The sequence below is a fragment of the Pseudophryne corroboree genome, chromosome 6 (assembly GCF_028390025.1).
Source record: "Pseudophryne corroboree isolate aPseCor3 chromosome 6, aPseCor3.hap2, whole genome shotgun sequence".
Lineage (NCBI taxonomy): Eukaryota > Metazoa > Chordata > Amphibia > Anura > Myobatrachidae > Pseudophryne > Pseudophryne corroboree.
The window spans coordinates 375,992,639-376,136,817 of NC_086449.1; the positions used below are offsets into that span (position 1 = coordinate 375,992,639).

General features: G+C 47.1%; 1 protein-coding gene across 1 annotated transcript; it reads right to left on the bottom strand.

Annotated features, from left to right (window-relative positions):
- Window positions 1–30,870: 30,870 nt before the first annotated feature.
- On the bottom strand, window positions 30,871–90,656 carry ZC3HC1 (zinc finger C3HC-type containing 1). The gene is made up of 10 exons (XM_063926737.1): window positions 90,451–90,656; window positions 86,499–86,613; window positions 72,980–73,130; window positions 72,268–72,351; window positions 61,703–61,830; window positions 51,688–51,845; window positions 51,030–51,249; window positions 44,348–44,524; window positions 43,984–44,187; window positions 30,871–31,999 (listed from the first exon to the last, which is right to left on the bottom strand). The coding sequence occupies exons 1-10, from the start codon at window positions 90,654–90,656 to the stop codon at window positions 31,931–31,933; spliced, it is 1,512 nt and encodes a 503-aa protein (XP_063782807.1). The 3' UTR covers window positions 30,871–31,930.
- Window positions 90,657–144,179: the final 53,523 nt, after the last annotated feature.

Sequence of the window (144,179 nt, forward strand, 5' to 3'; positions counted from 1 at the left end):
CACTTCCAGCACGTCACAAACTGTATGCATTCTTATAATGATCTTACTCTCTTTATACTAGGGACATGCTGGGTGGATGCAGTAGAACTAGCTCTAAAGTGCCTCAATCTTTTAAAAAGATCCATGACTATAAAGAATGAAGAACAAGACATTACCTCCACAGAATCCAACAATGTGGGCGAGGCAAATGAAGACCTTGGAGAGGTGAGCCAAAATATGAAATTACATTATTGATCCCTGCTACATGGACATATGCTATGTCTTCTCAATGGCCCTCATTCAGAGTTGTTCGCTTGCTAGCTGCTTTTAGCAGCATTGCACACGCTAGGCCGCCGCCCTCTGGGAGTGTATCTTAGCTTAGCAGAATAGCGAACGAAAGGTTAGCAGAACTGCTATTAAATAATTCCTTGCAGTTTCTGAGTAGTTCCATACCTACTCCTAGATTGTGATCACCTCGGTCTGTTTAGTTCCTGGTTTGACGTCACAAACACGCCCTGCGTTCGGCCAGCCACTCCCCCATTTCTCCAGCCACTCCTGCGTTTTTACCTGGCACGCCTGCGTTTTTTAGCACACTCCCTGAAAATGCCAAGTTGCCGCCCAGAAACACCCACTTCCTGTCAATCACACTACGATCACTCGAGCGTTGAAAAAACGTCGCTCGAGCTTGTGTAAATCTCCAAAGTTTTGTGTTAAATTACTAAGTGCATGCGCGCTGCGTACCATGCGCATGTGCATTTTCCACCTAATCGCTGCGTTGCGAAAAATGTCAACGAGTTAACAACTCGGAATGACCACCAATGAGTGATGCAAGAATGAGCCATCACTTTATTCTCCAATATACACTGCTGCAAGTTCAATTTCATTGCTAAGTGATTGTGAAAGACACTTATGTCTAGCATTTGTCTGACTGCTCCAGTCTGCAGTAAATGATAATTACAGATTACAGCATCTGCAGCCAGGGCCGGTTCTACACCTTGTGGCGCCCAGTGCTAAAGTTTCCACTGGCGCCCCGCGCGGCAAAACAGTTAGTGCGCTGCGAAGGCACGTGGCAAAAATAGGGGCGTGGCTACATATGGGGACACATTTATGCCCCCAGTAGATTTGCCCCAAGTAGTTGTACCCCCAGTAGATTTGCCCCCTGTAGCTGTGCCCCCAGTAGATTTCCCCCCTGTAGCTATGCCCCCTATAGCTATGCCCCCAGTAGATTTGCCCCAGTAGTTGTGCCCCTTAGTAGCCACTTACAAACACACACTCAAAAAAACCAACAATACTTACCACTGCCCTGCTCCTGCTTCCCGACCGCGGCTCCTCTCTATGGGAGAGAGGTCATGACGTCTCTCCCATAGCAGCGCCGCACAGACACTAGCGCACAGACACTAGAGGTCAATAATGACCTCTAGAGTCTGACAGGTGTGCCGGCTGCAGCGGACGCCCACACAGACCACGGCGTCTGCTGCAGCCGGGGAGCGGGTAGGCGGCGGGCGCCTGCTGGGTGACTGCGGCCGCGCCCCCAGGTGCAGGCACTGCTTGCCCACACCAAGAACTGCTCCTGTCTGCAGCACATACTTATACATTACTGCAATGGGTCAAACAGTTGATCATGCTGCTCAAAACACAAGTTGAGCAAAAGGATCATGTTTCAGTTTGTGACATACAGTAGAGCAAGATCCTGCTTTTCTGTCCTGAGCAGCAGGATTATATCACATTCATTGCAGGAGTCCAGTATGATATACCAGCTGGCTGGATGTAGGCTGTCAGTATCCCAACAGCAGGCATCCCATCTGCTGGGCATCTTGTGGTCTCGCTGCACTCACCACGCTGCGGGCCCGGTCGCTACAGGTTCTATTCCCACGTGGTTGGTGGTGTGGACCCACCAACCAAGTGGGAATTAGGGGTGGGTGTCGGGACGCCGTCCGTTTGCAAAATGCCGGCTGTCGGGTTTCCGGCGTCGGTCTCCTGAACGCCAGGATACTGACCACCGAAATTTTTACTGCATGCCCACTGCAGTCAGTCACAGAGCTACAGCCTGTGCAGGGGATGCAGCTATTACAGGACCTGGCAGTCTAAAGTTTAATTCATTGTGACTTTCCAGTTGGACTTTCCAGTTGAAATGGATCATTCTTTGAAAGCAGAGCTCATGTTTGTGTTATATTCTTTATGATATGGAATCTATAATTTGTTAGTGTAGCAGTAAAACACATGCACTTTAAAATGTTGGTGAATAGTGAGCCATTGTTGGGGACAATGCAATGCAGAATTTTAAAGATGTGCTCCACCCCTCCTTAGCTGCGGCATTTGGTCTCCCTGTGCCGACATTTTTACCAGGGATACCACGCTCCTCTAACAGCCTTGGATGAAAACACACAAAGAATCTATTTAGTTAACCTAAAAATGGCTTTTCTCCAGCGTCTTAGCTGATAACAGCAAGTTACGGCACTTCTCAATATGTAGCAAAGGGAACCGTGCAGATAATTAATAGATTTCTCCACCTTTTCTATTATCCGGCCCGATCCCTGCAGAGGTAGCAATGGTGATATTGCTCCTCTCATCTTTTGCTCTCTTTGTGGCATTATGTGTATTCAGAGTGGACAGAAGCAGGGAACAGATAGTTCTCTTTCTCCCACAATGCAGGGCTCTTGTGAGTCACATGCACACTGGGCTACAAGTATATGTTGCAGGCGTATTCTCTGTGCTGCGACAGGCCCTTTTTGCTTGTTCTGTCCTGCTAGATATACTTTTGTAAATATTGTGCAAGTTCTGGTGTGACAATCAGCCGATATCATGTTTCTTACTAAATAGACTCCAAAGTCCTTCCAATGTCATGAAGTTAATAACATTTGTGTCTACATTTATTCTACTGTAAGTGCTCCTTCCCCGAGCGGGCATACTAGGCATCTTCTTTGCACAAAGATAAGATTTCCTGCACAAGGAAACAGCTACTTGTTATATACAATGTGTACAGAAAAGGAGAGTTATGGTAGACTTACCCTTGTTAACTCTCTTTCTTCGAGGTCAATAGGGTCCACAGCGATAAAATCAGGGTTATAGGTGGAAAGATCAGCTCCTGGGCATCATACAGTTAAGCCTTTTCGGTCCCTCTCCCTATAACCCCTCCTCTGTGCTCAGGCAGGTCAGTTTTGGTAACAAGCCCAAAGCAGGAAGAGGATGAAAAGAGAAGAAGATATGGTACACTTAAGAACACGCTCTCACAGACAAGAGAAGGCAATCAGTGACCAAAGCCGCAAACCCATATAGGCCAGGTGCATCAAGGTGGGCGCCCTGTGGACCCTATGGACCTCGAAGAAAGAGTTAACAAAGCTAAGTTTACCATAACTCTCCTTTTCTTCTTCAGGTTCCACAGGGATAACACTGGGGATGTCCTAAAGCAGTACTTCAAGGGTCCCGCTCCTGAGTGGACAGTAGAATCCGCATCCAAATGAAACATCCTGGGAGGCGAATGTATCAAAAGCATAGAACCTATGAAAAGTGTGGATAGAAGACCATGTAGCCACCTGTCCTACAGATTGAGTAGAATGAGCAATAATTGAAACTGGGACTGGAAGATCAGCCTGAGAGTATGCTTGTGCGATAGCCATTCTAATCCATTCGGCCAGAGTCTGTTTATTAGCTGGCTAACCACATTTGTGAAAACCCGGTCGAGTACGAAGTACAGCCCTGACCGGATAAAAAAACAGGAAAGGAGGGAAACGGGAAAGAACTCCCAGATCTGACACCCATCTGGTAGATGCAATGGCTAAAAGGAATAATGGGGGTAATTCAGATCTGATCACTAGGCAGCAATTTTTGCTGTCCTGCGTTCAGACAGTCGCCGCCTACAGGGGGAGTGTATTTTCGCTGTGCAAGTGTGTGAACGCATGTGTAGCAGAGCTGCACAAACTGATTTTGTCCAGCGTCTGCGCAGCCCAAGACTTACTCAGCCGCTGTGATCACATCAACCTATTCAGAGCCGGATTTGACATCAGACACCTTCCCTTCAAACGCTTGGACACCCCTGCGTTTTTCCAGACACTCCCTGAAAACGGTCAGTTGCTACCCACGAACGCCCTCTTACTGCCAATCTCCTTGCAAATGAATCCTTCGCACAAACCCGTCGCTGACCGGTGATCCCTTTGCAGCTGTCCGTTGCGCCGGCGCAGTGTGGTGCATGTGCAGTTCGGATCTGATCGCCAGCTGTGCGAAAACGCACAGCAGGGATTAGATCTGAATTAGCCCCAAAGTCTTCTACAGTTACTCACTTTAGATCAGCTGATTCCAAATGTTCGAAAGGAGACTGCTGAAGAGGGATGTGGTTCATAGGGTCAACCACACTTAGGTCCACAGTGTCTAGGACGACCACTATTGGTCGACAGTAACTAAGTCGACACCCAAAATAGGTTGAAACAAGCATTAGGTCGACATGAGCAAGGTTGACGTGAGTTTTTTTATTTTTTAGTGTCGTTTTCTTCGTAGAGTTACCGGGGAGCCCAATTAGTGCACCGTGTTCCCTCCTATGGCTCGCTTTGCTCGCCATGCTTCGGGCAAGGTGCCTCGCTCCGCTACTGCTGCGCTCAGCACAGGTTACCGTTCCCAACTGTAGTCCACGTGGATCATAAAGTATGAAAAAGTTTTTAAAAAATGCCAAAAATTGTGAATAACTCATGTCGACCTTTTGTTATGACGACCTAGAACATGTCGTCTTAGGAAACCCTGTTGACCTAATGCATGTCAACCAATAGTGGTCGACCTAATGACTGTCAACCTAAGTGTGGTCGACCTGGAGACTGGATACCGATGAAGAGCATCCAGAACCACAGACATATCCCACGGAGCAACAGGAGGGACGTGGGGAGGTTGGACCAGGATAACGCACTGGAGGAAGGGGCGAACATCTAGAATCGAAGCAATACTGCATTGAAACCATATGGACAAAGCGGAAATATGCACTTTTAGAGAAGCCAGGAGAAGGTTGTGGCTCAATCCCCGTTGTAGGAAGGCAAGTATTCTGGATATCCAAAAGACAGCAGGGTCATAGCACTTGGAAGCGCACCACTGGAAGTAGGTATGCCCCACCCTATAGTAAATATGGGCTGGGGCCAGCTGTTGTGCCTTAAGCATGGTCTGCACAACTGAGTGGGAAAAACCTTTTGCTCTTAATATGGAAGACTCAAGAGCCATGCCGTCAAAGACAGGCGTGCTAGGTCCGGGTTTAGACACGGTACATGAGACAAGAGGTCCAGTTGCAGTGGAAGTGGAACTCCCACTGAGAGACACTGAAGGTCGGAAAACCAATGAATTTCTGTAGAACCCTTGCAGAAAGGATACTGAAGGAAAGAAGTACATGAGACGGTAAGTGCACTTGACTGAGAGGGCCTCCACGAATGCTGCATGCGGATCTCGGGATCAGGATTCCGGAACCTTGTGGTTGTGTTGCAAGGCCATGAGGTTGACATCTGGGAGACCCCACCTGTCCACTAGAAGTTGAAAGACTTCTGGATGTAGGGACCATTCTCCTGTGTGAACATCCTGGCAGCTGAGGAAGTCTGCTTCCCAGTTGAAAGTCCCTGGAATGAAGACGGCGGAGATTGCTGGGAGGTAACGTTTGGCCCACCTGAGAATTCGGGCCACCTCCTGCATTGCCATCTGAGTGCGAGTTCTGCCCTGATGCTTGAGATAAGCCACTGCTGTGGCATTGTCAGACTGAACATGAACCGGCCTGCCTTGAAGAACACCTTTCGCCAACGTTAAGGCTGTGTATACAGCTCATAGTTCCAGGACACTGATTGGGAGATGAGACTCCAACTGCCTCCAATGCCCCTGAAACGAGTGCTGTGCGATCACTGCCCCCCAACCACAGAGACTGGCATCTGTGGTGAGGAACACTCATTCCGGGATCCAAAAGGGCCATCCTTTGTCTAGTTGGGTCATGTGGAGCCATCAAGTAAGAGACAAGCAAACTTCTGGAGTGAGAGTCATCATTTGTGATATGATTAGGTGAGGCTGGCCATTCCACCTGGCCAGGATCAGATGTTGTAGCGGGTGAGAATGAAACTGGGCATATTCCACCATATCGAAGGTCTAGACCATCAGTCCAAGGACTTGCATGGCTGAGGGTATGGACACTCGGCGAAGCTGGAGCAGCGTGTGAACTTGGTTCTGAAGCCTCAATATTTTGTCTGCTGGCAGAAAGAGATGCTGATTTGCAGAGTTCAATAGGGCTCTCAGGTGTAACATCCGCTGGGATGGGGTGAGGGAGGACTTTTTCCAATTGATGAGCCATCCATGGTTTTGAAGAAAGGTCATTGTGATTTGAAGATGTTGTTGCAAGACTTCTTGTGAAGTAGCTAGAAGCAGTAAGTTGTTCTGGTAGGGAAGTGTTCTGATTCCCTGACAACGCAGCCCTGCTGCCATAGCTTTGGTAAAAATTCTGGGCGCCGTAGATAGATAATGTTGGTTGCATATAGCAAAACGCAGATACTGCTGATGCAAAGGAGCAATAGGGATATGCAGATACGCATCCTGAATATCCAGAGCTACCATAAAGTCCCCCAGCTCCATAGCAGGGACTATGGATTAAAGGGTCTCCATGCGGAACTTGAGAACCTTTACAAATCTGTTGAGACATTTGAGGTTGAGGATGGGCCAGTGTGACCCATTGGGCTTGGGCACTAGAAATAGGGAGGAATAATAGCCCTTTCCGCATTGAGACAGAGGAACCGGTATTATCACACCTAATTGCAGGAGTGATTGAACAACTTGTTTTAGAATGAGAGCCTTTTGGAGTTCTGGGTTAAGGCCCATGCAAAAGAACTGTGGAGGGGGGCATCTCCTGAATGAGACGGTGGCCCAGTGAGAGACCACTTCTTGCACCTAGGTGTCTGAATTGGTCAGAGTTCAGACATGCGTGAAGTGAAGAAGTCTGCCTCCAACACTGGGGTCCCCAAGAGGAGGCCTGACCCATCAGGCTACACGCTTGACATGTTTCGCTGGAGGTTGACATGCAGCCCAGGACTGCTTGGCCTTGGGCTTTGCGGTGGATGTTTGTCTGGGGAAAGCCTGTCCTCTCGCTTTGCCTTGGGGATGAAAGGAACGAAAATGTTAACTATTAACCCATGGAGTAGGTGTGGATGGGAGAAAGGCTTTCTTAGCTGCAGCCAGAGCAGTGACAATTTGGTACAATTCAGCCCCAAATAACACCACACCTGTAAAAGGGAGAAATTCCAAGGTTTTCTTGAATTAAAGTCCAGTGTTCCAGAATGCGCTGTGCCAGTACTGAGATGGCAGACCCCTTTTCTGCCAATACGACGGTATTAGATAGTGCCTCCCGAATGTAAGCAACTGCCTGCTTAATAAGGGCCAAGTATGATATGCAGTCCTCAGATATGTCGAAGGGTAATTCTTCCTCTATGGCCTGTAACCATGATTCAATGGCTTTAGCAGCCCAGGAAGAGGCCACAGTAGGTCTATTTACAGCAATGGTGAGCAAAAAAATAGACTTAAGGCAATTTTCGATTTGTCTATCTGTAGGCTCTTTCAATGAGCAGTGACGGTCAGAATGGACATCTTAACTAGAAGTGCAATATGCGAATCCACCAGAGGGGGAGCCTCCCACTTAGCACAATCCTCTGCTGGAATAGGGTAATGGGAAGCCAATCGTTTAGACACAGGAAACGTTTTACCCTCAGTTTTCCTGTCTAATTTTCATGAATGATCTGAATGAGGAAATTCTGTTTTAATTATCTCTTGTCGCTTAAAAACATCAGTTTTCTTAGCAACCGGCTCAGGTTCCTCCTCCGTCAGTTGGTGGATATTTCTAATAGCGTCAATTAAAGCTGCCACTTCCACTGTGTGGGAAGCTTCCTCATCTATGATGCAGGATTCAGTGACAGACTGTGTATCCTCCTCTTCCTCAGCAGACGACGCGTTTGAGTCTGATATAGCAGTGGACTGAGATGAAGGTGTCCTAGTAGTGGATCTAGTAGATAATTTAGTCCCAAGAAACATATTTTGTAACACTAGAGATGTCTGGGTTAAGGTCTGAATGTAGTATTCAGCGTATCTACCCAAGGTGGATTAGGAATAGGGAATATATTAGATGGTGCTAACATAGGAGGTCCTGTAGGTGGAGCAGAGCCGGATTAATGCTCTGGGGGGCCCGGGGCACTTCAGAGAGCGAGGCCCCTAATTAAAAGGCAGGCAGCTGAGTATATATATATATATATATACACACATACATACATATACACACACACACACACACACACACACATACATACGCACACGTATACATACATACACATATAAATACATACACAAATACACATGCATATACAGTATATGTTTACATATACATATACTGTATATGCACACACACGTATATACACAGGCACAGATATATACACAGATATATATATATATATATATATATATATATGTATATATACACTGCTCAAAAAAATAAAGGGAACACTAAAATAACACATCCTAGATCTGAATGAATGAAATATTCTTATTAAATACTTTGTTTTTTACATAGTTGAATGTGCTGACAACAAAATCACACAAAAATTATCAATGGAAATCAAATTTATTAACCCATGGAGGTCTGGATTTGGAGTCACCCTCAAAATTAAAGTGGAAAAACACACTACAGGCTGATCCAACTTTGATGTAATGTCCTTAAAACAAGTCAAAATGAGGCTCAGTAGTGTGTGTGGCCTCCACGTGCCTGTATGACCTCCCTACAACCCACACAAGTGGCTCAGGTAGTGCAGCTCATCCAGGATGGCACATCAATGCGAGCTGTGGCAAGAAGGTTTGCTGTGTCTGTCAGCGTAGTGTCCAGAGCATGGAGGCGCTACCAGGAGATAGGCCAGTACATCAGGAGACGTGGAGGAGGCCAACAACCCAGCAGCAGGACCGCTACCTCCGCCTTTGTGCAAGGAGGAACAGGAGGAGCACTGCCAGAGCCCTGCAAAATGATCTCCAGCAAGCCACAAATGTGCATGTGTCTACTCAAACGATCAGAAACAGACTCCATGAGGGTGGTATGAGGGCCCGACATCCACAGGTGGGGGTTGTGCTTACAGCCTAACACCGTGCAGGACGTTTGGCATTTGCCAGAGAACACCAAGATTGGCAAATTCGCCACTGGCGCCCTATGCTCTTCACAGATGAAACAGGTTCTCACTGAGCACATGTGACAGATGTGACAGACGTGACAGAGTCTGGAGACGCCAAGGAGAATGTTCTGCTGCCTGCAACATCCTCCAGCATGACCGGTTTGGCAGTGGGTCAGTAATGGTGTGGGGTGGCATTTCTTTGGGGGGCCGCACAGCCCTCCATGTGCTTGCCAGATGTTGCCTGACTGCCATTAGGTACCGAGATGAGATCCTCAGACCCCTTGTGAGACCATATGCTGGTGCGGTTGGCCCTGGGCTCCTCCTAATGCAAGACAATGCTAGACCTCATGTGGCTGGAGTGTGTCAGCAGTTCCTGCAAGACGAAGGCATTGATGCTATGGACCGGCCCGCCCGTTCCCCAGACCTGAATCCAATTGAGCACATCTGGGACATCATGTCTCGCTCCATCCACCAATGCCACGTTGCATCACAGACTGTCCAGGAGTTGGCGGATGCTTTAGTCCAGGTCTGGGAGGAGATCCCTCAGGAGACCATCCGCCACCTCATCAGGAGCATGCTCAGGCGTTGTAGGGAGGTCATACAGGCACGAGGAGGCCACAAACACTACTGAGCCTCATTTTGACTTGTTTTAAGGACATTACATCAAGTTGGATCAGCCTGTAGTGTGTTTTTCCACTTTAGTTTTGAGGGTGACTCCAAATCCAGACCTCCATGGGTTAATAAATTTGATTTCCATTGATAATTTTTGTGTGATTTTGTTGTCAGCACATTCAACTATGTAAAGAACAAAGTATTTAATAAGAATATTTCATTCATTCAGATCTAGGATGTGTTATTTTAGTGTCCCCTTTATTTTTTTGAGCAGTGTATATATACATACAAACATATATACACATATTGGGGTAAATTTACTAAGGTCCCGATTTTGACCGAGATGCCGTTTTTTCTTCAAAGTGTCATCTCGGTAATTTACTAAACTCAAATCACGGCAGAGATGAGGGCATTCGTATTTTTTTGGAAGTAGTTGTAAAAAAATACGAATGAATACACCATCGGTCAAAATACGCCAGCAAATTAGTAGAACTCGGTAATTTACTAAAAAGTGCAAATCTCCAAAGAGGAAAACACTGCCGTGAAAAATTACAAATCGCAAAAAAGTGCTAAAAAAAAGCAGACCTGCTTTTTATATTCGTGATTGCATAGGCATGCAGGGATCCATGAGATCCGTGCATGTCTATCAGTGGGAAGGGGTGGGAAAGTTGTTTTTTTCCAAAAAAAAAATTGCGTGGGGTCCCCCCTCCTAAGCATAACCAGCCTCGGGCTCTTTGAGCCGATCCTGGTTGCAGAAATATGGGGAAAAAAATGACAGGGGTTCCCCCATATTTAAGCAACCAGCATCGGGCTCTGCGCCTGGTCCTGGTTCCAAAAATACGGGGGACAAAAAGAGTAGGGGTCCCCCGTATTTTTAAAACCAGCACCGGGCTCCACTAGCTGGACAGATAATGCCACAGCCGGGGGTCACTTTTATATAGTGCCCTGCGGCCGTGGCATCAAAAATCCAACTAGTCACCCCTGGCCGGGGTACCCTGGGGGAGTGGGGACCCCTTCAATCAAGGGGTCCCCCCCCCCAGCCACCCAAGGGCCAGGGGTGAAGCCCGAGGCTGTCCCCCCCCATCCAATGGGCTGCGGATGGGGGGGCTGATAGCCTTTGTTGTAAATGAAAAGATATTGTTTTTAGTAGCAGTACTACAAGTCCCAGCAAGCCTCCCCCTCATGCTGGTACTTGGAGAACCACAAGTACCAGCATGCGGCGGAAAAACGGGCCCGCTGGTACCTGTAGTACTATTACTAAAAAAATACCCAAATAAACACAAGACACACACACCTTGAAAGTAAAGATTTATTACATACATGCACACAAACATACATACATACTTACCTTATGTTCACACGCAGGTCGGTCCTCTTGTCCAGTAGAATCCATGGGGTACCTGTAGAAAAAATTATACTCACAAAATCCAGTGTAGATCGGTCCTCTTCAAATCCATTTGTAATCCAGGTACTTGATTAAAATAAAAAAACGGACACACGAGCCACGAACTGAAAGGGGCCCCATGTTTTCACATGGGACTCCTTTCCCCGAATGCCAGTAACCCACTCTGACTTCTGTCTAAGTGGGTTTCTTCAGCCAATCAGGGAGCGCCACGTTGTAGCACTCTCCTGATCGGCTGTGTGCTCCTGTACTGAGTGACAGGCGGCACACGGCAGTGTTACAATGTAGCGCCTATGCGCTCCATTGTAACCAATGCTGGGAACTTTCTGCCCTGCGGTTGACCTAAAGTGACGTCACCGCTGAGCAGAAAGTTCCCAGCATTGGTTACAATGGAGCGCATAGGCGCTACATTGTAACACTGCCGTGTGCCGCCTGTCACTCAGTACAGGAGCACACAGCCGATCAGGAGAGTGCTACAACGTGGCGCTCCCTGATTGGCTGAAGAAACCCACTTAGACAGAAGTCAGAGTGGGTTTCTGGCATTCGGGGAAAGGAGTCCCATGTGAAAACATGGGGCCCCTTTCAGTTCGTGGCTCGTGTGTCCGTTTTTTTATTTTAATCAAGTACCTGGATTACAAATGGATTTGAAGAGGACCGATCTACACTGGATTTTGTGAGTATAATTTTTTCTACAGGTACCCCATGGATTCTACTGGACAAGAGGACCGACCTGCGTGTGAACATAAGGTAAGTATGTATGTATGTTTGTGTGCATGTATGTAATAAATCTTTACTTTCAAGGTGTGTGTGTCTTGTGTTTATTTGGGTATTTTTTTAGTAATAGTACTACAGGTACCAGCGGGCCCGTTTTTCCGCCGCATGCTGGTACTTGTGGTTCTCCAAGTACCAGCATGCGGGGGAGGCTTGCTGGGACTTGTAGTACTGCTACTAAAAACAATATCTTTTCATTTACAACAAAGGCTATCAGCCCCCCCATCCGCAGCCCATTGGATGGGGGGGACAGCCTCGGGCTTCACCCCTGGCCCTTGGGTGGCTGGGGGGGGACCCCTTGATTGAAGGGGTCCCCACTCCCCCAGGGTACCCCGGCCAGGGGTGACTAGTTGGATTTTTGATGCCACGGCCGCAGGGCACTATATAAAAGTGACCCCCGGCTGTGGCATTATCTGTCCAGCTAGTGGAGCCCGGTGCTGGTTTTAAAAATACGGGGGACCCCTACTCTTTTTGTCCCCCGTATTTTTGGAACCAGGACCAGGCGCAGAGCCCGATGCTGGTTGCTTAAATATGGGGGAACCCCTGTCATTTTTCCCCCCATATTTCTGCAACCAGGATCGGCTCAAAGAGCCCGAGGCTGGTTATGCTTAGGAGGGGGGACCCCACGCAATTTTTTTTTTAATTTTACACTGTTTAATTTAAAAAATAAAAAAAAAATGAACCCCAGCACGGATCACACAGATCCGGCCGAGATTCATTTTTAAAAAGTCGGCAGTGTTTTGCTAATCACTGCCGTAAAAATAGAAAAAAAAACACGAATGACATCGACATCGAAACAAAAGAAAAACCCGAATACGACAGCTTAGTAAATTAGTCGTAATCAATTCAAAAAGTTGCCGTTTTACACTTTCGATGTCATTCGTGATTGAACTTTGACCTTTTTCCGAAAATTACGAATGTTAGTAAATTTACCCCATTGAGAGCAGTGGAGAACAGCGCCTAGGTATATCTAATAGAGACCAAGGTCAGGAGAAGAATTTTTTCTTTCTCTAACGTCCTAGTGGATACTGGGGACTCCGTAAGGACCATGGGGAATAGACGGGCTCCGCAGGAGACAGGGCACTTTAAGAAAGAATTAGGAATACTGGTGTGCACTGGCTCCTCCCTCTATGTCCCTCCTCCAGACCTCAGCTAGAATCTGTGCCCGGACAGAGCTGGGTGCACTTTAGTGAGCTCTCCTGAGCTTGCTAATAAGAAAGTATTTTGTTAGGATTTTTTATTTTCAGAGAGATCTGCTGGCAACAGACTCTCTGCTACGTGGGACTAAGGGGAGAGAAGCAGACCTACTAACTGCGGATAGGTCATGCTTCTTAGGCTACTGGACACCATTACCTCCAGAGGGATCGAACACAGGAACGCACCCTTGGTCGTCCGATCCCAGAGCCGCGCCGCCGTCCCCCTCGCAGAGCCAGAAGCCGGCGTGAGAAGCAAGAAGACGTCAAAAGCGGCGGCAGAAGACTCCAGTCTTCATATGAGGTAGCGCACAGCACTGCAGCTGTGCGCCATTGCTCCCACATTAAACCCACACACTTCGGTCACTGTAGGGTGCAGGGCGCAGGGGGGGGGGGCGCCCTGGGCAGCAATTAGGTACCTCTTGGCAAAAGCAGCATATATACAGTTGGGCACTGTATATGCATGAGCCCCCGCCATTATTTTACACAAAGTGCTGAGGGGGCGGGGCTTCTTCCTCAGCACTCACCAGCGCCATTTTCTCTCCACAGCTCCGCTGAGAGGAAGCTCCCCAGGCTCTCCCCTGCAGAAGCACGATAGAAGAGGGTGAAAAGAGAGGGGGGGCACATAAATTTGGCGTAAAAACAATATATACAGCAGCAACTGGGTTAACACTACGTTACTGTGTGATTCCTGGGTCATATAGCGCTGGGGTGTGTGCTGGCATACTCTCTCTCTGTCTCTCCAAAGGGCCTTGTGGGAGAACTGTCTTCAAATAGAGCATCCCCTGTGTGTGTGGTGTGTCGATACGTGTGTGTCGACATGTCTGAGGTAAAAGGCTCCCCTAAGGAGGAGATAGAGCAAATATGTGTGTGAGGGTGTCTCCGTCGACAACGCTGACACCTGTTGGATATGTGTAATTAAGTGCTAAGGTGAATTTATTGCACAAAAGATTAGAGAACAAACAGGAAATCTACCCATGTCCCTCTGTCGCAGAGACCTTCAGTGTCTCTCAATGCTCACTATCCAAAATAATAAACACTGATGTCGACACGGAGATTGACTCCAGTGTCGACTACGATAATGCAAAGTTACAGCCAAAATGGCAGAAAAATTATTGTAATAAAAGATGATTTGCATATCACTGATGACTCATCTGTCCCTGACACAAGGGTAGGGTGTGGTTCGTTTTATCGACAGTATCTAGGTTGACAATGTTTAGGTCGACCACTATAGGTCGACAGTCACTAGGTCGACATGGATGGAAGGTCAACAGGGTTTCTAGGTCGACAGGTCTAAAGGTCGACATGAGGATTTTTATTTTTTTGGGGTGTCGTTTTCTTCGTAAAGTGACCGGGATCCCAAATTAGTGCACCGCGTCCCCTCGCATGGCTCGCTTCGCTCGCCATGCTTCGGGCATGGTGCCTTCGCTCCGCTACCGCTTCGCTCGGCACACTTTACCGTTCCAATCGTAGTCCACGTGGATCGTTAAGTATGAAAAAAGCCCCCCCCCCCCAAAAAAAATGTGAAAAACTCATGTCGACCTTTAGACCTGTCGACCTAGCACATGTCGACCTAGAAACCCTGTCGACCTTCCATCCATGTCGACCTAGTGACTGTCGACCTATAGTGGTCGACCTAAACATTGTCGACCTAGACACTGTCGATCTTCAGACCGGATCCCCAAGGGTACACATGTTTAAGGGGAAGAAAGCTGAGGTAAATTTCCCTCCTCTCATGAGGAAAAAGATCGGGAATCTCCAGACAAGAGACTGCAGTTTCCCACAAAGAATTCTCAGGCAGTATCCTTTCCCCACTAGGGCCAGGATGCGATGGGAATCTTCCCCTAGGGTGTCACGTTTGCCCAAAAGGTAACCTGTCGTAACAGCTATTCTCAGGGATCCTGCAGATAGCGTGCACATTCTGGTACACTACTCAGACCGGCGATTGTGTCGGCATGGGTTTATAGCACTGGGGCAGCGTGGACAGGTACCTTATCAGCAGAGATTGAGACCCTAGTATGTAGATATATATATAGATATATGTATATATAGAGATATATATATATTAAAGATGCTGTCTTAAGAGATTTGTATATATATATATATATATATATATATATATATATATATATAAAACATGCCCAAAGAGACATGAGTATACTGGGTCCTAGAGACAAAGCTATATCGATTTCTGCTTGACGTGTCCTGTAGAATATGCAATGGACAGATGATGCCGACTTAAGAGGCATATGGAAGGCTCAGGATTGTGTGGAGAAGGGTTCTCGGACCTGGTCTCCACAGCTATAGCTGGTAATTCTGATGTTTTGCCTTATATTCCTGCACAGCCTAGGAAAGCACTACATTATCAAATGCAGCCTTTAGAACAAAGAAACAAGAAAGTCCGAGGTGCGTCCTTTCTTGCCAGAGGCGGGGGCAGAGGAAAGAAGCTGCACAACACAGCTAGGTCCCAGGAACAGAAGTCCTCCCCGGCCTCTACAAAAATCCACCGCATGTCACTGGGGCTCCACAGGCGGAGCTAGGCCCGGTGGGGGCACGCCTTCGAAATTTCAGCCACAAGTGGGTTCACTCCCTGTTGGATCCCTGGGCAATAGATATTGTGTCTCAGGGATGCAAGCTGGACTTTGAGAAGATGCCCCCTCACCGACGGCCCTGCCGGCTTCCCCCCACGAGAGGAAAACAGTGTTAACTGCAATTCACAAATTGTATCTTCAGCAGGTGGTGGTCAAGGTTCCCCTCCTTCAACAAGGAAAGGGTTATTATTCGACCATGTTTGTAGTACCGAAACCGGACGGTTCGGTCAGACCCATATTGAATTTAAAATCCCTGAACATATACCTGAAAAGGTTCAAGTTCAAGATGGAATCGCTCAGAGCGGTCATCGCAAGCCTGGAAGGGGGGATTTTTATGGTGTCTCTGGACATAAAGGATGCATACCTTCATGTCCCCATTTATCCACCTCATCAGGCGTACCTCAGATTTGTGGTACAGGATTGTCATTACCCATTCCAGACGTTGCCGTTTGGTCTGTCCACGGCACCGAGAATATTTACCAAGGTAATGGCAGAAATGATGGTGCTTCTGTGAAAGCAAGGAGTCACAATTATCCCATACTTGGACGATCTCCTCATAAAGGCGAGCTCCAGAGAGCAGTTGCTGATCAGCGTAGCACACTCTCGGGAAGTGTTGCAACAGCACGGCTGGATTCTGAATATTCCAAAGTCGCAGCTGATTCCTACGACGCGTCTGCCCTTCCTGGGCATGATTCTGGACACAGACCAGAAGAAGGTTTTTCTCCCGGCGGAGAAGGCTCAGGAGCTCGTGACTCTGGTCAGAGGCCTCTTAAAACCAAAACAGGTGTCGGTGCATCAATGCACGCGAGTCCTGGGAAAGATGGTGGCGTCATACGAAGCCATTCCCTTCGGCAGGTTCCATGCGAGGACCTTTCAGTGGGATCTGTTGGACAGGTGGTCCGGATCGCATCTTCAGATGCAGCGGCTGTTCACCCTATCCCCCAGGGCCAGGGTGTCTCTTCTGTGGTGGCTGCAGAGTGCTCACCTTATCGAGGGTCGCAGGTTCGGCATTCAGGACTGGGTCCTGGTGACCACGGATGCAAGCCTCCGAGGGTGGGGGGCAGTCACACAGGGAAGAAATTTCCAGGGTCTGTGGTCAAGTCAGGAGGCTTGTCTGCACATCAATATCCTGGAACTAAGGGCCATATACAACGCCCTAAGTCAAGCGGAGCCTCTGCTTCGCAACCGACCGGTGCTGATTCAGGCAGACAACATCACCGCAGTGGCTCATGTAAACCGCCAAGGCGGCACAAGGAGCAGGGTGGCGATGGCGGAAGCCACCAGAATTCTTCGCGGGGCGGAGAATCACGTAAAAGCACTGTCAGCAGTGTTCATTCCGGGAGTGGACAACTGGGAAGCAGACTTCCTCAGCAGGCACAACCTCTACCCGGAAGAGTGAGGACTTCATCAAGAAGTCTTCACACAGATTACAAGTCGATGGGAACTGCCACAGGTGGACATGATGGCATCCCGCCTCAACAAAAAGCTACAAATGTATTGCGCCAGGTCAAGAGACCCTCAGGCGATAGCTGTGGACGCACTAGTGACACCGTGGGTGTTCCAGTCGGTTTATGTGTTTCCTCCTCTTCCTCTCATACCCAAGGTGCTGAGAATCGTAAGAAAAAGAGGAGTGTGTACAATACTCATTGTTCCGGATTGGCCAAGAAGGACTTGGTATCCGGAACTGCAAGAAATGCTCACTGAGGACCCATGGCCTCTGCCTCTCAGACAGGATCTGTTGCAACAGGGGCCCTGTCTGTTCCAAGACTTACCGCTGCTGCGTTTGACAGCATGGCGGTTGAACGCCGGATCCTAGCAGAAAAAGGCATTCCGGATGAGGTTATTCCTACGCTAATAAAGGCTAGGAAGGACGTGACGGCTAAGCATTATCACCGTATATGGCGAAAATATGTTGCTTGGTGTGAGGCCAGGAATGCCCCTACAGAGGAATTCCAACTGGGCCGTTTCCTTCACTTCCTACAGTCGGGAGTGACTTTGGGCTTAAAATTGGGGTCCATTAAGGTCCAGATTTCAGCCCTATCCATTTTCTTTCAAAAGGAACTGGCTTCTCTTCCTGAAGTTCAGACGTTTGTAAAGGGAGTGCTACATATTCAGCCCCTTTTGTGCCACCAGTGGTACCTTGGGATTTTAACGTGGTGTTGAGTTTCCTGAAATCACACTGGTTTGAGCCACTTAAAACCGTGGAGTTAAAATATCTCACGTGGAAGGTGGTCATGCTGTTGGCCTTAGCTTTGGCTAGGCGTGTGTCAGAATTGGCGGCTTTGTCATAAAAGCCCCTATCTGGTTTTCCATATGGACAGGGCAGAATTACGGACTCGTCCGCAATTTCTGCCAAAAGTGGTGTCATCTTTTCATTTGAACCAACCTATTGTGGTGCCTGCGGCTACTCGTGACTTGGAGGATGCCAAGTTACTAGAGGTAGTCAGGGCTTTGAAGGTTTATGTAGCCAGAACGGCTGGAGTCAGGAAAACTGAGTCGCTGTTTATCCTGTATGCATCCAACAAGCTGGGTGCTCCTGCTTCAAAGCAAACTATTGCTCGCTGGATCTGTAACACGATTCAGCAGGCTCATTCTGTGGCTGGATTGGCGCCTCCAAAATCAGTAAAAGCCCATTCCACAAGGAAGGTGGGCTCTTCTTGGGCGGCTGCCCGAGGGGTCTCGGCATTACAGCTTTGCCGAGCAGCTACTTGGTCGCGTTCAAACACTTTTGCAAAATTCTACAAGTTTGATATCCTGGCTGAGGAGGACCTTGTGTTTGCTCATTCGGTGCTGCAGAGTCATCCGCACTCTCCCGCCCGCTTAGGAGCTTTGGTATAATCCCCATGGTCCTTACGGAGTCCCCAGCATCCACTAGGACGTTAGAGAAAATAAGATTTTACTTACCGGTAAATCTATTTCTCGTAGTCCGTAGTGGATGCTGGGCGCCCGTCCCAAGTGCGGACTTCTTCTGCAATGCTTGTATATAGTTATTGCTTACATATGGGTTATGTTTTGGGTGCATCAGGTTGGTCTGATGCTCTGTTGTTGTTCATACTGTTAACTGGGTAAGTTTATCACGAGTTATACGGTGTGATTGGTGTGGCTGGTATGAGTCTTACCCTGGATTCCAAAATCCTTTCCTTGTACTGTCAGCTCTTCCGGGCACAGTTTCCTTAACTGAGGTCTGGAGGAGGGACATAGAGGGAGGAGCCAGTGCACACCAGTATTCCTAATTCTTTCTTAAAGTGCCCTGTCTCCTGCGGAGCCCGTCTAATCCCCATGGTCCTTACGGAGTCCCGAGCATCCACTACGGACTACGAAAAATAGATTTACCGGTAAGTCAAATCTTATTTTTTACACAACACTCCTCATCTATAAATGAGTGGCAGCTTATATACAGTATGTGAATAAAATGTGAAAAAAATGAAGTAAAACAAGCGGCTAATCGTGTTGGTGAAATAAAAACCTGTGCAGTCAGGTGCAGTTATTAAAATAAATAACAACTTAGCTTTAAATACTTTCAGGCTGATGACATTTGGAAGCCGAACATGTAAAGAGAAAATAAAAGCAACATAGTGTGTACTGTTTTTAAGACACAATATTTTCTGGTGATATCAGAAATTAGGAATGTGGCTCATTCCAATTATATAAGTAAGCAGGATTGATGATAAAAACTGAAATGTATATAAGATGAAAGCTAAAAGAGACAAAAATTTCATTACAGCTTAAAAGCTAGGAATGTGGCTCATTCCAATTAATGTTAGGCAAATGTAATAAAAAATAACAATTTAATGGGCACAATCCTGCCACGCTTAAAAGTAACAAACGTACAAGACAATTAAAACAAGTAGGCAATATATACACATATGTATAGACACAAACATGAGCCATAATGATACAGCCAGCCAGCCAGCCTTACTTTTGCTGGCAGGCTGCTGTAGCACAGGAGACAGGAGAGTGAGTATTCGTTCCTCTCCTTCTCCTCCAAACACCGCTCCGTACGCTGCTGCCATGGATACATTCCCTACATTACATTCTCTCATACAGCCTGCGCGCTCAGACGGTGACTGAGCCGGAGGCTGCTACATAACACACTATTGGACAGATGAGCCGTTGCTCAGCTGTCCTGTACGGATAGGCGGCGGTGGCGCGGCGCCACGGCTCAGGTGTTAGGTTGCCAGGGCAACCAAATGGGAGCCGGGAATGCAGTCCAGCGCCGCAGATCGGTAAGAACTCCGATTTGTGTCGGGGGACCCTTTTAGGAAGGGGTGCCGGGGGGCCTGGGCCCCCCCTTAATCCGGCACTGAGGTGGAGTGAGTTTATCCACCAAAATACCCAGTAACAGAGAAAGAAGCCCATGGAGGCTCGAGTAGGTGCTGGGGATACTGACTGGTCAGGGGGTACATAGCAGTTTACACAAAGACCACCCTGTACAACATCCTGTGCAGATAAACCTGCAGAGAACAATCTACATAACAGTAAATCTGGGGTGACAGGTTGTTTGCGACTTTTTGCTTTGGTAGACATAGCTGCAACATAAGAGAGTTGCCTACACACAGTAGTATGAGAAACCCTGGTGTGGCAACCGTAAGTGTATGTGACAATGTCCAGCAATAGTGCTGAAAAAGTAAAAACTCCTGAAACACCTGGTCACAGGGCACAGATATAATATATATAGCTGGAATGAGAAAATCAGACAGTAGAAACTGGCACAAGTCACATACAATGCAGAGAATACAATAATATAACTGAAATGAGCACTCATCTACTCAGCTTTGTTTGGTAGAAGGCAGGATATAAGTGATGTAAAAACCTGGCTCCTTGGAGACATTTTTATAGGGAGACTGAACCCAGCATTCCCAAAGACCTGGCTTGTCTGATATGACTGCCCGAGTCTCTGAGGGGAGGATGGTGTGGATATGCAGCTAAACAGCGGGAAGTCCGTGGTGGACTGGCACCGAAATCTGGGTAAAAGGCTACAGGCGGGCGCTCCCTCCCCTGTGCTGGCGTTCAAACACTGGTACTTAGGGGCTCCTTTTTAAATAAAACATGTGCCCCTGTATGCCCTGGTGGTCTAGTGGAGTCGCTGGTCGGCGCCAGTGTCCACTGCCAGCACCAGTGTCCATCTCCCTCGACACACGGCGGACCGCGGTTTAGGTGCGGGTCTCAAAGACAGGGACCCTCTTACCTGATCCCCGATTGCCGGCCATGCAGTCCTGGGGTTGCTGCAGCAGCAGCGATGCTAGTCGTTCTATGTTGACCCTGCCACAAGTACCCCTCTTGGCAGAGGCCGTGCAGGAGTTTTGGCGCCAGCGGGAGTGATGGAGCCTGCATGCTGGAGTCTGACAGACTTCTAGCAGAGACAGACTCAGTGTAAAATAAAGAAAAAAGAGCAACCCCCTGTAAAAGGTGCATCCAGTTTCCTGCTGGCACCATAAAAAAAAACTAACCTCCCTGAGCATGGAGGCAGGGTTATAGGGAGAGGAACAGAGGCATCCTAGGATATCTGAAAAGGCTTAACTGTATGGTGCCCAGGAGCTGATCCTACCACCTATAAGTTAACCCTGATGTTATCCCTGTGGAGCCCTATGGAACCTGAAGAAGAAATACACCTGCTTAATGTTACTGCTGACTAAAACACCTTTATAAAGAAAATTGATTCTGCAGAACTATATTATAGGTCACAGAACTTAAGGTGGCCATACACTAGTGCGATTTGGGCCTTTTTTTTTCTTTTTTTTTTTACACGATATCGACGCATCGGGCTGATAAATCATGTGAAAAATGGCAAATCATATGTAATTTACGTACGATTTCGATTCGATGCGTGGTCCTGCATGTTGAAAGTCATATCCACAGATTGTCAGAGCTGCAATTAGGATTTATCATAATCGCATGCAAAACTGTGCACATCATGAGTGTTTTTAGTACCTCCGATTTATTGCATGACACATCTGAAGTGGAGTCAGTTGACTGGCATATCCCTGGAGACTCCCACCCACGCAGCGGCGGAAGCAGCAGCAGCACACAAGCGGGAGCAGTACCATCCAGTGGATTTTGATAGGTGCTGTGCACACTGTCCACCAATGTACATCCCTACACTGTCCACCAATGTACAGTGTGCACAGAGTAAAATGACGCCTGCTTTATATACCCTATTTAAATTTATAAGGAATCTTAAGATAAATTGTGAGAAATGTGTGCTGTAGATATATCTTATGCGATCTATGTCGCCACTTGATAGATCGCATGTGATATATCGTGAGTAAAATCGTATGTGAAAATAAGCAATTGTGTACAAAATGGTAAGTACAAACATAGCTGCCAGGGTGTTAAAGGGAAATCACATGCATCATGAACTTAAGATATGTCACGTTAGTGTATGGCCACCTTTAGTATGGGTGGAATATCTGAAGTTATAACTCATTGGATTATATCCCCCAGGCCTACTGTTCACAGGGTTTGGCAAATCCTCTGAAGCCTTCACCTTGCCGCCACCTGTGGACAATGGGCCTAATACACTATGGATTTCTATTGAGGCTGAGATAGAAATTTTCACAAACTTGCTATTGCAAAAAAATCGCATGTGAAGACCCGCCCAGAAAGGATAAAAGACGCCCACTGATGCATCCGCAAATCTGCATATGCATTAGTAGAATCACAACGCATATGCAAAAAATGAGCACCATCGACATTTGTGACTGACCATACTCAAATCAATGAGAATGCGTGCCTCATGTTTTTGAACGCAACTTTCACATATGACATCAGATACATTCCCTGAAAACGGCCATGACACGCCTGCGTTTTCCCAACCACTCCCCACAAACGCCATGTCACCATCCACAAACGGCCACTTCCTGTCAATCAAAATGCATTCTCTTTAGAATTAGGCTGCATATGCAAGGCAATCGCATTTTGCCATTTGCACACGCGCAATGCGTTCACAGCTTGCCGATTATTGCTCACTGCGTGTAATCTCACATTTTCAAACGGTAGTGAATCAGGCCCAATACACGGCCTGGCCACATCCACATAAGCATGGAGTGTGTGGCAGATAGCATGGGACACTGTCCACGCTCCTGATAATTCAGGCAGATCAGACAGTCTGTTGTTTTCACGGCACGCTGCCAGGGGGATCTATCTGAGCCGTGTATACATTTCTAATAGCCAATGGGTCCACTCTCCTGACAGTTGTTTTGCACAACATCTGTTAGGTATAAATGTTTCTATATTGAAACTATAAAAATTAATTCCTTTGATAAAAAATAGAGATGAAAATATAATGCCAGACTCCGTGTGGGACACAGTGTGCTCCCTCGACCATTTTCCTCCTTTCTGATACATATTTTCTAGTACCTCCTGCTCATTCACAGCTTGCTTTCCACATTCAGAACATAGGTTCATGGTTCAATGCCTCTTTGTATTATTATTTCTCATATGGCTGCAGAATATGATGGTGTTTATTAATAGGCTTACCATACTATCTCTTTAAACTAGGACACTCATGATTTACACAGATTCTGTGGCTGGCTGAGTTCAAGCCTGCATTCACCTGGTTTTAAGCAGCTAGAGAACCTGTATAATTCATGAGTGTCCCAGTTTAAAGGGATAGCATGGTAAGCCTAATTTTAAAAACAGATTACCAAAAATCCCCTTTGAGAGATTAGCAGTGGCTGAACTTGGAGAAGTAATGTCAATCTGTATATATTACACATTCACTTGTAAAATAGAAGAATAACTATCCTATGCATGAGCTCTGACAATAAGCAGTTACAGTTTTGTGTTCAGGATTGCATACATACAAGCTTAGCAGCATTATCATCTTGGTCACAAAATGTGTCCCAGTATTATAAGTGTATTCTCACTGATGTTTCAGCAAAGCTAATAACTTGCAATACTGTAAGCAGAAAGCTGGTAGACATTAGTGATCTTATGAGTAGCACAGAGACCATCAAAAGAACCAACGAAGAAATCAAGAGGTGAGTTATTGCATAGCCTTTAAATATACTCCACATGACATCACCAGAGTCACGCCTATTAAGTTGCAACTGGAGATGTGTCGGAGATGCTTACCAGTCTGTAGTTACACTCCGCAAATGGACTTGTGTTCTACTCTGTATCAGCCCTAAAGAGTGCAACAATGGGCTACGGGGGCTATTCAGGTTTGTTAGCAAACCATGTTGCACTGCAGGTGGGGCAGATGTAACATGTGCAGAGAGATTTAGATTTGGGGGGTTTTATTGTTTCTTTGCAAGGTACAGTAAATACTGGCTGATTTATTTTTACACTGCAATGTAGATTTCAGTTTGAACACCCCCCCCCCCCCCCCACCCCCCAAAATCTAAAATTGCATACACATGGAGAGATTTTGGCTATGAGAGATTTTGACTGAGAGATTTCCCTTGAACTGGCAGTCGGAGATTTTGACTAACTTTTCCAGCAATTTTGTCTAACTATGCAAAAGATTTTGGCCATGGGAGATTTTGACTATCTCATTTAAATAAGGGGATGAGTGGGGGAGTGTCATATATAGGATGATTTTACAGGGTGGCTGGTATTTCAATAGTTAAGTTTAAAAAAAAATTGCGCGTGGCCCCCCTCCTATGTATAATCAGCCTCGGGCTCTTTGAACCGGTCCTGGTTGTTAAAATACAGAGGAAAAAATGCATAGGGGTCCCCCGTACTTAGACAACTAGCACCAGGCTCTTTGTCCGGTCCTGGTTCCAAAAACACGGGGGACAAAAGATGTAGGGGTTCCCCGTATTTTTTAAAACCAGCACCGGGCTCCACTAGCCAGAGAGATAATGCCACAGCCGGGGGACACTTTTATATTGGTCCCTGCGGCCGTGGCATTACCCCCCCCCCCAACTAGTCACCCCTGGCCGGGGTTCCCTGGGGGAGTGGGGACCCCTTAAATCAAGGGGAAACCCCCCAGGCACCCAAGGGCCAGGGGTGAAGCCCGAGGCTGTCCCCACATCCATGGGCGGTGGATGGGGGGCTGATAGCCTTTCAAAATGACATAAAAAGAATATTGTCTTTTGCTGTGGACTACAAGTCCCAGCAAGCCTCCCCGCATGCTGGTACTTGGAGAACCACAAGTCCCAGCATGCTGGGAAATACCGGGCCCGCTGGTACCTGTAGTTCCACAACAACAAAAATACCCAAAAAAAGACAACTCACACACCGTGAAAGTAAAAATTTCCGGCGCCGTTTTGTGTGTAAAATAATGGCGGGGGCTCATGCATATATACAGTGCCCAACTGTATATATGCTGCTTTTTGCCATGAGGTTCCCAATTGCTGCCCAGGGCGCCCCCCCCTGCGCCCTGCACCCTACAGTGACCGGAGTGTGTGGGTTTAGTGTGGGAGCAATGGCGCACAGCTGCAGTGCTGTGCGCTACCTCAGATGAAGACTGGAGTCTTCTGCCGCCGATTTCGAAGTCTTCTTGCTTCTCACGCCGGCTTCTGTCTTCTGGCTCTGCGAGGGGGACGGCGGCGCGGCTCCGGGATCGGACGACCAAGGGTGCGTTCCTGTGTACGATCCCTCTGGAGCTAATGGTGTCCAGTAGCCTAAAGGTGGGTACACACTATTAGATATATCTGCAGATCAATTGATCTGCAGATATATCTATGTACAGATCGGGCAGTGTGCTGTGCATACACACTGCCCGATCCGTCGGGGGACTGACATTATGAACTGGGCAGGCGCGAGCGCCCGCCCAGTTCACCTGTCAATCACCGCCGGCCGCCGCAGCATGTGTACGGGCGGTCGGACGACCGCCCCGTACACACACAGCGACGCGCCAATATATCGTTAGATATATTGGCCGTCGGCTGTGCTGCACGGCCGACGCGATACGTCTGTGAACGACGGAGTTCACAGACGTATCGCCCGTACACACTGGCCGACGGTCCAGCGATGTATCGGCCGTTCAAGAGAACGGCCGATACATCGACCAGTGTGTACGGGCCTTAAGAAGCAGGACCTATCTTCTAGTGAGTAGGGCTACTTCTCTCCCCTCAGTCCCACGTAGCAGAGAGTCTGTTGCCAGCAGATCTCTCTGAAAATAAAAAATCCTAACAAAATACTTTCTTTTAAGCAAGCTCAGGAGAGCTCACTAAGGTGCACCCAGCTCGTCCGGGCACAGATTCAAACTGAGGTCTGGAGGAGGGACATAGAGGGAGGAGCCAGTGCACACCAGTATCCTAATTCTTTCTTAAAGTGCCCTGTCTCCTGCGGAGCCCGTCTATTCCCCATGGTCCTTACGGAGTCCCCAGCATCCACTAGGACGTTAGAGAAAACCTGGTGAAAAGGTCTGAACTCCTTTCTCCTCTCAGAGGAGAGCTGTCATATACGAAGTGCTGCCTATTATTTCATGATTTTTAGGAATTTTATGCGATTTTTGATTACTGTACCCCTGTTTATGCGAGTTCCATCTGAACATTTCAAGACACATTCATGAACTTTAAAAAGGCATAATGATGCATGACTGTTGAGATATACTACACTATGATATTTGTCTCTTTCCTTTTTTGCCTACATGCACATGATGTCCATGGGAATACTCTGAGAATTATAAAGAGAACCAGAAATTGCAAGATTATACCACTGACCAAAGACCTCCATCTCACAAGGGAAGTTTTTTTTGTTTCCTTATAAGCGCTGTATATGCACCTAACCCACTTGTTTATTTATTGTGTTAATTGGAGGTGTGTGCTACTTCAGCAGCTCTCTGTGCCTCTGGGAAACCACTCTATACATTTGTCATACATATACAGTATGTGCCTAATTTTATTAAATTGCAAACAAAATGTAACACAAGTATGTTGCCAACAATACATGGCCAACTAGGACTCATCTACAAGAGAATGAAGCATAGAATATATTACCACCTGTTCCTTTGTGAACTCTCCGAAATTTTGCTGCCTTTAAAGTTGGTTAGGAAATAGGGAAACAAACAGAAAATGGATAGTGCTATACAAAGGAATACTCTAACTGGAATAAGTCAAATGTCGTAAAACATGACTTTGAACTGATTATATACAAATATTTTAATATACAGTATATATTAAAAATAATACAAATCTCTAAAAATACACTATCATTGCTTTAGTTCAGCAGGAGCTAAAAAAATGCACTACTACAGTGGTTCTCAACCTCAAGTATCCCGAACAGGTAATGTTTTTAGGGTTTCGGTCTGTGGTAACAAGTGGAATAACTACTAACCAGCAAAATACATTAACTCACTTGTGCATGATGAAAAAGGTTAAAGCATGACCGATTAGTGGTACTTGAGGACTGGAGTTTCTCGCTTTGGAGCTCCTCAACCACTTTCAGCAGTTCACACCTCTTAACATTATCCTGAATGTTCCTTTCAAGATCACTGCTCTAAATATACAGGTATACAATAAAGTATAGCAAATAGCGCTTTAATGTTGATGCTGTAGTTACTTGCAGATTCTTTTATTTCACTCTTTCTATCCAAACTATAGGATACTTTGCATCTTCTAATGCAATTATAGTCAGTCTAGGCAGTCTGGCAATGGATGCATAGATTTTGGAGGCATATCCCTCTGGAAGACATACACACAATTGAATCTTGAAGCTAAAGATTGGCATCTACAGGGATGTTCCTATCCTATAGTAACAATACCTTTAACTGCTTTGTAAAAGGAGAAGTATGATTCTTTTACTATGACCCCAGAACAGCATTCTGCCAAGAGATATTTCCTAGGACTTAATTTCCATAATGTAAATTATGCCATCTATACAAAATAAAAAAATTCCCTTGCACGGATATTTCTGCTGATTTAACACCTGATAAGTCTAATAGGTCAGACCCATTTTGTGGAATACTTTCAGAATCTGATTCTTCAGTATTTACAAGGGATAGGATTCTTTTAGGTCTTAATGGCCAAAGATCATCTGTGGCCACCAGAGGGTCTGACAAGCCAACTATAATGCACTGAGGATGACTACGTTCATTGTACATACAATTAGTGCATCATTTTCACAAGTATCTCTTAGGGAGGCTCTTATCAAAAGCTGTACAGAACAAAAACATGCTTTTTGCAGGTTATTCTGTTTAATAAAAAATGAAATATTCGTTAAGGATTTCAGTGGAAAGAGAGGGTCTAGTGGAGAAAGCGTGAAGGAGGCTAGAAAATCTGTAGCTAAATGATTTACTGAAGACATACTCCTTACCTTACCATAAAACCCTGCTTTGGGATCTTTTTTTCCACCCATTGTAGTAGAAAAGAAATTAAAATTTGTAGCATGAACAAAATTAAACCTGGTTTGTGGTTTTCTATTGCTATCCTTAGCAGGAGAAAAATCATTTGCAAGTCAGATATAATATTCCCAGGCTAATAAAAGACATAAAAAGTTAAGTCTTGTTGGAGAAAGAGCACTATATAAATACATTTTTTATTATTATTGTCACTTGCTTATGCAGGTTGCAGCAAACTGGAGATCTCTGGAAGATGCTCTTCCTTAGGGAACTTATCTCTGTAAATAACCAGGCTCCACCTCTCACCTAAGTTTGTACTAAGTATGGAGACCATGGGCTTCAGTATTAAAGAACAGCATTTTCCCGTCAGTTGATGTCATTTCCACTGGTAAGCCCTACTTAATTAAATCAGAAACAATTACACCACCAATCAAAGGTTTACAACACCCCCGTTTTTCCCGTTTTTATTGACATATATACAGTTTAATGTCTCAATATACTCTTAATAGAAAGCAAAGAGCTAACAAACAATTGGAGATCAGAAAGAAACAGCTTACTGTTCCAAGATGAACATTTACATGTAACATTGGTTATCAATATATACATACTGTATGTACATCTGTTTTGTGACTATTAAGCTCTTCTGTTTTACTTTACCCTATAATTCAAGGAGAGGATTGTAATTTTTTATAATTTGAACTTTGTATAACATCTTTATTTTTGCTTTGTATGTTATAGGCAAAATCCTAAATAAATGGAATTAAAAAATAAATACAAAAATCAAAAGAACCATAGAATCAGCCTGTTTAACAAAATTATCCATTTCTGACTCCTCAAAGTAGCCACCTTCTGCAGATATAACCACCGAACACATACATGGCATTCTTTCGACAAGGGAAAACATATTGTTCGGAAAGTTCTTCCCAACACTGTTGCAGAAGTTCACACAAATGTGTAGTACTTGTAGGATACTTTGCCTTCACCCTTCTGTCCAGTTCATCCCAAACCAGCTTGATGGGTCTGACGACTGTGCTGGCCATTCCATGATTTCAAGCCTAGTCTTGTTCTTTTCTTTGAAGGTAGTTCTGCTATAGCCTGGATTTATGCGTTTAGGGTCTTGCTATAGAGTGAGCCCATTACCAACTACGCATATGGCCTAATTAAGAGTTGATCGTAGCCGTGCATAATTTTGCACGGTACGATCATTTACTCTGACACACAGGGGAACGCCCAGCACAGGGCTAGTCCACCACGCACGTCAGGCCCTACCCCCCCCCCCCCCCCCCCCCGCCCAAGAACAAAAGCATTGCACGGCGGCGATGCTTTTTACTTTACAAGTAGCTCCCTACCTGCGTAGCTCCTGCGCGCTGGCAGGGAGGTACTAGTCGCTGTCCGGGTCGCAGCGGCTGCGTGTGACATCACGCAACCGCTGCGGCCCGCCCCCACACTGTCCAGGCATGCCTGCGTCATGTGAACAGCAGCGAACAGGTCTGAATTAGGCCCATAGACCAGAGGGTATAGCAGGACAAAATGCTGTGGTAGAAATTTTGTTTCAGGGTGAAGCTGCCCATACACCTAAAGATTTATTGTGCGATCGGGCTGGACCAAAAATGTGGTAATGGATGGGAGCAAATGGCAATTGACCATTTGCTCACAAACACTAAAAAACAGACAAAAATGGTCAATCAGACAAATTGGTTAAATTCATTTGATTTAACCAATTTATCTGAATGACCGTTTTTGTCAGTTTTACAGCATTTCAGAGCAAATGGTCAATTGTCATTCACTCTTATCCATTACCAGATTTTCGTTCCAACCAGCTAGATCGGACAATAAATCTTTAGGTGTATGGGCAGCTTGACTGACTCTATGTAAGTCGCTGACTCGGGATATACTGTACAGTATCACCACTTCCTCCTCCACATTTGACAGTTGGTGTCACATGTTATTACTTACTAAGTGGTGGCTTGGAAAAGCCGCCGTTCCTGGACATGTTTTAGCACAAAATTTAAACGGTAATGCTTTTGATAGTAAAATATTGGATGTTTTACGCTTAAATGCATTGTCCTTTAAAATGATGTGATAAAACCCCCAGGAAGCGGCGGCTAATAAATAAACCCCACATACTGAGGAACAATCCTATCAACTACTCAATGGCATACAAAATCCTTTCTGACTGGTATTGTAGATGCCTGACTGTTGTGAATGACAGGAAATGAAGACAGATTAAGGAATGAGGACAGGGGTATTCAAGATACGGGCCTCCAGCTGTTTGCGGGGCTACACGTCCCAGCAGGCACTGCCACAGTTTTGCTATTAGGGTAAACTAAGACTGACAGGGCATGTTGGCATGTGCAGACCCACAATATCTGGAGGGCAGCATGTTGAATACACCAGAAGTACAGATGTGTCCTCATACATCTTGCCTCAATACACTATGCAACGGGAGATGCCTGGCGTGAGTCAGCCGGCAGCTCTGTTAATGCTGGGCATCTTTTTTCGACGGAAAAAATGTGTGTGGTTAGGATGCACAAGCAGCTTATGCAGATTAAAATGATATGCAGCATGCCTATATTCTTCTATGTGTCTGCGGCTGTAACGTAGCATTTTGTATGCAGATATAGCTGCAGTCACACACAGAATATAGGCATGCCACATATCATTTTAAGCAACATAAGCTGCTTGTGCATCTGAAGTCGCATAGCAATGCGACTTAGATGCATTCAAACGACAAAGTCGCACATAAACATGCTTGGCGCAAAGGAGTCACGCCGCGGCATGGAGTGACTAGAAGGGATGTTTAACGTGGCTGCAGGAAGGATGTAGGAGGACACATCTGTAGGAATGGTCTTATACACCATCCAGGTGAGTCTTCTTTCGTGACCTGACTCAAGCAGAGAGGTGAATTAACCCCTTGGCATCAGCTGTGATGCAGAAGTAAAATTGACAGTTTCAAATGCAGAAGTATTTTATTGAGACATTTGCCAGATATAATCATGTATGCTCAAGTAAAACAAATGTACTGTAATAAAACAATATGACCAAGATGAAATTTTATTGTTGGAATGCATATACATGTATGTGATTTGTTTATCCAGAGCCCTTATTCTCCAGAGAGAGCACCAGAAAGACTGACACATAAATAATATGCCTCCTCCCATAGTTACTGTGAGGAGCACTGCTCATTTTACCCAGGGGGAGACACTGCTATGGGTCAGCATGGGGAAAGAATGGGGTATTTTTTAAAAACTCAACACCTGGATTTTTAACACCGGTGTTCTTAGGAATGAATCTGGAAGCTTTTCTTGACATTTTCATATAGTCAATATATGTCCCTGTTGTAGAATGAGCGCTATGGGTAGTATATTTGTTGAGGCGATACAGACTTTTAAATCTCAATAATGCCTATGCAATTAGAGATTCCGTTACATCTCCACGGGTACCAGAGTACCCTGTTACATATCATCACCCCATGCCACCACCTGTTCCAGAGTACATTTCTGGATTCTACAGAATATTTTCTAAAGCAAGAAATGAATTCCGCTGAACATCAATTAGGAATGAAAACCATGATAACAGTTCTTCCACCAAAGTATAATCATAGACATCCCAAGAAGAGTAAGAACCTTTTGCCCATCTAGCGCACCATTTATTTCATTTTAAATAGTATTATCCATATAAAAACTTTTCTAATGAACTGTATCCTTGTCATGAATGCAGGTGAAAGATTGTTCAATGTTTACAGAGGACTTGTTCATTGGCATAATAAAGAAACTAAACAATGTAATAATTGTTGGTAAGGTCTTTTGTAAGGAAGCATGTGTGACACGAGTTACTGTCAGAGAATAAAGTGTATGACAGCGGTGAGGATACAACACAATATAAATGACAGTTTCCAGCACTGCTCGGGTTTGCACAATACACTCACATTTACTAGATGTCCATAGAGTATCTAGTAGGAGGTCATTAAACAGGGATAAGCATGTACAAAAGGGTCGTCCCAAAGATGGTCATGATGAAGCACTCGCCTGCCACTGCCTAAATATTCGGAAGACTTTGCAAGATTTCTCTGGAACACTCTGAAATAAGATTTCACAGATACAGACTAATTAACAGGATGTTACAGGAGTGTAGTAGGGTTTTTGGTATATAGAAGAAGAAACAACTATAGAAGAAATGACTGATTAGCAATTAGGATCCCTACTGGTGGTGGTACGTAAAGATTATCCAGGCACATACATAGGACTTGACCTATGCATGATGCAGTTTCTGAGGGAGAAGCTAGTCAGTGTAGTGGATGGTCGGAAACGTGTGTGTGGCCATCTCCATTCTCATATCACCACCAATTAGCAGATACAGTGGGATCCCATCCTAAAGGCCATCTCCTGTCTACTTATACTTCTCACCACTGGCTGTAATTGCCAGGTTCAAAAGCCTGGTGAGTACAGCAAGGATTGTGCTATGTGTACCTCCCAAGTAGCCGGATGCTGGTGGTGGGACCCCTACAGTTCTATTGGTGCTGCATTTCATAATATAGAAAATAAAAATAAAATAGAGCCTGAATATTTCATTTAAATTCATAATTTCAATTTAGGGATTTTCATTGTGTGCTGTGGGAATTATATGTTTTTGTCTGGGTTTCTGTATGTATCTTTTGTCCTAGCACTGGATACATATAAATTGTACATTAATAATGGGGTGAATACATTTGTTTAAAAGGAAAACAATCTTTTTCCTAGATTTGTTGAGTTAGTCCAGCTATGTAATAATCTTATATAACACCAATAATTTATAGGGCTGTATTGTCACAATCTTGGAGTTACTTTTAGAGTTATGTGAATCATTAGGGAGAAAAGTGGCCATAGCTACATAACTAGGACTGAAATCAGCGATTTCCAAACGTTCAAAGCAACAGGTCTCACACTCTTTATGTAGAATACAAGAAGAGTATCAGCAATCTACTGTAAAAGCATAACTGTTGTAGAAGTACTCCCATCTGCTGAGAGTAGCAGCCGCCTCCAGGGGCTCAGCAGGGTATAGATTAGAGGGGGAATTTACATAAAATGCTCACTATAGTCATTATGCAGCCAGGATACTTGTAGGTGAAACACTTACTAGAGATTATGGTGGGAATTCTCATTGCTTGGGTCACAGGCACAAATAAAGTAAACTATAAATATTAGTGTGTATGTGAATCAGACATTTAATACACTCATACAGATGTGTCCTCATACGTCTAGCTTCAATACGCCATGACTTAATAGACTTAGACTTAATTGTCATTAGCGCCGGTAGGGAAAGCTTGCCGCACTGTGACAGCTAAAGGCAGGGAATCTCTATTAACCGCACGCCACTGGGATCGGTTTAGGGCAGCTTGCTTGGCATCAGCAATGGTTGAAGGTCTTGGGTGAAAGGCCCCAGAGGCTGCAACACCACTAAGCAAGAGGCATCACACCATGAAGACCAAGGAGCTCTCCAAACAAGTCAGAGATAAGGTTGTTGAGAAGTACAAGTCAGGGTTGGGTTATAAAAAAATATCCAAATCTTTGATGATCCCCAGAGCACCATCAAATCCATCATCTTCAAATGGAAAGACCATGGTACCACAACAAACCTGCCAAGGCAGGGCTGGCCACCAAAACTCACAGACGAGGCAAGGAGGGCATTAATCAGAGAGGCAGCACAGAGACCAAAGGTAACACTGAGATGGCTGCAGAGTTCCACAGCAGAGACTGGTGTATCTGCGCATGTGACCATAATAAGCCGTACACTCCATAGAGCTGGGCTTTATGGAAGAGTGGCAAGAAAAAAGCCATTACTTAGTGCTAAAAATAAGATGGCACGTTTTGAGTTTCCAAAAGGCATGTGGATGACTCCCCAAATGTATGGAGGAAGGTGATCTGGTCAGATGGGACTAAAATTGAACTTTTCAGTCACCAAGGAAAACGCTATGTCTGGCACAAACCCAACACATCCCATCACCCCAAGAACACCATCCCCATACTGAAACATGGTGGTGGCAGCATCATGCTGTGGGGATGTTTTTCAGCAGCATGGACTGGTAAACTGTTTCGAGTCGAGGGAAAGATGGATGGTGCTAAATACAGGGATATTCTTGAGCAAAACCTGTTTCAGTCTGCCTGTGATTTGAGACTGGGACGGAGGTTCACCTTCCAGCAGGACAAAGACCCGAAGCACACTGCTAAAGCAACACTCAAGTGGTTTAAGGGGAAACATTTAAATGTGTTGGACTGGCCTAGTCAAAGCCTAGATCTCAAGCCAATTGATAATCTGTGGTCAGACTTGAAGATTGCTGTTCATAAGCAGAACCATCCAACATGAAGGAGTCACGATCCGGGTATCTGGACGCCATTTCTTACCCATCAGATGCCTCCTAAGGCTGGCTCAGCGCTCCAGGACCGGATCCCATCTGTTATCCTAATGTTCACATTCCTGCATCCTCTCCTGTCTCTCTGAGACGCTGTCACAGTAACGCCTTATTACATCTGGCATGGCGTCTCCCGCGGCCTCCGCCGCCGTCCCTGAGCTTCTGCATGCAGAGTGTCAGAGTGGCGATTACGTCAGCCGCGGCCTCCGCTGTGTCCGCGTGGTTGGATGTGCACTTGTCAGCCTGGCGTCTCCTGTCTCCAGTGGCCGGCGCCGCCATTACTGTTTTCATTACCACATGGATTACAAACCAAACTTCCCTCCAAGTGTCTGCATGGGCGCAGCCATCTTGGATTCTGTCAGCTGATCATTTCCTCCAATCTGTTGTCAGTATTGTTAATCTGCATAATTGCCTAGCCAATCCCTTCCTTGCTGCAGGTATAAATACACTGTGCCTGAGCAAGGAAGGCGTCAGTGCTTTGGTTGTCAAACCTAGTTCCTGTTTGTCTCTCTCCTGTGATTGTCTTCCAGGTTCCAGCTCCTGTCTCAAGACTTCCACCATAGAGACCCGCACCAGCATTCCACCTGCGGTGTAGCCTGACTCTCCAATCCATTGTGGATTCATCTGTTTCCAGCTACAACATTACCTGCTTCCAGCTCAGCTTCCAGCAGAGTACAGCTTCCCTTAAAGGGCCGGTGTCCTTTCTACACTTTACCACTCTCCACCGGTATTATTATTTCTCCGCTCTCAAGTTCTACATTTCAGTTCATATTTCATCGCTCCCAAGTTCATTTATTATTTAACTGGTTACAGCCAGTATCCACTCCGTGCTAACAACAGTCTGGTTCCAGCCAGTATCCACAGCAGCTGTTTTACCTTCAGTAACCCAGCTTTTCCTGGAACACCAGCTGGCACAATCCTGGGTTATCTCCATTGCTACAGTCGGGCCTGGTAAGGACTTTCCATCTAGAAGATCATAAGAACTATCTCACACTACCAGTGCCCTGTGGCTCCTGCCATCCTGTAGTACCCAGGAACTGTATTTATTATTTGCTGACTTTTACGTTTTCTTTTACTGCTGCTGTGTTGCGGAGTTGTCATAATAAACATCATTGACTTTTATCCAAGTTGTCGTGGTCACGCCTTCGGGCAGTTATTATTCATGTTACTTACATGTCCAGGGGTCTGATACAACCTCCCAGGTTCCGGTACATCTCAGCCCCTACAACTGAGGCTGCCTCCCGTCAGCTCAGGCCCTCAGTTGTGACAGTAAGCACTGACCTAATGAATCCAGCCGGAGACCAGGATCAAGCGGCCAGGCCGATGCAAGAACTGGCAGCCCGACTAGAACATCAGGAGGCTGCACAGGGCCACATCATCCGCTGTCTCCAGGATCTCTCTACTCGGCTGGATGGGATTCAGACAACTCTCCGTGGATCAGGCGCATCTGGTGCGTCAACCACAGTGACTCCAGCTATAACCCCACCCACCTAACCCATTTCTGCTCCACGTCTTCATCTTCCAACGCCAGCAAAATTTGCCGGATCTCCAAGATTCTGCAGGGGATTTCTCAACCAGTGTGAGATTCAGTTTGAGCTACAACCTGGCAATTTTCCCAGTGACCGTACAAAAATTGCCTACATCATCTCTCTTCTCAGTGGCTCCGCCCTTGACTGGGCATCACCGTTATGGGAGAGGTCCGACACCCTGCTATCTTCTTACACTGCATTCGTGTCAACATTCAGGCGCATCTTCGACGAGCCAGGCCGGGTAACCTCAGCTTCATCCGAGATTCTCCGTTTACGCCAGGGGTCACGTACTGTAGGACAATATCTGATACAGTTCCAGATCCTGGCATCCGAACTGGCATGGAACGACGAGGCCCTGTATGCTGCATTCTGGCATGGCTTATCTGAGCTTATTAAAGAGGAGTTAGCTACCAGAGACTTACCTTCTAAGTTAGATGAGCTAATCTCACTCTGCACGAAAGTTGATTTACGTTTCAGAGAGAGAGCAACTGAGCGTGGAAGATCGTCTGCTCCAAAATCTTCTGCTCCTCCTCCTCGTCAACTGTCACCATCTAAAGATGAGCCCATGCAAATTGGCCGTTCCCGTTTAACTCCTGCTGAGCGCCGAAGACGTCTCTCTGAGTCTCTTTGTCTTTACTGTGCAGCTCCGTCTCACACCATCAATGCCTGTCCCGAACGTCCGGGAAAACTCCAAACCCTAGCTCGCCCAGGAGAGGGCCGGCTAGGAGTAATGATCTCCTCTCCATCTCCTCATGATTGTAATCTCCCAGTCTCGCTTCAAGTTGCTCAACGTTATCGGAACGTCATTGCTCTCCTTGATTCCGGAGCAGCTGGGAACTTTATTACTGAAGCCTATGTTAAACGGTGGTCCCTACCCACCGAGAGACTTCCTTCCTCCTTTTCCTTAACTGCCGTGGATGGCAGTAAAATTTTTGATACTGTTATTGCTCTAAGGACTCTACCAGTTCGTCTGAGAGTGGGAGTTCTTCATTCCGAACTTATTTCACTTTTAGTGATTCCAAGAGCCACACATCCTGTGGTCCTGGGCCTTCCATGGCTCCGTCTTCACAATCCTACAATTGATTGGACGACTACGCAAATCCTGGCATGGGGTTCCTCCTGTGCAGAGACATGTTTGTTTAAAGTATTGCCTGTCTGTTCTTCCTCCCCCAGGTCGTCTGATGTTCCACCTCCTCCATATCAAGATTTCACGGATGTGTTCAGTAAAGCTTCTGCTGATATCCTTCCTCCTCATAGAGAATGGGACTGCCCGATTGATCTCGTTCCAGGGAAGGTTCCACCTCGAGGCCGAACTTATCCGTTGTCTCTGCCTGAGACGCATTCTATGGAGGAATACATTAAAGAGAACCTAGCAAAGGGGTTCATTCGACCTTCTTCTTCCCCAGCCGGCGCAGGCTTCTTTTTTGTAAAAAAGAAAGATGGTGGTCTGCGGCCGTGCATCGACTACAGAGGTTTGAACGACATTACCATCAAGAACCGTTATCCTTTACCCCTGATTACTGAGCTCTTTGACAGAGTTAGCGGAGCTACCATCTTTACAAAGCTGGACTTGCGAGGTGCATACAATCTCATCCGGATCCGTGAGGGTGACGAGTGGAAGACCGCCTTTAACACCCGTGACGGACATTATGAGTACCTCGTCATGCCCTTCGGATTGAGCAATGCTCCAGCTGTCTTCCAGCATTTTGTCAATGAGATTTTCAGAGACATTCTATACCGTCATGTCGTGGTCTATCTAGACGATATCCTCATTTTTGCCAACGATTTAGAGGAACATCGTTTTTGGGATAAAGAGGTTCTGTCCCGTCTCCGTGTCAATCATCTCTATTGCAAATTAGAAAAATGCGTCTTTGAAGTCAAGTCCATTCCGTTTCTAGGGTACATTGTGTCCGGTTCCGGACTAGAGATGGATCCTGAGAAACTACAAGCAATTCAGAATTGGCCGGTACCCTTAACCCTCAAAGGGGTCCAGAGGTTCTTAGGGTTCGCCAATTATTACCGAAAGTTTATACGAGACTTTTCCACCATTGTGGCGCCTATTACTGCTTTCACCAAGAAGGGTGCTAACCCGTCCAAGTGGTCTGAAGAAGCCATGCAAGCTTTTCATCTTTTAAAACAGAGGTTCATCTCTGCGCCTGTCCTGAAACAGCCTGACATCGACTCTCCTTTCATCCTAGAGGTGGATGCCTCCTCCGTTGGAGTAGGAGCGGTGTTATCTCAGAGGGCTAAAGATGGCCATTTACATCCTTGCAGTTTCTTCTCCCGGAAGTTCTCCCCAGCTGAGCGCAACTATGCCATTGGCGACCAGGAGTTGCTAGCCATCAAGCTCGCTCTAGAAGAGTGGAGGTATCTGTTGAAGGGAGCTTCTCATTTAATCACCATACTTACAGACCACAAGAACCTTTGATACCTGAAGGGCGCACAATGTCTCAACCCTCGTCAGGCCAGATGGGCACTTTTCTTTTCCAGGTTCGACTTTAAACTCCAGTTCTGTCCGGGCTCTCAGAATCGCAAGGCCGATGCCCTTTCCCGCTCATGGGAGCAAGAAAATGAGTCAGAGTCTTCAGACAAGCATCCTATTATAAATCCGTTGGCATTCTCCACGGTAGGGATGGACTCTACGCCCCCATCAGGGAAAAGTTTTGTGAAGCCGATGCTAAGGAAGAAGCTCATGCATTGGGCCCATGCTTCCCGTTTTGCCGGACATACAGGTATCCAAAAAACCCTGGAGTTTATCTCTAGGTCCTATTGGTGGCCAACTCTGAAAAAGGACGTCTTGGAGTTTATTGCATCTTGCCCAAAGTGTGCCCAACATAAAGTATCCCGCCAGTCGCCTGCGGGGCAACTGGTTCCACTATCCGCTCCCCGTCGACCATGGACCCACTTGTCGATGGATTTCATTACAGACTTACCCATGTGCAACAAGTTCAATACCATCTGGGTGGTAGTTGACCGGTTCACCAAGATGGCACACTTCATTCCTCTCACCGGTCTTCCGTCAGCTTCCAAGTTGGCTCAAGTATTCATACAAGAGATCTTCCGACTCCACGGTCTTCCTGAAGAAATTATCTCAGATCGAGGAGTTCAATTCACAGCCAAATTCTGGCGAAGTTTATGTCAAGTCCTCCAAGTCAAGCTAAAGTTTTCCACGGCTTACCATCCTCAGACCAATGGTCAAACCGAGAGGGTGAATCAGGACTTGGAGGCCTTCCTCCGCATCTATGTGTCCTCCTCTCAAGATGACTGGGTTCAATTACTTCCCTGGGCCGAGTTCTGTCATAACAACCAGTATCATTCTTCATCTGCTTCAACACCATTCTTCACTAACTTTGGATTCCACCCTAAAGTTCCTGAGTTCCAACCGCTTCCAGCAACTTCTGTTCCCGCAGTGGATATCACCTTGCATCAGTTTGCCAATATCTGGAAGAGCGTACGATCAGCTCTGCTCAAGGCATCGTTCAGGTACAAGAAGTTTGCGGATAAGAAGCGTCGAGCAGTTCCTGCTCTCAAGGTGGGTGATCGGGTATGGTTATCCACGAAGAATTTGAGGTTAAGAGTTCCCAGTATGAAGTTTGCACCTCGCTATATCGGTCCTTTCAAGATTGAACAAGTCATCAATCCTGTTGCTTACAGACTCCAGTTGCCTCCCTTCTTAAAAATACCCAGGACATTCCATGTTTCCCTGTTGAAACCGCTGATCTTGAATCGGTTTCATTCCTCACTTCCTCCAACTCCGAAAGTCCAAACTCAACGAGGCGTTGAGTATGAAGTGGCCAAGATCCTGGACTCACGTCACCGTTACGGTCAACTACAATATCTTATTGACTGGAAGGGTTATGGTCCTGAGGAACGTTCATGGACCAATGCTTCTGATGTCCATGCTCCTGCCTTGGTCCGGAGATTCCATTCCAAGTTTCCTCAAAAGCCAAAGAAGTGTCCTGGGGCCACTCCTAAAGGAGGGGGTGCTGTCACGATCCGGGTATCTGGACGCCATTTCTTACCCATCAGATGCCTCCTAAGGCTGGCTCAGCGCTCCAGGACCGGATCCCATCTGTTATCCTAATGTTCACATTCCTGCATCCTCTCCTGTCTCTCTGAGACGCTGTCACAGTAACGCCTTATTACATCTGGCATGGCGTCTCCCGCGGCCTCCGCCGCCGTCCCTGAGCTTCTGCATGCAGAGTGTCAGAGTGGCGATTACGTCAGCCGCGGCCTCCGCTGTGTCCGCGTGGTTGGATGTGCACTTGTCAGCCTGGCGTCTCCTGTCTCCAGTGGCCGGCGCCGCCATTACTGTTTTCATTACCACATGGATTACAAACCAAACTTCCCTCCAAGTGTCTGCATGGGCGCAGCCATCTTGGATTCTGTCAGCTGATCATTTCCTCCAATCTGTTGTCAGTATTGTTAATCTGCATAATTGCCTAGCCAATCCCTTCCTTGCTGCAGGTATAAATACACTGTGCCTGAGCAAGGAAGGCGTCAGTGCTTTGGTTGTCAAACCTAGTTCCTGTTTGTCTCTCTCCTGTGATTGTCTTCCAGGTTCCAGCTCCTGTCTCAAGACTTCCACCATAGAGACCCGCACCAGCATTCCACCTGCGGTGTAGCCTGACTCTCCAATCCATTGTGGATTCATCTGTTTCCAGCTACAACATTACCTGCTTCCAGCTCAGCTTCCAGCAGAGTACAGCTTCCCTTAAAGGGCCGGTGTCCTTTCTACACTTTACCACTCTCCACCGGTATTATTATTTCTCCGCTCTCAAGTTCTACATTTCAGTTCATATTTCATCGCTCCCAAGTTCATTTATTATTTAACTGGTTCCAGCCAGTATCCACTCCGTGCTAACAACAGTCTGGTTCCAGCCAGTATCCACAGCAGCTGTTTTACCTTCAGCAACCCAGCTTTTCCTGGAACACCAGCTGGCACAATCCTGGGTTATCTCCATTGCTACAGTCGGGCCTGGTAAGGACTTTCCATCTAGAAGATCATAAGAACTATCTCACACTACCAGTGCCCTGTGGCTCCTGCCATCCTGTAGTACCCAGGAACTGTATTTATTATTTGCTGACTTTTACGTTTTCTTTTACTGCTGCTGTGTTGCGGAGTTGTCATAATAAACATCATTGACTTTTATCCAAGTTGTCGTGGTCACGCCTTCGGGCAGTTATTATTCATGTTACTTACATGTCCAGGGGTCTGATACAACCTCCCAGGTTCCGGTACATCTCAGCCCCTACAACTGAGGCTGCCTCCCGTCAGCTCAGGCCCTCAGTTGTGACAGAAGGAGCTGGATCAGTTTTGCCTTGAGGAATGGGCAAAAATCCCAGTGGCAAGATATGGCAAGTTCATAGAGACTTATCCAAAGCGACTTGCAGCTGTAATTGCCACAAAAGGTGGCTCTACAAAGTACTAACTTTAGGGGGTGAATAGTTATGCACGCTGACGTTTTCTCTTATTTTGTCCTATTTGTTGTTTGCTTCAAAATAAAAAATATCATCTTCAAAGTTGTATGCATGTTCTGTGAATGAAATGATGCAAACCTTCAAACAATCCATTTTAATTCCAGGTTGTGAGGCAACAAAACATGAAAAATGCAAAGGGGGTGAATACTTTAACAAGGCACTGTATGGTAGCCATTAGATTGTATATGCTTAACTCAGTAGGCACCAATTATTATATGACTAACGGACACATACAGATGGAGCCTCCCTGATCTTTGCTGTTTCTCCGCCTAAACGGAGGATTAGTCACGCCTAAGCGATAGCTCAGGTTGTTCTAAGAACAGGCACGTTGAGGCATGACTACATACGCAGCATGCAATACACATCTCCACCACTGGGTGTCTAATGCTACACTAATCCAGTACTGTAGAGCGAATAGCAGTGGACTGATCTACAAGTTCTGGTAAATGGTCAGTGACGACTGTAATGTTAAGGTAAACTGTACACACAGACCAATGGTCAGAAGGAAATAGTCAAATTAAAAAAAAAAGGAAATCAATAAAATTAGTGTATACAGACGCAAGCGAATGTGTTAAAGCAATGGACGGGTTATGTGAGTGTCCAAGTCCCGTAGACTAATCAATAAATAAAAATAGTGTATACAGACGCAAACGAACGTGTTAAAGCAATGGTCCATTGACGGGTATCCGTTTGGATGGTCTACAATGTTAAGGTCGACAGTCATTAGGTCGACATTGACATATGGTCGACACATGACATGATCGACATGGGTTTTTTAGATTTTTAAAATTTTCATACTTTTCCATCCACGTGGACTACGACTGGGAACGGTAACCTGTGCCCACAGCCATGCAAGGGAAAGCGGTACACTAGTTGGGGTTCCTGATCATGTTACGGAAAACTTACACCAAAAACAGGTAAAACATTTCTGTCGACCTTTTCATGTGTCGACCATATGTCCATGTCGACAATGTCCATGTCGACCAATAGTGGTCAACCTAATGAATGTCGACCTTAACATTGTCGACCATTCATACCGGAACCTCACTGACGTTAGGCATACAGTACTGTATGTGAGCGTCCAAGTCTCGTAGCCAATACAGCAAAACCCATGGGAAGGGATCACTGCTTACATTTACACATGAGCTTGTGTCTCTAGCACCAGGCATCGTGGCCAAGCGGTGAAGTGTCCCGTACCCCATGCTCAGAGTCCCGGGTTCGATTCCCATAGTGCAAATGCCTTTTTTTTTTCTTTTCTTCTTGACACTTTATTATTATTTTTTTTATAACATTCATATATTTTCTATTTGAGTACTAAGTAGCATGAACAGCTTGTAACGTACTCTGCTCTAAAGGCTGCAGCGGTAAATGTTATCTTTATAAGTATAACGGGGAGAGATAAAAGCTCCTCCATAAGTTTCTGGATGACAAAACACCATGCTGAGCATCGCTGTACAGTATTTTCTATTTGAGTACTAAGTAACACGAACAGCTTGTAATGTACTCTGCTCTAAAGGCTACAGCGGCAAGTGTTAACTTTATAAGTATAATGGGGAGAGATAAAAGCTCCTCCCTAAGTTCCTGGATGGCAAAACAGTGTTTAGCATCTCTGTACAGTATTTTCTATTTGAGTACTAAGTAGCATGAACAGCTTGTAACGTACTCTGCTCTAAAGGCTACAGAGGCAAATGTTATATTTATAAGTATAATGGGAGAGATCATAGCTCCTCTCTAAGTTCCTGGATGCCAAAACACAGTGCTTAGTATCTCTGTACAGTATTTTCTATCTAGCCAGAACCCTGCACCCCGTGCAAGCTGGTCAGACAATTGGAGGGGACCCGACACACGGTTGCCGTTTCCCTTTGCTGTATCACATAACCTAGTGGCTGCCCTTAAAGCCAAGATTCTCCTCTTTTGTATGGTACCAGTCTCGAGTCTCTAGGACACCCAGAACCGGAGATATCGGGACGCAAAGTGGACCAATTTTCCCATACACTATAATGGGCCCGTTAATTCAGACCCGCCATGGGTTCTGATGCTTGCCGTTAGCCTTGTGGGGCTCACAGAAACTAGGGGTCAGTATCCTCTGGTAGCTAATCATCTCCCCTTTCATACCAACCTAGTTCTGAGCAGATTGGACACCCAGAGCCGGAGATATTAAGCTTTAAGCCCATTTTTATTGAATTTAATTTAATAGCTCACATAAACCGAACATCAATGGACCATTGCTTTAACACGTTTGTTTGCGTATGTATACACTTTATTTCTTGGTTTGTCTACGGTACCTCATTGCCGCAGTATTTTAAATAGCGTAATGATACGCGTGTACAGCATTGCCCATACAGTGTACAGTAAAGTAGTTCTTGCGCTATAGTGTACTGTATTTCAAAGGAGACAACACACATGCGCAGTGGTGATTTTAAAAAGCGACATCTGGTGGATGATCGCAGGTATTACACTCACTGGTAACCCCAAACGCCATGATAAGCTCTGTGAGCCTCCCTACAACTAGGCACGCTGCCTTGTGCCCAGGCACGCTGCAACTCCGTGATCAGGACTAATGCCATAGACAGCATAGATGAGGCTCCATCTGTAATGTAAGACAAACAAACAGTGCAAATGAAAACACAGGTAATGCTTCAAATTCCTCTTTTTAGTTACTTACTGAGGAATCAGCCAGCGTCCTGGATTTTTCCTCTGCTAGCAGCACTCGCAGCATCTCCTTCCAGCCAGCCTCCACTATCGGATTAGTTGTTTTATTTTCCTTCATCACTGTTTCTCCTTGATTAGTGCCCTGTTCCACTGTAATCCAGGGACACCAACTTCTGTGCTGATTCAGTGGATCAAAACAGCACTTAGGAGAAGAATCCTGAGCAGCAGAAAAGTTAGTCAATAGACAGCTTTAAAACTTTACATTATAAAACACTATCAGATACATAAACGCAGGTCTGAAATAACCTCAGGATTAGAGAAGAAATAAAATCACTATGGCACAATGGTGCTAGGCACTGTTCTAATCAACTACTCACCGTGCTGCTGGTGGAGCAGAGTCGGGGACGCTTAGCCTTGCGCTGAGGACTTGAGTGAACCTCAGATGCTGCTCCTGAGCTCTCCCCATGTCCCATGCTGCGAGTCACTGGGCGACTCCGTACAGCATCTGAGTCAGAGCCTCCAGTGCGTGTCTGTGTGCTAGCTGATGAAGGGCTCTGTGACAAAACATGTACAATTAGAAACATGTATCCCAGCGGAATCGGTATGTTTTACCGGCAAATGGGGTGCCGGCTGTCAGTATACAGACAGCAGCATCCTGTCTGTCGGAATCCCAGCAGCGAGTCCCCTCACGGGCTCGCCCTGCTTCGGGCCCGGTGGCTTCATTCGCTCGCTACAGGTTATATTCCCACTCGGTTAGTGGCGTGGACCCACCAACCGAGTGGGAATAGCCTGCAGAGGTCGGGATCCTGTCCGGCGGCATTTTACTAGCTGTCGGGATTCCGGCGTTGGTATCCTGAACACCAGGATTCCGAAAGCTGGTATTTTAACTGCATCGCATCCCAGAAATACTTTTACTATTAGCTTTTACCTGTTGTCTTATACAATGCAGATTGATCACCTTGACTTTACTAAGAATTCTGGAAAACTGTTATTACTCTGCTCTATAAATGTTAAAATAGGATTTTAATACCTACCGGTAAATCCTTTTCTCCTAGTCCGTAGAGGATGCTGGGGTCCACTTCAGTACCATGGGGTATAGACTGTTCCGCAGGAGCCATGGGCACTTTAAGACTTTTCAAGGGTGTGAATTGGCTCCTCCCTCTATGCCCCTCCTCCAGACCTCAGGTATAGGAACTGTGCCCAGGGAGACGGACATTTCGAGGAAAGGATTTACTTTTATACTAATGGTGAGATTCATACCAGCTCACACCTCAACCATGCCGCACAACATGGCATTCAACATAACACACGCCAACAGGCATGAACCATTTGCAGCAACATGCTGAAAACAAATGTAACACAACTTGTGTAACTATAATGAACAAACTACAGGTAAAGTACGCACTGGGTCGGGTGCCCAGCATCCTCTACGGACTAGGAGAAAAGGAGTTACTGGTAGGTATTAAAATCCTATTTTCTCATACGTCCTAGAGGATGCTGGGGTCCACTTCAGTACCATGGGGTTATACCAAAGCTCCAGTACGGGCGGGAGAGTGCGGATGACCCTGCAGCACAGATTGACCAAACTTGAGGTCCTCATCGGCCAAAGTGTCAAACTTATAAAATTAAGCAAATGTGTTTGACCCTGACCAAGTAGCCGCTCGGCAAAGTTGTAAAGCCGAGACGCCCCGGGCAACCGCCCAGGATGAGCCCACTTTCCTAGTAGAATGGGCCTTCACCGACTTCGGTATCGGCAATCCTGCCGTAGAATGAGCGTGCTGAATCGTACCTCTGATCCAGCGCGTAATAGTCTGCTTAGAAGCAGGACACCCAATCTTGTTGGGAGCATACAGGACAAACAGAGCCTCTGTTTTCCGTATCCGAGCTGTTCTTGCGACACATCTTCAAAGCTCTAACCACATCTAGAGACTTTGACTCAGTCAAAGTGTCAGTAGCCACTGGCACCACAATAGGTTGGTTTATGTGGAAAGATGAAACCACCTTTGGAAGAAAATGTTGGCGAGTTCTCAACTCTGCCCTATCTTTATGGAAGATCAGGTAAGGGCTCTTGTGAGACAAGGCCCCCAACTCAGACACCCGGCTTGCGGATGCCAAGGCCAAAAGCATCACCACTTTCCAAGTGAGAAACTTTAATTCTATCTTCTGCAGAGGTTCAAACCAATCTGATTGAAGGAAGTGCAACACCACATTAAGGACTAATGGTGCCACTGGAGGCACAAATGGAGGATGGATGTGCAGAACCCCTTTCACGAACGTCTGAACTTCTGGAAAGGAGGCCAATTGTTTTTGAAAGAAAACGGATAAGGCCGAAATCTGGACCTTGATTGACCCCAATCTAAGGCCCGCATCCACATCAGCCTGCAGAAAATGGAGAAAACGTCTCAACTCAAACTCTTCCGTAGGAGCCTTCTTGGATTCACACCAAGACACATATGTTCTCCAAATACGGTGGTAATGTTTAGACGTTACTCCTTTCCTGGCCTGAAAAAGAGTGGGGATGACTTCCTTGGGAATACCATTTTGGGCTAGTATCCGGTGCTCAACAGCCATGCCGTCAAACGTAGCCGCGGTAAGTCTTGATACACACACGGCCCCTGCTGTAGTAGGTCCTCTCGAGGAAGAAGAGGCCGAGGATCTTCTATGAACAACTCCTGGATACCAAGCCCTCCTTGGCCAGTCTGGGGCAATGAAGATTGCTCGAACCCTTGTTCTTCTTATTATTTTAAGAACTTTTGGAATCAATGGAAGTGGAGGGAAAACATATACCGACCGAAACACCCACTGGGTCACCAGTACATTCACTGCTATTGCTTGAGGGTCTCTCGACCTGGAACAATATCTCTGAAGCTTCTTGTTTAGACGAGATGCCATCAAGTCTACTTGAGGAACTCCCCAAAGACTTGTCACCTCTGTGAAGACTTCTTGGTGGAGGCCCCACTCTCCTGGATGGAGATCGTGTCTGCTGAGGAAGTCTGCTTGCTTCCCAGCTGTTCACTCCCGGAATGAAAATTGCTGACAGAGCTCTTACATGCCTTTCTGCCCAGAGGAGAATCCTTGTCACCTCTGCCATTGCTGCTCTGCTTTTCGTTCCGCCTTGCCTGTTTATGTACGCGACTGCTGTTACATTGTCCGACTGGATCTGCACGGGATGATCTTAAAGAAGATGTACCGCTTGTAGAAGGCCGTTGTAAATGGCTCTCAATTCCAGAACGTTTATGTGAAGGCAGGCTTTCTGACTTGACCATTTTCCTTGGAAGTTTTCCCCCTGTGTGACAGCTCCCCAGCCACGGAGACTTGCATCCGTGGTTACCAGGACCCAGTCCTGAATCCCAAACCTGCGTCCCTCTAGTAGGTGAGAACTGTGTAGCCACCACAGGAGCGAAATCCTGGCTTTGGATGACAGGATTATCTTCCGGTGCATGTGTAGGTGGGATCCGGACCACTTGTCTAACAGGTCCCACTGGAATACTCTGGCATGGAATTGGCCAAACTGTATGGCCTCGTAGGCTGCTACCATCTTCCCCAACAACCGAATGCATTGATGGATCGACACTCTTGTTGGTTTCAATATTTGTTTGACCATTTTCTGGATTTCCAGAGCCTTTTCCACTGGAAGAAATACTCTCTGTACTTCTGTGTCCAGAATCATCCCTAAAAAAGGACAATCTTGTCGTTGGTTCCAACTGCGACTTTGGAAAATTCATGATCCAACCGTGTTGTTGGAGTATTGACAGGGAAAGTGGGATGTTCTGCACCAACTGTTCCCTGGATCTCGCTTTTATCAGGAGATCATCCAGATAAGGAATTATATTGACTACTTTTTGACGAAGGAGGACCATCATCTCTGCCATCACCTTGGTGCCGTGGAGAGACCGAATGGCAATGTCTGGAACTGGTAATGGCAATCCTGTACAGCGAATCTCAGATAAGCTTGGTGAGGAGGATAAAATGGGAACATGCAAGTAAGCATCCTTTATGTCTACTGACACCATGAAGTCCCTCTCGTCCAGACTGGAAATCACTGCCCTCAGGGATTCCATCTTGAACTTGAACCTTTTCAAGTAGAGATTCAGATTTTTCAGGTTTAAAAATCGGTCTGACCGAACCGTCCGGCTTCGGAACTACGAAGAGGCTTGAATAAAACCCTGCTCCTTGTTGTGACAAGGGTACCAGGACTATGACCTGATCCTGACATAATTTTTGAATTGCCGTTGTTACTGCCTCTCTTTCTGGAAGAGAAGCTGCAAGGTCGATTTGAAAAATCGGAATGGGGGGAAACTCCAGTTTGTACCCCTGGGACACTATTTTTAAGACCCATGGGTCCAGGCCAGATTGAATCCAAATTTGACTGAAGAGTTTCAGACGTGCACCCATTCGAGCGGACACCCGCAAGGGAGCCCCAGCATCATGCTGTAGATTTGGCAGAAGTAGGGTTGACTTCTGCTCCTGGGATCCTGGAGACGCTGCAGATTTCTTTCCTTTCCCCCTTCCTCTACCTGCAAAGAAGGGGGAACCTTTGGCCTCTTCGTATTTGTTGCGCCGAAAGGACTGCATGTTAGAGTGATGTATCTTCTTCGCCGGTGCAGGAGCATAAGGCAAGAATGTCGACTTACATGCGGTAGCCGCCGAGACTAACGCATCCAGCCCATCACCAAATAAGGCCTCACCTTTATATGGGAGAGCCTCCATATTTCTTTTGGAATCTGCATCAGCATTCCACTGGCGAATCCACAATGCCCTCCGAGCCGATACTGCCATGGTAGCGGCTGTCGAACCCAAGAGTTCAATATCCTTCATAACATCCAGCATTTATGCTGCAGCGTCTTTGATATTACCTAATGTTAGGATTATCTATCAAGCATGTCAATTTCTGATGACAAGTTATCAGACCATTTTTCAATAGCACGACTCACCCATGCGCAAGCAATGGTGGGTCTGAGTAGCGTACCATTGGCCACATAAATAGATTTTAACGTGATCTCCATTTTGCGGTCTGCCGGCTCTTTTAGTGAAGCCGTCCCAGGTGCAGGGAGAATTACCTTTTTTGTCAACCTTGACAGGGCACTGTCTAACACCGGGGGTGACTCCCATCTTTTCCTGTCCTCTAAAGGAAAAGGATAAGCAATTTGAATCCTTTTGGGAATACGAAATTTCTTTGCAGGATTCACCCACACTCCTTCAAAAAGAGTATTGAGTTCGTGGGAAGGAGGGAAAGTTACCTTACATTTCTTTTACTTATAGAAATAAGCCTTCTCCTGAGGTACAGTAGGGGCTTCTGTAACTTCTAAAATCTCCTTTATAGCAACAATCATATATTGTATGTTTTTTGCCAAATTAGGATCTACCTCCCTGGAATCACTATCGTTGACACAAGAATCAGAGTCCGTGTCGGTATCAGTATGTACAATGTTTGCAAATGGTCTCTTATGTGACCCAGAGGGGTCGCCTGCGGATGAGACAGCAGAACCCTGAAAAATCACATCTTCAACTGATTTCCTCCAGCTTTCTGCATGAGACTCAGACTTATCTAATCTCCTACTGATATGATTCACACTATCACGTATTGCTTTCACCCATGCAGGCTCGTGGTATGCCGGCAGCGCCACCACATTACAGCTCTGTGTCCCTAAAATGGCTCCCTCAGGGGAAGAACTCCCTGCCTCAGACATGTCACACACGTGTACAAACACCCCACAGACACTCCGGGACTTATAGGGGACAGACCCACAGTAAAATCTGTCAGAAGGACACAGATAGGAGCAGCCAGTTCACAAACCCAGCGCCAGTAACACAATGCCTGTGAAACATAAAATGCCCACTGACATACAGCGCTTTTTTATAATGTTAATACACAATGTAAAGCACCAATTACACTGTGCCCCCCCCCCCCCCCCCCCTGTTTTGCACCCTGATACTTGTAGTCAGTAGTGGAGGAGGACCAGCGTTGTCTCTGCAGCCTGAGGAGAGAGAAAATGGCGCTGAGCAGTGTGCTGGCTGACTGAGGAGGAAGCTCCGCCCCCGCAATGGCGCATTTCTCCTCAGCGATTTTTACCATATTATTTATACTGGCGGGGGTAGGGCTGTACCATGGCATCTTATGCCCCCTTTCTGCCAGTTTAATCAGGTTTCATGCTACCCAGGGCGCCCCCCTCCCCTGCACCCTGCAGTGCCTGTGTATGAGTGGGCAACATGGCGCGCTGCGCTCCCGCCAGCCGCGCGGTACCTTTAGCCGTCACCTTGATTGAAGATCTATCTTCTAACACTCACCTGCCTTCTGGCTCTGCAAGTGGGGGTGACGGCGTGCTGTGGGAGTGAGCATCTAGGCACGGCTAGCGTTCAGTACCCATCAGGAGCTAATGATGTCATGTCAGCCAGAAGCAGAGCCATGAAACTCTTTAGGAAGTTGGTTCCTACTTCTGCCCCCTCAGTCCCGCGAAGCAGGGAGACTGTTGTCAGCAGTCCTCCCTGAAAATAAAAAATCTAACATAAGTCTTTTCAGAGAAACTCAGTAGAGCTCCCCTGGAGTGCATCCAGTGTGCCTGGGCACATTTCTAAAACTGAGGTCTGGAGGAGGGGCATAGAGGGAGGAGCCAGTTCACACCCTTGAAAAGTCTTAAAGTGCCCATGGCTCTTGTGGACCCCAGCATCCTCTAGGACGTAGTCTGCTGATATTGGCAATGTATTCTTCCAAGGGGTGGCACTTAATATGCCGGCTGTCGGGATCCCGGTGCTCGGCATACCGGCGACGGAATCCCGTCAGCCGGCATACCGACAATTATTTACCCTCTTGGGGTGTCCACGACACCCCTGGAGGGAGGATAGCGTGGCACGCCATTGTGCCCGCAGGGAACTCTTTTGCGCTCGTCCCGCTGACGGTATCCCGGCGGTCGGAATTCTGACTGCCGGAATACTGTAGTAGACCCTTCCCAAGGACCCCACTATATTTACTGCTTTGCATTATCCCAATTACACAAGATAATGGAATATCAGCAAAAATAAAAAGTCTATGAATACGACACATCAGTGCATCCACTGTACCTGTTCCACATCCCGGCTGCGAGTGACCCTTCTGTTAGGGGACATAACTCCCAAAGGTATTCTTTCACTGTGGCCATCTGCTGGAGAAACTGGAGTGCTAGGAGGCCCCAGAGAAGTATCAAAGTCTACAGACTCCAGCTGCTGGAAACTCCACAAACCAACCTTCCTCATACATCGGGGACAGTTAATGATAGACAGAGGAAAGGAGCCAGAAGAAGGGCTGAATGAAGACAAATAGCATATATCAGGCTTACATGTAATTAAAACTGGACAAAGTTTAACGCCATCTCTGATGTCTGTGTGACCCAGTGACACAATGTAATGATAAATTGCACTGCCATACAAACATCATTAACTGCTGTACGAAGGCGCAATGTATTGTTACATTCTACATGTAACAACCATGTGACACCATGGAATCATGCCATTGGTCATGCAGCACATTCAATGGGATGATGCAACCACCTAATTCATCAAACGATGTATTGGGTGTATTTCAGGCTACACATTATACATAGGTCGTATTGTAACATCGTCCGATATATTGTATAGTGTGTACCCAGCTTTAATGTGATCGTCATGAGTCATGGCTACTTCCTTCATAAAGAAGTAAAAAAAAGTCCTGCAGAAGAAAATAATAAAACTCCTTTCAACAAACCTGCTGTCCCATCCACAAAGTGCCAGAATGCAGGCGGAGATGTGAACCTGCAGAGAGTCACTGGCCAAGTTGTTAGAAATATTCTCTCGTCCTCCTACAGGTCGTAACTCATCCTCTATGAGCCACAGCAGCATACTAACAGTTTCCTCTGTGACATCCTGCATAAGAATATAGTGTCACATTCTCTATCTACAACACAATTAAGAGGGTGAACCGCAAAGCTTTCCTTAATTGGTATGAATTACGTGCCAAGCTTGTGAAAACTAAATAATAATGGAATATGGCATAACAGTAATATTATATATTATATATGGGCAGTACGGATGGTGTAATGGTTAGCATTACTGCCTCACAGCACTGAGGTCATGGGTTCGATTCCCACCATGGCCCTAACTGTGTGGAGTTTGTATATTCTCCCCGTACTTGCGTGGGTTTCCCCCGGGTACTCCGGTTTCCTCCCACAATCCAAAAATATACTGGTAGGTTAATTGGCTCTCAACAAAATTAACCCTAGCGTGAATGTGTGCGTGTACATTCACTGGGGCAGGGACTGATATGAATGGCCAAATATTCTCTGTAAAGGAATATGTGTGCGCTATATAAATAACTGGTAATAATAAATAAATATATTATATATTTTATATATATATATATATATATATATATATATATATATGCGCTATGAAGCAGAACATTCCAATCTAATATATACCGCATTCAATAGAACATGCTATTATTACTACTAGTCATTTATATAGCGCACACATATTCAGCAGTGCTTTACAAAGAATATTTGGCCATTCACATTTATATTCCCTATAACATGTACACAAACACAGGTTAATTTTAGTTGGGAGACAATTACCAGTATATTTTTGGACTGTGGAAGGAAATTGGAGTATCTAGAGAAAACCCACGCAAGCATATTAAGAATATACAAACTGCACACAGTTATGACAATGGTGGGAATTGAACCCAAGACAGCGGTAATGCTAACCATTACACTTTCCGTACGGTCTGTCCAAAAAAACAACTTGACACCAACACTTAAAACAATCAGAATTAAATGGTGTTATTCATATTGGTGCTATTTGATAATAATGAAATACCACGCCACGTTCCTTAAATGAGCAATCGATGAGCCACCGTTAGTATAACATACATATATGCCATACAATTAAACATACCAGAACAGGAATATTATGTCTATGTACCTTTTCTTTTAAACATTTGGTGTGGCATAGGCCAGAAACAACCACCACCACCACCACCACCACTACTGTATCCCTTGTCCAAAATGCTTGGGACCAGAGGTATTTTGGATATCGGATTTTTCCGTATTTTGGAATAATTGCATACCATAATGAGATATCATGGTGATGGGAACTAAATCTAAGCACAGAATGCATTTATGTTACATATACACCTTATACACACAGCCTGAAGGTCATTTTAGCCAATATTTTTTTATAACTTTGTACATTAAACAAAGTGTGTGTACATTCACACAATTCATTTATGTTTCATATACACCTTATACACATAGCCTGAAGGTCATTTAATACAATATGTTTAATAACTTTGTGTATTAAACAAAGTTTGTGTACATTGAGTCATCAAAAAAAATAAGAATTTACTCACCGGTAATTCTATTTCTCGTAGTCCGTAGTGGATGCTGGGAACTCCGTAAGGACCATGGGGAATAGACGGGCTCCGCAGGAGACTGGGCACTCTAAAGAAAAGATTAGGTACTATCTGGTGTGCACTGGCTCCTCCCTCTATCCCCTCCTCCAGACCTCAGTTAAGGAAACTGTGCCCGGAAGAGCTGACATTACAAGGAAAGGATTTTTGGAATCCAGGGTAAGACTCATACCAGCCACACCGTACAACTTGTGATAACCTTACCCAGTTAACAGTATGAACAACAACTGAGCCTCACTCAACGGATGGCTCATAACAATAACCCTTATTTAAGCAATAACTATATACACGTATTGCAGAAAGTCCGCACTTGGGACGGGCGCCCAGCATCCACTACGGACTACGAGAAATAGAATTACCGGTGAGTAAATTCTTATTTTCTCTGACGTCCTAGTGGATGCTGGGAACTCCGTAAGGACCATGGGGATTATACCAAAGCTCCCAAACGGGCGGGAGAGTGCGGATGACTCTGCAGCACCGAAAGAGCAAGGGTATCAAACTTGTAGAACTTTGCAAAGGTGTTTGAACCCGACCAAGTAGCCGCTCGGCAAAGCTGTAAAGCCGAGACCCCTCGGGCAGCCGCCCAAGAAGAGCCCACCTTCCTTGTGGAATAGGCTTTCACTGATTTTGGATGCGGCAATCCAGCCGCAGAATGAGCCAGCTGAATTGTGCTACAGATCCAGCGAGCAATAGTTTGCTTTGAAGCAGGAGCACCCAGCTTGTTGGGCGCATGCAGGATAAACAGCGAGTCAGTCTTCCTGACTTCAGCCGTTCTGGAAACATATATTTTCAAAGCCCTGACTACGTCCAGCAACTTGGAGTCCTCCAAGTCCCGAGTAGCCGCAGGAACCACAATAGGTTGGTTCAAATGAAACGATGATACCACCTTTGGGAGAAATTGGGGACGAGTCCTCAATTCTGCCCTGTCCATATGGAAGATCAGATATGGGCTTTTACATGACAAAGCCGCCAATTCCGACACACGCCTAGCCGATGCTAAGGCCAACAGCATGACCACTTTCCACGTGAGATACTTTAGTTCCACGGTCTTAAGTGGCTCGAACCAGTGGGATTTCAGGAAATCCAACACAACGTTAAGATCCCAGGGTGCCACTGGTGGCACAAAAGGGGGCTGAATATGCAGCACTCCCTTAACAAACGTCTGAACCTCAGGCAGTGAAGCCAGTTCTTTTTGAAAGAAAATGGATAGGGCCGAAATCTGGACCTTTATGGACCCCAATTTTAGGCCCATAATCACCCCTGACTGTAGGAAGTGCAGGAATCGACCCAGCTGGAATTCCTCTGTAGGGGCCGTCCTGGCCTCACACCAAGTAACATATTTTCGCCATATACGGTGATAATGCTTTGCTGTCACGTCCTTCCTAGCCTTTATCAGCGTAGGAATAACTTCATCCGGAATGCCTTTTTCCGCTAGGATCCGGCGTTCAACCGCCATGCCGTCAAACGCAGCCGCGGTAAGTCTTGGAACAGACAGGGCCCTTGTTGCAGCAGGTCCTGTCTGAGAGGCAGAGGCCATGGGTCCTCTGTGCGCATTTCTTGCAGTTCCGGGTACCAAGTCCTTCTTGGCCAATCCGGAACAATGAGTATTGTTCTTATTCCTCTCTTTCTTACTATTCTCAGTACCTTGGGTATGAGAGGAAGAGGAGGAAACACATATACCGACTGGTACACCCACGGTGTCACTAGGGCGTCCACAGCTATCGCCTGAGGGTCTCTTGACCTGGCGCAATATCTTTTCAGCTTTTTGTTGAGGCGGGACGCCATCATGTCCACCTGTGGCAGTTCCCATTACTTTGCAATCTGTGTGAAGACTTCTTGATGAAGTCCCCACTCTCCCGGGTGGAGGTCGTGTCTGCTGAGGAAGTCTGCTTCCCAGTTGTCCACTCCCGGAATGAACACTGCTGACAGTGCTTGCACGTGATTCTCCGCCCACCGAAGAATCTTTGTGGCTTCCGCCATTGCCATCCTGCTTCTTGTGCCGCCCTGGCGGTTTACATGGGCGACCGCCGTGATGTTGTCTGACTGAATCAGCACTGGCCGGTTTCGAAGCAGGGGCTCTGCTTGACTCAGGGCATTGTAAATGGCCCTTAGTTCCAGTATATTTATGTGTAGAGAAGTCTCCAGACTTGACCACAGCCCTTGGAAGTTTCTTCCCTGAGTGACTGCCCCCCATCCTCGGAGGCTTGCATCCTTGGTCACCAGGACCCAGTCCTGTATGCCGAACCTGCGGCCCTCGAGAAGGTGAGCACTCTGCAGCCACCACAGAAGAGACACCCTGGCCCTTGGGGACAGGGTGATCAGCCGATGCATCTGAAGATGCGATCCGGACCACTTGTCCAACAGATCCCACTGAAAGATCCTTGCATGGAACCTGCCGAAGGGAATGGCTTCGTATGAAGCCACCATCTTTCCCAGGACTCGCGTGCAGTGATGCACCGATACCTGTTTTGGTTTCAAGAGGTCCCTGACCAGAGATGCTAATTCCTGGGCCTTCTCCACCGGGAGAAACACCTTCTTCTGTTCTGTGTCCAGAATCATGCCCAGGAAAAGCAGACGCGTCGTAGGAATCAGCTGCGACTTTGGAACATTCAGAATCCAGCCGTGCTGAGAGAGTGCTACGCTGATCAACAACTGCTCTCTGGACCTCGCCTTTATGAGGAGATCGTCCAAGTACGGGATAACTATAACTCCCTTCTTCCGAAGGAGTATCATCATTTCGGCCATTACCTTGGTAAATATCCTCGGTGCCGTGGACAGGCCAAACGGCAACGTCTGGAACTGGTAATGACAGTCCTGTACCACAAACCTGAGGTACTCCTGGTGAAGTGGGTAAATGGGGACATGCAAGTAAGCATCTTTGATGTCCAGCGACACCATAAAATCCCCCTCTTCCAGGCTTGCAATAACCGCTCTGAGCGATTCCATTTTGAACTTGAATTTCTTTATATAAGTGTTCAAGGATTTTAAATTCAGAATGGGTCTCACCGAACCGTCCGGTTTCGGTACCACAAACATTGTGGAATAGTAACCCCTTCCCTGTTGAAGGAGGGGGACCCTGATAATCACTTGCTGGAGGTACAGCTTGTGAATTGCCGCCAGTACTACCTCCCTTTCCATGGGGGAAGCTGCAAAGGCTGATTTGAGGTAACGGCGGGGGGGGAGTCGCTTCGAATTCCAGCTTGTATCCCTGAGATACAATCTGTACAGCCCAGAGGATCCACTTGTTAGCGAACCCACTGGTTGCTGAAGTTTCGGAGATGCGCCCCCACCGCACCTGGCTCCGCCTGTGGAGCCCCAACGTCATGCGGTGGACTTAGTGGAAGCAGGGGAGGACTTTTGTTCCTGGGAACTGGCTGCATGGTGCAGCTTCTTACCTCTACCCATGCCTCTGGCAAGAAAGGATGCGCCCCTGACCCTCTTGCCTTTCTGAGAACGAAAGGACTGCATTTGATAATATGGTGCTTTCTTAGGCTGTGAGGAAACCTGAGGCAAGAAAGTCGACTTTCCAGCTGTCGCTGTGGACACGAGGTCCGATAGACCGTCCCCAAACAATTCCTCACCCTTATAAGGCAAAACCTCCATGTGTTTTTTAGAATCAGCATCTCCTGTCCATTGCCGAGTCCATAAGACCCTCCTGGCAGAAATGGACAAATGGACATAGCATTAATTCTAGAGCCCAGCAGGCAAATGTCCCTCTGAGCATCCCGCATATATAAGACAACGTCTTTTATATGGCCCAGGGTTAGCAAAACAGTATCCCTGTCGAGGGAATCTATGTCGTCTGACAGAGTATCTGTCCATGCTGCTACAGCACTACACATCCAGGCTGAAGCAACAGCAGGTCTCAGTAGAGTACCAGAGTGTGTATACACTGACTTCAGGATAGCTTCCTGCTTTCTATCCGCAGGCTCCTTTAGGGCGGCCGTATCCTGAGACGGCAGAGCCACCTTTTTAGATAAGCGTGTCAGCGCCTTGTCCACCCTAGAGGATGTTTCCCAACGTAACCTGTCCGTTGGCGGGAAAGGGTACGCCATCAGTAACCTCTTAGAAATCACTAGTTTCTTATCAGGGGAACTCCACGCTTCTTCACATAATTCATCAGATGGGGGAAAAGTCCTTGACTGCTTTTTCTCCCCAAACATATAAACCCTCTTGGTACAGGTTGAGTATCCCTTATCCAAAATGCTTGGGACCAGAGGAATTTTGGATATCGGATTTTTCCGTATTTTGGAATAATTGCATACCATAATTAGATATCATGGTGATGGGACCTAAATCTAAGCACAGAATGCATTTATGTTACATATACACCTTATACACCCAGCCTGAAGGTAATTTTAGCCAATATTTTTAATAACTTTTTGCATTAAACAAAGTGTGTGTACAGTCACACAATTCATTTATGTTTCATATACACCTTATGCACACAGCCTAAAGGTCATTTAATACAATATTTTTAATAACTGAGTATTAAACAAAGTTTGTGTACACTCAGCCATCAAAAAACAAAGGTTTCACTATCTCAGTCTCACTCAAAAAAGTCCGTATTTCGGAATATTCCGTATTTCGGAATATTTGGATATGGGATACTCAACCTGTATTAACAGGGTTAATCTGAGAAATGTGTAATACATCTTTCATTGCAATAATCATGTATCGGATGGCCTTGGTCATTTTAGACTGTAAATGTGCCTCATCATCGTCGACACTTGAGTCGGACTCCGTGTCGACATCTGTGTCAATCATCTGAGATAGAGGGCGTTTATGAGCCCCTGACGGTTTCTGAGTCGCCTGAACAGGCGCGGGCTGAGACCCCGGCTGTCCCAAGGCTGCAGCGTCATCAAACCTTTTATGTAAGGAGCTTACATTGTCGTTTAAGACCTTCCACATATCCATCCAATCAGGTGTCGGCCCCGACGGGGGCGACACCACACTTATCTGCCCTTGCTCCGCCTCCACGTAACCCTCCTCATCAAACATGTCGACACAGCCGTACCGACACACCGCACACACACAGGGAATGCTCAGACTGAGGACAGGACCCCACAAAGTCCTCTGGGGAGACAGAGAAAGAGTATGCCAGCACACACCACAGCGCTATATAACACAGGGATTTTCACTTATAATAAGTGATTACCCAATAGCTGCCTTGTATGTTTTATTTGCCCCCCCTCTCTTTTTTACCCTTCTTGTACCTGGATACTGCAGGGGAGAGCCTGGGGAGCTGCTTCCAGCGGAGCTGTGAAGAGAAAATGGCGCTGGTGTGCTGAGGAAGAAGGCCCCGCCCCCTCAGTGGCGGGCTTCTGTCCCGCTTTCTGTGTAAAAAAATGGCGGGGTTTTTTACATATATACAGTGCCAGACTGTATATATGTATTTTTATTGCCAAAAGATACTTCAATTGCTGCCCAGGGCGCCCCCCCCCCCCCCCCCAGCGCCCTGCACCCTACAGTGACCGGAGTGTGTAAGTGTGCTGGGAGCAATGGCGCACAGCTGCGGTGCTGTGCGCTACCTTAAATGAAGACAGGAGTCTTCTGCCGCCGATTTCGTCGTCTTCAAGCTTCTGTTCTTCTGGCTCTGCGAGGGGGACGGCGGCGCGGCTCCGGGAACGGACGATCGAGGACAGGTGCCTGTGTTCTAACCCTCTGGAGCTAATGGTGTCCAGTAGCCTAAGAAGCACAAGCAGGTAGGTTTGCTTCTCTCCCCTTAGTCCCACGTAGCAGTGAGTCTGTTGCCAGCAGAAGCTCACTGAAAATAAAAAACCTAATAAATACTTTCTTTACTAGTAAGCTCAGGAGAGCCCACTAGGAGCACCCAGCTCTGGCCGGGCACAGATTCTAACTGAGGTCTGGAGGAGGGGCATAGAGGGAGGAGCCAGTGCACACCAGATAGTACCTAATCTTTTCTTTAGAGTGCCCAGTCTCCTGCGGTGCCCGTCTATTCCCCATGGTCCTTACGGAGTTCCCAGCATCCACTAGGACGTCAGAGAAACAAAGGTTTCACTATCTCACTCTCACTCAAAAAAGTCTGTATTTCGGAATATTTGGATATGGGATACTCAACCTGTAATAAGTATTGGTTCAAAATAAACATTACCAAGTTTGCATCAACGATCGCTTAATTAAAGGATGTGGCATGTTATTCCATTATTACCGTATATACTCGAGTATAAGGCGACTTTTTCAGCACTTTTTTTTGTACTGAAAAAGCCCCCTCGGCTTATACTCGAGTCAGTGCAGTGGGAAGGAGGGACACGAAGGGCACAGCGCACGCCTCTCCAGTGTCTCCGGCGGGTCTATTAAATGAAGTACCCGTTCATGAGCTCTGATTGGCTCACAAACCGGCACTTCATTTAACAGACCCGCCGGAGACGCAGGAGGGACACAGGAGAAGCGCGCGCTGTGCCCTCCGTGTCCCTCCTTCACAAGACAGCGCGGGAGCGGCGGAGGGTAAGTTACCGTATACCTGGCACTGGGGGAGCATATTAGACACTGGGGGGGGGGGGGGGGGGCATATGTGGCACTGAGGGGGCATACCTGGCACTGTGGGGGCATTTCTGGCACTGTGAGGGCATATCTGGCACTGTGAGGGCATATCTGGCACTATAAGGGCTGTGTACGGCTAGAGCTGCATTTCCCACCCTAGGCTTATACTCGAGTCAATACGTTTTCCCAGGTTTTTGTGGTAAAATTAGGTGCCTCGGCTTATATTCGGGTCGACTTATACTCGAATATATACGGTATTATAGAATTGCACCAATATGAATAACACCACTCTATTCTGATTGCTGTTGTTTTATGCATTGGTGACACTTACAGATGTGTCCACATAGACCTTTCCCCAATTTAGCCATGCAATCCTGTCTGCAATTTAGCCACACCTTGTGATTTTTATTAAGCTATGCTTTTTTATACAAATTATTTTGCAGGAAAAAATAATCTGAATCAATCTAATTGCAACTTGTGGTGGAGCGACTTAGCCATGCTAAGAATTTTTGTGCTAAATGAAGCAAAAAGGGAAAGGTGTATGAAGACACATTTGTTTTCATTTGTACAGGCTGCTATTTTTCACATTGTGTGGTGCTAGTTATTTTACAATTCAATTTCAAAGTCGACTAGAAGACTTTACTACATTTTTTTATTTTTTTGCATTTGAAATTTTTTTGAGTTCAAGACACCTCTATCATTCATTAAGTTACTTTATCAACACAACAGATACCGTCTCACGTCTTAACGTCTCATCCATTTCCCTATTCCTTTTTGTCTCTCAAATATGTTTTAAGCTGTCAGCTTTTATCTGTACGTCAGTCTACATCTCTGTGCCATGACATACTAATCTCTACACGTGTACAGTAGGATGGAATAGTGGTGCCCGCATATACTTTATTACAGTTGTACAGGACAATTTCTGAATGACTGAATCAGTGAGCACTTCCAACACGAATGGTAATGATCAAAGGGGTCGATTCAATTCAAAGAGATGTTAATAGCACCGGGAAGGAAGTCCCGGAACAATTAAATTGTCCTCATCGCTGGTTGGGAGATGCCAATTTTCGCACCTTAAGCCAGGTGTTTATTCGCGAGAAACTGCATTCTCCGACTTAAGTGCCTGACACTGTTTGCGCCGCGCTAAAGGCAGGAAACAGTATTTCGGCATTAGTTTAGTCGGATTACTGCTCACACCTCAGAACGGTTGCAAAATGCTCTAATCGGGCTTAACTGCATGGCCAATTGAATAGCTCCGGGACCTCCTTCCTGTCGCTGTTAACATCGCTTTGAATTGAATCTACCCCATAGTAACCTTATCCAGTTTCTGAAGTGTTACACTGCAGGACCAGATTACAATACACAGCGGTGGTCATACAAACTTGTGGTTTCTTGTTGGACCATTTAAAAAATATATATTTTATCCAATTAGTTCAGATGTATTGAATGTTTATACTTTAAAACAATATTGCTGATACAAAACACATTGCAAACATTGTCTTCTTGGTAATTTATTTCCAAACAAATGCATACTTTGTGTGACCAGTTTTAGTCTGTAGGGCGATTAATAAATAATAATGATGATGATGAGGCCCATTTCTATATTGACAACAATAGTAAATAGCAAATCACCATTATAGCTACGGTAAGGAGAAAGAGTTTGAGAAGGTCATAGAGCAAGTGACAAAAGGTGAAAATCAGTATAAGAGGTAAGCAGGGAAAGGCCACTGTAAATTAGATGGATGGCAGAAATAAACAGATCTCAGGGATAAGATTGACAAGTGATTTATGAATGGCTGTAAGTGCTCACCATACTTTTCAGGTCTTCGTGTTTGAGGGATGGCAGCTGTAGCTCCAAGTGACAAAGGTTTTTAAAGCGTTCAATAAAGTCGCTGAGCACGGAAGATGGCTCAGACATCAGCAGGGCCCAGAAATGCTCTGTGATCGATATAGGAGAAAAAACCATGTTACAGCCTGAGCTGCAATGAGCAACCTCAAACATATAAATTAGTAAATATTAATTATGTAAGCATGTCATACTACCAAACACAGCGTCCCTTCACGGATTTCACTCTATTAAAGAGCTGTTGGCACTGACCAGATAGCAAAAGAATATATAAAGAAATGAAGTCCAGCAAAAAGACACAGAGCTGCAGCACACATTAACGTGTCTTAGTGCTCAGCAAAGCTGCTGTCATCACGTAACCTACTGTATGTAGTACACACAATTCCTCCAGGCGTAATGTTAGTTAAACACTAAATCATTGAAAATTTTATGTGCAAAACAATGGCGCTCATGGTCTGCTTTTGAATCATTATAAATGTATAAGGTGTGAGTGGAGAACACGGAATAAACAAGGAGTAACAAATAGTCCTCCTTCCATCCCATTACGGACAAAGAAGTCCACTCCCTCATCTTATCGTCACCCCCACCCTCAACTTGCCCCCTCGACCCCCTCTCCTCCAGTCTTCTCCGCTCCCTCTCCTCCACTGCCTGCTCCCACCTTGCTCATCTCTTCAACCTATCACTCTCTAACAGCATCTTTCCCTCACCATTAAAACATGCTCTGGTCTCACCTATTCTAAAAAAAAAACAACAACCTCGACCCTTCATCACCCACTAGCTACCGCCCCATCTCTCTTCTTCCATTTGCCTCTAAACTACTTGAACGACTGGTCTACAGCCGTCTCACAAGCTACCTCTCTGACAACTACATCCTTGATCCACTACAATCTGGCTTTTGCCCACTCCACTGAGACTGCCCTGGTGAAATTCACCAGTGACCTGCTTTTGGACAAATCCAGGGGCCACTTCTCTCTGCTTATCTTTCTGGAACTCTCTGCTGCCTTTAACTCCGTGGATCATCCTCTCCTCCTCCGCACACTCCAAAACATTGGCCTTTCTAGCACTATCCTCGACTGGTTTACCTCTTACCTCACTAACCGCTCCTTCTGTGTGTCTGCCTTCCGGCATGACATCACACCCTTCCATCCTTCCTGTTGGTGTCGAACAGGGTTCTGTCCTCGGCCCCCTTCTGTCCTCCCTGTACACCTCTTCCCTGGGTGTGTTCATTACCTCCTTTTGCCTTCAATACCACCACTACGCTGATAATACACAACTCCACCTCTCCTTTCCTGATCTGTCCCCCTCTGTCCTCTCTCAGGTTTACAGCTGCCTCTCCGCCATCACCTCCTGGATGTCTGAGCACTCTCTGAAGCTAAACATTGACAAAACTGCACTCATTATCTTTCCCCCAGCCAGAGTAACACCCCCTACCAATAGCTCTATCACTGTTGACAACACCATCATCTCCCACGTTCACCAACTCCGCTGCTTGGGTGTTACTCTTTACTCCTCCGTCTCCTTTGCACTCCACATACAAGCTCTGGGGCAATCCTGTCAGTTCCAACTACACAACATTGCTCGCATCAGGCCATTTCTCTCCAAGAGTGCAGCTAAACTCATCATCCACTCACTGGTCATCTCATGGCTCGACTACTGCAACGTTCGCCTCACTGGCCTCACTTGCTCCCCTCCAATCTGTCCTCAACTCCGCAGCTAGGCTTATCTTCCTCTCCCCTTTGACAAAATATGCACTGGCTCTCACTCCCCTACAGAATCCTCTTCAAACTCCTCACCCTCACATACAAGGCATCTCTAATTCCACTGCTCCCTACATCTCCAACCTCCTCTCCCTTCATACTCCCTCCCACCCCCTACGGTCAACCAATGACCGTCGCCTCTACTCTACCCTGGTCATTACTTCCCATGCTCGAGTTTAAGATTTTGCCCGTGCTGCACCCCTTCACTGAAGCGCACTCCCCCGCTCCAATAGACTCTCCCGGACCTTGCAAAGCTTCAAACAGGCACTGAAAACCCACCTATTTATCAAAGCATAGCCTTCCGATGCATAACCTAGTCCTGAGGCTGCTACTCCATCCCCATGCCTCATGCCTTGACCATCTCTGCTTTGCTTACATCTTGCCATCAGGCTACCTCCCGCTTGCTTGCACCTCATGTCATCTGTCTGTCGCCCCTTCCCACTAGCTTGTTAGCTCTTCAGAGCAGGGCCCTCTTTCCTCTTGTCAAAGCCCTCATCTCGACACATTTAACTCACAGCTTTCTCCTACTCAGTGACCATCTTTACCCACTTTTTCTCCTGCTGGTAAAGGCTCATCTATATCTATGGCCAGCAGCTCCTAGTAGTACGCTGATCACTCACTCGCTACTTACATCTAAGCTGTATTATGTTTTGAGAATTGTGGTGCTCTTTGTTACCTGTACTCTGGTTTTGTTATTTATTTACTGCAAGGTTAAGTTTTGTCTCCCTGTACTGTCCTTTGTACGGCACTGCAAAACACTTGTGGCGCCTTAGAAATAAAATGTAATATTAATAATAATAATAGTCAGTACATTACTTGTATTTCTAAGATAAGGAGGCATATAAGAAACAGCAGCCACTGTCACAGCCTTCAGGTGTAACAGTCTGTTTGATTACCACTGCTCAGGGAATTGGGAAGAGCTTTAGCACATTTAAACAACATCTAGGGGGGAAAGTTACTAAAGGTCCACTTTGTTTTTTTGGCAGCTTTTCCGCTGGTTTTGCAATCCGCCCATTTACTAAATTCGAAACCTAAAACAAAAATGACCAAATGGCTGACTTTTGAACACATCAGAGTCTGGGCTCTTCTCCGCACTTGCTGGGCTTTGGTTACGGAGGTTATAGTAATGAAACAGTTGATTAATATTGTTTCCTATAGGTCCCACCAGTCTGCCCCAGCATGATTGCACTTGTCAAACAAAAGTGCCAGCATACTCAGTCATTAACAGCTGTTGGCACTTGTAAAATAGAAAAAAGTGCCCCTTTTTTGGTTTTGCCAAGTGTGGCAGTAGCGCTCCTTTTTGTTTTTGAGGACGTCAGTCCATTAGATTGTAAGTATTAAATTGGCAAATAATGGGTGTGTGTGTGTGGGGGTGAGGGGGGGGGGGTGTGGAGGTGGGTGTGTGTGTGTGGTTATTTAATAAAAGACTTCCCCATTCGGTGTTCTGTTTAATATTTTAGATATATTTTTTTATATACATGTGGACTACATGTGTCCTGACATGCTGGCATTTGTACCATCATGTTAGGGTAGGCTTCCTGGGACCTACCGTATAGGCCACCTGTACAAAAACAATATTAACTAGTTCAAAGCCCAGAGGGTGCGGAGAAGAGCCCAGTCCATTGCTAGTTGTCCTTAGAGAGGGAGAAACACAATTTCTTTTCTGAGAGGGGGTAAGTGGTTTGGTACCCACTTACCTAGCCATGGGATGACCAGTTTAATTTAGTTGCCAGTATAGCAGGGGGACCCGATGCAGTGTTTTTTCCTTGCGATAGCATCAGCCCTCCAGGTGGTTCAGCCTAGTGCTGGTTATTGGAAAATAGGCAGGACCTCACACAGTTTATTCCTTCTGTTTTAATACCTGTTTAAGCTCAGAGGCCTAGGGCTGGTTATGGAGTTGTGGAGGGGGGGAGGGGGGGGGCAGAGCAAACATTTTTTTTATATATATATATATATATAATAAGAATTTACTTACCGATAATTCTATTTCTCATAGTCCGTAGTGGATGCTGGGGACTCCGTAAGGACCATGGGGAATAGCGGCTCCGCAGGAGACTGGGCACATCTAAAGAAAGCTTTAGGACTATCTGGTGTGCACTGGCTCCTCCCCCTATGACCCTCCTCCAAGCCTCAGTTAGGATACTGTGCCCGGACGAGCGTACACAATAAGGAAGGATTTTGAATCCCGGGTAAGACTCATACCAGCCACACCAATCACACCGTATAACCTGTGATCTGAACCCAGTTAACAGCATGATAACAGAGGAGCCTCTGAAAGATGGCTCACAACAATAATAACCCGATTTTTGTAACAATAACTATGTACAAGTATTGCAGACAATCCGCACTTGGGATGGGCGCCCAGCATCCACTACGGACTATGAGAAATAGAATTATCGGTAAGTAAATTCTTATTTTCTCTAACGTCCTAAGTGGATGCTGGGGACTCCGTAAGGACCATGGGGATTATACCAAAGCTCCCAAACAGGCGGGAGAGTGCGGATGACTCTGCAGCACCAAATGAGAGAACTCCAGGTCCTCCTCAGCCAGGATATCAATTTTGTAGAATTTTACAAACGTATTTGCTCCTGACCAAGTAGCTGCTCGGCAAAGTTGTAAAGCCGAGACCCCTCGGGCAGCCGCCCAAGATGAGCCCACCTTCCTTGTGGAGTGGGCATTTACAGATTTTTGGCTGTGGCAGGCCTGCCACAGAATGTGCAAGCTGAATTGTACTACAAATCCAACGAGCAATAGTCTGCTTAGAAGCAGGAGCACCCAGCTTGTTGGGTGCACACAGGATAAACAGCGAGTCAGATTTCCTGACTCCAGCCGTCCTGGAAACATATATTTTCAGGGCACTGACAACGTCTAGCAACTTGGAGGCCTCCAAGTCCCTAGTAGCCGCAGGCACAACCAATAGGTTGGTTCAGGTGAGACGCTGAAACCACCTTGGGGAGAAACTGAGGACGAGTCCTCAATTCCGCCCTGTCCGAATGGAAAATCAGATAAGGGCTTTTTCAGGATAAAGCCGCCAATTCTGACACGCGCCTGGCCCAGGCCAGGGCCAACAGCATGACCACTTTCCATGTGAGATATTTTAACTCCACAGATTTAAGTGGTTCAAACCAATGTGACTTTTGGAACCCAAAACTACATTGAGATCCCAAAGTGCCACTGGAGGCACAAAAGGAGGCTGTATATGCAGTACCCCTTTTACAAACGTCTGAACTTCAGGGACTGAAGCTAGTTCTTTTTGGAAGAAAATTGACAGGGCCGAAATTTGAACCTTAATGGACCCCAATTTCAGGCCCATAGACACTCCTGTTTGCAGGAAATGTAGGAATCGACCCAGTTGAATTTCCTCCGTCGGGCCTTACTGGCTTCGCACCACGCAACATATTTTCGCCAATTGCGGTGATAATGTTTTTGCGGTTACATCTTTCCTGGCTTTGATCAGGATAGGGATGACTTCATCCGGAATGCCTTTTTTCCTTCAGGATCCGGCGTTCAACCGCCATGCCGTCAAACGCAGCCGCGGTAAGTCTTGGAACAGACAGGGTCCTTGCTGGAGCAGGTCCCTTCTTAGAGGTAGAGGCCACGGATCCTCCGTGAGCATCTCTTGAAGTTCCGGTTACCAAGTCCTTCTTGGCCAATCCGGAACCACGAATATAGTGCTTACTCCTCTTCATCTTATCAATCTCAGTACCTTGGGTATGAGAGGCAGAGGAGGGAACACATACCCTGACTGGTACACCCACGGTGTTACCAGAGCGTCTACAGCTTATTGCCTGAGGGTCCCTGGACCTGGCGCAATACCTTTTTTAATCATGTGGAAGACTTCTGGGTGAAGTCCCCACTCTCCCGGGTGGAGGTCGCGCTGAGGAAGTCTGCTTCCCAGTTGTCCACTCCCGGAATGAATACTGCTGACAGTGCTATCACATGATTTTCCGCCCAGCGAAGAATCCTTGCAGCTTCTGCCATTGCCCTCCTGCTTCTTGTGCCACCCTGTCTGTTTACGTGGGTGACTGCCGTGATGTTGTCCGACTGGATCAACACTGGCTGACCTTGAAGCAGAGGTCTTGCTAAGCTTAGAGCATTGTAAATGTCCCTTAGCTTCAGGATATTTATGTGAAGTGATGTCTCCAGGCTTGACCATAAGCCCTGGATATTCCTTCCCTGTGTGACTGCTCCCCAGCCTCGCAGGCTGGCATCCGTGGTCACCAGGACCCAGTCCTGAATGCCTAATCTGCGGCCCTCTAGAAGATGAGCACTCTGCAACCACCACAGGAGGGACACCCTTGTCCTTGGTGACAGGGTTATCCGCTGATGCATCTGAAGATGCGATCCGGACCATTTGTCCAGCAGGTCCCACTGGAAAGTTCTTGCGTGGAATCTGCCGAATGGGATTGCTTCGTAGGAAGCCACCATTTTACCCAGAACCCTTGTGCATTGATGCACTGAGACTTGGCTCGGTTTTAGGAGGTTCCTGACTAGCTCGGATAACTCCCTGGCATTCTCCTCCGGGAGAAACACCTTTTTCTGGACTGTGTCCAGGATCATCCCTAGGAACAGAAGACACGTCGTCGGAACCAGGTGCGATTTTGGAATATTGAAAATCCAATCGTGCTGCCGCAACACTACCTGAGATAGTGCTACACCGACCTCCAACTGTTCCCTGGATCTTACCCTTATCAGGGAATTGTCCAAGGAAGGGATAACTAAAATTCACTTCCTTCGAAGGAATATCATCATTTCGGCCATTACCTTGGTAAAGACCCGGGGTGCCGTGTACCATCCATACGGCAGCGCCATAAACCTGAGGTACCCTTGGTGAGAAGGGTAAATTTTGACATGAAGGTAAGCATCCTTGATGTCCCGAGACATCATGTAGTCCCCTTCTTCCAGGTTCGCAATCACTGCTCTGAGTGACTCAATCTTGAATTTGAACCTCTGTACGCAAGTGTTCAAAGATTTTAGATTTAGAATCGGTCTCACCGAGCCGTCCGGCTTCGGTACCACAACAGTGTGGAATAATACCCCGTTCCCTGTTGCAGGAGGGGTATCTTGATTATCACCTGCTGGGAATACAGCTTGTGAATGGCTTCCAAAACTGTCTCCCTGTCAGAAGGAGACATCGGTAAAGCCGACTTTAGGAAACGGCGAGGGGGAGACGTCTCGAATTCTAATTTGTACCCCTGAGATATCACCTGAAGGATCCAGGGGTCTACTTGCGAGTGAGCCCACTGCGCGCTGAAATTCATTGAGACGGGCCCCCCACCGTGCCTGATTCTGCTTGTAAAGCCCCAGCGTATACTGAGGGCTTGGCAGAGGCGGGAGAGGGTTTCTGTTCCTGGAACTGGCTGATTTCTGCAGCCTTTTTCCTCTCCCTCTGTCACGGGGCAGAAATGAGGAACCTTTTGCCCGCTTGTCCACGAAAAGACTGCGCCTGATAATACGGCGTCTTCTCATGTTGAGAGGCGACCTGGGGTACAAACGTGGAATTCCCAGCTGTTGCCGTGGCCACCAGGTCTGAAAGACCGACCCCAAATAACTCCTCCCTTAATAAAGCAATACTTCCAAATGCAGTTTGGAATACGCATCACCTGACCACTGACGTGTCCATAACCCTCTACTGGTAGAAATGGACAACGCGCTTAGACTTGATGCCAGTCGGCAAATATTCCGCTGTGCATCACGCATATATAAAAATGCATCTTTTAAATGCTCTATAGGCAAAAATATACTGTCCCTATCTAGGGTATCAATATTTTCAGTCAGGGAATCCGACCACGCCAACCCAGCACTGCACATCCAGGCTGAGGCGATTGCTGGTCGCAGTATAACACCAGTATGTGTGTAAATACCATTTAGGATACCCTCCTGCTTTCTATCAGCAGGATCCTTAAGGGCGGCCATCTCAGGCGAAGGTAGAGCCCTTACAAGCGTGTGAGCGCTTTATCCCCCCTAGGGGGTGTTTCCCAACGCACCCTAACCTCTGGCGGGAAAGGATATAATGCCAATAACATTTTAGAAATTATCCGTTGTTATCGGGGGAAACCCACGCATCATCACACACCTCATTTAATTTCTCAGATTCAGGAAAACTACAGGTAGTTTTTCCTCACCGAACATAATACCCCTTTTTTGGTGGTACTCGTATTATCAGAAATGTGTAAAACATTTTTCATTGCCTCAATCATGTAACGTGTGGCCTTACTGGAAGTCACATTCGTCTCTTCACCGTCGACACTGGAGTCAGTATCCGTGTCGGCGTCTATATCTGCCATCTGAGGTAACGGGCGCTTTAGAGCCCCTGACGGCCTATGAGACGTCTGGACAGGCACAAGCTGAGTAGCCGGCTGTCTCATGTCAACCACTGTCTTTTATACAGAGCTGACACTGTCACGTAATTCCTTCCAACAGTTCATCCACTCAGGTGTCGACCCCCTAGGGGGTGACATCACTATTACAGGCAATCTGCTCCGTCTCCACATCATTTTTCTCCTCATACATGTCGACACAAAAGTACCGACATACAGCACACACACAGGGAATGCTCTGATAGAGGACAGGACCCCACTAGCCCTTTGGGGAGACAGAGGGAGAGTTTGCCAGCACACACCAGAGCGCTATATATATATATACAGGGATAACCTTATATAAGTGTTTTTCCCCTTATAGCTGCTGTATAGTTAATACTGCGCCTAATTAGTGCCCCCCTCTCTTTTTTTAACCCTTTCGGTAGTGTAGTGACTGCAGGGGAGAGACAGGGAGCTTCCCTCCAACGGAGCTGTGAGGGAAAATGGCGCCAGTGTGCTGAGGAGATAGGCTCCGCCCCTTTTTCGCGGACTTTTCTCCTGCTTTTTTATGGATTCTGGCAGGGGTTAAATGCAACCATATAGCCCAGGAGCTATATGTGATGCATTTTTTTGCCATCCAAGGTGTTTTTATTGCGTCTCAGGGCGCCCCCCCCCCAGCGCCCTGCACCCTCAGTGACCGAAGTGTGAAGTGTGCTGAGAGCAATGGCGCACAGCTGCAGTGCTGTGCGCTTCCTTGTTGAAGACAGGACGTCTTCTGCCGCCGATTTTCCGGAATCTAAAACTTTCACTAAGAAGCTCAGGAGAGCCCCTAGTGTGCACCCTTCTCGTTCGGGCACAGAGATCTAACTGAGGCTTGGAGGAGGGTCATAGGGGGAGGAGCCAGTGCACACCAGATAGTCTTAAAGCTTTCTTTAGATGTGCCCAGTCTCCTGCGGAGCCGCTATTCCCCATGGTCCTTACGGAGTCCCCAGCATCCACTTAGGACGTTATATATATATATATATATATATATATATATATATTTCTCTTTTTTTTTTTTTTTACTATTTATAAATATCTTAAACAACTGAAGCCTGAACAGGTAATAGTGATCTGCACAAGGCTTACACTCTGCAGGTGATTGACGACGGGTTTGCAGTCGGATATGTTGCGAACTAGGAGATTGAAATCATATAAGTATTGGCGGCAGATTTTAAATCACAGTCAAAACCGATCCATATTTAATTATGTTTTTTCAGACTGCAATCAGATGTCAGTATACATCAGTTTCAATTTGAAGGCAGATCAGATGATTATCAAATTTATCCCTAGGAGGAGGCACACTATTTTGCATTCTCTACTCAAAAAGGAACCAATCCAGCAAGTTCCAGTATGGAGCTTTTTATCACTATTGTGGATTTCCTGATTTCCCAAATTAAATTATTTACCATTACAATGCAGCTGGTACCACGTACAATATGGATAAAACCAAGCACTGGCATATTTAATTTTCGGTTTCAAATTTTTGCCTTGTGTTGTCTTGACTGCTTTCAGTAAAAGCTACATAAAACCTAGTAGGGTGTGGCTTACAAGCCAGCCCTTGTCTGGATGTTATGGCATGTGCCTGAGAGGTGAGTGCATGTAATTGCAGAATAAAGGTGTGTTAAACATATATGCTAGTGTAGGAACTTGCCAAAATTGGGATCCCTTGATGACAGGCTGCAAGCTTAAATGTTTTGTCCAAAAAATATGAACAAAATGTAATGCTTTTATTTGCTAGATATACAGAGATTTGCAGTGCTAGGGATAGAGCAGGCAAAGTCTTTCTGATCTGTATACATATATGGCATAAATATTGCCACCCAGCTGGTACCATGTACAATATGAGTAAAACCATGTGTGACCATTATTTCTTTCGGGAATATGGGTGCGCTATATAAATAACTTAAATAATAAACCTGTCGTAATGCACGAGTTTGTAACATTTGTTCTCACGTGTAAACTGTGATATCTGTATATTCATTCCTTCTTGAATAAAAAATTACTCTATCTAAATAATAAACCTGTCAAAGTACAAGTATTTTTGAGCTGTGTGCTACTTCTGCAAGTGACTGACAGCAGAATCATGCACTAAGACCATAAATGCTACAAATTATTAACTAGAAGCGGAGAAATGGAGATGATATTTTGATTAACAAAGCAAGTTTTCACTTTATAATTTCCAATCAGCGGAAATGCATAATAAACCTCTGTCAAAGTGCCATTTGGAGGCAGAAAAATGTACTGGAAGAGACTTCATAATGACATTTGGGAAACACATTTGATATGATAAAGTGTGCTTCCTTAAAGCAGCAGTACTCTACAGATTAATTAAATCAATATGCAATTTGAAGCCTGCTGCAATTCTATTTGAAAGAAAACTACCGTACAACAGTGAATATTTCCTTCTAGCCATATGCACCAGACATTTTACCTGGACAGGGGCTGTCTGGCCAAAAGCAGAACTTCTCATGAGAATTCCTCAGAGCTTCCTGTAACTCCATGCAGCGTTGCTTATCTGAATGAAACAATAAATCCTGTGTCAATCACTCCTTTACCAATAATGCATAGACTGCAGACTATAGCCTAAAAACTTGATTACAATGCCAACAGATTTTTTTTCAGTCTGTCTTAACATAACTACATAGGTGGAATTCAATTGTTCGAAAAGTCGGTTAGGTGCCGGTTTTGCCTGTCTATTAGATAGGAGAAAAAAATCAGACACCCATCTGACTTTTCAAACAATTGAATACCCCCCCATGAATTACACACAGTATACTTGGAATATACTTGCCTACCTGACCCTCTCCATGAGGGAAAAATGCTCTGTTCCTGGACTTTCCTGGTAATGTATGATTGCCATCACCTGTGGTGAGCTAGTTAATTGATAAGAAAGGTGTTTCCCCACAGGTGATGGCAATCATACATTACCAGGAAAGTCCAGGAACAGAGCATTTACTCCCTCATGGAGAGGGTCAGGTAGGTAAGTATGACTTGGAACCATATCAATGGACACATCTGAGTACAAATTATTAATGATTATTTGTTGCATTATAGCTACATAACCGACTGCTGATATCCACTGCTGGCTCATAGCTCAGATACTGTATCATAGACACAAATAAGAAACAAGCAGCAATACTTACACTTGGTGAAGTCCAAGGCTGGCTGCAAGCTAGCACAGATGTAGGCACTGCAGCTGGAGCACTTAAGCATGTCACACTCTATGTTTGTCCATCCGTACTTGGCACAGGCAAGAGGAGACAATTCTGAAGGCTTCCCAGCCCACTTTAAGGAGTGTTCAGATTAAGGCAAATAAAGCACTGCGTTTCACATTAGTAAAAATAAACCTCCAAAAATGTTTTACCTTTTCACAGAAATATTTGCTGATAATACTGTTTTATGATATATATTGTTTCGGAAATAATAATTGATTAATTTCATGACATGGAGAGTAAACAAAATAATACATTTATATGCTAGTAAAACGGCTAAATTAAAGGGGTTTTCTTTTAGATGACAATTTAAGCACTTCTACATACAGCTTTGACTAAATATATAGTTTTTCTTTTTTTTCTGGTATCCTCCTTTGCTTTTAAGTCACGTATAAATATTTTCAGGTAGACTTCAGGTACACTTATTTATTATTGTTCATCTGCTATCCTTTGGTTTCAAAATGAATTTTTATGCAAACACATTGCTAAAAGGTAGAGAAAGCCACTAGGACAGTGGTTCCCAAGCGTGATCCTCAAGTACCCCCAACAGTTCATATTTTCCAGGTCTCCTCACAGGATTGCAAGTGAAATAATTTGCTCCACCTGTGGGTCTTATAAAATGTGTGAGTAATGAATACACATGTTCAGCTGCTAGGTGATCTGGAAAATATGAACTGTTGGGGGTACTTGAGGACCGAGGTTGGGAACCACTGCGCTAGGACAATAAAATAAATAATGCAAGAGAAGTAGTTAAGCCAGTCTGATGTTGAAAAAGTCACATACTATAAGTGAATGACTGGATATACCAAAACATGAATGAGATGAAACATAAGGTAACGTGTATTCTGTCAGTGCTCCGGCATAATGAAGATCCAAAATGATCAGTTTGATCATTAAACAACTTGATCTGTCTGCAAACACCCAAAACTGTACAGATCTGATAGGCAAATCACAATACATCCTGAGGGTCATTGTGGCATTCACATTCAATGCTTTGGCATTGCATTTTTAGTCACAAACTATCCAAATTCAGACACGCTGTAACCATTCTTGCACATTATTGAGGTTTTATTTTAAATCTGCATTAAAAACAGCTGACAAATGCACAAATTATGACCACAGCGCCATTCACAATATTGGGGGGGTAATGTTCTTGTCCCTGCAAGAAAGTGCAGCTATATGCCGCACTTACGGTACCGCTGGTTTTGCGGATTTTGGTTTGCAGCCTCATAGGTCTGCGAACAAAACTGTGTGAGTCTAAGCCGCGAAGGCAGCAATTTAACTGAATTCCCCCCATGGTGTGTTGACTACTATAGATTGATAATCCAGTTTATATGTAGCAGACTAGCAGATATGCAGTTAATGTTAACTGAAGTGAACAGTGCACCATCCCATTTACAGAAAAGGTTTCACAGAAAAAATAAGATTTTACACTTACCGGTAAATCTATTTCTCGTAGTCCGTAGAGGATGCTGGGACTCCGTAAGGACCATGGGGAATAGACGGGCTCCGCAGGAGACATGGGCACTTTAAGAAAGACTTAGAATCTGGGTGTGCACTGGCTCCTCCCTCTATGCCCCTCCTCCAGACCTCAGTTAGAGAAACTGTGCCCAGAGGAGATGGACAGTACGAGGAAAGGATTTTTGTTAATCCAAGGGCAAGATTCATACCAGCCACACCAATCACACCGTATAACTTGTGATAAATTACCCAGTTAACAGTATGAACAAACAACATAGTCTCGGGCCAAACCGATGAACTATAATATAACCCTTATGTAAGCAATAACTATATACAAGTCTTGCAGAATAAGTCCGCACTTGGGACGGGCGCCCAGCATCCTCTACGGACTACGAGAAATAGATTTACCGGTAAGTGTAAAATCTTATTTTCTCTAACGTCCTAGAGGATGCTGGGACTCCGAAAGGACCATGGGGATTATACCAAAGCTCCCAAACGGGCGGGAGAGTGCGGATGACTCTGCAGCACCGATTGAGCAAACAGGAGGTCCTCCTCAGCTAGGGTATCAAACTTATAGAACCTTGCAAAGGTGTTTGATCCCGACCAAGTAGCTGCTCGGCACAACTGTAATGCCGAGACCCCTCGGGCAGCCGCCCAAGAAGAGCCCACCTTCCTAGTGGAATGGGTCTTAACCGATTTTGGCAATGGCAATCCTGCCGAAGAATGTGCTTGCTGAATCGTGTTACAGATCCAGCGAGCAATAGTCTGCTTTGAAGCAGGGCCGCCAACCTTGTTGGCTGCATACAGGACAAACAGTGCTTCTGTTTTTCTGATCCTAGCCGTTCTGGCCACGTAAATTTTCAAAGCCCTGACCACATCAAGGGACTCGGAATCCTCCAAGTCACGTGTAGCCACAGGCACAACAACAGGTTGGTTCATATGAAAGGATGAGACCACCTTAGGTAGGAATTGAGGACGGGTCCGCAACTCCGCTCTATCCATATGGAAAACCAGATAGGGGCTTTAATGTGATAAAGCCGCCAATTCCGAAACTCGCCAAGCCGAAGCCAAGGCTAACAACATGACCACCTTCCAAGTGAGATATTTCAACTCCACTGTTTTAAGTGGTTCAAACCAATGTGACTTAAGGAAACTTAACACCACGTTAAGGTCCCAAGGCGCCACCGGAGGTACAAAAGGAGGCTGAATATGCAGTACTCCCTTCCCAAAAGTCTGTACTTCAGGTAAAGAGGCCAATTACTTTTGAAAGAAAATGGATAAGGCCAAAATCTGAACTTTAATAGAGCCTAATTTTAGGCCCAAATTCACTCCAGTTTGTAGGAAGTGAAGAAAACGGCCTAAATGGAATTCTTCCGTAGGAGCATTCCTGGCCTCACACCAAGAAACATATTTTCGCCATATTCGGTGATAATGTTTAGACGTCACGTCCTTCCTAGCCTTTATTAGCGTAGGAATGACCTCATCTGGAATACCTTTTTCCGCTAGGATCCGGCGTTCAACCGTCATGCCGTCAAACGCAGTCTTGGAACAGACAGGGACCTTGTTGTAACGGGTCCTGCCTTAGAGGAAGAGGCCACGGATCTTCTGTGAGCATTTCTTGCAGATCCGGATACCAGGTCCTTCGTGGCCAATCTGGAACAATGAGAATTGTTCTCACTCCTCTTTTTCTTATTATCCTCAACACCTAGGGTATGAGAGGAAGAGGAGGAAACACATATACCGACTGGAACACCCACGGTGTCACTAGGGCGTCCGCAGCTACCGCCTGAGGGTTTCTTGACCTGGCGCAATACCTTTGTAGCTTTTTGTTGAGACGGGATGCCATCATGTCTATTTGGGGTAGTCCCCACCGACTTGCAATGTGCGCGAAGACTTCCTGATGAAGTCCCCACTCTCCCGGATGCAGATCGTGTCTGCTGAGGAAGTCTGCTTCCCAGTTGTCCACTCCCGGAATGAACACTGCTGACAGAGCGCTTACATGATTCTCCGCCCAGCGAAGAATTCTGGTGGCTTCCGCCATTGCCACTCTGCTCCTTGTGCCGCCTTGGCGGTTTACATGAGCTGCTGCGGTGAAGTTGTCTGACTGGATCAGAACTGGTCGATTGCGAAGTAAGATCTCCGCTTGACGTAGGGCGTTGTATATGGCCCTTAGTTTCTGTTCTGTGTCCAAAATTAGGCCCAAAAAGGTCAGACGCGTTGTAGGAACCAGCTGGGACTTCGGAATATTGAGAATCCAGCCGTGCTGTTGCAACGTCCTCACTGACAGTGGCACGCTGTCCAGTAACTTCTCTCGAGATCTCGCCTTTATGAGGAGATCGCCCAAGTATGGGATAATTGTGACACCCTGCTTGCGCAGGAGCACCATCATTTCCGCCATTACCTTGGTGAAAATTCTCGGGGCCGTGGAAAGCCCAAACGGCAACGTCTGAAATTGGTAATGACAGTCCTGTACCGCAAATCTCAGGAACGCCTGGTGAGGAAGAAAAATCGGAACATGAAAGTAAGCATCCTTCATGTCCAGGGAAACCATCCAATTTCCCCCTCCAGGCTGACGATGACCGCTCTGAGCGATTCCATCTTGAACTTTTTCAAGTACAGGTTCAGGGATTTCAGATTCAAAATGGGTCTGACCGAACCGTCCGGTTTCGGAACCACAAACAGGGTTGAGTAATACCCCTTTCCTTGCTGGAGAAGAGGAACCTTGACTATCACCTGTTGCAGGTACAATTTTTGAATTGCAGTTAACACTAACTCCCTTTCTGACGGAGAAGCTGGCATCTCTTCGAATTCCAGCCTGTATCCCTGAGAAACAATCTCTATTGCCCAGGGATCCACCTGTGAGTGAACCCACACTTGGCTGAAAAGTCGAAGACGTGTCCCCACTTGAGCGGACTCCCCCAGGGAAGCCCCAGCGTCATGCGGTGGATTTTGCAGACGTAGGGGAGGACTTCTGCTCCTGGGAACTAGCTGTGTGCAGCTTTTTTCCCTTGCCTCTACCTCTGAGCTCTGACAAGAAATGACGATCCCCGTACCTTCTTGCTTTTATTTGAACGAAAGGACTGCATTTGATAATGAGGTGCCTTCTTAGTATGTTGCAGGGGAACATAAGGTAAGAAATTCGATTTACCGGCCGTAGCAGTAGAGACAAGGTCCGAGAGGCCTTCTCCAAACAACTCCTCCCCCTTGTAAGGCAACGACTCCATATGCCGCTTTGAGTCGGCATCCCCCGTCTACTGTTGGGTCCACAAGAGTCGCCTAGCAGAAATAGACATAGCATTTATTCTGGAGCTTAGTAAACAAAGGTCTCTGAGCATCCCGCATATATAAAGCTGCATCTTTGATATGCTCTAGGGTCATTAGAATGGTATCCTTCTCTAGGGTGTCAATCTCCATAGATAAGGAATCTGTCCATGCTGCGACAACACAACAAACCCAGGCCGATGCCATAGCTGGCCTAACAATAGTACCGGAATGTGTGTAAATGTACTTCATGGTAACCTCCTGCTTACGATCAGCAGGATCCTTGAGGGTAGCTGTATCCTGGGAAGGCAGTGCCACCTTCTTGGACAAGCGTGTCAGCGCCTTGTCTACTTTAGGCGAAGATTCCCATCGTATCCTGTCCTTTTGTGGAAAGGGATACGCCATAAGAATCCTTTTGGGAACTTGTAGTCTCCTATCTGGAGATTCCCAAGCCTTTTCGCACAATTCGCTTAGCTCAAATGAGGACGGAAAAGCGACCTCAGGCTTTTTCCCTTTATACATGTGTACCCTCGTGTCAGGGACAGGGGGTTCTTCAGTGATATGCAAAACCTCTTTAATGGCAATAATCATGTAACGAATACCTTTTGCCACCTTTGGCTGTAATTTTGCATCCTCATAGTCGACACTAGAATCTCAGTCCGTGTCGGTATCTGTGTCAGGAATCTCTTATCTGAAGACAGGTTCCCCCCTAGGCCCTTTGGAGAGACAGAGACAGAGTATGCCAGCACACACCACAGCGCTATATGACCCAGGAAAAAACACAGTATGTTTACCCAGTAGCGCTGCTGTAATGTATAATCGCCAAATATGTGCCCCCCCCCCCCTCTACTTTAAAACCCTCTGTCACCATGTGTCAAGCAGGGGAGAGTCTGGAGAGCTTCCTCTCAGCGGTGCTGTGGAGAGAAAATGGCGCTGGTGAGTGCTGAGGGAGAAGCCCCGCCCCCTCGGCGGCGGGCTTCTGTCCCGCTCAAACTTAATAAAATATGGCGGGGGCTCTTTTATATACATGTACAGTGCCCACCTGTACATGTATATAGTCATTTGCCACAGGAGAGGTATTCTATTGCTGCCCAGGGCGCCCCCCCTGCGCCCTGCACCCTGCACCCTTACAGTGACCGGAGTGTGTGAGGTGTATGGGAGCAATGACGCACAGCTGCAGTGCTGTGCGTTACCTCAGTGAAGCACCTGAAGGCTTCTGCCGCCTCAGTAGTCTTCTTTCTTCGTTTCTTCCGGCTCTGTGAGAACGGCGGCGCGGCTCTGAGATGAACGCCCAGGACGAACCTGTGTTCCACTCCCTCTGGAGCTAATGGTGTCCAGTAGCCGAGAAGCAGAGCCTACCATTTAAGTAGGTCTGCTCCTCTCTCCTCAGTCCCTCGATGCAGGGAGTCTGTTGCCAGCAGAGCTCCCTGAAAATAAGAAAAAAACCTAACAAAATGCTTTCTTAGCAGGAAACTCAGGAGAGCTCCCTGCAGTGCACCCATCTTCCTCTGGGCACAGTCTAAAACTGAGGTCTGGAGGAGGGGCATAGAGGGAGGAGCCAGTGCACACCCAGAGTCTAAAGTCTTTCTTAAAGTGCCCATGTCTCCTGCGGAGCCCGTCTATTCCCCATGGTCCTTACAGAGTCCCAGCATCCTCTAGGACGTTAGAGAAAATTGGATTTTAAATACCTACCTGGGATCCAGTGATCATCAAGCAGTATGGTTTAGTATAAAGACAGGATCCAACTCCTGTCACACAAAAACAAAGGTGTTGAATTTTAGAAATGCTGACTTTGCAAAAATGGGAAGATGTTTAAGTGATTCATTGGCGGACTGGAGGAACTTGGAAGGAGTGCAGGAGAGATGGGGGAAACTGAAAAGTGCAATAGTAAGGGCAACAGACCTTTGTATCAAAAGAGTTAGGAAAAGCACCAGGAAAAGGAAGCCAACGTGGTTCACAAAAGAAGTATCAACTAGTGTGAAAGCAAAAAAGATGGCTTTTAGGAAATACAAACATACTCAAAATAATAATGACAAAGAGGTGTATCTTGACAGACAGAAGGATGCTAAGAAAGTGATCAGACGTGCAAAGTCAGAAGCTGAGGAGACAATGGCCCAGTCGGTAGATAAAAGGGGCAAAACTTTTTTTAAGTATATAAATGAAAGGAGAAAATCAAATGGAGGAATAATAAGACTTAAGACAGAGAGTGAGAATTTGGTGGAGGGAGACAAGGCAATAGCAGATAACCTAAATAATTATTTTTGCTCAGTTTTTACTACAGAAGAAGGGAAGGGGCCACAGTTATGTTGCAAGGACATTCATAAAAATAAGGTAGATGAAAGTACATTTACAGAGGAGAAGGTCCTAACTGAACTTTCAAAACTAAAAGTGGATAAAATCAATGGGGCCAGATGGGATACAGCCAAGGATACTAAAAGAGCTAAAAGATGTGCTGGTGGCACCATTAACATAATTATTTAACCAGTCACTAAATACAGGTGCCATTCCAGAGGACTGGAAAAGAGCAAATGTAGTTCCATTGTACAAAAGTGGAAGCAAGGAAGAAGCAAGTAACTACAGACCAGTAAGCCTTACATCAGTAGTAGGGAAAGTAATGGAAAAACTACTAAAAGAAAGAGTTGCGGAATATCTTAAATCAAACAACTTACAGGATCCAAAACAGCATGGATTTACTGGTGGGAGATCATGCCAAACAAATCTTATTGACTTTTTTGACTCTGTGATGAAAATAATAGATCAAGGGGGAGCTGTAGATGTAGCATATCTAGACTTTAGTAAGGCATTTGACACTGTCCCACATCGCAGACATCTAAATAAACTTGAAAGTGTGGGGGTGGATTATAGAATAGTTAAATGGATAAGAACCTGGTTGCAGGATAGGAAACAGACAGTTGTAGTAAATGGAGTGCAATCTATGGAGGGAAATGTTACCAGTGGAGTACCCCAGGGATCTGTACTCGGACCAGTTCTCTTTAATATCTTTGTTGGTGACATTGCAAATGGTATTGAAGGGAAAGTATGCCTTTTTGCAGATGATACAAAGATATGCAACAGGGTAGACACACCAGGAGGGGTAAAACAAATGATTGATGACCTAGCTAGGCTTGAAAAATGGTCAAGAACATGGCAACTACAGTTTAATGCTAAAAAATGCAAAATCATGCACTTGGGTCTCAAAAACCCAAAGGCTAAATATAGTATCAAGGGTACTATAATGGAAACTACTGAGGAGGAATGGTATTTAGGAGTCACTATTTCAAGTGACTTAAAGGCAGGAAAGCAATGCAACAAAGCAATGAGAAAGGCAAGTCAGATGCTTGGTTGCACAGGGAGAGGAATCAGTAGCAGGAAAAGAGAAGTAATAATGCCACTGTATAGGTCATTGGTGCAGCCTCATCTGGAATACTGTGTCCAGTTCTGGAGACCATATCTCCAGAAGGATATAAATACATTAGAGAGTGTACAAAGATGGGCAACTAAAATGGTGCATGGCCTACATCACAAAACTTACCCGGAAAGGCTAAAAGATCTTAACATGTATAGTATGGAGGAGAGAAGGGAAAGGGGAGACATGATAGAAACTTTCAAATATACCAAAGGTTTTAACAAAGTTCAGGAGGGAAACATTTTTCAAAGGAAGAAAAGTATTAGAACTCGAGGACATACACTGAAACTGGAGGGAGGCAGGTTCAGGGGAAATTTAAGGAAAAATTATTTCACAGAAAGGATAGTGGATAAGTGGAATAGCATCCCATCAGAGGTGGTAGAGGCCAAGACTGTAGAGCAAATTAAACATGCTTGGGATAGGCATATGAATATCCTTACAAAGAATTAAGGTTCAAAAAGGGTTGCGATTACCTAAAGGATAAAAAAAATGGGCAGACTAGATGGGCCAAGTGGTTCTTATCTGCCGTCAAATTCTATGTTTCTATGTTTAAATCCTTTTCTCGTAGTCCATAAGGGAAATTGAGGACAGAATTAGTACGATGGGTATAGACGGGTCCAAATGAGCCAGTGCACTTTAAAATTTCTTCAACTAGGTGTGCTGGCTCCTCCCATCTATACCTCCTCCTACAGGTCAGTTATAGGTAAAACAGTGCCGAAGGAGAATGACATACTTGAGAGAAGGAACATTACAACAATAATGGTGGTGAGAATTATACACCAGCACACCAAAACATAACCAGGCCAGCAACGTCTAGCAACAGTAACAACTGAACAGGTAACACAGAACAGAGAACCTGCAGAAAGTAACTGCACAGAGGCGGGCGCCCAATATCCCTTATGGACTACGAGAAAAGGATTTACCGGTAGGTATTTAAAATCCTATTTTCTCTAGCATCCATATGGGATATTGGGGACAGAATTAGTACGATGGGGATGTACCAAAGCTTCCAGAACGGGTGGGAACGTGCAGAGACTGCTGCAGCACCGCCTGCCCAAACTGGGTATCCTCCTTGGCCACGGTATCAAATTTTTTGAATTTCACAAAAGTGTTCTTCCCAGACCAGGTAGCAGCTCAGCATAGCGGTAAGGTCGAGACTCCACGGGCAGCCGCCCAGGAAGAGCCCACTGATCTTGTAGAGTGGGCCTTTAGAGACTTAGGAACAGGTAAGGCTGCAGACACATAGGCCTGTTGGATAGTAAGCCTAATCCAGCGAGCAATGGATTGCTTTGAAGCAAGACCACTCTTTATGCGCATCATAGAGCACGAACAAGGAATCAGTCTTCCTGACCCGAGCTGTGTGTTTGACATAGATCTTCAAAGCGCGCACCACAACCCAAGACTCCGGGGGAGCAAAAGCGTCAGAACAAGACAGAACCACAATAGGTTGATTCAGATGGAATGCGGAGACAACCTTCGGTAGGAACTGCTGTCTAGTCCGGAGCTCCGCTCTGTCCTCGTAAAAGACAGAGTAAGGACTTTTACATGATAAGTCCCCCAATTCTGAAACGCGTCTAGCAGAAGCTAGGGCCAACAACATCACTGTCTTCCACGTGAGGTCCTTGTCTTCTACTGTCATCAGAGGCTCAAACCAGGAGGACTGTAGAAATTGCAACACTACATCCAAAGCCCAGGGTGCCGTAGGCGGCACAAAGGGAGTTTGTATGTGGAGCACCCATTGTAAGAAGGTCTGAACTTCTGGCAACATAGCCAATTTCTTCTGAAAGAAAATTGAAAGAGCTGAAATCTGGACCTTAACGGAACCCAGACGTAAGCCTTTATACACACCAGCGTGCAGGAAACGTCCCAAGTGAAACTCCGCAGGCGGATACGTGCGTTCCTCGCATCAGAAGACATATCTCCTCCAGATATGATGATAATGTTTTGACGTGACAGATTTTCTGGCTTGCACCATAGTGGCAATGAACTTTTTGGAAAACCCTTTCAGAGCTAGAATATTTCGCTCAACTTCCATGTCGTCAAACGAAGCCCCCGTAAGTCCGGGTAGACAAGCGGCCCTTGCTGAAGAAGATCCTTTCTTAGCGGCAGAGCCGCTTTGACCCCTGCATGAGACTGGCTTATTACATGGTACCAAGCATTTATGTGAGGTTACTAACATTTAGGAGACCTGGCCAGTATAAAATTTACACAGTAGCTCCGGTGCCATAGTGGGGGCGGAGCTACATCAGAGCTGGCTCAGCTGCATTTTGGTGCTTTCTTCTGCATAAGCAGCAGCAGCCTCAAACAGCTCCTCCTTAATTGTCACACGCTGGATCACTGGTACAGTGTGTAGAGGGGAAGAGCCGCTATTTTGTGCACAAATATCATCCCTCTGAGGGATTTTTCATTAGACAGACTCACTGTTTAGATGTTTGTATAAAACGCTGACAGCCTCACTGGGGCTGTGCAGCGCTGGATGCACTGGTGTGCTCTCTCCTGTCTCTCCTCTCACATGCAGTAGGGCAGGCTTGTATTGTGTTTCAGGCTGTGTTGTATATGTATTGTACCTGTTTTTCTTTTCACAATGGTAAAACAGAAGTTATGCAGTGTGTGTAATGCTAGATTTTCCCCTAGCTCATCTGACTCAATATCATGTGAGCAATGTAGTCAGTTATCACAAAATGCTGGTACAATGTGGGGGAGAGTCCAGAGCCTTCCTGGCTGGGGGCTATCAAAACTATGATGTCTGATATGTCATCTCAACTCACTGCAAATGCCAATAAAACTCAGGAACTGCAACAAGCAGTGGCAAATCTAGCTGCTAAACATGGCCCCCTGTCAACTACAAGTGCACAAAAACGTGCTCTACCTGCACTTCTATCAGATACTGATGATGATATACAGGATGATGTGGACCCCATAAGCGGGGACTCCACCCGTACACAGGGTATTGAACCCCTTATATTTGTTATACGGGATGTGTTAAAGCACCCCCTGGAGGATGCTACTAATCAGCAGTCATTTGTCCTCCCACAAGACAAACTGACTGTCACCTTCCCTGAGTCTAAAGAATTGGATGATTTATTTAAATTAGCCTGGAAAAATCCAGATAAAAAATATCAGGTGTCCAAAAGGTTTTTAAATACCTTCCCATTTGCCTCTGCAGGCAGTAAATTCTGGGAAGAATCTCTCTCTTTTTTAAAAAAACACTTCAATCCCCAACACATTGCGTTAAGGGAAAAATTATACAGACGGACCTTAATACATCTCATGGTTTTGGCTGAGGCCATTTATTAAAGAATACACACACTCTCCAAACATATTTTCGTCTATGATCACACATTTATTAATGAATTCACACAGGTTTTTGTAGAATTCGAATGTGTATATATATATATATATATATATATATATATATATATATATATATATATATATATATACACATAAAATAGTAATTTTAAGGCATACCAATAAAAATTGTTATTTTATGATTGTTCCATGATAAAATAAATCCTTGTGTTACCTCAGATAAGAGTGCTCCCTCCCAGGGTCATCTTTGTCTTCTCTGTAAGCCCCCCCTTCTTTCGATACATGTTTCTATACCCTTGGGAGCACCACTGACCGTCAAAATCCTTGTTACCAATAATACCAATTTGGTGTAGGTACACTATTGACCAATCAAGGGAAAGAATATCCCGAGAGTGTCAGTTTATTCTGGGGTAACGATATACTGTACAGTTTTTTCCTGTGCGGCCTTCCTCAAACTTCTTTCTTTTTTGCCAAGAATCTCTCCCTAGCGGGGTACCCGGTGTGTACTCACCACAGATGATCACCTTCAGGCAGTGTTAATGGTGTGCAGCATGCTGCGACAGCCAAGGCGCCATGCCCCGCTGAACAACCGTCCTGCAGCGGGGAAGCGGATCTGCACCTCAAGAGGCCGGTGACCGCTTCCCTCAACTCCCACGGCGCAGGCATTCTGTTGCCCAAACAGCATATCGAAAGAAATAAAAGTTTAAAAGAAATTGAAAAAAAACTCTGGAGCTTGCAGTATGTGCATCCTCTCCTGAGGGCACTTTTTTCTAAACGGACCTGTAGGAGGAGGCATAGAGGGGAGGAGCCAGCACACCCAGTTGAAGAAATTCAAAGTGCACTGGCTCCTTTGGACCCGTCTATACCCATCGTACTAATTCTGTCCCCAATATACCTTATGGATGCTAGAGAAATTCTGATTTATGAACTATATTTTAATTTTAAATGACTTAAAATAGCTGTAGTGGTGCCCAAGTAATGAAAAAATGGGAACCACTATATTAAAACAAGCATTACTAGAAATTCATTATTAGGCTTTTAACATCAGGAAGCTTGGCAACATGCATCACTAACCAGAACTCAATTATAGATAGCTCATAATACCAGTGCCCCTGTCAGCATGCAGGTTTAAAGAACCACTAAAACCCCAAATTAATCTACAGCACACATTGTTCAGCTTATATTGAACTCCATTACAGACACCAGAAGCTCCTCCCACATCTTTTGACAATGGGCTGATGGAATCTGATATCTGGTCAAAATGATGAATACCAGATAAGTCTATGGTGTATGAATAAACGAATACACACTGTGCCCTTATGCAAAGAAAGTTTGCTTAGTTATCAGTCAGTATTTGTTCAGACCTGATCGTTATTGGCCAAAATCGCACAGCGGCCGATTATCGAATGACTGCGCATGCACTGCAATGTACAGGCGCGTCGCAAAACAGCATCAGGATGGCGCAAAAATTTTGATTGCACGGGCGTTTGCAAGGTGACTGACAAGAAGCGGGTATTTGTGGGTTGTAACTGGCCGTTTTCTGGGAGTGTCAAGAAAAACACAGGCGTTCCCAAGCGTTTTCAGGGAGGGAGTGTGAGGTCAGCTCCTGTAGGATTAAGTCCTAGGCTACGCACAGACAAGAAAAATCATTCAATAGTGAGTAAGCTGCGAACGGATTTGTAGCTGTCCGCTGTCTGGTGGAATTTTCGCATGCCATGCACATGTATTCGCACAGTTGCATGGGGCGGGTTTTCACTCTCTACGGGTGGTGACTATCTGATCGCAGACTGCTGCAAAAACGCAAAGCAGTGATCAGGTCTGAATCGAGCCCTTAATTAGAAAAGCACCTACATCCTAACAAGTCAACCTTCTAGAAAGGACATATTAGTGAAGTATTAAGACATCTGCCATTCCATGTATATTAATCATCTCAGTAATACAGTCAGTGACATATATTAATGTGAATAATGGCTTTACTTCCCTTAAAAACACTATCACAGGAAAGGATATGGAGAAGGACTCCACCCTGGTGAAGAATGCTTCTTTATTTCTAGCCTCACAGGAGTCTGGATTGTGTGAAGCGTCCAAATCATCATTCTGTTCTGACAAAATACTATTCTCCTTTCTGATGAGACAAAATAATAGTTACCAAGTACCACTGAAGTGCACCTGAAGAAACAAACGCAAGGGCAAGAAGAATTCAATGCAAACTCACACCTGAAGCCCTGGTGCCAACTGGCCTAGGGCTCGTGGAATCATGGAGGATCCATACACTTCAGGTATCATCTATGGTTCATAGTACCTTGGCAGGTCAATCTTTGAACTGGTAACGAAAAAACCGTGGGGACCCCACACTCTTTGTCTCCCAATTTTTCCAGTACCAGACTAAGCAGAAGTGCAAGTGCTGGTTACGTTTAGATGGGGAGATCCTATGCTTTTTTCCCCCCTTTTCTTTTAATTATTAGCATGTTTCCAGCAAACATGCTGAAAACAATTTGGAATTCCAGCGAGTGTGGCTTCACACATTGTGGGAAGGTTGCGGAGTCGGTCAGAAACTTACATTATATCAGGTGAGTTGCTATGTAGACTAGTAGGTAACTCACTGCGGGTCCCAATATGTTTAACTTGGCAAACTACTACATTTATACCAAAGTCTCCTAAAACAGGCCACAATCCTCAAAGTGGTTTCCATTTTGGAATGCTTTAAATGCAAATTGTCTAATGCTGATTTTATAAGAGCTATGTAACCACCTACTATAAGGTAGGGACGGACTTTGGAAGCCCAGCATCAAATTATGGCTGGGCTTCAGCCATCTAAACTTTTGATGCGATGGTGACTAACTATCGCATCAAAAGAATTTGATGGAAAAAGTATTCATATGACTTGCGCATGTGTAAAAATAAAATCCTGTTTGCACATGCGCAAAAGCAACCCATGGCAGTTCCCGATGTTAAACAGCTGAATTCAGCTGTATTTTTACATTGGATGGCCATCACATCCACACCATTCGATGGGGGTTACCACCGGAAAGCCACCATTGAATGGTGAAAACACTAACATCAGAAGAAAAACACTGATGGTTGCAAACCATCGGAAAATGATGTTCATCCCTACTATGAGGTGATCTTGCGCAACAGAGAGACCTGCCCTTGATTGCCTTGGAGAATAAGGTGCCTGTCAGTATCAGACAATGATCTGCTAAGTATATTCCTGGAAACTATTTTATTAGTGTAAAGTTAATTTGGTCATGCACTGTATTAAAACCGCTATGCCTTTGCTTTAGCTTATTAAACAAAATTGTGTTAGTAAAGTGTGATTAGGTATATACCAGTTGTTCTCAAATGCGGTCCAGGTTTTAGGTATATACATGGCACAGCATAGATGGTTAAATCAAATTGACTAAGGTCATAGGTTCCCAAACGCGGTCCTCAAGGCACCCCAACGGTCCAGGTTTTAAATGTATCCATGCTTGGCCACAGGTGACTTAATTAGCGCCTCAGTCAATTTGTTTAACCATCTGTACCGAGCCATGGCTATACCTAAATCCTGGACTGTTGGGGTGCCTTGAGGACCGCATTTGGAAACCTCTGACTTAGGTGCTAATTAAGTCACCTGTGGCCAAACATGGATACACCTGGACTGTTTTGGTGCCTTTAGGGCCGCGTTTGAGAACCTCTGCACTAGACAGAAAACCTATGTCTCTATCCCAGTGGTTTTCAAATGCAGTCCTAAGGACCCCAAACAGTTCATGTTTTCAAGGTCACCTAGAAGGTGCACAGGTGTATTCAATACTCACTGAAAACATCCACATGTGGAGCTACTTCACTTCTGATTCTGGGAGGTGACCATGAAAACATGAACTGTATGGGGTCCAGAGTTTAAGAACCTATGCTCTATCCCAGAGGTTCTCAAACTCGGTCCTCGGGGGCACACACAGTGCATGTTTTGCAGGTAACCCAGCAGGTGCACAGGTGTATTAATTACTCACTGACACATTGTAAAAGGTCCACAGGTGGAACTAATTATTTCACTTGCGATTCTGTGAGGAGACCTGCAAAACATGCACCGTGTGGGGTCCTGAGGACCGAGTTTGAGAACCTGTGCTCTATCCTTTTCTTTTTCTCCTGTTATTACAAGCAAGTCTTCATCAGAGTTCTGATAGGCCCTACACAATGGGCAAATTGAACGATGATCGATATGAACGTTGAACGATATCGTCCAAATTGGCTTGCTATGTTTAACGAAGAATGACTGCGGGCATGCGCATCGGTCATCGTCGGTGCTTCCACAATAAACGATATATCGTTCATATCATACTTAAATATCGCCCAGCGTGTAAGGCCTATTACACTTTACCTTCTAAATTCATGATAACTTTCTCCAAGCATCCAGACACAAAATACATCAAACTACTGATGTATGAACTATAACCAGGCCAGGATTTGTGAATTGTCCAAACAGGTACTGACCTAGAACAGCATTCTATAAAACAGTGGTTCTCAAACTCGGTCCTCAGGACCCCACACAGTGCATGTTTTGCAGGTACCCCAGCAAGTGCACAGGTGTATTCATTATTCACTGACACATTTTAAAAGGTCCACAGGTGGAGCAAATGATTTCACTTGTGATTCTGTGAGGAGACCTGCAAAACATGCACTGTGTGGGGTCCCGAGGACCGAGTTTGAGAACCTGTGCTATAAAAGATAAGATGTTGTAGCAGCTTATGTTAGGTTACTGAGTGATATAGAGGGATGGAAGCATAAAGCAGCATACAAAATATGGTATTGTGTATCAATAGTATACAGCAAGAATGTATAACTACAACAAAAAGACATCATGATCTTTGCAGACCTTCTGGCTGCTATCAAATTAACTTCCCACTGTATGTTTTATTACAGTTATCTATGTAAAATGAATGTAAAACGAAAAGAAAAACAATTAATTCAGCAAGAGTAACTTACACAATAGTATATAAAATTAGTTTAGCTGTACAGCATCTTAAACCTGGTAGAAACTGATTATGGGTGGAGATGTATCAAACCTTAGAGACAAAGTAGAGACGTTACCCATAGCAAGTTGCATACATCTATTAATTTATCTAACACAGTCTATGACAGAACTCTGTTGCTATGGGCAACTTTTCCACTGTATCTCTCTTTAAGGTTTGATACACCTCCACCTAACATACCTTCCAACGGGATCCGGTCTGAAGATCGACAGTGTCTAGGTCGACAATGTTTAGGTCGACCACTTTAGGTCGACATGGATGGAAGGTCGACAGGGTTTCTAGGTCGACATGTGCTAGGTCGACATGAGTTTTTCAAAAAAATTTCTTTTTTTGAATTTTTTCATACTTAACGATCCACGTGGACTACGATTGGAACGGTAAAGTGTGCCGAGCGAAGCGGTAGCGGAGCGAAGGCACCATGCCCGAAGCATGGCGAGCGAAGCGAGTCATGCGAGGGGACGCGGTGCACTAATTTGGGATCCCGGTCACTCTACAAAGAAAACGACACCAAAAAATAAATAAATCCTCATGTCGACCTTTAGACCTGTCGACCTAGCACATGTCGACCTAGAAACCCTGTCGACCTTCCATCCATGTCGACCTAGTGACTGTCGACCTATAGTGGTCGACCTAAACATTGTCGACCTAGACACTGTCGATTTGATGAACCACACCCCCTTCCAACATGACCATCTCCAGGAGGGACAGCATGCTCTGCTCCTACACTTCCCTCTTAACTTATGATTGCAACCACCTGTGCTGAAACACCTTTCTTGTCCATTAACCGGTTCAAAACAGGTGCCAGCAATCATACATTCAGAGGGATGTCTAGGAGCAGCGCATTGTGTATCTCCTGGAGAGAGTCATGTTGGGAGGTATGCTCTAAGACTGTGATTAGCTGGGTCCATGAGAGAGATGCTGCCATTTTATACTCTTCCCCCGTCCCTCCTCACCGCCAGTCACTGCTCCGCTCCTCACTCACTATGCCCTCGTTTATTAGGTCCCTGACTTTTCCAGGAGTCCCTACGGGAGATCTAAGAGGAGTTGTCGTTGATTCAGTACAGGACGCTGCCATCTTGATAACCCCGGAAGTGTCTCCCCAGCATGCACCGGATGTCATCTGGTCACACAATGTGGCCGAGCGCGCTCCCGAGTGCATCCCGACCCGACCCGGGCACTGAGACTGGAGAGACGGCTGCAGCTGCTGATAGTGATCGCGTGGCGAGCAGAGCAACACATGGAAGGAATAGCACAGTGCATAGATAGATGCTGGAATTATGCTGTGTACGCAGCAACCTAGTTCTCTGACTGGGAGAGCCGACATTACCTTATCTTTGGTGCATATATATTTATTTTTATTGTAGTCAGTCCACGAAAATAAATATTTATCGCTGCAATAGGGAATATTTAGTCATCCAGAGGTGTTTAATTTATGCAATATAGGAACAACAATGCCATACCCATTAGCATTATAATAATATACCATACCCATTAGAATTATAATACATGTAATTGTACATCATAATCAAGTTTCTTGACATACATTGGCCAATATATGAGCCTGCCCACCAACCGTCAAGGTGACCTCATCCGACTGGTCTTTAATGGGGCCCACCCACACGGTGTTATTTGTGCTAGGTGCGATCTGAGCCTATACAATGTATGCTATGTGATTTGTACTAGGTGGGGGTATGTTATTTGAACTACATCCGATTTTGAATACACTATACTGTATGCAATGTACAGAAATACCTGCCTGCACATACTATTTTGCCTTGAGATATTGACTAGACGGGAGCGTGCATTGCATCGCAAGGGACAATACACACAGTGCGATTTGAACTAGACGCGATGCTATTCGAACGAAAAAGATCAAATAGCATGCAAGAATCGCACCATGTGTGGGCACCATAACATTATAGGGGTTTGCCTCTGGGGCACATTGCACCCCCAAACCAACCCAGCTATACAACCACAGGGCATCACACAAATAAAAGATAGAGGTGAAAAATCGATGTGTTAGGCTAGTGAAAATAGCTCCTGAGTATTGGAAAGAGGACAGCAGTAAAGTGTCAGAGTGTTAGAAAGTGAGTTTAGCTGATCAGTGTTATAAGTGTAAAAGATGTGTGAGAAATGCTACATAAATTTAAAAAAAATTAAATTGTTGAAAAAAAAATTAAGACGGTGATAGCCCAAAGTGGCTCAGCCAGAGCAATCCATGGAGCCACACACCCTAAAATGTCACCTCTCAACTGACTTACATAATTATAAGGATCTTACCTGTAGCTTTTGTGCAGTCAGCATGTGCTACAGTAGTTCCCTGTTTAAAAGCCAGAGAGGCAGTGGATGGGGTGCTAATCCAGAATGAAGGCATCCCAAGCCTTCAGGTGTGTACAGTATACACACAATATAGAATATATTGGAGGGAGGGGACCTGGACTGCACACCCTAACTTCTTACAATGGAATGTGCAACCTTGCTGGGGCTCAGTACTGCAATATAGGAACAGAAATGCAGGCGCACCATACTCAGAATTATAATAAATTTAATTGTACATCATAATTGAGGTTCGCGTTGTGATCACTTTACTTCTTGTTTTGTCTCCTCAGTTTGGCTACTGTGCGGACGTCGGTACATATGCAAGCGGGAAGGATCTTCAGATCCCTCTTCCAAAAAAAAAGCCCAGGACAGATAGCCCAGGGGTTTACTATAGGCTAACAACACCTAAAAATGGTGTTAGCGGCCAGGACAAAGGGGGTAATTCCAAGTTGATTGCAGCAGGATATTTTTTAGCAGTTGGGCAAAACCATGTGCACTGCAGAGGGGGGCAGATATAACATTTGCAGAGAGAGTTAGATTTGGGTGGGTTATTTTGTTTCTGTGCAGGGTAAAAACTGGCTGCTTTATTTTTACACTGCAATTTAGATTGCAGATTGAACACACCACACCCAAATCTATCTCTCTCTGCACATGTTATATCTGCCTCCCCTGCAGTGCACATGGTTTTGCCCAACTGCTAAAACATTTCCTGCTGCGATCAACTTGGAATTACCCCCAAAGTTTTGGACTGCTTCGCGTTTCGGTAATCTGGCAGCACTCTGAAAAAATTGGATCAGCAGAGAAGCTTAAAAAAGACTGATTCTTACTTGGGGTGCACTTATGATGTTGGATATCGAAATAGTTATAAAATTTAAACAACTTTTATTATTACAGGTTGAGTATCCCATATCCATATATTCCGAAATACAGAATTTTTCGAGTGAGATAGTGAAACTTTGTTTTCTGACGGCACAATGTACACAAACTTTGTTTAATACACAGAGTTATTAAAAATATTGTATTAAATGACCTTCAGGCTGTGTGTATAAGGTGTATATGAAACATAAATGAATTGTGTGAATGTACACACACTTTGTTTAATGCACAAAGTTATTAAAAATAATGGCTAAAATGACCTTCAGGCTGTGTGTATAAGGTGTATATGAAACATAAATGCATTCTGTGCTTAGACTTAGGTCCCATCACTATGATATCTCATTATGGCATGCAAGTATTCCAAAATACGGAAAAATCCGATATCCAAAATACTTCTGGTCCCAAGCATTTTGGATAAGGGAGACTCAACCTGTAATACACTTCTAAGAGAATGGGGTATCCAGTCAAATTAAAGAATTATAAAGAAAAGAGGGGGAGATGTATTATTGCGGCATGGATAATGCCACTATAGCTCTTCCTGCTTTGCCGCATTATCGAGGCGAAGCAGGAAGCAGTATCATCAAGATGCAACATCTCATCTGCTGGAGTGGGGGAGTGAAAAATTCCCTCCAGCAATCCCTAACAGACCACAGCGCATCAGTCTAGTGCTGATGCGTTGTGTCTTACCACCCAGTCAGCTACAGTGGGCATGCGTGAGATCTTGCATGATCTCCCATGGATAGCCTGGCAGCCACCGAACCGCTGTCACTGCTGTAGTGGGGCTGACAAAACTGATAGCTGCAGCTGTCGTAATGGCCACTGACCGTTCATATATGTGCCAGCACATTGGTGCGCTATCTTGTAGATAATGATGGGGCACGCCCCCGGCATTTGTCACAGACCACGGCAATCACACATATGGGGTAGTGGCATCTGTGGCACATAATGTGCGCAGATACCACTAATCCCCATACTACAGGATAACACATCTCTTCCATTGTCTGTAACTGGTGCAGAAAGTTAAATATAACTTTTATTTCTCTAACGTCCTAGTGGATGCTGGGGACTCCGTAAGGACCATGGGGAATAGACGGGCTCCGCAGGAGACTGGGCACTCTAAAGAAAGATTTAGTATTACCTGGTGTGCACTGGCTCCTCCCTCTATGCCCCTCCTCCAGACCTCAGTTAGAATCTGTGCCCGGCCAGAGCTGGGTGCTTTTAGTGAGCTCTCCTGAGCTTGCTAATAAGAAAGTATTTTAGTTAGGTTTTTTATTTTCAGAGAGCTTCTGCTGGCAACAGACTCTGCTACGAGGGACTGAGGGGAGAGAAGCAAACCTACTAACTGCGGCTAGGTTGCGCTTCTTAGGCTACTGGACACCATTAGCTCCAGAGGGTTCGAACACAGGATCTTAACCTTGGTCGTCCGTTCCCGGAGCTGCGCCGCCGTCCCCCTTGCAGAGCCAGAAGACAGAAGCCGGCGGAAGCAAGAAGACATCGAAATCGGCGGCAGAAGACTCCTGTCTTCACATGAGGTAGCGCACAGCACTGCAGCTGTGCGCCATTGCGCCCACACACTCCGGTCACTGTAGGGCGCAGGGGGGGGGGCGCCCTGGGCAGCAATTAGGATACCTCTTGGCAAAAGGACACATATATACAGCTGGGCACTGTATATATGTACGAGCCCCCGCCATTTTATTTACACAGACCCGGGACAGAAGCCCGCCGCTGAGGGGGCGGGGCCTTCTTCCTCAGCACTAACCGGCGCCATTTTCTCTCCACAGCTCCGCTGAGAGGAAGCTCCCCAGGCTCTCCCCTGCAGTATCAAGGTAGAAAAAGGCTAAAAAGAGAGGGGGGGCACATAAATTTAGGCGCAAATTATCATAAACAGCAGCTACTGGGTAAACACTAAGTTACTGTGTAATCCCTGGGTTATATAGCGCTGGGGTGTGTGCTGGCATACTCTCTCTCTGTCTCCCCAAAAGGCCTTGTGGGGTCCTGTCCTCAATTAGAGCATTCCCTGTTTGTGTGCGGTGTGTCGGTACGTTTGTGTCGACATGTTTGACGAGGACGGTTACGTGGAGGCAGAACAAGTGCAAGTGAATGTGGTGTCGCCGCCGACGGCGCCGACACCTGATTGGATGGATATGTGGAAGGTGTTAAATGATAACGTAAGCTCCTTGCATAAAAGGTTGGATAATCAGTCAGGGTCTCAACCCATGTCTGATTCTACAGCTCAGGGGCCGTCTGGGTCTCAAAAGCGCCCACTATCCCAGTTGGTTGACACAGATGTCGACATGGATTCTGACTCCAGTGTCGATGACGATGATGCAAAGTTGCAGCCTAAAATGACTAAAGCCATCCGAAACATGATTATAGCAATGAAGGATGTATTGCACATATCGGAGGAAAACCCTGTCCCTGACAAGAGGGTTTATATGTTTGGGGAGAAAAAGCAAGAAGTGACTTTTCCCCCTTCACATGAATTAAATGAGTTATGTGAAAAAGCGTGGGATTCCCCTGATAGGAAAGTACTGATTTCCAAAAGATTACTTATGGCGTATCCTTTCCCGCCAACGGATAGGTTACGCTGGGAATCCTCCCCTAGGGTAGACAAAGCGTTGACACGCTTATCTAAGAAGGTGGCCCTGCCGTCACAAGATACGGCCGCCCTAAAGGATCCTGCGGATAGGAAGCAGGAAGGTATCCTGAAGTCTGTTTATACACATTCTGGTACTCTTCTGAGGACAGCAATTGCTTCGGCCTGGATGTGTATTGCTGTAGCAGCATGGACAGATACTCTGTCTGAGGAGATATATACCCTGGACAGGGAGACTATTTTACTGACCCTAGGGCATATCAAAGACGCTGTCCTATATATGCGGGATGCCCAGAGGGACATTTGCCTGCTGGGCTCTAGAATAAAAGCAATGTCGATTTCTGCCAGAAGGGTCCTATGGACTCGGCAATGGACAGGTGATGCCGACTCTAAAAAACACATGGAGGTGTTACCTTATAAGGGTGAGGAATTGTTTGGGGACGGTCTCTCGGACCTAGTTTCCACAGCTATGGCTGGGAAGTCATATTTTTTGCCATATATTCCCTCACAGCCAAAGAAAGCACCGTATTACCAAATGCAGTCCTTTCGTTCACAAAAAAGCAAGAAAGTCAGAGGTGCATCCTTTCTTGCCAGAGGCAGGGGTAGAGGAAAAAAGCTGCACCATGCAGCTAGTTCCCAGGAACAAAAGTCCTCCCCGGCTTCCACTAAATCCACCGCATGACGCTGGGGCTCCACAGGCGGAGCCAGGAGCGGTGGGGGCTCGTCTCCGAAATTTCAGCCACCAGTGGGTTCGCTCACGGGTGGATTTTTGGGCTATACAAATTGTGTCTCAGGGATACAAGCTGGAATTCGAGGTGACGCCCCCTCACCGTTACCTAAAATCGGCCTTGCCAGCTTCCCCCATGGAAAGGGAGGTAGTGTTGGCAGCAATTCACAAGCTATATCTCCAGCAGGTGGTAGTGAAGGTTCCCCTCCTTCAACAGGGAAGGGGTTACTATTCCACTATGTTTGTGGTACCGAAACCGGACGGTTCGGTCAGACCCATTTTGAATTTAAAATCCCTGAACATTTATCTGAAGAAATTCAAGTTCAAGATGGAATCGCTCAGAGCGGTCATTGCAAGCCTGGAGGAAGGGGATTTTATGGTGTCTCTGGACATCAAGGATGCGTACTTGCATGTCCCCATTTATCCACCTCATCAGGAGTACCTCAGGTTTGTGGTACAGGACTGTCATTACCAATTCCAGACGCTGCCGTTTGGCCTGTCCACGGCACCGAGAATATTTACCAAGGTGATGGCGGAAATGATGGTGCTCCTTCGGAAGCAAGGGGTTACAATTATCCCATACTTGGACGATCTCCTCATAAAGGCGAGGTCCAGGGAGCGGTTGCTGATCAGCGTAGCACACTCTCAGGAAGTGTTGCGACAGCACGGCTGGATTCTGAATATTCCAAAGTCGCAGCTGTTTCCTACGACGCGTCTGCCCTTCCTGAGCATGATTCTGGACACAAACCAGAAAAAGGTGTTTCTCCCGGAGGAAAAGGCTCAGGAGCTCGTGACTCTGGTCAGAGACCTCCTAAAACCAAAACAGGTATCGGTGCATCACTGCACGCGAGTCCTGGGAAAGATGGTGGCGTCATACGAAGCCATTCCCTTCGGCAGGTTCCATGCGAGGATCTATCAGTGGGATCTGTTGGACAAGTGGTCAGGATCGCATCTTCAGATGCATCGGCTGATCACCCTGTCCCCCAGGGCCAGGGTGTCTCTTCTGTGGTGGCTGCAAAGTGCTCACCTCCTCGAGGGCCGCAGGTTTGGCATACAGGACTGGGTCCTGGTTGTCACGGCGCTGCGGTCTTCTCACTTACCTCTCCGGGCGCGCTGGGTCTCCGTGCGGCCGTCCTCGCTGGCGGGTCCTGGCGCTCCGTCTAGCCGGCGTCCACGTCCGACGTCCTCGGGAGCTGCGGGTGACGTCATCGGCCCGTCCTCCAATCAGGTCCTGGCGGGAAGTTTAAATTCAGACGCCGGGCAGTGCTCCGGCGCCTGAGTATCATCGTGCTACTGTACCTGTGATCTCCAGTGCTCCGTGCCTCCAAGCACCTCCGTGCCTCCAAGCACCTCCGTGCCTCCAGCACCTCCGTGCCTCCAGCACCTCCGTGCCTCCAGCACCTCCGTGCCTCCAAGCACCTCCGTGCCTCCAAGCACCTCCGTGCCTCCAAGCACCTCCGTGACTCCAGCACCTCCGTGCCTCCAAGCACCTCCGTGCCTCCAAGCACCTCCGTGCCTCCAAGCACCTCCGTGCCTCCAAGCACCTCCGTGCCTCCAGCACCTCCGTGCCTCCAGCACCTCCGTGCCTCCAAGCACCTCCGTGCCTCCAGCACCTCCGTGCCTCCAAGCACCTCCGTGCCTCCAGCACCTCCGTGCCTCCATGCACCTCCGTGCCTCCAGCACCTAGTATTTTCTGTGATTCACCAGCACCTGTCAAGTTCTCTCTTTCAGGAGACCTTCAGCGTCCGCACGTGCCTCCTGTCCGCCGATCTGATCCTGCATGAAGAAGACTTACATCCGGCCATCTATGCTGCGGCCCAGTTGCGGTTCCACTTCCAGGTCATCGGAGGAAACCCGAGTCCACAACCTCCTCAAACCAGGTCAGTGATAGTATACTCAGGCCACATGGACCCGGGGAATCGGAACACGGACTCAAGTGCCATCCAGGACCTGGCTTCCCGTGTACAAAGTCAGGAAGCGGCACAAGGTCAGGTGATGCAGTACCTCCAGGAGTTGTCCGGACGTCTGGATCAGATTCAGGCGTCTCTAGCCTCAGTAATTCCGGCACCAGTTCCGGTAGCTACACCACTTGCCACCTCCAGCAATGTCCAACCATCGGGCGGTGCCACTCCGCGCCTTCAGCTGCCTACGCCATCCCGTTATAATGGGAATCCTAAGAATTGTCGTGGTTTCTTAAACCAATGCGAGGTACATTTCGAGCTACTAGCTCACAACTTTCCTACAGACCGGTCCAAGGTAGCATATATTATTTCTCTGCTGAAAGGATCTGCCTTGGATTGGGTGTCTCCATTATGGGAACGTTCTGATTCACTGGTTTCCAATTACTCCGAATTCATCACGTCTTTTCGACGAATTTTTGACGAGCCCGGCAAGATGACCTCGGCCTCTTCTGACTTACTCCGCATCCGCCAAGGCTCCCGATCCGTGGGTCAGTATGTGGTTCATTTCCAAACCATTGCCTCTGAACTTCATTGGAATAATGAGGCTTTGAGAGCTGCTTTCTGGAACGGTCTTTCTGATCGCCTGAAGGACGAGTTGGTCACTCGAGAGCTTCCGGATTCTTTAGAGGAATTGATCTCTCTCTGTGTCAAGGTAGATCTCCGGATGCAGGAACGTGGAGGAGAACGTAGTCGATCGGATCGTTCTAGGTTCCGGCTTCCTCCTGCAAGGCAAGCGGTGGTTCCAAGTCCGGACGAACCCATGCAGATTAACCGATCCCGATTGTCCCCGGAGGAGCGGCAGCGTCGTCATGAGGGTAAGCTCTGCCTGTACTGCGGAGCTGCGGGTCACTTCATCAAGTCCTGCAAATCCCGTCCGGGAAACGAGAAGGCCTAGCTTGTTCCGGAGGAGTCAAGTTGGGGGTTACGACCAAATCTTCTCCCACTTCGGACTGTTTACTTCCTGTAACGTTAATCACCAAGGCTACTTCCAAGTCTTTTGAAGCCCTGTTGGACTCTGGAGCTGCGGGGAATTTCGTTTCTTCCCTCTGTGTCCAAAGCCTGAATTTGGAAGTACGGTCCGTCGAACGGCCTATCTCCTTGACAGCCATCAATGGTACTAGGATATCCAAGGGTATCATAACAGAACGCACGGTTCCAGTTAAACTACAGGTCGGGGCTCTACATCAAGAATATTTGGAGTTCCTGGTGATCCCGGAAATGCATCACGATCTGGTTCTCGGAATACCTTGGCTCAAAAGTCACAATCCCCATATCGATTGGAAGACCGCACAAATTCGGTCTTGGGGTTCTTTTTGTCACGCTAACTGTCTCACCCCTGTCTGTCCGCTTCGTGTTTCTTCTAAGGCGGAGGAGGAACCTATTCCAGAGGCGTACCAAGAATTTAGAGATGTGTTTTCGGAACAAGCAGCCGACCAGTTACCACCCCATAGGGTTTGGGACTGCCCCATTGACCTTATCCCTGGGAAAATGCTGCCTCGGGGTCGCATTTATCCTCTGTCCCTCCCAGAGACACAGGCTATGTCTGACTATATCAAAACCAATCTTCACAAGGGATTCATCCGCCCCTCTACTTCCCCGGCTGGAGCGGGCTTTTTCTTCGTGAAAAAAAAGGACGGAGGGTTAAGACCATGTATCGACTACCGCTGCTTAAATGATATTACCATCAAAAATAAATACCCCTTGCCTCTAATTACAGAGCTATTTGATAGAGTTCGTAGTGCCCATGTTTTTTCCAAGCTCGATTTGAGGGGGGGCCTATAACCTTATACGCATCAGAGAGGGAGATGAATGGAAGACCGCCTTCAATACCCGGGATGGGCATTATGAGTATCTGGTGATGCCGTTCGGTCTTAGCAATGCTCCTGCTGTCTTCCAGGGATTCGTCAACGAAATCTTCCGAGACATGTTATACCTAAGTGTCGTGGTGTATTTGGATGACATCCTGATTTTTTTTGCTGAACACAGAATACAAGTCAAAGAGGTACTCCGCCGTCTATGTGAGAATCATCTCTATGCCAAGATGTCCAAGTGTACCTTCGAAGTAACATCAATACCGTTCCTCCGCTATATTATCTCGGGGAAGGAGCTTCGCATGGATCCGGAGAAACTCTCTGCCATTCGGGACTGGGCACAGCCACTCTCCTTGAAAGCAATACAAAGGTTCCCGGGTTTTGCGAACTATTATAGAAAGTTCATTAGAGGTTTCTCCACCATTGTTGCACCCATTACCTAACGAGAAAGGGTTCCAATCCGGGGTTGTGGCCTCCCGAAGCCATAGAGGCCTTTTCCCACTTGAAATCAGCTTTTATGTCCGCTCCAGTACTCCAACAACCAAATTTCGAGGAACCTTTCTTCCTAGAAGTCGACGCATCCTCGGTCGGAGTTGGGGCCGTTCTCTCTCAGTATGCCTCAGATAAGAAATTACATCCGTGCGGCTTTCACTCTCGTAAATTCTCTCCGGGTGAACGGAATTACACTATTGGAGACCAGGAACTCTTGGCGATTAAATCTGCCTTGGAAGAGTGGAGATATCTCTTAGAGGGGGCCAAACACGTGACTACCATTTACACTGATCACAAAAATTTGTTGTATATCAAAACCGCACAGTGCTTGAATCCTCGCCAAGCTAGATGGGCACTCTTCTTCACTCGATTTTCTTTTGTTATCAAGTACCGAGCCGGAACTTTCAATACCAAAGCGGATGCACTGTCCCGTTCACAAACTCTCACAGATGATGAGGATTCCTTTGAACGGAGTTTAATTCTAAATCCAATTTCTGTCTCTGCTGCCTCGACTACTCCAGGCCCTCTTCCTGGAAGAATGTCCGTACCGGTCAAATTCCGGTCGAGGATACTTCAGTGGGCCCATATCTCCAAATTCTCCGGTCATCCCGGCGCCCAGAAGATGTACAAGTTTCTGCAAAGATCTTACTGGTGGGACTCCATGAGGAAGGATGTACAGGATTACGTTAATTCCTGTCCCCAGTGTACACAGCATAAATCTTCCCGTTTACCCCCTGCTGGGTTGCTTTGTCCTCTGTCCATTCCTATGAAACCCTGGACTCATATTTCCATGGACTTCATCACTGACTTGCCCCGTTCCAAGGGTTGCAACACCATTTGGGTAATCGTCTACCGTTTTTCGAAGATGGCACACTTCGTTCCTTTGACTGGTCTACCGACAGCCCCGAAACTAGCTCTACTGTTCATCCAAGAACATTTTCGGTTGCATGGGTTGCCACAGGAAATAGTCTCTGATCGTGGGGTACAGTTCACCGCAAGGTTTTGGAAAGCCCTCTGTTCGACTCTACAGATTAAACTTAAGTTTTCGTCCGCTTATCATCCCCAAACGAATGGACGAAGGGTCAAGAGACCCTCAGGCAATAGCTGTGGACGCACTTGTAACACCGTGGGTGTTCCAGTCGGTCTATGTGTTTCCTCCTCTTCCTCTCATACCAAAGGTGCTGAGAATTGTGAGAAAAAGAGGAGTGAGAACAATACTCATTGTTCCGGATTGGCCAAGAAGGACTTGGTACCCGGAATTGCAAGAAATGCTCACAGAGGACCCATGGCCTCTGCCTCTCAGACAGGACCTGTTGCAACAAGGGCCCTGTCTGTTCCAAGACTTACCGCGGCTGCGTTTGACGGCATGGCGGTTGAACGCCGGATCCTAGCGGAAAAAGGCATTCCGGATGAAGTTATTCCTACGCTGATAAAGGCTAGGAAGGACGTGACAGCAAAGCATTATCACCGTATATGGCGAAAATATGTTGCTTGGTGTGAGGCCAGGAAGGCTCCTACAGAGGAATTCCAGCTGGGCCGGTTCCTGCACTTCCTACAGTCAGGAGTGACTATGGGCTTAAAATTAGGGTCCATAAAGGTCTAGATTTCGGCCCTATCCATTTTCTTTCAAAAGGAACTGGCTTCGCTTCCTGAAGTTCAGACGTTTGTAAAGGGAGTGCTGCATATTCAGTCCCCTTTTGTGCCACCAGTGGCACCTTGGGATCTTAACGTGGTGTTGAGTTTCCTGAAATCTCACTGGTTTGAGCCACTTAAGACCGTGGAGCTAAAGTATCTCACGTGGAAAGTGGTCATGCTATTGGCCTTCGCTTCGGCTAGGGGTGTGTCAGAATTGGCGGCTTTGTCATGTAAAAGCCCCTATCTGGTTTTCCATATGGACAGGGCAGAATTACGGACTCGTCCGCAATTTCTGCCGAAGGTGGTGTCATTTTTTCATTTGAACCTGTTATGCACACCAGTGCCTGCAGGAAAGTACTAGTGTCAGAACTGTTATGCACTCCAGTGTCTGCAGGAATGTACTGGTGTTTGAACTGTTATGCAAAACAAATGGACTCACAGACAAACTGGGGAATATGACATAACGTACACAGAAGGTGATAGGGTAACAAAATACACACACAGTGAACAGAGAAGCCCAGAGGCTAAGGAACTGGGTATCTCCCTTGTATTAGAACTGCTCAGATGTAAAAAGCAAGATGTTGTGTTTTAATACGTAGAGAACCCGAAATGCTGTTGCTAAGGGCAACAGCAAAACCCTAAAGGGTTACCAACGGGTGTGGCAGTAAACTCCTTGGTCAGAGATGGAATGATAGACACAAGGAGAGCCTCCACAATCCTGATTCTCACTTGCAGTGCACAGGTTTAAGCTTACTGCCACTAAACTGACCCCTGACACCTAGCACAGTGAGACAGGATTAGACAGGCAAGTGTTAGAATACAGCCGCAAACTTGCTAAGTTCACAGAGTAATAACAGAACCCCAGCAAGCTAAACGACTGACTCCAGTCTTACTGCTAGGTCTGGATTGGCAGAGTGTAATACCAAATCCCCAGGCCTATTTGCAGTAAGCAACAAACAAATACAAAGCTACACAGTACTGGCTAACTTTCATGAACTGACTAACCAACAGAGATTCAGCAGCATCTGCTTACCCTGAAAAGAGGCCTTATAAAGCAGGTGCTGTCCACGCCCCACTCAGACCTCACAGACTGTGAGCACAAAAACCAGCACCGGATCCCCTGCCGTGCACAGAGCCTATAACCACTGCACAGCAAAAGACCCGAACCGGAGTATCAGCTGCGCTCAGGTTACTCCACTAGCACTTGTCTCCCGGTTGCCATGACGACGTGGCAGCACAGGGCAGGAGACCCTAACAGTACCCCCCCTCTGACGAGGGGTCAAAGAACCCCTACCACCGGGTTTATCGGGGAACTGCGAGAAGAAAGAGCGTATCAGTCTGGGGGCATGAAGATCACAACTGCGCACCCACGACCGCTCCTCCGGGCCATACCCCTTCCAGTGCACCAAAAATGACAGCCGACCCCGAACCACCTTGGAGTCAAGAATCCTTTCAACAACAAACTCCCTCTGGCCACGTATCAGAAGAGGGGAAGGTCTTCCACTGGAAGAAGGATTACTAATCGCCCGTTTTAAAAGGGAACAATGAAATGTTTTATTGATACCCAAAGAACGGGGCAGATCTAACTGAAATGCCACCGGATTGATAACCCTGGTGATCTTATAAGGGCCGATGAACCGGGGCCCTAACTTATGAGATGGCTGTCTCAACTTCAAATTCTTGGTAGACAACCAGACGAAGTCTCCTAATTTGAAGCTGCAGGGTCTTTTCCGCTTATCAAAAACCCTTTTGGTCACTAATGACACAGACACAAGGGCTTTCTTCACTTTCCGCCAAATACCTCTAAGGACCGAAACCACAGAGGAACCACCAGGCGTGGAGTCCAGGGGGTCAAAAGAATTGGCCTTAGGATGATGCCCATACACACAAAGGAAGGGAGAGATCCCTGTAGCAGAGTGAGCCGCGTTGTTATAGGCAAACTCCGCCATGGACAGATGAGCAACCCAGTCAGTCTGACACTTGGAGACATAACACCTGAGGAACTGCTCCAAGGACTGGTTCACCCTTTCAGTCTGCCCATTAGACTGCGGATGGTAGCCTGACGACAAGCTGACAGAAATCTGGAGATCGGAACAAAATGCCCTCCAGAATTTGGCCACAAACTGGGATCCGCGGTCAGAGACCACATCAAGTGGCAACCCGTGGAGACGCACAACATGCAGCATAAATAATTCAGACAGGCGTCTGGCTGATGGCAGCCCAACCAGTGGAACGAAGTGCGCCATCTTCGAAAACCTGTCAACGACAACCCAGATGGCTGTCATCCCCGAGGATTTGGGCAAGTCCACCACAAAATCCATTGAAATGTGGGTCCATGGCTTAGATGGGATAGAGAGTGGATGTAATGGGCCAACAGGAACCCCTCTAGGAGTCTTATTTCGGGCACAGATGTCACATGCCCGAACCCACTGATCCACATCCTTAGCCACCGAGGGCCACCACACCGCCCTAGATAGCAACTCCCGAGTTCTGGCAATACCCGGGTGACCTGCCGACTTCTTGGCATGGAATTCCAGGAACACTCGCTGTCTTAACCTAGGAGGCACAAACAAAAGACCTACCGGAAGGTCTGGAGGAGCCTGCTCCTGTGCTCTAAGGACTAATGATAAGAGGTCCTGGGTAATGCCCACTTTAATACATGATGGGGAAACAATGGGCAACGGCTCCTCGGTGGTCTCCTGGATTGGAGCAAAACTCAGCGAGAGCGCATCAGCCTTGATGTTTTTTGACCCAGGGCGATATGTTATCAAAAAATTAAAGCGAGCAAAAAACAAAGCCCATCGTGCCTGCCTGGCATTGAGACGCTTCGCTGACTCTAAATATGCCAGATTCTTATGGTCAGTGAGAATTGAGACCACAAACTTAGCCCCCTCAAGCCAGTGTCTCCACTCCTCGAGTGCATCCTTAATAGCCAACAATTCCCGGTTACCCACGTCATAATTCCTCTCGGCAGGCGAAAATTTACGGGAAAAGTAAGCACAGGGATGAAGGCGATTATCAGACACTCCCATCTGAGAAAGCACTGCCCCAATACCCATCTCAGAGGCATCCACCTCCACCACAAAAGGACGCTCTGGATCTGGGTGTCGCAGCACCTTGGCCGAAACAAATGCCCTTTTGAGACGGGCAAAAGCCGCTTTAGCCTCACAAGACCAGTGAGCAACATCCGCCCCTTTCTTAGTGAGTGCCACCAAGGGCGCCACTATAGACGAAAATCCAGCGATAAATCGTCTATAAAAATTCGCAAAGCCCAGGAAACGCTGAAGCGCCTTCAAACTAGTGGGCTGCACCCAATCCAGGACTGCCTGTACCTTGGAACCCTCCATTTGGAAACCTTCTGGGGAGATAATATATCCTAGAAATGCGATTTGCTGAACTTCAAATTCGCACTTCTCCAGCTTCGCCCCAAGCCGGTGGTCTCTGAGTTTCTGGAGGACTAAGCGTACATGCTTCCGATGTTCCTCCAGGGAATGGGAGAAGATTAGGATGTCATCTAAGTATACAACTAAGAATCTATCCAAATATTCCCTGAGCACATCATTCATGAAATCCTGGAAGACTGCCGGGGCATTACAGAGCCCAAAAGGCATCACCAAATATTCATAATGCCCTGAGTGGGTATTAAAGGCAGTCTTCCATTCATCCCCCTCTCTTATTCGGATTAGATTGTACGCACCGCGTAGGTCAATCTTAGAAAAAATGGTGGCAGTACGAAGCTGGTCAAACAAGACCGAAATGAGAGGCAGTGGGTATGAGTTTTTAATCGTGATACGGTTCAATTCCCTGAAGTCGATGCAGGGTCGCAACGAACCGTCCTTTTTACCCACGAAGAAGAACCCCGACCCAACTGGAGACTGTGAAGGTCTGATAAATCCCTTAGCCAAGTTCTCCTGAATGTACTCTGCCATAGCCTGAGTCTCAGGACGTGACAGGGAGTACAACCTGCTCTTGGGAAGCTTAGCATTTGGCAACAAATCAATGGCACAGTCATAGGGGCGATGGGGAGGTAGTACCTCTGCAACTTTTTTGGAGAACACGTCCGCAAAATCTGCATAACACCCTGGCAATCCTGGCAAACTTAGCTGCGAGAGCCTGACTGGAAGGCTCAAGCAACTCCTGAAACAATCAGTACCCCAACTAAGAATCTCCCCAGAGACCCAGTCAAATTGAGGATTGTGGGCCCTTAACCAGGGTAACCCCAACACCAATGGGGCCAAAGTACCGACAGTCACATAAAAGGACAATTTTTCAGAGTGTGTGGCTCCAATAAACAAAGAAATCTGGCTAGTGCAAGAGGTAATTTTACCTTGGGATAATGGTTCCCCGTTTAACCCACAAATCTCAATTTCCGATGCCAAGGGTACTAAGGGAACAGAGTGTTTTAGGGCGAATTGGCGGTCCATAAAAACCCCGTCGGCCCCACTGTCCACAAAGGCCTCAGTCTTGACAGTTTGACCGAGGATCTTCAAGGTCACCGGAATGATAAAAGTCTTCTTGGGAAATTCTGACTTCTGGCCTGACAGGATATTTCCCATCACCCTCAGGCCCTGAAGTTTTCCGGCTTTTCTGGGCATGATACCACCACATGACCTTTATTCCCACAGTACAAACACAACCCCTGCTGTCTCCTCCGCGTCTTCTCACGCGAGGAGAGGCGGGTAGCCCCAATCTGCATAGGCTCCTCAGAAAATTCCTCAGAGTCTGAGGTTCCCTTGGGAAGGAAGGAAATCTCAGTCTCCCTTTCAAGCCTACGCTCTCTCAGCCGTCTATCCACCCGGATGGATAACTGCATGAGCTGATCCAAGCTATCAGGCAAGGGATATTGTACCAGTTGGTCTTTTATCTGGTTAGAAAGACCTCTTCGGTACTGGTGTCTCAGGGCTGGGTCATTCCACTGGGTATCATGGGCCAACCTCCGAAACTCCGTACAGTAAACCTCAACTGGCCTTCGCCCTTGCTTAAGGATCGAAATCTGAGCCTCGGCTGAGGCCGTCTTGTCAGGGTCATCATACAACATGCCCAGTGCCGTAAAAAAAGCATCAACACTTTTAAGCGACGGACAGTCAGGCTGCAACCCATATGCCCAGACCTGTGGGTCTCCTTGTAGCAAGGAAATCACTATGCCCACCCGCTGAATCTCCGACCCAGAAGACTGAGGCCTAAGCCGGAAGTATAGCTTGCAGCTCTCCTTGAAACAAAAGAACTGCGAGCGATCTCCAGAAAAACGATCCGGGAGATTTACTTTCGGCTCCTTAACCCCTGCAGGTGCTGCTGCTGCGGGAGCTCCGCCAGCAGCCTGGGAGGTGTGCATTTTAATGGACAAATCATTAAATTGCCGAGTCAGGACCTGCACCTGATCGACCACCTGTTGCAACGTATTTTGAGGGGTATGCTCCATATTCCCACAAAATTTCAACAGGAGTATTAGGCTGCTGAATATGTTATGCACACCAGTGCCTGCAGGAAAGTACTAGTGTCAGAACTGTTATGCACTCCAGTGTCTGCAGGAATGTACTGGTGTTTGAACTGTTATGCAAAACAAATGGACTCACAGACAAACTGGGGAATATGACATAACGTACACAGAAGGTGATAGGGTAACAAAATACACACACAGTGAACAGAGAAGCCCAGAGGCTAAGGAACTGGGTATCTCCCTTGTATTAGAACTGCTCAGATGTAAAAAGCAAGATGTTGTGTTTTAATACGTAGAGAACCCGAAATGCTGTTGCTAAGGGCAACAGCAAAACCCTAAAGGGTTACCAACGGGTGTGGCAGTAAACTCCTTGGTCAGAGATGGAATGATAGACACAAGGAGAGCCTCCACAATCCTGATTCTCACTTGCAGTGCACAGGTTTAAGCTTACTGCCACTAAACTGACCCCTGACACCTAGCACAGTGAGACAGGATTAGACAGGCAAGTGTTAGAATACAGCCGCAAACTTGCTAAGTTCACAGAGTAATAACAGAACCCCAGCAAGCTAAACGACTGACTCCAGTCTTACTGCTAGGTCTGGATTGGCAGAGTGTAATACCAAATCCCCAGGCCTATTTGCAGTGAGCAAAAAACAAATACAAAGCTACACAGTACTGGCTAACTTTCATGAACTGACTAACCAACAGAGATTCAGCAGCATCTGCTTACCCTGAAAAGAGGCCTTATAAAGCAGGTGCTGTCCACGCCCCACTCAGACCTCACAGACTGTGAGCACAAAAACCAGCACCGGATCCCCTGCCGTGCACAGAGCCTATAACCACTGCACAGCAAAAGACCCGAACCGGAGTATCAGCTGCGCTCAGGTTACTCCACTAGCACTTGTCTCCCGGTTGCCATGACGACGTGGCAGCACAGGGCAGGAGACCCTAACAGAACCAACCTATTGTGGTGCCTGCGGCTACTCGGGACTTGGAGGACTCCAAGTTGCTTGATGTAGTCAGGGCTTTGAAGATTTATGTAGCCAGGACGGATGGAGTCAGGAAAACTGACTCGCTGTTTATCCTGTATGCATCCAACAAGCTGGGTGCTCCTGCTTCAAAGCAGACTATTGCTCACTGGATCTGTAACACGATTCAGCAGGCTCATTCTGCGGCTGGTTTGCCGCATCCAAAATCAGTGAAAGCCCATTCCACAAGGAAAGTGGGCTCTTCTTGGGCGGCTGCCCGAGGGGTCTCGGCATTACAACTTTGCCGAGCAGCTACTTGGTCGGGTTCAAACACCTTTGCAACGTTCTAGAAGTTTGATACCCTGGCTGAGGAGGACCTTGTGTTTGCCCATTCGGTGCTGCAGAGTCATCCGCACTCTCCCGCCCGTTTGGGAGCTTTGGTATAATCCCCATGGTCCTTACGGAGTCCCCAGCATCCCCTAGGACGTTAGAGAAAATAAGATTTTACTCACCGGTAAATCTATTTCTCGTAGTCCGTAGTGGATGCTGGGCGCCCGTCCCAAGTGCGAACTTTCTGCAATACGTGTATATAGTTATTGCTTAATAAAAGGGTTATGTTATGTTGGCATCTGTTGTTTGATGCTCTGTTGTTGTTCATACTGTTAACTGGGTAAGTTTATCACGAGTTATACGGTGTGATTGGTGTGGCTGGTATGAGTCTTACCCTGGATTCCAAAATCTTTTCCTTGTAATGTCAGCTCTTCCGGGCACAGTTTCCTTAACTGAGGTCTGGAGGAGGGGCATAGAGGGAGGAGCCAGTGCACACCAGGTAGTACTAAATCTTTCTTTAGAGTGCCCAGTCTCCTGCGGAGCCCGTCTATTCCCCATGGTCCTTACGGAGTCCCCAGCATCCACTACGGACTACGAGAAATAGATTTACCGGTGAGTAAAATCTTATTTTCTATTTGATCCACTAGGGGACAGTGGAGGCTTATGACAGCGAGGTATAGATGGGTGGTTAAGGCATACAGTTGGAATAATATTTTATTTCTCTGAGGGATACTGGGGTTTATTTAATACGATGGGGTATAGATGGGGTCCAAATGAGCCGGAGCACTTTAAATTTCTTCCACTGGGTGTGCTGGCTCATCCCCTCTATGCCCCCTCCCACATGCAGTTTAGAAAACAGTGCCCTCAAGAGAGGATGCACACTCTGGGAGCTCCAGAGGTTTTTTCTACAGTTTCATTTAAGCTTTATTATTTTCGGTATACTGTCTGGGCAACAGTATACCTGCACCGTGGGAGTTGGGGACGGTTACCGGCATCTGTAAGGCGCTTCCCCACTGCAAGACCACTGTCCTGAGGTTATTTGTTCCGCGGGGCACTGCACCTTGGTGGTCACAATCGCAGCACCCCTCACACTCCTAACGCAGCCTGAAGGTGAGAAGAGTGGTGAGTACAAACCGGGGGGCCCGCTAGGGTGGGGTCCCCCGGTTCTTGGTGTGGTGCAATGCAGAGGTGGCATTCAGGACCCTCCACGGGGTTCCCGCTATAGCCCCCTGTGAAAACTATCAGCGGTAGTGCAAACTAGCAGCCTTTGTGATGTTTGTACATGTGTAGGAAACATTGCCAGTATAAAAAAATCTATGTAGCTTCGGCGCCATTACAGGGGGCGGAGTTTGCTCAGAGCAGGACCAGCGGCATTTTGGCGCCTTCCTCTACCTTCCCCAGCAGCAGCAAGGACACACAACTCCTTCAAGACTCCGGGATTCACTGGAAACTGGTACAAGGCTGTACTAATGGGGAGAGCCGTTATTGCACACAATATAGTGTCCTGAAATGGACATATAATCCGGTTTTACTGTGATATACAAATATTCAGCATGCAGTTACTGTCTGCAGGCGGGGGTGTGCTGTCCTCCTCTCACTCTGGGTCTCCATCTCACACGCAGGGTGGCATGCTGGTTATTATACTTGTCTGTGAATGTGTGTGGGTGAGTGTTGTTTTTACTGGCAATATGGTATAAACACATTATGTACAGTTTGTCACACCAGATTCTCCCCTTCTACAACTGGTTCCCTACCGTGACCAATGCAGTCAGTCTTCTCAAGTTAGTGTGGAGACTGGGGGGGAGGGTCAGGAGCCATCCTAGCTTGGAGCCATAAAGACTAAGATGGCAGACATGTCAACTCAGCTTAATGCTAATAAACAACACTACAGCTGCAACAGGCTGTTGCAGACCTGGCAGCCAAGGCTGATGAAAGACAGCCTTCCCTACCTAGTTCAGGGCCACTTAAACATGGACTGCCTGCCCTACTCTCAGAATCTGATGAGGAAATTCAGGAGGAGGGGGAGGAATTGGAACCTGAGAGAAGATTCCACTCCTGCAGAGGGTATTGAGCCACTCATTCCTGCTTTCATGGATGTACTGAAAGTCCTTTTGGAAGAGGCTGCTTCTACGCAGTCATTTTTTCTTGCACAAAAAAAAATAAAATCAGCATCACCTTCCCTGATTCTCCAGAATTGTATGAGGTTTTTAAACAAGCCTGGAAAAATCCTGATAAAAGATATCAGGTTACTAGGAAGTTTTTACATTCTTTCCCATTTACACTGGAGGGTAGGAATCATTGGGAAGAACCCCCCCGAGCTGTAGATGTCTCAGTCTCCTGCCTCTCTAAGAAGGCAGTGTTACCGGCCCCTGGGTCTTTTCAGCTCAAGGACCCTGGGGATAGGAAAATAGAAACTACATTGAAGTGTATTTACACAGCGCCTGGTGTATCACAAAGATCTGTGATAGCGGGTTGCTGGATAACACATGCCATTCACACATGGGTGACTCAAATTCAAGAGGGCCTTGCGGGGGATATGCCCCTGGTCACTACGGTGACCCTCCTTAAGCACATTCAGGACACTGCATGAGTACTGTGTGACTCTCTCAAGGAAATAGGCACTATTAATGCTAGAACTACTATCATGGCAGTGTCGGCGCGTAGAGCTTTGTGGCTCCGTCTGGATTGCCGACGCGGATTCCAAGCGCAGTGTGGAGTCTCTCCCTTTTGGCTTTTTGGAGTTGAGTTGGAAACATGGATTTCTAAAATTACTGCGGGGAAGTCCACGTTTCTCCCCTGTGGGGCCCCACCGGCTAGGTGTTTCTACCCGGGGCCGTCTACTCATTCCTTTCGGAACTTTAGTTTCATGTCTAGAGCCAGGGGTGCCTCCAATGTGGCACGAGGCACCAGAGGTAAGACTAGAAAACCAGCTGCTACCGCTGTTTCCCAGGAACCAAGCACCAGTACAGCTTCCACAAAAGCCTCAGCATGAAGGTGCCTCCCCACCCCGAGGGGTCCTCAAGGTGGGAGCTCATCTGCGTCACTTCAGCCACATCTGGGCAGACTCCTGCCAGGGTACCTGGGTACGGGACCTCATTTCCCAGGGCTACAAGATGCAGTTCGACAGTGCTCCTCCCCAACGATTTTTCAAATTGGGCTTACCAGTTTTGGAAGATACGAGAGTTACGTTAAAACAGGCTGTCCTAAAATTGGTCCAGTCCCAGGTCATTGTTTCAGTACCACTGCTGCAACAAGGAAAAGGTTACTACTCCAACCTGTTCATGGTACCGAAACCGGACGGTTCGTTAAGGCCCATTCTGAATCTCAAATTCTTGAACCCTTACCTCAAGGTTTTCAAGTTCAAGATGGAATCCCTGCGAGCAGTGATTGCGGGCCTGGAAGAACGGGAGTTCGTGGTCTCTCTGGACGCTTATCTCCATATGCCGATTTGGCCTCCTCACCAAGCTTACCTGAGGTTTGCCCTACTGAATGATTACAACCAGTTTAAGGCATTGTCCTTCGGCCTTCCACAGCTCCGGGGGTCTTCACGAAGGTGATGGCGGAGATGATGTTCCAACTCAGAGTCCAGGGGGTCAATGTTGTCCCTTATCTGGACGATCTTTTGATAAAAGTGAGATCCAAGGAGCTTTTATTGCTCCATATAGACCGCACTATCCAAATTCTGTCACGCCATGGGTGGTTCCTCAATTTACAGAAGTCTCAACTGGAACCGACTCAGCAACTACTGTTTTCGTGAATGTTACTGGATACGGCGGCCCAAAAAGTGTTCCTCCCAGAGGACAAAGCGAGAACTCTTCAGGAAATGGTCCGAATGATCCTCCGGCCTACGCGAATATCCATCCATCTTTGCATAAAATTGTTGGGGAAGATGGTAGCCTCATGAGGGGATTCAGTATGGACAGTTCCATGCCAGAACGATTCAATTGGATCTCCTGAGCAAGTGATCCGGATCACATCTTCAGATGCACCGGATAATACGTCTGTCACCTCAGACCAGGATTTCCCTCCTGTGGTGGCTGCGGTCCTCCAACCTACTGGAGGATCGAAGTTTTGGGATCCAGCATTGGATCCTCACAACGGATGCGAATCTGAGGGGATGGGGAGCTGTCACCCAAGGGGCTTATTTCCAGGGCAGATGGTCAACCCACGAAGCCCTACTTCCAATCAACATTTTGGAACTTCGGGTGATCTACAGTGCTCTGCTGCAGGCTTCTCCTTTGATCAGGGATCGGGCGATCCAAGTTCAGTCAGACAACGCCACGGCAGTGGCTTACATAAATCAACAAGGCGAGACAAAAAGCAGAGCCTGCATGCGAGAGGTGTCAAGGATACTCTTCTGGGCAGAAAGAAATGCAAGAGCAATGTCTGCCATCTTCATTCTGGGGGTGGACAACTGGGAATCAGACTTCCTGAGTCGTCACAATCTCCACCCGGGAGAGTGGGGTCTCCACCAACAGGTGTTTCAACAGATCATCGACTTGTGGGGTTGCCCACAGATAGACTTGATGGCTTCTCGACTCAACAAGAATCTTCCCCGGTATTGCTCACGAACCAGGGACCCTCAGGCGAGGGCAATAGGCTCGCTGATGTCTCCTTAGCCTTATCGGTCAGTTTACCTGTTTCCTCCGATTCCGTTGCTCCCAGGAGTGCTCAAACGAATCAGGATTCAGGGAGTCCAGGCAGTTCTGATTGCCCCGGATTGGCCTCGGAGGACGTGGTACGCAGATCTTCTGGACATGTCTGTGACAGACCCTTGGCCCCTGCCACTGTGAAAAGATCTTTTACAACAAGGACCGTTCGTCTACCCAGACTTACGGCGCCTTCGGTTGACAGCTTGGAAGTTGAGCGGAACATCCTAGCTCGAAAGAGCCTTTCCAAGAAGGTAATTGCAACCATGGTTCAGGCCAGAAAACCGGTAACGTCAAAACACTACCATCATATCTGGAGGAGATGTCTCTTGGTGCGAGGAACGCACATATCCGCCTGCAGAGTTTCACTTAGGATGTCTCTTACGCTTCCTACAGGCTGGGGTGGATAAGGGCTTACGTCTGGGATCCCTTAAGGTCCAGATTTCAGCTCTCTCAATTTTCTTCCAGAAGAAGTTGACAATTTTGCCAGAGGTTCAGACCTTCCTGCAGGGAGTTCTCCACATACAACCTCCGTTTGTGCCGCCTACGGCACCCTGGGACTTGAATGTGATGTTGGAATTTCTACAGTCCTCCTGGTTTGTACCCTTGATGACGGTAGAAGACAAGTATCTCACGTGGAAGACGGTGATGTTGCTGGCCCTGACGTGTCTCAGAATTGGGGGCCTTATCATGTAAAAGTCCCTACTTGGTCTTTTACGAGGACAGAGCTGAGTTCAGGACTAGACAGCAAGCAGTTCCTGTTGAAGGTTGTCTCTGCATTCCACTTGAATCTACCGATTGTAGTCCCGTCAAGTTCTGGTACATCTGCTCCACCGGAGTCGTTAGATGCTGTGAGAGCCTTAAAGATCTATGTCAAGAGAACGGCTCGGATCAAAAAGACGGATTCTTTGTTTGTGCTATATGCACAGAAAAAGGGTTGCCCTGCTCCTAAGCAGTCCATTGCTCGTTGGATTAGGTTGACTATCCAACAGGCCTTTGTGTCGGCAGCCTTACGCATTCCACAATCTCGGAAGGCCCACTCTACAAGATCTGTGGGGTCTTCCTGAGCCGCTGGCCATGGAGTCTTGTCCTTGCAACTATGCCGAGCTGCTACCTGGTCGGGGTAGAACACCTTTGTGAAGTTCTATAAGTTTGATACCCTGGCCAAAGAGGATACCCAGTTTGGGCAGGCGGTACTGCAGGCGTCTCCGCACGTTCCCGCCCGTTCTGGATGCTTTGGGCCGTCCCGATCGTATTAAGAAAAACCCAGTATCCCTTATGGATGCCAGACAAAACAGGATTTTAATACCTACCGGTAAATCCCTTTCTCGTAGTCCACAAGGGATACTGGGTGCCCACCTCAGTGCGTTGACTTCTCTGCAGGTTTTATCTTTTCCAAAAGTTACCTGTTCAGCTGTTGCTATTTTGTTCCAGCCATTAATGGTTGTTTTATGCTATGGTGTGCTGGTGTGTTAATCTCACCACTCGTTATGTTCCTTCTCTCAAGTATGTCCTTTCTCCTTCGGGCACTATTTTGCTTAACTGCCTGTGGGAGGGGGCATAAAGGGGAGGAGCCAGCACACCCAGTGGAAGAAAGTTAAAGTGCATCGGCTTTTTTGGACCCCCTTCTATACCCCATCATATTAAGTAAACCCCAGTATCCCTTTTGAACTACGAGAGAGGGATTTACCGGTAGGTATTAAAATCCCGTTTTGTGACTGATTCTACTAAACATGCTTTTCTATCAGTTTTTAATAGTTTTATGTTTGTTATGAAACAATTGTACGTAATGTTTAATTTATCTTTTATTGTTAAAACGGGATTATAGGATATTGGTACTTATGATAAATCCATTTCCTAGCTCTTAGCAGTCTTTCTCCCAGCGACCCCTGCGCTCGCTGTACAGCAAGGAGATCACATGGCATTGGCCATTTTACATAAGAAATAAACGCAGCTGCTGCTACCAACCGTGCTGTATCCAATCAGCGATGACACCCTGCATCCAGCATAAACAGGAATCGTGAGTTACTATAGGGTCTACAGGTGGTGCGAGAGAGATTGTATAGCACTATATATATATATATATATATATATACTGCTCAAAAAAATAAAGGGAACACTTAAACAACACAATAACACAATGTAACTCCAAGTCAATCACACTTCTGTGAAATCAATCTGTCCACTCAGGAAGCAACACTGATTGACAATCAATTTCACATGCTGTTGTGCAAATGGAATAGACAACAGGTGGAAATTATAGGCAATTAGCAAGACACCCCCCAATAAAGGAGTTGTTCTGCAGGTAGTGACCACAGACCACTTCTCAGCTCCTATGCTTTCTGGCTGATGTTTTGGTCTCTTTTGAAAGCTGGCGGTGCTTTCACTCTAGTGGTAGCATGAGACGGAGTCTCCAACCCACACAAGTGGCTCAGGTAGCGCAGCTCATCCAGGATGGCACATCAATGCGAGCTGTGGCAAGAAGGTTTGCTGTGTCTGTCAGCATAGTGTCCAGAGCATGGAGGCGCTACCAGGAGACAGGCCAGTACATCAGGAGACGTGGAGGAGGCCGTAGGAGGGCAACAACCCATCAGCAGGACCGATATCTCCGCCTTTGTGCAAGTAGGAACAGGAGGAGCACTGCCAGAGCCCTGCAAAATGACCTCCAGCAAGCCACAAATGTGCATGTGTTTACTCAAACGATCAGAAACAGACTCCATGAGGGTGGTATGAGGGTCCGACATCCACAGGTGGGGGTTGTGCTTACAGCCCAACACCATGCAGGACGTTTGGCATTTGCCAGAGAACACCAAGATTGGCAAATTCGCCACTGGCGTCCTGTGCTCGTCACAGATGAAAGCAGGTTCTCACTGAGCACATGTGACAGACGTGACAGAGTCTGGAGACGCCAAGGAGAACGTTCTGCTGCCTGCAACATCCTCCAGCATGACCGGTTTGGCAGTGGGTCAGTAATGGTGTGGGGTGGCATTTCTTTGGGGGGCCGCACAGCCCTCCATGTGCTCGCCAGAGGTAGCCTGACCACCATTAGGTACCGAGATGAGATCCTCAGACCCTTTGTGAGACCATATGCTGGTGCGGTTGGCCCTGGGTTCCTCCTAATGCAAGACAATGCTAGACCTCATGTGGCTGGAGTGTGTCAGCAGTTCCTGCAAGACGAAGGCATTGATGCTATGGACTGGCCCGCCCGTTCCCCAGACCTGAATCCAATTGAGCACATCTGGGACATCATGTCTCGCTCCATCCACCAACGCCACGTTGCACCACAGACTGTCCAGGAGTTGGCGGATGCTTTAGTCCAGGTCTGGAAGGAGATCCCTCAGGAGACCATCCGCCACCTCATCAGGAGCATGCCCAGGCGTTGTAGGGAGGTCATACAGGCACGTGGAGGCCACACACACTACTGAACCTCATTTTGACTTGTTTTAAGGACATTACATCAAAGTTGGATCAGCCTGTAGTGTGTTTTTCCACTTTAATTTTGAGTGTGACTCCAAATCCAGACCTCCATGGGTTAATAAATTTGATTTCCATTGATAATTTTTGTGTGATTTTGTTGTCAGCACATTCAACTATGTAAAGAACAAAGTATTTAATAAGAATAATTCATTCATTCAGATCTAGGATGTGTTATTTTAGTGTTCCCTTTATTTTTTTGAGCAGTGTATGTGTGTATATATATATATATATATATATAGTGGCAGAGACAGCATTTTTCCATGTGAAAGTAATGTGGAGGATCCAGACCAGGTTTTGGAAGCAGTGGCAGACTCCCAGGTGTGTGATCAGCAGCACCTGGGATTTCCTCATATAAGGGTTTCTAGGGCAGAGTCACCTTGCTCTCGATGGTGAAATAGCTATTCAAGTGATAGGCTGGGTTGTGTGGGTTAGACTAGGGACCACTGGAGCCTATCAAGAGTCTGCTATGCTGCGAGTGCCTGTATGCTACTGCCTGTAATACCGACTGTATATGGAACCAACTTGCTATGTGGTGACCTGCTGTGCAAAATAAACACCGAAAGTGTTCATCTAAGTCCCCGTGTGTGTGATCCTTGTCACAAGTGGTGGAGTTTGCGAGCAAGGACACAGTGTACAGCAGAAACTGTTGATAAGCATACTGGTGTTTAAACTGCAAGTTTTTCTCTTTTCTTCCTCTCTGGTTATGCAGGGCAAGTAGCAGCCTTAAAGGGCCATAGCATTATAGGCAGACTGTTTGCTGTTATGTGTTAAACAGCCAGCAAAACAGGTGGGTGTCTGCTTGGACTGTTTGATAAGCCTGGCACATTATATTAAACCTCCAAGGTTTGTCCTTAAAGGTGCCTGAAAAAGGCTATACTGAATAGGATTAGAGTGACTGGGCCCAGCAAAGCCCAAGAATTCCATGACTGGCGGCTGGAGGGCTCTGAGCCTCCCAGGGTTCAGCTGGCCAAACTAGCCTGACTGGCCATACCGGCAGTGAGCTCACTATTGTCGCGGGCAACGTGGTTCCCCTGGGAGCTGACAAGGTCCAGCCTCCTGTCAGGGTGTTGTGCGTCCATGGCGATGTGGAGGAGTGCCCATGTGTCTACTTACCCCTGATCATTCAAGGTCGGTTGTTAGTGGTGGTGACCTCCAGACCCCTGTATCCGCTGATCCTGGACCGGGACTTTCCATTGCTGCAGGAGCTGGTAACCTGGCATGCTACGAACAAACCGGCAACAATCGAAACAACTCCGAAGCCTGAGACTACCACAGTTTAGCATCCGGGAGAGAGGCTGCCGGTCCCAGACCACCCCAAGAGACTGAGTCCGAGCCCCATTGGAACCCAGTTGGTGAGAAGATATCACTGCAGGACTTTGGGAGAGATCAACGCGATGACAGCAATTTGGCACACGCCTTTGAGACTGTTAAAGTAGTTAACGGCAGGGTAGTTGATGCTTTACCATCAGAGGGTGTACCATATTTTGTGTTGAAACATGATTTGCTATATCGTGTCGCTACTTTACAAGGGAAATGGGTAGATCAGCTCTTGGTTCCCCGAAAACTGGAGCGGTTGGTGTTAGAAGCTGCCCATACGCATTTGTTGGGTGGCCATCTAGGGGAGGAGAAAACACTCCAATGCATCCAGTTAAGGTTCTTTTGGCCCGGCATCTATGCTTCCGTTAAGAGGTATTGTCAGGAATGCCCAGTCTGCCAGAGGACAGCCCCTCGGCCAGAGCTTAGAGCTCTACTGGTACCCCTCCCTATCATTTCCGTACCTTTTGAGTGGATTGGTATGGATCTGATAGGTCCAGTGGAAAAATCTGCTCGAGGGCACCAATAAATATTGGCGGTAGTTGATTATGCCACCAGGTACCCAGATGCTATACCAGTGCGCAATATGAAATCTGGCACTATTTCCAGAGAACCACTAACCACGTATACCCATTTAGGAATACCAAAACAGGTCTTAACGGACCAAGGTACACCTTTTGTGTCTAAACTCATGAAAGATTTATGTCGGTTGCTTAACGTAAACAGGTGTACCACCCGCAGACAGATGGCCTGGTAGAAAGGTTTAATAAAACCCTTAAGCAAATTATAAAGAGGGCAGTGTCACAAGAAAAACGAGATTAGGATCTACTCCTACCTTACTTGATGTTTGCAGTTTAGAGAGGTACCCCAATCCTCTACAGGGTTTAGTCCCTTCAAGCTCCTCTATGGGAGACAGCCCAGAGGAATTTTAGATCTCTTAAAAGAAGGGTGGGATGAACAACCCTGCCAGGACCCTAACGTCGTTCAGTTTGTGGCCCAGTTATACGGCCGTTTAAGGCAGATTGCGCCACTACTGAACGAACACATGGAAAGGGCCCAACAATGTCAGAAACAGAGGTATGACGTCACCTCAGTCAACCGGTCCTTTAATCCAGGAGACAAAGTGTTAGTGCTGGTGCCCACCACACAAAGCAAGATATATGCACAATGGCGGGGCCCTTATGAGATCATCGAGGCATTGGGACCGGTCAATTACAGTGTCCGACAGGAGGGTAGAAGGAGGGAGGTGCAAATCTACCATGTAAACCTGTTAAAACCCTGGAAGGAAGTTGCCAATCGGCCCACTTTGGTAGCTAAAAAGATTTCAGAATGCTAGGTACCCATTGAAGTCACACTTATTCCTGAACAGAAACAAGAAGTGGTGAACTTGGTGAAACGCTACAAAGATGTGTTTTCTGCCATTCCGGGAAAGACACAGATCATCCAACATGATTTGACTCCACCCGGGGTGGTCATTAAACAGAGGCCATATCGCATACCCGAAGTGAAGCAGGCAGCGGTAAAGCAGGAGGTGGAAGAGATGTTACACCTAGGGGTTATCGAGGAATCCACCTGTGAGTGGAATAATCCAACTGTCCTAGTACCGAAGCCTTCAGGTGCCTTACGGGTCTGCAATGACTTCTGTAAATTAAATCAAGTGTCCCGGTTTGATTCCTACCCTATGCCCCTGGTTGATGAGTTGGTAGAAAATTTAGCCAATAGTCAATATCTCACTACACTTGATTTGACAAAAGGTTATTGGCAGATTCCGTTAACAGAAGCTGCTAAGGCAAAAACGGCCTTCTCTACCCCAGAAGGCTTATTCCAATATAAAATGCTCCCATTTGGTTTACATGGTGCCCCAGCAACCTACCAGAGAGCTATGAATAAGTTGCTGCGGCCCCACAGGGAATATGCGACTGCATATTTAGATGACATCGTTATTTTCAGTCTGTACGGGCATATGGGTTTACCGTTAACCCCGAGAAATGTGCCATTGGTATGATTGAGGCAAAGTATTTGGGGTACATTGTGGGCAGAGGACAGGTTAAACCTCAGCCTAGTAAGGTAGAAGCAGTACTCACCTGGTCCAGACCTAAATGTAAATCACAACTTAGGACATTTCTCAGTTTGGTCGGATATTATCGCAGGTTCATTTGAGATTTTGCTGCTAGAGCGGCTCCACTAACCGAATGTCTTAAAAAACAATTTCCAGACAAGATAACGTGGTCTGGACCAGTGGAAACTGCTTGGCAGGGTTTAAGACGAGCTTTGTGTGTCACGATCCGGGTATCTGGACGCCATTTCTTACCCATCAGATGCCTCCTAAGGCTGGCTCAGCGCTCCAGCACCGGATCCCATCTGTTATCCTAATGTTCACATTCCTGCATCCTCTCCTGTCTCTCTGAGACGCTGTCACAGTAACGCCATAATACATCTGGCATGGCGTCTCCCGCGGCCTCCGCCGCCGTCCCTGAGCTTCTGCATGCAGAGTGTCAGAGTGGATTACGTCAGCCGCGGCCTCCGCTGTGTCCGCGTGGTTGGATGTGCACTTGTCTGCCTGGCGTCTCCTGTCTCCAGTGGCCGGCGCCGCCATTACTGTTTTCATTACCACATGGATTACAAACCAAACTTCCCTCCAAGTGTCTGCATGGGCGCAGCCATCTTGGATTCTGTCAGCTGATCATTTCCTCCAATCTGTTGTCAGTATTGTTAATCTGCATAATTGCCTAGCCAATCCCTTCCTTGCTGCAGGTATAAATACACTGTGCCTGAGCAAGGAAGGCGTCAGTGCTTTGGTTGTCAAACCTAGTTCCTGTTTGTCTCTCTCCTGTGATTGTCTTCCAGGTTCCAGCTCCTGTCTCAAGACTTCCACCATAGAGACCCGCACCAGCATTCCACCTGCGGTGTAGCCTGACTCTCCGATCCATTTTGGATTCATCTGTTTCCAGCTACAACATTACCTGCTTCCAGCCCAGCTTCCAGCAGAGTACAGCTTCTCTTAAAGGGCCGGTGTCCTTTCTACAGTTTACCACTCTCCACCGGTATTATAATTTCACCGCTCTCAAACTCCTAACTTCAGCTCATATTTCATCGCTCCCAAGTTCATTTATTATTTAACTGGTTCCAGCCAGTATCCACTCCGTGCCAACAACAGTCTGGTTCCAGCCAGTATCCACAGCAGCCGTTTTATCTACAGCAGCCCAGCTTTTCCTGGAACACCAGCTGGTACAATCCTGGGTTATCTCCATTGCTACAGTCGGGCCTGGTAAGGACTTTCCATCTAGAAGATTATAAGAACTATCTCACACTACCAGTGCCCTGTGGCTCCTGCCACCCTGTAGTTCCCAGGAACTGTATTTATTCTTTGCTGACTTTTATGTTTCTTTTACTGCTACTGTGATGCATGGAGTTTGTCATAAATAAACATCATTGACTTTTATTCAAGTTGTCGTGGTCACGCCTTCGGGCGGTTCTTCTTCATGTTACTTACATGTCCAGGGGTCTGATACAACCTCCCAGGTTCCGGTACATCTCAGCCCCTACAACTGAGGCTGCCTCCCGTCAGCTCAGGCCCTCAGTTGTGACATTGTGTACTGAGCCTGTCTTGCAAGCTCCTGACTTTAAAAAGCAATTTGTGTTACAAACGGATGCCTCTTAGACAGGATTAGAAGCAGTCCTATCCCAAGAGGTAGATGGAGAGGAGAAGCCCAGGGAGCGCAGGTACTCAACTGTGGAGCAGGAGTGCTTGGCCATTAAGTGGGCAGCTGAGTCTTTAAGATATTATTTATTGGGACGAGAGTTTTTGTTGGTCACACACCATGCACCCTTACAGTGGATGCATAAAACAAAGAGGTGAATGCTCGTGTCACCCGTTGGTTTTTGGCTTTGCAGCCATTTAAGTTTGAGGTGAGGCATCGTCTGGGAAAACAACACCTCAATGCTGATGCCCTCTCCAGGAGGTTTGTAGGTCCTGTTCCTCCAAGCAACCCTATGGTGAAGCTATGGGAGGATGAAGAAGGCGAGGTGGGTGACCTCTGTAAGGTAGTGGAAGGCTGTGTACCTGGGCGGATTACACAGGTAGGGGTGGGCGAGGCAGAAAGCTCACCTGAAAATAGTGTAGCTTCACCAGGGTGGTTGAAGCTAAGGGGGGAGGAGTGTGGCAGAGACAGCATTTTTCCATGTGAAAGTAATGTGTCACGATCCGGGTATCTGGACGCCATTTCTTACCCATCAGATGCCTCCTAAGGCTGGCTCAGCGCTCCAGGACCGGATCCCATCTGTTATCCTGATGTGTACATTCCTGTATCCTCTCCTGTCACTCTGGGACGCTGTCACAGTAAACGCCATATTACACCTGGCATGGCGTCTCCCGCGGCCTCCGCCGCCGTCCCTGAACTTCTGCATGCAGAGTGTCTGAGTGGCGATTACGTCAGCCGCGGCCTCCGCTGTGTCCGCGTGGTTGGATGTGCATCTGTCAGCCTGGCGCCTCCTGTCTCCGGTGGCCGGCGCCGCCATTACTGTTTTCATTACCACATGGATTACAAACCAAACTTCCCTCCAAGTGTCTGCATGGGCGCAGCCATCTTGGATTCTGTCAGCTGATCATTTCCACCAATCTGTTCTCAGTATTGATAATCTGCATAATTGCCTAGCCAATCCCTTCCTTGCTGCAGGTATAAATACACTGTGCCTGAGCAAGGAAGGCGTCAGTGCTTTGGTTGTCAAACCTAGTTCCTGTTTGTCTCTCTCCTGTGATTGTCTTCCAGGTTCCAGCTCCTGTCTCAAGACTTCCACCATAGAGACCCGCACCAGCATTCCACCTGCGGTGTAGCCTGACTCTCCAATCCATTGTGGATTCATCTGTTTCCAGCTACAACATTACCTGCTTCCAGCTCAGCTTCCAGCAGAGTACAGCTTCCCTTAAAGGGCCGGTGTCCTTTCTACACTTTACCACTCTCCACCGATATTATTATTTCTCCGCTCTCAAGTTCTACATTTCAGTTCATATTTCATCGCTCCCAAGTTCATTTATTATTTAACTGGTTCCAGCCAGTATCCACTCCGTGCTAACAACAGTCTGGTTCCAGCCAGTATCCACAGCAGCTGTTTTATCTTCAGCAACCCAGATTTTCCTGGAACACCAGCTGGCACAATCCTGGGTTATCTCCATTGCTACAGTCGGGCCTGGTAAGGACTTTCCATCTAGAAGATCATAAGAACTATCTCACACTACCAGTGCCCTGTGGCTCCTGCCATCCTGTAGTACCCAGGAACTGTATTTATTCTTTGCTGACTTTTACGTTTTCTTTTACTGCTGCTGTGTTGCGGAGTTGTCATAATAAACATCATTGACTTTTATCCAAGTTGTCGTGGTCACGCCTTCGGGCAGTTATTATTCATGTTACTTACATGTCCAGGGGTCTGATACAACCTCCCAGGTTCCGGTACATCTCAGCCCCTACAACTGAGGCTGCCTCCCGTCAGCTCAGGCCCTCAGTTGTGACAGTAAGCACTGACCTAATGAATCCAGCCGGAGACCAGGATCAAGCGGCCAGGCCGATGCAAGAACTGGCAGCCCGACTAGAACATCAGGAGGCTGCACAGGGCCACATCATCCGCTGTCTCCAGGATCTCTCTACTCGGCTGGATGGGATTCAGACAACTCTCCGTGGATCAGGCGCGTCTGGTGCGTCAACCACAGTGACTCCAGCTATAACCCCACCCACCTTACCCATTTCTGCTCCACGTCTTCATCTTCCAACGCCAGCAAAATTTGACGGATCTCCAAGATTCTGCAGGGGATTTCTCAACCAGTGTGAGATTCAGTTTGAGCTACAACCTGGCAATTTTCCCAGTGACCGTACAAAAATTGCCTACATTATTTCTCTTCTCAGTGGCTCAGCCCTTGATTGGGCATCACCGTTATGGGAGAGGTCCGACACCCTGCTATCTTCATACACTGCCTTCGTGTCAACATTCAGGCGCATCTTCGACGAGCCAGGCCGGGTAACCTCAGCTTCATCCGAGATTCTCCGTTTACGCCAGGGGTCACGTACTGTAGGACAATATCTGATACAGTTCCAGATCCTGGCATCCGAACTGGCATGGAACGACGAGGCCCTGTATGCTGCATTCTGGCATGGCTTATCTGAGCGTATTAAAGATGAGTTAGCTACCAGAGATGATTTACGTTTCAGAGAGAGAGCAACTGAGAGTGGAAGATCATCTGCTCCAAAATCTTCTGCTCCTCCTCCTCGTCAACTGTCACCATCTAAAGATGAGCCCATGCAACTTGGCCGTTCCCGTTTAACTCCTGCTGAGCGCCGAAGACGCCTCTCCGAGTCTCTCTGTCTCTATTGTGCAGCTCCGTCTCACACCATTAATGCTTGTCCCAAACGTCCGGGAAACTCCAAATCCTAGCTCGCCAAGGAGAGGGCCGGCTAGGAGTAATGATCTCCTCTCCATCTCCTCAAGATTGTAATCTCCCAGTCTCGCTTCAAGTTGCTCAACGTTATCGGAACGTCATTGCCCTCCTTGATTCCGGAGCAGCTGGGAACTTTATTACCGAAGCCTATGTTAAACGGTGGTCCCTACCCACCGAGAGACTTCCTTCGTCCATTTCTTTAACTGCCGTGGATGGCAGCAAAATTTTTGATGCAGTTATTTCTTTAAGGACTCTACCAGTTCGTCTGAGAGTGGGAGTTCTTCATTCCGAACTTATTTCTTTTTTAGTGATTCCAAGAGCCACACATCCTGTGGTCCTGGGCCTTCCATGGCTCCGTCTTCACAATCCTACAATTGATTGGACGACTACGCAAATCCTGGCATGGGGTTCCTCCTGTGCTGAGACATGTTTGTTTAAAGTATTGCCTGTCTGTTCTTCCTCCCCCAGGTCGTCTGATGTTCCACCTCCTCCATATCAAGATTTCACGGATGTGTTCAGTAAAGCTTCTGCTGATATCCTTCCTCCTCATAGAGAATGGGACTGTCCGATTGATCTCGTTCCAGGGAAGGTTCCACCTCGAGGCCGAACTTATCCGTTGTCTCTGCCTGAGACGCATTCTATGGAGGAATATATTAAAGAGAACCTAGCAAAGGGGTTCATTCGACCTTCTTCTTCTCCAGCCGGCGCAGGCTTCTTTTTTGTAAAAAAGAAAGATGGTGGTCTGCGGCCGTGCATCGACTACAGAGGTTTGAACGACATTACCATCAAGAACCGTTATCCTTTACCCCTGATTACTGAGCTCTTTGACAGAGTTAGCGGAGCTACCATCTTTACAAAGCTGGACTTGCGAGGTGCATACAATCTCATCCGGATCCGTGAGGGTGACGAGTGGAAGACCGCCTTTAACACCCGTGACGGACATTATGAGTACCTCGTCATGCCCTTCGGATTGAGCAATGCTCCAGCTGTCTTCCAGCATTTTGTCAATGAGATCTTCAGAGACATTCTATACCGTCATGTCGTGGTCTATCTAGACGATATCCTCATTTTTGCCAACGATTTAGAGGAACATCGTTTTTGGGTTAAAGAGGTTCTGTCCCGTCTCCGTGTCAATCATCTCTATTGCAAATTAGAAAAATGCGTCTTTGAAGTCAAGTCCATTCCGTTTCTAGGGTACATTGTGTCCGGTTCCGGACTAGAGATGGATCCTGAGAAACTACAAGCAATCCAAAATTGGCCGGTACCCTTAACCCTCAAAGGGGTCCAGAGGTTCTTAGGGTTCGCCAACTATTACCGAAAGTTTATACGAGACTTTTCCACCATTGTGGCGCCTATTACTGCTTTCACTAAGAAGGGTGCTAACCCGTCCAAGTGGTCTGAAGAAGCCATGCAAGCATTTCATCTTTTAAAACAAAGGTTCATCTCTGCGCCTGTTCTGAAACAGCCTGACATCGACTCTCCTTTCATCTTAGAGGTGGATGCCTCCTCCGTTGGAGTAGGAGCGGTGTTATCTCAGAGGGCTAAAGATGGCCATTTACACCCTTGCAGTTTCTTCTCCCGGAAGTTCTCCCCAGCTGAGCGCAACTATGCCATTGGCGACCAGGAGTTGCTAGCCATCAAGCTCGCTCTAGAAGAGTGGAGGTATCTGTTGGAGGGAGCTTCTCATTCAATCACCATACTTACAGACCACAAGAACCTTTTATACCTGAAGGGCGCACAATGTCTCAACCCTCGTCAGGCCAGATGGGCACTTTTCTTTTCCAGGTTCGACTTTAAACTCCAGTTCTGTCCGGGCTCTCAGAATCGCAAGGCCGATGCCCTTTCCCGCTCATGGGAGCAAGAAAATGAGTCAGAGTCTTCAGACAAGCATCCTATTATAAATCCGTTGGCATTCTCCACGGTAGGGATGGACTCTACGCCCCCATCAGGGAAAAGTTTTGTGAAGCCGATGCTAAGGAAGAAGCTCATGCATTGGGCCCATGCTTCCCGTTTTGCCGGACATACAGGTATCCAAAAAACCCTGGAGTTTATCTCTAGGTCCTATTGGTGGCCAACTCTGAAAAAGGACGTCTTGGAGTTTATTGCATCTTGCCCAAAGTGTGCCCAACATAAAGTATCCCGCCAGTCGCCTGCGGGGCAACTGGTTCCACTATCCGTTCCCCGTCGACCATGGACCCACTTGTCGATTGGATTTCATTACAGACTTACCCATGTGCAACAAGTTCAATACCATCTGGGTGGTAGTTGACCGGTTCACCAAGATGGCACACTTCATTCCTCTCACCGGTCTTCCGTCAGCTTCCAAGTTGGCTCAAGTATTCATACAAGAGATCTTCCGACTCCACGGTCTTCCTGAAGAAATTATCTCAGATCGAGGAGTTCAATTCACAGCCAAATTCTGGCGAAGTTTATGTCAAGTCCTCCAAGTCAAGCTAAAGTTTTCCACGGCTTACCATCCTCAGACCAATGGTCAAACCGAGAGGGTGAATCAGGACTTGGAGGCCTTCCTCCGCATCTATGTGTCCTCCTCTCAAGTTCAATTACTTCCCTGGGCCGAGTTCTGTCATAACAACCAGTATCATTCTTCATCTGCTTCAACACCATTCTTCACTAACTTTGGATTCCACCCTAAAGTCCCTGAGTTCCAACCGCTTCCAGCAACTTCTGTTCCCGCAGTGGATATCACCTTGCATCAGTTTGCCAATATCTGGAAGAGCGTACGATCAGCTCTGCTCAAGGCATCGTTCAGGTACAAGAAGTTTGCGGATAAGAAGCGTCGAGCAGTTCCTGCTCTCAAGGTGGGTGATCGGGTATGGTTATCCACGAAGAATTTGAGGTTAAGAGTTCCCAGTATGAAGTTTGCACCTCGCTATATCGGTCCTTTCAAGATTGAACAAGTCATCAATCCTGTTGCTTACAGACTCCAGTTGCCTCCCTTCTTAAAAATACCCAGGACATTCCATGTTTCCCTGTTGAAACCGCTGATCTTGAATCGGTTTCATTCCTCACTTCCTCCAACTCCGAAAGTCCAAACTCAACGAGGCGTTGAGTATGAAGTGGCCAAGATCCTGGACTCACGTCACCGTTACGGTCAACTACAATATCTTATTGACTGGAAGGGTTATGGTCCTGAGGAACGTTCATGGACCAATGCTTCTGATGTCCATGCTCCTGCCTTGGTCCGGAGATTCCATTCCAAGTTTCCTCAAAAGCCAAAGAAGTGTCCTGGGGCCACTCCTAAAGGGGGGGGGTGCTGTCACGATCCGGGTATCTGGACGCCATTTCTTACCCATCAGATGCCTCCTAAGGCTGGCTCAGCGCTCCAGGACCGGATCCCATCTGTTATCCTGATGTGTACATTCCTGTATCCTCTCCTGTCACTCTGGGACGCTGTCACAGTAAACGCCATATTACACCTGGCATGGCATCTCCCGCGGCCTCCGCCGCCGTCCCTGAACTTCTGCATGCAGAGTGTCTGAGTGGCGATTACGTCAGCCGCGGCCTCCGCTGTGTCCGCGTGGTTGGATGTGCATCTGTCAGCCTGGCGCCTCCTGTCTCCGGTGGCCGGCGCCGCCATTACTGTTTTCATTACCACATGGATTACAAACCAAACTTCCCTCCAAGTGTCTGCATGGGCGCAGCCATCTTGGATTCTGTCAGCTGATCATTTCCACCAATCTGTTCTCAGTATTGATAATCTGCATAATTGCCTAGCCAATCCCTTCCTTGCTGCAGGTATAAATACACTGTGCCTGAGCAAGGAAGGCGTCAGTGCTTTGGTTGTCAAACCTAGTTCCTGTTTGTCTCTCTCCTGTGATTGTCTTCCAGGTTCCAGCTCCTGTCTCAAGACTTCCACCATAGAGACCCGCACCAGCATTCTACCTGCGGTGTAGCCTGACTCTCCAATCCATTGTGGATTCATCTGTTTCCAGCTACAACATTACCTGCTTCCAGCTCAGCTTCCAGCAGAGTACAGCTTCCCTTAAAGGGCCGGTGTCCTTTCTACACTTTACCACTCTCCACCGATATTATTATTTCTCCGCTCTCAAGTTCTACATTTCAGTTCATATTTCATCGCTCCCAAGTTCATTTATTATTTAACTGGTTCCAGCCAGTATCCACTCCGTGCTAACAACAGTCTGGTTCCAGCCAGTATCCACAGCAGCTGTTTTATCTTCAGCAACCCAGCTTTTCCTGGAACACCAGCTGGCACAATCCTGGGTTATCTCCATTGCTACAGTCGGGCCTGGTAAGGACTTTCCATCTAGAAGATCATAAGAACTATCTCACACTACCAGTGCCCTGTGGCTCCTGCCATCCTGTAGTACCCAGGAACTGTATTTATTCTTTGCTGACTTTTACGTTTTCTTTTACTGCTGCTGTGTTGCGGAGTTGTCATAATAAACATCATTGACTTTTATCCAAGTTGTCGTGGTCACGCCTTCGGGCAGTTATTATTCATGTTACTTACATGTCCAGGGGTCTGATACAACCTCCCAGGTTCCGGTACATCTCAGCCCCTACAACTGAGGCTGCCTCCCGTCAGCTCAGGCCCTCAGTTGTGACATAATGTGGAGGATCCAGACCAGGTTTTGGAAGCAGTAACAGACTCCCAGGTGTGTGATCAGCAGCACCTGGGATTTCCGCAGAGTGACCTTGCTCTCGACGGTGGAATAGCTATCCAAGTAATAGGCCGGGTTGTGTGGGTTAGACTAGGGACCACTGGAACCTATCAAGAGTCTGCTATGCTGCGAGTGCCTGTATGTTACTGCCTGTAATACCGACTGTATATGGAACCAACTTGCTATGTGGTGACCTGCTGTGCAAAGTAAACACCGAAAGTGTTCATCTATATCAGGTGTCTGAGCTCGATATTCATATATATTTTGCTCAATAGGGTGGGTGTGACTGCTACTCCCTTCCCTGTTGCCTTTTCTCCCACATTAGTGTCTTTTACTAAGCCCCTGTCTGTGTGTGTGTGTGTGTGTGTGTGTGTGTGTGTGTACTTGTTACTGTATTTCAGGGTAATCATGGCAGGCAAGGGGGGATGGAAACATTGTGATAAAAAATATCAGGTCTCTATGAGGCTCGCCTTGCCTCTTATCCTTTTCTAGTAGCCATCAGAATCCAGTGGGAGACTCCGCCTACAATGGACCTTTCGGTGTCCAGACTGTCAAAAAAGACCATTCTTCCTATACTGGGCGCTACCTCTCTAAAGGAACCGTAGAACCACAAAATGGAGACGATGCTCAAATCTATTTACATTGCAGCGGGAGTACTTATTTGTCCAGCGCTGGTTGGCTCCTGGCTTATAAACTGGTCTTCCGAGGGATGAGCTGGTCACACTGGTAGAACACATCCGGGAGTCAGCAGTCTACTTAGGAGAGGCCTCCAGAGACGTGGGTACGCTGGGCTACACTTAGGCTCTACTTAAGTCTTAGCTCGCAGAGTGCTCTAGCTTTGTCAGTGGCAAGCGGACATAAAATCTAAACAAGCAGTAGAGGCTCTCCGGTTTAACAGTGAGGCGCTTTTTGGGCCTGAGCTTGATAAATGGATCTCCCAAGCTAGAGCGGGGAAGTCTACGTTGCCGCCATCGGCCACACCTGCATCACGTAGGGCTTACTCCGGACCATCCTTTCGGTGCATTTGCATGCCGTCAAAGTTCAGAGGGCGTCCCAGAGGTGGTTGCTAAAGGTGCCAGAGGACGAGGACAGGCCACAGCAGACTGAGCTCATCAGGACCCTAAGCCCGCCAGTAAGCCTGCTGCATGTCTTGCTTCCTCTCACCTGGGGTTCCCAGATTGGGAGATCATCTGTGGGACAGAGCCGGATTTAGTAGGGGAGCACTGAGGGTTAGTAACCCCTTTAAGGGGGCCCCCCTGTCCAGAGCCGCTCCTACCCAGCTGTGGCATTCATTGGCAGATCCCGCCCCCCCCGACCCCCTTAACACACAGCCACAGTGACTGTGTACCTATGGGCACAGGGATGAACAGCGATGCAACCATATAACGTCAGATGGAGCCTGAGCGGCATCCGAGCGGAACACTGGCTAGCGACAGCCATGATCACCACAGTTCCGCTCTGCCCTGCAATGCAATCTGGAGGCGGACCCTACAGCAGCCCTGACCCCCGCAGTGCCCGCACTGGCTCTGGGTGACCGAGAGCATCTGAGTGGCTGAGACCCACCATCGGTAAGCCCCGGCCCATCTGTCAGCAGTGAGGGGTCAGAGGATCAGAAAAGGGAACAGCCACAAAGGGAGGAGAGGGAGAGAGATCGATGTACAACAGTAGTAAGCAGCCTGCCTACATGGCAAGGAGTCAAAGGCAGCAAAAGGTAAGCGGCGCCGGCGGGATACGTTTTATTTGCTTACACATATTTAATGTTTCTATCTTTCTTTATTACTTGGAGCTACAGTGATGTAAGAGCGGCGTATGGCTGCATTTACTTTTGTCTATGGACTGTTGGATTTTTATGTTTTCTGTAATCTTTCTGCATCTCGCTCTCCAATCCTTTCTGTCTCTTTCTCTGCCTCTATCTCTTTCACCCACTGCCCCCCCAGCCTCTCTCTCTCTCTTCTCTGCCTTTCTCTTTCTCTGACGTCCTAGTGGATGCTGGGGACTCCGTAAGGACCATGGGGAATAGCGGGCTCCGCAGGAGACTGGGCACTCTAAAGAAAGATTTAGTACTATCTGGTGTGCACTGGCTCCTCCCTCTATGCCCCTCCTCCAGACCTCAGTTAGAATCTGTGCCCGGACAGAGCTGGGTGCTTTTAGTGAGCTCTCCTGAGCTTGCTAATAAGAAAGTATTTTAGTTAGGTTTTTTATTTTCAGAGAGCTTCTGCTGGCAACAAACTCTTTGCTATGAGGGACTGAGGGGAGAGAAGCAAACCTACTAACTGCGGCTAGGTTGCGCTTCTTAGGCTACTGGACACCATTAGCTCCAGAGGGATCGAACACAGGACCTGACTTTGTCGTTCGTTCCCGGAGCCGCGCCGCCGTCCCCCTCGCAGAGCCAGAAGACAGAAGCCAGCAGAAGCGGAGAAGACATCGAAATCGGCGGCAGAATACTCCTGTCTTCACATGAGGTAGCGCACAGCACTGCAGCTGTGCGCCATTGCGCCCACACTAACCCACACACTCCGGTCACTGTGGGGCGCAGGGGGGAGCGCCCTTGGCAGCAATTGTTACCTCCTGGCGAATGCTGCATATAAACAGTGGCACACTGTTATATGTATGAGCCCCCGCCATTTATTTTACGAGAAATCGCGGGACAGAAGCCCGCCGCTGAGGGGGCGGGGCCTTCTTCCTCAGCACTCACCAGCGCCATTTTCCTTCCACAGCTCCGCTGAGAGGAAGCTCCCCAGGCTCTCCCCTGCAGAATCACGGTAGAAGGGTAAAAAAGAGAGGGGGGGCACATAAATTTAGGCGCAAATAATCATAATACAGCAGATACTGGGTAAGCACTAAGTAACTGTGTAATCCCTGGGTTATATAGCGCTGGGGTGTGTGCTGGCAAACTCTCTCTCTGTCTCTCCAAAAGGCCTTGTGGGGGTCCTGTCCTCATTTAGAGCTTCCCCTGTGTGTGTGGTGTGTCGGTACGCATGTGTCGACATGTTTGACGAAGAGGGCTATGTGGAGGCAGAGCAAGTGCAGTTGACTGACGTGTCGCCGCCGACGGTGCCGACACCTGATTGGATGGATATGTGGAAGGTGTTAAATGATAATGTAAACTCCTTACATAAAAGGTTGGATAAAGCTGATACCTCGGGCCAGTCAGGGTCTCAACTAGGGAGGCCAATCCCGGGGCATTTTTTCAATCCCGGGATTCGGGATTGAAAAATGCTCGATCCCGGGATTGCAGTAGGGATCAGTGTAGGGAGCAGTGTAAGGAGCAGGGAAAGTATATGTGGAGGGCAGCAAGGCAGGGTGGATGTAGGGAGCAAAGGAGGGTGGGTGTAGGGAGCATATAAGGAACTGGGAGGGTGGGTGTAGGGAGCAGCGGGAGAGTGAGAGTAGGGAGCAGCGGGAGAGTGGGAGTATGGAGCAGCGGGAGTGGGAGTATGTAGCAGCGGGAGAGTGGGAGTATGGAGCAGCGGGAGAGTGGGAGTATGGAGCAGCGGGAGAGTGCGAGTATGGAGCAGTGGGAGTAGGGAGCAGCGGGAGAGTGGGTGTAGCGAGCAGAGAGTGTGGGTGTAGGTAGTGATAGTACTTACTACTTGCGGGCACCAGCTAAGGACACACGTACTACTACTGACCGCGCTGGCAGCATTTCAAACGTAGCGCCGGCCGCCAGCCAGTCAGAACTGGCAGTCCGGCAGCCAATCAGGGGCCGCGGCTGCTGCCGCTTCCCTGATTGGCTGCCGGTGTCTGCCAGCTCTGATTGGCTGGCGGCCGGCGCTACGTTTGAAATGCCGCCAGCGCGGTCAGTACGTGTGTCCTTAGCTGGTGCCCGCAAGTAGTAAGTACTATCACTACCTTAGCTGACAGCCGGGCAGCGCTGAGCTATAGTGCTCAGCGCTGTCCGGCAAAACTGCGCATGCGCACTGTAATCCCGTGAATCCCGGGATTGGAGGCTCCAATCCCAGGATTCAAATCCCGGCATTTTTGGGCCCAAATCCCGGGATCCCGCCGATCCCGGGATTGGCCTCCCTAGTCTCAACCCATGCCTGATCCTACAGCGCAGAGGCCCTCAGGGTCTCAAAAGCGCCCACTATCCAAAATGGTTGACACAGATTTCGACACGGATTCTGACTCCAGTGTCGACGACGATGATGCAAAATTGCAACCTAAAATGACAAAAGCTATACGTTACATGATTATAGCGATGAAGGATATTTTACACATATCAGATGTAAACCCTGTCCCTGACAAGAGGGTTTATATGTATGGGGAGAAAAAGCAAGAGGTGACTTTTCCCCCTTCACATGAGTTAAATGAGTTATGTGAAAGAGCGTGGGATTCCCCAGATAAGAAAGTCCTGATTTCCAAAAGGTTACTTATGGCGTACCCTTTCCCGCCAGAGGACAGGGTGCGCTGGGAATCCTCCCCTAGGGTAGATAAAGCTCTGACACGCTTATCTAAGAAGGTGGCCCTGCCGTCGCAGGATACGGCCACCCTAAAGGATCCTGCAGATAGAAAGCAGGAAAGTATCCTGAAATCTGTTTATACACATTCAGGGACTCTACTGAGGCCGGCAATTGCGTCGGCGTGGATGTGTAGTGCTGTAGCAGCGTGGACAGATAATCTGTCTGAGGAAATGGATACCTTAGACAGGGATACCATTATGCTGACCCTGGGGCATATAAAAGACACTGTCCTATATATGAGGGATGCCCAGAGGGACATTTGCCTACTGGGCTCTAGAATTAATGCAATGTCAATTTCTGCCAGGAGGGTCCTGTGGACTCGGCAGTGGACAGGTGATGCCGACTCCAAAAAAACACATGGAGGTGTTACCTTACAAGGGTGAGGAATTGTTTGGGGACGGTCTCTCGGACCTGGTTTCCACAGCTACTGCTGGGAAGTCAAACTTTTTGCCATATATTCCCTCACAACCGAAGAAAGCACCGTATTACCAAATGCAGTCCTTTCGCGCACAAAGAAGCAAGAAGGTCAGAGGTGCTTCCTTTCTTGCTAGAGGCAGGGGCAGAGGAAAAAAGCTGCACCTTACAGCTAGTTCCCAGGAACAGAAGTCATCCCCGGCTTCCACTAAATCCACCGCATGACGCTGGGGCTCCACGGGTGGAGCCAGGAGCGGCGGGGGCGCGTCTCCGACATTTCAGCCACCAGTGGGTTCGCTCACAGGTGGATCCCTGGGCTATACAGATTGTGTCTCAGGGATACAAGTTGGAATTCGCGGTGATGCCCCCTCAACGTTACCTAAAATCGGCCCTGCCAGCTTCCCCCATAGAAAGGGAAGTAGTGCTAGCGGCAATTCACAAGCTATTACTCCAGCAGGTGGTGGTAAAGGTTCCCCTTCATCAACAGGGGAAGGGATACTATTCCACAATGTTTGTGGTACCGAAACCGGACGGTTCGGTCAGACCTATATTAAATTTAAAGTCCCTGAACATTTATCTGAAAAGATTCAAGTTCAAATGTGAATCGCTCAGAGTGGTCATTGCAAGCCTGGAAGAGGGGGATTTTATGGTGTCTCTGGACATCAAGGATGCTTACTTGCATGTCCCCATTTATCCGCCTCATCAGGAATACCTCAGATTTGTGGTACAGGACTGTCATTACCAATTCCAGACGTTGCTGTTTGGTCTGTCCACGGAACCGAGAATATTTACCAAGGTAATGGCAGAAATGATGGTGATCCTGAGAAAGCAAGGAGTCACAGTTATCCCATACTTGGACGATCTCCTCATAAAGGCGAGGTCGAGGGAGCAGTTGCAGATCAGCGTAGCGCACTCACAGGAAGTGTTGCAACAGCATGGCTGGATTCTGAATATTCGAAAGTCGCAGCTGATTCCTACGACGCGTCTGCCCTTTCTGGGCATGATTCTGGACACAGACCAGAAGAAGGTGTTTCTCCCGACGGAGAAGGCTCAAGAGCTTGTGACTCTAGTCAGAGACCTCTTAAAACTGAAACAGGTGTCGGTGCATCACTGCACGCGAGTCCTGGGAAAGATGGTGGCATTGTACGAAGCCATTCTCTTCGGCAGGTTCCATGCGAGGATCTTTCAATGGGATCTGTTGGACAAATGGTCCGGATCGCATCTTCAGATGCATCGGCTGATCACCCTGTCCACCAGGGCCATGGTGTCTCTTCTGTGGTGGCTACAGAGTGCTCACCTTCTCGAGGGCCGCAGATTCGGCACACAGGACTGGGTCCTGGTGACCACGGATGCGAGCCTCCGAGGGTGGGGGGCAGTCACTCAGGGAAGAAACTTCCAAGGGTTGCGGTCAAGTCAGGAAACTTGTCTGCACATAAATATCCTGGAACTAAGGGCCATATTCAACGCCCTGAGTCAAGCGGAGCCCCTGCTTCGCAACCAATCGGTGCTGATTCAGTCAGACAACATCACCGCGGTGGCTCATGTAAACCGCCAGGGCGGCACAAGAAGCAGAGTCGCGATGGCGGAAGCCACCAGGATTCTTCGGTGGGCGGAGAATCACGTACAAGCACTGTCAGCAGTGTTCATTCTGGGAGTGGACAACTGGGAAGCAGACTTCCTCAGCAGGCACGACCTCCACCCGGGAGAGTGGGGACTTCATCAAGAAGTCTTCATTCAGATTACAAGTCGATGGGAACTGCCACAGGTAGACATGATGGCGTCCCGTCTCAACAAAAAGCTACAACGGTATTGCGCCAGGTCAAGAGACCCTCAGGCGATAGCTGTGGACGCCCTGGTAACACCGTGGGTGTTCCAGTCGGTCTATGTGTTCCCTCCTCTTCCTCTCATACCCAGGGTACTGAGAATCGTAAGAAGAAGAGGAGTGAGAACAATACTCATTGTTCCGGATTGGCCAAGAAGACCTTGGTACCCAGAATTGCAAGAAATGCTCACAGAGGACCCATGGCCTCTGCCTCTCAGACAGGACCTGTTGCAACAGGGGCCCTGCCTGTTCCAAGACTTACCGCGGCTGCGTTTGACGGCATGGCGGTTGAACGCCGGATCCTAGCGGAAAAAGGCATTCCGGAGGATGTTATTCCTACGCTGATAAAGGCTAGGAAGGACGTGACAGCAAAGCATTATCCCCGCATATGGCGAAAATATGTTGCTTGGTGTGAGGCCAGGAAGGCCCCTACAGAGGAATTCCAACTGGGCAGATTTCTGCACTTTCTACAGTCTGGAGTGACTATGGGCTTGAAGTTGGGATCCATAAAGGTCCAGATTTCGTCCCTATCCATTTTCTTTCAAAAGGAACTGGCGTCTCTTCCTGAAGTTCAGACGTTTGTTAAGGGAGTGCTGCATATTCAGCCCCCTTTTGTGCCACCAGTGGCACCTTGGGATCTCAACGTTGTGTTGGGTTTCCTAAAATTCCACTGGTTTGAGCCACTTAAAACCGTGGAGTTATAATATCTCACGTGGAAGGTGGTCATGCTATTAGCCTTGGCTTCGGCTAGGCGTGTGTCAGAATTGGCGGCTTTGTCACATAAAAGCCCCTATCTGGTTTTCCATATGGACAGGGCAGAATTGCGGACTCGACCGCAATTTCTGCCAAAAGTGGTGTCATCTTTTCATATGAACCAACCTATTGTGGTTCCTGTGGCTACTCGTGACTTGGAGGATTCCGAGTTACTAGATGTAGTCAGGGCTTTGAAGGTTTATGTAGCCAGAACGGCTAGAGTCAGGAAAACTGAGTCGCTGTTTATCCTGTATGCATCCAACAAGCTGGGTGCTTCTGTTTCAAAGCAAACTATTGCTCGCTGGGCAGATTTCTGCACTTTCTACAGTCTGGAGTGACTATGGGCTTGAAGTTGGGATCCATAAAGGTCCAGATTTCGGCCCTATCCATTTTCTTTCAAAAGGAACTGGCGTCTCTTCCTGAAGTTCAGACGTTTGTTAAGGGAGTGCTGCATATTCAGCCCCCTTTTGTGCCACCAGTGGCACCTTGGGATCTCAACGTGGTGTTGGGTTTCCTAAAATCCCACTGGTTTGAACCACTTAAGACCGTGGAGCTGAAGTATCTCACGTGGAAGGTGCTCATGCTATTGGCGTTAGCTTCGGCTAGGCGTGTGTCAGAATTGGCGGCTTTGTCATGTAAAAGCCCCTATCTGGTTTTTCACATGGACAGGGCAGAATTGCGGACTCATCCCCAATTTCTGCCAAAGGTGGTGTCATCTTTTCATTTGAACCAACCTATTGTAGTGCCTGCGGCTACTCGTGACTTGGAGGATTCCAGGTTACTAGATGTAGTCAGGGCTTTGAAGATTTATGTAGCCCGAACGGCTGGAGTCCGGAAAACTGACTCGCTGTTTATCCTATATGCCCCCAACAAGTTGGGTGCTCCTGCTTCAAAGCAAACCGTTGCCCGCTGGATCTGTAACACGATTCAGCAGGCTCATTCTGCGGCTGGATTGCCGCATCCAAAATCAGTGAAAGCCCATTCCACAAGGAAGGTGGGCTCTTCTTGGGCGGCTGCCCGAGGGGTCTCGGCATTACAGCTTTGCCGAGCTGCTACTTGGTCGGGTTCAAACACATTTGCAAAATTCTACAAGTTTGATACCCTGACTGAGGAGGACCTTGAGTTTGCCCATTCGGTGCTGCAGAGTCATCCGCACTCTCTCGCCCGTTTGGGAGCTTTGGTATAATCCCCATGGTCCTTACGGAGTCCCCAGCATTCACTAGGACGTCAGAGAAAATAAGATTTTACTTACCGGTAAATCTATTTCTCGTAGTCCGTAGCGGATGCTGGGCGTCCGTCCCAAGTGCGGACTTTCTGTAATATGTGTACATAGTTATTGCTTAATAATGGGTTATGTTATGTTGGCATCCATTGTTGATGCCCTGTTGTTGTTCATACTGTTGACTGGATAAGTGTATCACAAGTTATACGGTGTGATTGGTGTGGCTGGTATGAGTCTTACCCGAGATTCCAAAATCCTTTCCTTATAATGTCTGCTCTTCCGGGCACAGTTTCCTTAACTGAGGTCTGGAGGAGGGGCATAGAGGGAGGAGCCAGTGCACACCAGATAGTACTAAATCTTTCTTTACGGAGTCCCCAGCATCCACTACGGACTACGAGAAATAGATTTACCGGTAAGTAAAATCTTAATTTTTCCACTCTGCCACCTCTCTACTAGAGATGAGCGGGTTCGGTTTCTCTGAATCCGAACCCGCCAGAACTTCATGTTTTTTTTCACGGGTCCGAGCGACTCGGATCTACCCGCCTTGCTCGGTTAACCCGAGCGCGCCCGAACGTCATCATGACGCTGTCGGATTCTCGCGAGGCTCGGATTCTATCGCGAGACTCGGATTCTATATAAGGAGCCGCGCGTCGCCGCCATTTTCACACGTGCATTGAGATTGATAGGGAGAGGACGTGGCTGGCGTCCTCTCCATTTAGATTATAAGAGACTGAGAGAGATTTACTGGAGCTGACTAGGAGGAGTACTGTTACTGTAGAAGTGTAGAGACTGAGTGGAGAGAGTTTACTAGTGAGGACAGTGCAGTTTACTTTATAATCCGTTCTCTGCCTGAAAAAAGCGATACACAGCACACAGTGACTCAGTCACATACCATATCTGTGTGCACTGCTCAGGCTCAGGCCAGTGTGCTGCATCATCTATTATCTATATATAATATTATATATATCTGTCTGACTGCTCAGCTCACACAGCTTATAATTGTGGGGGAGACTGGGGAGCACTACTGCAGTGCCAGTTATAGGTTATAGCAGGAGCCAGGAGTACATAATATATTATATAGTGAGTGACCACCAGACACACAGTGCAGTTTATTTAATATATCCGTTCTCTGCCTGAAAAAAGCGATACACACAGTGACTCAGTCAGTCACATACCATATCTGTGTGCACTGCTCAGGCTCAGGCCAGTGTGCTGCATCATCTATATATATTATATATCTGTCTGACTGCTCAGCTCACACAGCTTATAATTGTGGGGGAGACTGGGGAGCACTACTGCAGTGCCAGTTATAGGTTATAGCAGGAGCCAGGAGTACATATTATATTAAAATTAAACAGTGCACACTTTTGCTGCAGGAGTGCCACTGCCAGTGTGACTGACCAGTGACCTGACCACACTGACCACCAGTATAGTTAGTAGTATACTTATATTGTGATTGCCTGAAAAAGTTAAACACTCGTCGTGTGACTTCACTTGTGTGTTTTTTTTTTTTTTATTCTATAAAAATAAAACTCATTCTGCTGACAGACAGTGTCCAGCAGGTCCGTCATTATATAATATATAATATATACCTGTCCGGCTGCAGTAGTGATATATATATATTTTTTATATCATTTATCATCCAGTCGCAGCAGACACAGTACGGTAGTTCACGGCTGTGGCTACCTCTGTGTCTCTGCACTCGGCAGGCAGTCCGTCCATAATTGTAATACCACCTAACCGTGGATTTTTTTCATTCTTCTTTATACATACATAGTTACATAGACATCTTCTCTTTATCAACCAGTCTATATTAGCTGCAGACACAGTACAGTACGGTAGTTCACGGCTGTGGCTACCTCTGTGTCTGCACTCGGCAGGCAGTCCGTCCATAATTGTATACCACCTAACCGTGGTTTTTTTTCATTCTTCTTTATACATACATAGTTACATAGACATCTTCTCTTTATCAACCAGTCTATGTTAGCTGCAGACACAGTACAGTACGGTAGTTCACGGCTGTGGCTACCTCTGTGTCTGCACTCGGCAGGCAGTCCGTCCATAATTGTATACCACCTAACCGTGGATTTTTTTCAGTCTTCTTTATACATACATAGTTACATAGACATCTTCTCTTTATCAACCAGTCTATATTAGCTGCAGACACAGTACAGTACGGTAGTTCACGGCTGTGGCTACCTCTGTGTCTGCAGTCGGCAGGCAGTCCATAATTGTATACTAGTATCCATCTCCATTGTTTACCTGAGGTGCCTTTTAGTTGTGCCTATTAAAATATGGAGAACAAAAATGTTGAGGTTCCAAAATTAGGGAAAGATCAAGATCCACTTCCACCTCGTGCTGAAGCTGCTGCCACTAGTCATGGCCGAGACGATGAAATGCCAGCAACGTCGTCTGCCAAGGCCGATGCCCAATGTCATAGTACAGAGCATGTCAAATCCAAAACACCAAATATCAGAAAAAAAAGGACTCCAAAACCTAAAATAAAATTGTCGGAGGAGAAGCGTAAACTTGCCAATATGCCATTTACCACACGGAGTGGCAAGGAACGGCTGAGGCCCTGGCCTATGTTCATGGCTAGTGGTTCAGCTTCACATGAGGATGGAAGCACTCAGCCTCTCGCTAGAAAAATGAAAAGACTCAAGCTGGCAAAAGCAGCACAGCAAAGAACTGTGCATTCTTCGAAATCCCAAATCCACAAGGAGAGTCCAATTGTGTCGGTTGCGATGCCTGACCTTCCCAACACTGGACGTGAAGAGCATGCACCTTCCACCATTTGCACGCCCCCTGCAAGTGCTGGAAGGAGCACCCGCAGTCCAGTTCCTGATAGTCAGATTGAAGATGTCAGTGTTGAAGTACACCAGGATGAGGAGGATATGGGTGTTGCTGGCGCTGGGGAGGAAATTGACCAGGAGGATTCTGATGGTGAGGTGGTTTGTTTAAGTCAGGCACCCGGGGAGACACCTGTTGTCCGTGGGAGGAATATGGCCGTTGACATGCCAGGTGAAAATACCAAAAAAATCAGCTCTTCGGTGTGGAGGTATTTCACCAGAAATGCGGACAACAGGTGTCAAGCCGTGTGTTCCCTTTGTCAAGCTGTAATAAGTAGGGGTAAGGACGTTAACCACCTCGGAACATCCTCCCTTATACGTCACCTGCAGCGCATTCATAATAAGTCAGTGACAAGTTCAAAAACTTTGGGTGACAGCGGAAGCAGTCCACTGACCAGTAAATCCCTTCCTCTTGTAACCAAGCTCACGCAAACCACCCCACCAACTCCCTCAGTGTCAATTTCCTCCTTCCCCAGGAATGCCAATAGTCCTGCAGGCCATGTCACTGGCAATTCTGACGAGTCCTCTCCTGCCTGGGATTCCTCCGATGCATCCTTGCGTGTAACGCCTACTGCTGCTGGCGCTGCTGTTGTTGCCGCTGGGAGTCGATGGTCATCCCAGAGGGGAAGTCGTAAGCCCACTTGTACTACTTCCAGTAAGCAATTGACTGTTCAACAGTCCTTTGCGAGGAAGATGAAATATCACAGCAGTCATCCTACTGCAAAGCGGATAACTGAGGCCTTGACAACTATGTTGGTGTTAGACGTGCATCCGGTATCCGCCGTTAGTTCACAGGGAACTAGACAATTTATTGAGGCAGTGTGCCCCCGTTACCAAATACCATCTAGGTTCCACTTCTCTAGGCAGGCGATACCGAGAATGTACACGGACGTCAGAAAAAGACTCACCAGTGTCCTAAAAAATGCAGTTGTACCCAATGTCCACTTAACCACGGACATGTGGACAAGTGGAGCAGGGCAGGGTCAGGACTATATGACTGTGACAGCCCACTGGGTAGATGTATGGACTCCCGCCGCAAGAACAGCAGCGGCGGCACCAGTAGCAGCATCTCGCAAACGCCAACTCTTTCCTAGGCAGGCTACGCTTTGTATCACCGCTTTCCAGAATACGCACACAGCTGAAAACCTCTTACGGCAACTGAGGAAGATCATCGCGGAATGGCTTACCCCAATTGGACTCTCCTGTGGATTTGTGGCATCGGACAACGCCAGCAATATTGTGTGTGCATTAAATATGGGCAAATTCCAGCACGTCCCATGTTTTGCACATACCTTGAATTTGGTGGTGCAGAATTTTTTAAAAAACGACAGGGGCGTGCAAGAGATGCTGTCGGTGGCCAGAAGAATTGCGGGACACTTTCGGCGTACAGGCACCACGTACAGAAGACTGGAGCACCACCAAAAACTACTGAACCTGCCCTGCCATCATCTGAAGCAAGAAGTGGTAACGAGGTGGAATTCAACCCTCTATATGCTTCAGAGGTTGGAGGAGCAGCAAAAGGCCATTCAAGCCTATACAATTGAGCACGATATAGGAGGTGGAATGCACCTGTCTCAAGTGCAGTGGAGAATGATTTCAACGTTGTGCAAGGTTCTGATGCCCTTTGAACTTGCCACACGTGAAGTCAGTTCAGACACTGCCAGCCTGAGTCAGGTCATTCCCCTCATCAGGCTTTTGCAGAAGAAGCTGGAGGCATTGAAGAAGGAGCTAAAAGGGAGCGATTCCGCTAGGCATGTGGGACTTGTGGATGCAGCCCTTAATTCGCTTAACAAGGATTCACGGGTGGTCAATCTGTTGAAATCAGAGCACTACATTTTGGCCACCGTGCTCGATCCTAGATTTAAAGCCTACCTTGGATCTCTCTTTCCGGCAGACACAAGTCTGCTGGGGTTGAAAGACCTGCTGGTGACAAAATTGTCAAGTCAAGCGGAACGCGACCTGTCAACATCTCCTCCTTCACATTCTCCCGCAACTGGGGGTGCGAGGAAAAGGCTCAGAATTCCGAGCCCACCCGCTGGCGGTGATGCAGGGCAGTCTGGAGCGACTGCTGATGCTGACATCTGGTCCGGACTGAAGGACCTGACAACGATTACGGACATGTCGTCTACTGTCACTGCATATGATTCTCTCAACATTGATAGAATGGTGGAGGATTATATGAGTGACCGCATCCAAGTAGGCACGTCACACAGTCCGTACTTGTACTGGCAGGAAAAAGAGGCAATTTGGAGGCCCTTGCACAAACTGGCTTTATTCTACCTAAGTTGCCCTCCCACAAGTGTGTACTCCGAAAGAGTGTTTAGTGCCGCCGCTCACCTTGTCAGCAATCGACGTACGAGGTTACATCCAGAAAATGTGGAGAAGATGATGTTCATTAAAATGAATTATAATCAATTCCTCCGCGGAGACATTGACCAGCAGCAATTGCCTCCACAAAGTACACAGGGAGCTGAGATGGTGGATTCCAGTGGGGACGAATTGATAATCTGTGAGGAGGGGGATGTACACGGTGATATATCGGAGGGTGAAGATGAGGTGGACATCTTGCCTCTGTAGAGCCAGTTTGTGCAAGGAGAGATTAATTGCTTCTTTTTTGGGGGGGGTCCAAACCAACCCGTCATATCAGTCACAGTCGTGTGGCAGACCCTGTCACTGAAATGATGGGTTGGTTAAAGTGTGCATGTCCTGTTTTGTTTATACAACATAAGGGTGGGTGGGAGGGCCCAAGGACAATTCCATCTTGCACCTCTTTTTTCTTTTCTTTTTCTTTGCATCATGTGCTGATTGGGGAGGGTTTTTTGGAAGGGACATCCTGCGTGACACTGCAGTGCCACTCCTAGATGGGCCCGGTGTTTGTGTCGGCCACTAGGGTCGCTAATCTTACTCACACAGCTACCTCATTGCGCCTCTTTTTTTCTTTGCGTCATGTGCTGTTTGGGGAGGGTTTTTTGGAAGGGACATCCTGCGTGACACTGCAGTGCCACTCCTAGATGGGCCCGGTGTTTGTGTCGGCCACTAGGGTCGCTAATCTTACTCACACAGCTACCTCATTGCGCCTCTTTTTTTCTTTGCGTCATGTGCTGTTTGGGGAGGGTTTTTTGGAAGGGCCATCCTGCGTGACACTGCAGTGCCACTCCTAGATGGGCCCGGTGTTTGTGTCGGCCACTAGGGTCGCTAATCTTACTCACACAGCTACCTCATTGCGCCTCTTTTTTTCTTTGCGTCATGTGCTGTTTGGGGAGGGTTTTTTGGAAGGGACATCCTGCGTGACACTGCAGTGCCACTCCTAGATGGGCCCGGTGTTTGTGTCGGCCACTAGGGTCGCTTATCTTACTCACACAGCGACCTCGGTGCAAATTTTAGGACTAAAAATAATATTGTGAGGTGTGAGGTATTCAGAATAGACTGAAAATGAGTGTAAATTATGGTTTTTGAGGTTAATAATACTTTGGGATCAAAATGACCCCCAAATTCTA

Bases quoted from the DNA above. Each gene is read 5' to 3' on its own strand.
- ZC3HC1 (XM_063926737.1), bottom strand. From the start codon at position 90,656: ATGCACTCGGGAGCGCGCTCGGCCACATTGTGTGACCAGATGACATCC. The intron at 51,250-51,687 runs GTTTGTTGAAAG...GTCTTCATTCAG, and splicing joins CTTTGTGGATGGGACAGCAG to CCCTTCTTCTGGCTCCTTTC. The intron at 44,525-51,029 runs GTACAGTGGATG...GTTTTGTCACAG, and splicing joins GCAGCCGGGATGTGGAACAG to AGCCCTTCATCAGCTAGCAC.